This window comes from Anomalospiza imberbis, chromosome 9 (genome assembly GCF_031753505.1).
Source record: "Anomalospiza imberbis isolate Cuckoo-Finch-1a 21T00152 chromosome 9, ASM3175350v1, whole genome shotgun sequence".
Classification (NCBI taxonomy): domain Eukaryota; kingdom Metazoa; phylum Chordata; class Aves; order Passeriformes; family Viduidae; genus Anomalospiza; species Anomalospiza imberbis.
Genome location: NC_089689.1, coordinates 631927 through 754115, shown reverse-complemented (window position 1 = coordinate 754115; position 122189 = coordinate 631927). Strand labels below are relative to the sequence as shown.

General features: G+C 48.9%; 6 protein-coding genes across 12 annotated transcripts in view; 3 read left to right on the top strand and 3 right to left on the bottom strand.

Annotated features, from left to right (window-relative positions):
* The first annotated feature begins 5736 nt into the window (after positions 1 to 5736).
* Positions 5737 to 19702, top strand: OLFML2B (olfactomedin like 2B). Of its 2 annotated transcripts, none has more exons than XM_068199197.1 (8): positions 5737 to 5979; positions 7078 to 7341; positions 10980 to 11087; positions 13757 to 13927; positions 15606 to 15834; positions 16758 to 17243; positions 17703 to 17879; positions 18167 to 19702. In XM_068199197.1, the coding sequence occupies exons 1-8, from the start codon at positions 5836 to 5838 to the stop codon at positions 18766 to 18768; spliced, it is 2181 nt and encodes a 726-aa protein (XP_068055298.1). In that variant the 5' UTR covers positions 5737 to 5835; the 3' UTR covers positions 18769 to 19702. The 2 variants fall into 2 exon arrangements, with proteins under 2 accessions (XP_068055298.1, XP_068055297.1); XM_068199196.1 differs by having other exon boundaries at positions 15606 to 15843.
* A 366-nt stretch (positions 19703 to 20068) lies between these two features.
* ATF6 (activating transcription factor 6) lies at positions 20069 to 96331 on the bottom strand. 5 transcript variants are annotated; one of them, XM_068199199.1, is made up of 16 exons: positions 96180 to 96329; positions 96026 to 96090; positions 94266 to 94353; positions 93854 to 93948; positions 93228 to 93357; positions 92777 to 92983; positions 90085 to 90305; positions 84549 to 84734; positions 84068 to 84159; positions 72728 to 72871; positions 70860 to 70979; positions 69350 to 69452; positions 67980 to 68044; positions 63481 to 63592; positions 39372 to 39456; positions 20069 to 22211 (listed from the first exon to the last, which is right to left on the bottom strand). In XM_068199199.1, exons 1-16 carry the CDS (start codon positions 96247 to 96249, stop codon positions 22003 to 22005), a joined length of 1992 nt encoding a protein of 663 aa, XP_068055300.1. In that variant the 5' UTR covers positions 96250 to 96329; the 3' UTR covers positions 20069 to 22002. The 5 variants fall into 5 exon arrangements, with proteins under 5 accessions (XP_068055300.1, XP_068055299.1, XP_068055303.1 ...); XM_068199198.1 differs by having other exon boundaries at positions 63481 to 63595; positions 96180 to 96328; XM_068199202.1 differs by lacking the exon at positions 20069 to 22211 and adding an exon at positions 32558 to 32580 and having other exon boundaries at positions 63481 to 63595.
* Positions 96332 to 96978: 647 nt separating this feature from the next.
* Positions 96979 to 107008, bottom strand: LOC137479018 (P-selectin-like). Its single transcript, XM_068199194.1, is given in 17 exon segments — positions 96979 to 97524; positions 97724 to 97754; positions 98147 to 98266; positions 98420 to 98605; positions 98773 to 98958; positions 99088 to 99273; positions 99415 to 99600; positions 99736 to 99921; positions 100057 to 100242; positions 100376 to 100561; positions 100694 to 100879; positions 102849 to 103031; positions 103139 to 103246; positions 103344 to 103733; positions 105989 to 106076; positions 106560 to 106602; positions 106604 to 107008. Coding segments are annotated over 17 exon segments (2781 nt in total). The 5' UTR covers positions 106879 to 107008; the 3' UTR covers positions 96979 to 97469.
* A 3463-nt stretch (positions 107009 to 110471) lies between these two features.
* LOC137479019 (1-phosphatidylinositol phosphodiesterase-like) lies at positions 110472 to 112703 on the bottom strand. Its single transcript, XM_068199195.1, has one exon. It carries the CDS (start codon positions 112425 to 112427, stop codon positions 111372 to 111374), a length of 1056 nt encoding a protein of 351 aa, XP_068055296.1. The 5' UTR covers positions 112428 to 112703; the 3' UTR covers positions 110472 to 111371.
* Positions 112704 to 113839: 1136 nt separating this feature from the next.
* Positions 113840 to 116375, top strand: HTATIP2 (HIV-1 Tat interactive protein 2). 2 transcript variants are annotated; one of them, XM_068199193.1, is made up of 5 exons: positions 113840 to 114051; positions 114128 to 114235; positions 114332 to 114469; positions 115237 to 115298; positions 115878 to 116375. In XM_068199193.1, the coding sequence occupies exons 1-5, from the start codon at positions 113884 to 113886 to the stop codon at positions 116101 to 116103; spliced, it is 702 nt and encodes a 233-aa protein (XP_068055294.1). In that variant the 5' UTR covers positions 113840 to 113883; the 3' UTR covers positions 116104 to 116375. The 2 variants fall into 2 exon arrangements, with proteins under 2 accessions (XP_068055294.1, XP_068055293.1); XM_068199192.1 differs by having other exon boundaries at positions 113840 to 114081.
* A 4430-nt stretch (positions 116376 to 120805) lies between these two features.
* LOC137479013 (regulator of G-protein signaling 5) overlaps positions 120806 to 122189 on the top strand; it is a 9616-nt gene continuing 8232 nt past the window's right edge. Inside the window, exon 1 of the mRNA XM_068199187.1 lies at positions 120806 to 120963. Coding sequence (XP_068055288.1) covers positions 120920 to 120963 — 44 coding nt within the window. The 5' untranslated portion in view covers positions 120806 to 120919. The remainder of the gene's footprint in view (positions 120964 to 122189) is intronic.

Genomic DNA, 122189 nt, shown 5'->3' with positions numbered 1-122189 from the left:
ATCGCAAGGTGGGTACCAACACAGCTGGGATTCATGTGGGTCTGCCAGGCTGGTTTCCTTGGAGCCAAAAGAACTGAATCCAACCAGTCCTTGGAGCCTCACTTTTCTCCCAGTTGGAGGTTTCCCCAGAAACTTCTAATGGGGTTTTCTGTCTGAGAGACTGAAACAGAAGGTTTTGCTTCCTTGCTTTGTCCCTGAGTAGTTCTGTGGCTACCACAAGGTCCTGCTTCCCCTTGAGGGCCCTTCTTGTCCCCTGCCCTGTCTTGGCAGGGCTGCTCTGAGGCCAGCATGGAGACAGGGGAATGTGGAGGGGTTTCAGGGGAGGGGGAAGGTGTGTGGGCAGGGCAGGCTGCTGCAGTCAGGGCTGTGTGGAGAGATTGCTGTCCTTCTGCAGCAGCATGGTAAATCAGGGCTTTTGTCTAAAACTACTCATTTTGTGCCAAAGGTTGGTCACTAGAGGTGCTGCTTGTTGTGACAGGTGTCCCAGTGCCAGCTGGTGCAATGTGCAGAGGGTGCTGGTGCAGCCACCGTGCCAAGGGCAGCAAGGGCACACACGTGCAGTGCCTGGGCATGGCACTTGTCAGCGGTGAATGCTCTGCACACCCTTCCTGTCACAGCCTCCTGCTGAAGGGTGGGATGTGCAAACAGAGAGGGGCAGGAGGACATGCTGATCCTTCCCAAGTGGCCCAGAAGCCAAGAATCCCTGCGTGTCCAAGTGCTGATGGAGCAGCCTGGCAGTGTGTGGGTGTGCTGGAAGTGTGTTGTGAGGCAGGGCACTGATGTTGGCCAAGTGGCCTCAAAACCCAGGGACTGCCTTGCACAGCCCCACACGGCAGAGAGGGCACGTGCCTGATGGAATGGGATGTGTGTGCTCGAGGAGATTTGTATTTTGAAACACAGCAAGGCAGAACCTCGCCTTGATCACAGGGGCCAGGATTAATTACAGTGTGAAATGGGGATGGGTACAATCAGCTGGCATCTCAAGGAGGCTGGATGGAACAGCTGCATCCCTGAAGGTGCTGGGTATGAGTTAGGGGTCAGAGGTATGGACACGCCCTTGTATTTACCCACTGGATTTCTTTGTCACCTCCTGTGCTGTTCAAACCAGGACTAATAGCCTGTTTTCCTGTTTTCCTGGCTGTGCCATGCATGGGGTAGCCATGGAGCAGGTGTTTCCATGACAGTGCTGGCACAGGACAGAATCCCTTGATGTGTAGGAAAGCCCAGGTGAATCCCAAAAGTCTTTGACACTGGTGGGAAAATGTCGGGCCCCAGCATCTGCCACTGTTTGGTGAATGGGAACAGAAAGCCAGGAATTTCAGTATAATATCATCATAAGGCAAAACTTGTATGAAGTCCCACTTTCCTCACACTACAGTAATCTGTCTGAGCTTTGTAATCAGTGCCTGTGCAGCTCAGCTTAGTGCAAGTTCTCCTAAAGCCAGCCTTAAGCTGCTCTCATAAGCTCTTACAGATGGGACAGACCTGCCTAGGAAGCCTGGGGCTCATCCCAGCCAGCTAACCCACCTGACACAGTGCAACTCACTTGGCCTGCTCCTGGTTTCAAAAACTGTTCTTGGAAAGTTCTATTATAACTGGTTTTAGGACATATTTTAAAATACATTTTTTGTTCTGGCTTGGACAGCCCTCCTCCCCCTCCCCCTGCACAGGTGTTCTGACAGAGGAATGCTGAAGGGTCAGGCTTGGGGCAGTTGTGCCTCCTGCTCCCATGGACAGCCCTAGAATGGTTTCCGGAGCATGCGCCTGCTCACCCAGGTATCATTTGACTCACAGAATAAACAAAAATCTTGCTGCTGAGGTCAGTAGGGAAACCTCTCAAATTGTTGTGCAGCTCAGGGTCACGTCACAAGTTTTCCTGCCTGGTTAATTCACTCCATGGGATGCATTTCCTCCTTCAGCGGATGGATGTAGGAGGGAGCTTCCCTCAGCCTGGGCACCTGTGGCAAACCTGTGTGGTGGAGCTGTTGCACGAGGCGCTGCCACTGATTGCTGTGGCGCCTGCCAGGCCGTGTGACCTCCTGCCATCCCAACCACAAGTTGTGTCAGGTGAGTGGCAGCTGCTGAGTCCACCTCTCACTTCACATGCTCGCCAATCTCCTTGGCAGCTGCAGAAGTGCTGCCTTCAGGAGCCCTGGCTGCTGCTGGCAGCAGGCACGGCACTGTGGAGCCCAGGAACGTGGGGACATATTCCACCAGCCTCTCTCTATGTGTGACCTCTGGTAGGCACAGCACCTCGCAGAATCCAGCGTGGGAATACAAACACCACCTGCCTCCGGAGGCTTCGGTCTCTCTCAGCAGGATGTGGTGCTGACACCCAAGGCCCTGGGACCAAAAGCCATATGAGCTGAGGCCACAGATTCTGGGAAGAGCTCCAGCACATACCAGGAGCACGCAAGGATCAAGCACAGCCTGTAGCTCCCCTTGCTCACCTCTGGGCCAGATAAGAAGGAAGATGATGTGTCCCATCCATGTGATGCTAGGGATCTTTCAGGTTTTGACCCTAAGTTATCTGCTGTGTGTCCTTTGGACTGGCAGGAGTACCTGGCAAGCCGGAGGCTTGGTCTGCCCTGCAGTGACAGGCTGGGGAAAGTGGGGTGACAGGGACCTCATGCAGCTCAACACAGAGAAGGGCAGAGTCCTGCTAGGGGCAGTAAGAGCCCCCACACCAGTATGTGCTGGGCCACCCAGCTTGGAAAGCATCTTGGCAGAGAAAGCTCTGAGGGTGCTCTGAGGCAGGGAACAGGCTGGGCAGGAGCCAGGAACACACCTTGGCAGGGGAGAAGGAGGATGGTGTCCTGGGTGCATTAGCTGAGGGCTGATAGCAGGCACAGGAATGATCCTTCCCCTCTACTCAGCGCTGCATGGGCCATACCTGGAGTGCTGCATGCAGTGTGGGGCCGGCCGGCCACAGGACAGACCCTGGAGAGCTTCCAGTAGGGGTCACTGCGATGGAGAAGACACCGGAGCATCTCTCCTGCGAAAAAAGGCTGGGCGCGCCGGGACTTGTGCCGCCTGGAGGAGGCTCGGGGGGTGGCGGGCAGGCCAGCACGGCTCTCTGGCCCCGCCAGGAAGCGTTTTAATCGCGAGGAGCTGCGAGGAGCCGCAGCCCCGGGCGGCCGGGTGTGCGGGCCGGGCGGTGCCGCGCGGGGGAGCTGCGCCCCCGCCGGCGGAACGGGCCGCACGGAGCGGCCGAGCTCCGGGCACCCCGCGGCTCCCACCCCGGGCACCCGCCCCAGCCCCCGCGGCCCCCGGGGCGTCCGGCGGCCTCAGGTGTCCCCAAAGGGTGGGATGTGCCGCCTGCGCCGTCCGTCTGTCCTGCCGATCCCAGCAGGCCCTGGCACGGCAAGGAATGGTCCTTGCATCCCGGAGCCACCGCCAGAGCCCTGGCCTGGCCTGAGCCACAGTGTCCCCCTGCTGCCGGGCCCCCTCGCAGCGTGCTGCCCTCGCGGGGGCCCAGACAAGCACAGCGAGGCGAGGCACCAAGGACACGCTATCGGTGTCTTTGCACTCACAGCTCCAGGCACAGACATGCTCGTTGCCTGTCCTGAGACTGTTAAATTCCCTTTTACCCAGACCTGGTGGTGTTTGTTCTTGTTGCACTTTGAAGAGCTCTGTCTACCTGCATCCTTGGGCAGCCCTGGCTTTGCTCGAGCACAATAATAGAGAATGGGGTCAGATATGGGGATAGTGGGGCCTCCTGCTGTCATCAGAGTTTGGGCCAGTCTCTACCAGCAAGACAGAAAAACCAGAACCACACCTTCTTGCTCTGCTGTCCTCCTCAATCTGTGGATTTCTCTTGTTTTTTTCCTTGAAGGAGGAATATTCAGACTCTAGAGATGAGTGCTCTGAATACAATGTGCCTGTCAGTTTCTCTCCTTGCCCCCAAAGGACAGGATTAAACCCATCTTTAACCCAAACTAAATACCACCAGAAATGCTTTCTTCTCCTTAGAAAGAAAAGAAATCACTGAGGAATGTCAGTAACATATGAAAGCCTTCCTTTTAGTTTTGAAATACTGTGGTTGATTTGTTTTCCTTATGTTTTTCCATCCTTTGAAAGGGATCATTAGGAAAAGGCCTCCACAGTTGTAGGTGCTGTTTGCTGTGGCAGCTCTCTGGGCTGGTCTCGCTGCCAGCCCTGGCAGTGCCATGACTGGGGGGGTCTGGTGCTCTGGGCCAGCTGGAGGCTGGGCCAGCTGGGCACAGGCTGGGCACTCCCGAAGCGCTGGCCTGGCAGCCCCAGGACAGCCTGTGCTGACATATGGGGTAGCTATCCTCAGGGAAGTTGAGCCATGGAAACTGAAGTGAAGGAGCCTGTGCTCAAGGGACCTATTATCCTTGAGAGAGGCTGGTCAGGGGCGGCTTTTAGAGATGCCTTTGCCTCCCACTGCTCTCCAGTTGCCAAAGGTTGACTGTCCTTCTCCTCCCAGCCTCCCTGGCTGTTTCCCCTCCTGCTCTGTTCTGCTCAGCCCTGCTGCAGGGACCCACATGGCCCTGCCCCCTTCTCCGCAGGCTTCCCTTCCCAGGGAGGCCAGAGGACAGGGGGGCACAGCGCCATCCCACACGAATCCTGAGGTCAGCATCGTCCGCCATCCCCTGTGCCACAGCCGCTTCCTCTCTCACACGAGATGTTTTCTTTGTGTCTGGCAACTCCATCCCTGCGGAGTGACCGTGGGAGAGAGGGGTGGGATGGAGGGGCCGGAGTCCCCCTAAGGGGGGTGCCTGGTCTCAGGGCTGCAGGCACCACATTTGGGGTGGTTTTGGGACATGTGTGCATTAGGGACTGGGGGGCTTGGCTTGTGCACAGCCTTGCTTCAGCAAGAGCTTATGTGGCCTCTCTTGCTGTGCGTGTGACTTCTGCCTGTGACCTGTGGGCATGTTTGGAGGAAATGTGAGTCTGTGCCATACCTGGGACATGGTGCTGGCCTGTGCTGGTGTGTTTATAAGAGCACCTCAGGTTTCCTTCTGTGTCAGTGAGGCCCAGCCCTTGTCACGGCAGTGCAGACACCTCTGCAGCGCAAGATGCTGTGCCTGTGTGTTCTCTGGGAACAGTGTGTCCAGAACATTTCCGTTTGGCAGGAGGTGCGCAAGGATACAGGACTGCCAGAGCACAGCCGCTTCCCAACGGTGTCAGCCTGAATCTCCGTGAGCACACAGAGGTCTGCACTCATGGCTGAGAGCCTTTCTTGGAACACACTGCTTGTGTGACCCCAGTGTGGACAGTGCGACCGAGAGCTGCGGTGTGCCATGCCATGCCATCGGGACCACTTCCCTGCCACCCAAAGGATGCAGGGTGAGAGCCAGGCTGTTCCTGGAGCTGGAAAAGGAGCCAGACAGGCCGTAAGGATGGCTCTCCGTCCGCCCCAGCTGCCTGGCACGCAGCAGGGATGGGATGCTCGGGTTCGCAGGGTGCCGACCGGCAGCGCAGGCCCTCTGGGGACGTGGGTGGTGGCGGCTCCCCAGAGCAGCCCCGCGTGTCGGGGCTCCCCGCAGCCTGCTCCGGGCGGGTGATGCCCGAGTGGCCCGCGGAGCCCGAGCAGCGGGCCGGGGCTGTGGGGAGCCCCCGCCGCAGGTGGGAAGCGCCGCCAGGGGCTCGGGCCCGCCCGGGGCTCGTCCCGCCGCCGAAGGGGAAAGGACCGGGAGAGGAGCGGAGGGAGGAGCGGAGGGTGGGAGGCAGGACCGGGAGCGAGGGAAGGAGGAGGAGCGGGGCGGGAGCCCGGGCCAGCCCCGCCCGCCCCGCCGCTCCGCACCTGAGCGAGCAGCGGCGGCTCCGCGCCGGCCCCGGCCCCGGCCCCGGCCCCTCCGACGCCCGCCCATGGCTCGGCCGCTGCCGCTGCTGCTCTGCCTGGCCGCGCTGGGCGCCGGCTGCCGGGCAGGGACCCACCCCGCCGGCACGGCCGGGCCCTCCGCCGAGCCGCTGCAGGACGAGGCGGACAACCAGGAGAACATCCTCTCGCAGGTACCGCGGGGACTGCGGGCACCTCGGCGTGCTGCACCCGCGGCGTGGGGCTTGGCACTGCCGGGCGCTGCTGGGCGCACCCTGCGCGCTGCTGGGTGGTGCTGCGTGCTCTAGGCGCTCGATAGAGCTGGGTGCTCCTGAGCGTAGACTTCTCGGCAGTGCTGGGTGATGCTGTGCACACGCTGAGTGATGCTGGGTGTACGCTGTCGGTGGTGCCGGGTGATGCTGCGCACACCCTGGGTGATGCTGGGTGTACGTTCTCGGTGGAGCTCAGTGATGCTGTGCACTGGAGGAAGTTCATCGCGGGAGGCACAGTGAAATCACTCCCCATCAGGGAGCACTTCACAGACTCCATCCTATCATTTCTCCGGGGGGACTCAGAAAAAGGGAAGCTCCTTGAGAGGAGAATTGTTGGGGCCTCTTTGTGTGTGGAGGGGAGGGATCCGGGCTCTTTCCCTGCCAGTGGGATGCGGTGGAGGTTTCTGTTAGATTTGGCTGATCAGGCAGTGTGTTATTATCTGCCCTCGGAAATGGCTAACGCAGAGACTATTGCAAATGTACCGCCAAAGTTATTTTTGTGCTCGGGCTTCCAGAAGCGCTGTCTGCAAATCTTCGTAAAGGAAATTCCTGGCATTGTATAGGGCTAATCAAAAGTACTGCTTCACCACCAGGTTACGCTGCTTATAGGGTGGCTTTCAGTCTCTCTTCCAATGTACCCTTGCCCTGTTGGCCTGTGTAAAACAGTCTTGCTCTGGGTAGCAGGTGGCTTATTGGGTCCTTTGTACACAGAGCATTTAAAGAAAGCAGAAAAATCTAAAACTCTTGTATTTGAAATTCAAAGCAGCGTTCTGTGCACAGTGCAATAAAAAATACGCTGTTGGAAGAAGCCAGTTTTTATTCCCCTTGTATGTAGTGATCAGCTCTGCGCTCTCTGGAAAGCTCCTTGGCTTGGCAGATTCTGGAAGAGCTGGCCAGTTTCCTCGAGACTCAGGGTATCCAGAGCGTCCTTGTTTGGACCTTGAGCTCTAGGCTGTGCTTGTCCCTGGCCGTGCAGGCAGAGGATGGGAGGTTTGCTCACTGCTGGTGACCTGTGCTCAGCTGCTAGGTGACTACGACAAGGTGAAGGCGGTGTCCGAAGGCTCCGACTGCCGCTGCAAATGCCTGGTCAGACCCCTGGGCCGTGGCGCCTGCCAGAGGATTAACGAGGGCGCCTTCAGAGCAGAGGACTTTTACACGGTGGAAACTATCACGTCAGGACCCAGCTGCAAGTGTGCGTGCGTGGCCCCCCCCTCAGCTCTCAACCCTTGCGAGGGCGACTTCAGGCTGAAGAAGCTGCGGGAGGCAGAAAGCAGTGACCTGAAGGTAGGAGAGCAGCTTCAGCTCCTGACTCTTTGACTCTTTGGGGACAAGATCATCTTGTGAAGCCTTTTGTTTTTCCTGAGCTTTTTCTGAAAAAAACTTTATTTCCTAACCTTTTTTCTTAAACCATCTCCTAGTTATATTTATATCTGCATGCTTGATATAAAAATCAAGCTCAGCTTAAGTTGAGCAGCTGCAATGGATGATTCACTTGATTCATCCTGTGCTGCCTGGGGTTCACCATGGCTTTCTGTGCTGAGAGCCCAGTAGGGACTGGGCTGCTCCCTGCCCTCTGTCCAATTCCAAATGTCCCTGGAGGACAGCTCTGCTCCGCTCAGCAGCTGCCAGGACTTTTTTCTGTTGTGGAGAGGGACTCCCAAAGACCCATGCAAAAAAGCTGATTTGGCTTCCATGGGCCAAAAGCTGCTGATGCGTCAGTGTGAGGGTGTGATGCACAGCTGGCTAATGGCAGGATGGATTTGTTGTTTTAAATGCTGACACTTCTCTACTATTTTATCTCTCTAGTAATATATACCTCTTTTCCAAAAGCGACAGTGTTTGTTTTAAGTACTCCTGACTTTTACTGGATGCTTCCTTTTGCTGGTGTAGCATCTGGCAGCACACCCTGCTGGGTTTTCCAGTTTGCTACCAGTGTAGGGCAGCAGAATGTGCCACTGGCTTGGTCCAGTCCCGGCAAGTTCCTGCAGTGGCGGGTTGAGTGCTGGTGGCACTGGTGCCCCTAAATCCCTCTCAGGTGGGAAGTGGGGTGGTGTGCAAGGTGCTGTGGGGCAGCTGCCATGGAGGCCGCCACGATGGGCTTGTTCTAATTAATTTGGAGCTTGAGGATGTGTTTCATCTTGTCCTACTGCAGACAGTTAGCAGCTTCTTGTCCAAGCTCCCCTGCAGCTAGGGAAGATAAACAGGCACAGACAGACAATCCATCATTCCAGGGGAGGAGGAGTCCCAGTCTAGAGTTGTCTGGTGGTCCCTCGTCTGGGGAAAAGCCAGGAGGTCCCACGTGGCCTTAGATGAGAGTTGTAAGCTCTCTGCGGTTAGGGGAGGGGACACCCCCGAGGCGACAGAGCCAACCCTGTGGTCCCTTGCCGGGAAGCAGGCAGAGCTCCTGCACCAGCAGCTCCCAGCTCCCTCCTCATCCTCCTCCAGGAGGAGCCTGGCTGTCCCTTGGCTCCGGCTGCGCTTCCCACTGGGGAGCTGCTCACAGCCAGCTGTGGTGTGAAAGGCTGTCCTCTAGGAACTGGCCCCGGCTCCCCCGCTCGTTTCACAAGGGCTGGCGGCCAGGCGATTGCACAAGGTTTATCCAAACACACACACACTAGGGTTTTCTGTGCTGCCAGGGTCCATCCCAGGAGCTGGGCAGCAGGATTGCCTTCCCTCCAAGCACAGAGCCCCTCCTGGGGTCGGGATCACTGGGAACAGCCCCTTCTTGTAGGAGAAGCTGGGAAGAAGGGGAGGACACAGCTCCAGTTCTTAAGCCACTCATGAGGAGCAGCTCCCACAGCTCATCAGCGAGGGGCCAGGTGAAGGCACCCCACAGCTCTGAGCACCCCCGAAGGGTTTTACTCTTTGCTGGTCCAACGAGATCGCTCTTGCCCGGTCCAGCAGCAGGAAGGGCACAGGGTCATTTGTATGTTGTGTTTTACCAGACTTTCTTATGATCTGACACAAAAGCCCTGGGTACTCCATGTGTGGGAGAGCCGTGGGAAGGTCCCTTCCTTGGGTGGGCTGGAGGATGAGTCCCTGAGGGAATGGTGAGAAAGAGAGAGAAATCCAGGCAGCAGGAACACAGCCCAGGGCAACCAAACTCAGTCAAATGCCTGCACTGGGCTTCCCATGCCTTTAGTAAAGTCTAATGGACCATTCATGGACCATCAATCCAGTGGGAGCCAAAGTCCACAGTGGGTGAAGGGAGAGAAGCAGTGAGTTGATATGAACATCAGTGTGAGGGAGGGAAGCAGTGAGTTGATAGGAACATCAGTGTGAGGGAGGGAAGCAGTGAGTTGATATGAACATCAGTGTGAGGGAGGGAAGCAGTGAGTTGATAGGAACATCACTGTGAGGGAGGGAAGCAGTGAGTTGATAGGAACATCAGTGTGAGGGAGGGAAGCAGTGAGTTGATAGGAACATCAGTGTGAGGGAGGGAAGCAGTGAGTTGATAGGAACATCAGTGTGAGGGAGGGAAGCAGTGAGTTGATAGGAACATCAGTGTGAGGGAGGGAAGCAGTGAATTGATAGGAACATCAGTGTGGTCTTTGGGGGAAGGTCAGCGTGGTGTTGGCAGGGAGTAGCTTTATCTCAGATCTGTTTTTGTGAAATGGCAGCATGCTGCCTGCAGCCACAGCGAGAGTTTTGGGGGTCTTGGTGCAGAGTCAGTGCAAGGAGGTTGTGCTCAGGATCATTTGGAAGGAGGTTAATGCAGTCTGCAACCTTTGTGCATTGATGGAAATTCTCCAGCCTGGAGGGAAAGTGCTTGTCTCCAGTGGCTGTCTGGCAGGCAGTGTGCATTGTATTGGTTGTCTCCATCCAGCTCTCAGTGGAAAGTGGATGCACAGCCATAAAACAGCTCTTGTCTCTTAATGCTGTCATTTTATCTGGCCCAAAAAATCTTTCCTTTGCTGTCAGCTCCACAGGGAGGCTGCAGAGGCTGGGGTGGAAACTCCAAGTGCTGCCAGCAGTGCTGCCTGTGATTCTCCCATGTTTGTGAAGCTCTGCTGACCAGTTTGTAGCTGCTGGGAGAAAATGTCATTGCCCTGTAGTAATTCCTGTGCACTGAAAATCCTGCTCAGCCATTGGGGTTGTAGAGTCTACAACACATGCTGGACATGTGGGGACACATGGGAACACATGGGACAGGGGGACGTGGCCCAGGAGCCACCAGGAGCCTCCATTCCTACCAGCCATGCCATGCTCTGCACTGTCCTCTGTGGAGCAGCACCAGAAACTGGACAAAATGCAGAACAAGGGCTCTGCTGTCCAGATCCCCAGGGGTGACCAAGGGCTGATGCTGGGCAGGACACAGGCACAGGGGTGACTTAAATACATGGTGTCTGTAAAGTGGGTGGCTGCAGGAGAGAGCAGAATCCCTCTGATGAAATTGTTCTTCAGAAAGGCAACTGTTGCCAGGCTGGCACAGAATTTCTCTTTCTTCACTCTTGCATTTTGAGAGTATTTTAAAAATTTTTAACAAGTTTCTTCTTGTTCCAGGAAAAAGAGCACAGGATGGCAGGAACTCAGAGTCTGATCTCAAACTGAGCTGCCTTTTTCTTGTTGCCTCTTTTACTGGCAATCACATCACTGGTGGAGTAGTTAAGCCTTTGGGCTTGTGGGAGAGCCTGCCTAGAGGTGGCAAAGAGACCAGCATTTTACCTTGCTCTGCTAACTAATCCCCAGCACCCAAAATGTGCTCTTGAAGCCCTGAGGCTCTGTGCAGGTGGCGAGTGTCACTCTGCATGCCGTGCTCTGACCAGGGCAGCAGTGCAGCAGGGCTGTGTAAGGGAAAACTTGCCTTTTAATCCAAATTCTTGCACTCAGATGGAGTGCACTTGACTTTTCAGCTGAAGAAGCTACATGGGGGTATGTTACATCAAGTGCTGCTGCCTGACTGTTCTCCCCTTGCCGTGCAGCTCTCCTCCATCGTCGAGATGCTGGAAAGTGCCTTTTATGGCTTAGACCTTCTGAAGCTGCACTCAGTCACGACCAAGCTGGTGGGTCGGGTGGAGAAGCTCGAGGAGGTGAGTCCTGCTCTCCTTCAATGTCCTTGCCCTCGGTGGGACTGGCCCCCAACCAAGTTCCTGCTACCTTTGGTGCATTCAGAGCCACGTTGCCTGGGAAGAAATGTTAATCAACTATTTGGCTGAAACTAAACCAGACCAGACTTGGATCTGAACCGGACCGGATCACAGGCAGTGCTCAGTACATTCCCACCCTATCAGCCTTGCCTGACCCTTCTGGCTCTCACAGTCCCTCAGGGCTTAGACTGCGAGTGGGATCCCAGCTGTGGCCTCAGCAGGAGCAGAATCTCCTTTGGGTCAGAAGGCCCTGCTGTTAAGTTTTTCCTCTTCTCAGTTTTACTTGCGTGCTGGTGTGATGGTTGCTCTCAACCAGGAGCTTTTGTGCTGTTTCATGTGGGGGTGAGAGGTTCAAGGCTGGTGCAGGGGTACAGTCAGCAGGACTGTGGGGAGCCAAAGAGCTCACATTCCTGAAGGACCAAGTATGTCTTGGCCTGTGTTAAAACGGAGCAGAACCCTCAACCTTCCATTTAATTTTAGAGCAGACTTCAAGTGAAATAATTTTCACTTCCATACAGTTTAATATTTCTTTGGCTAGCACAGCGTAGGGTTTGCAGTTTAAGCTGTGCTCGGCTATGTAGCAACAGGTTGCCAGATTAAATACTGGAGTTTTCTCCCGTGGTCTGTATCTGGGATGGTAATTCTACATTCCTGTCGGAGTGGAGCAGTCCTGTTCGTCTCCAGCCAGGAGCTGAGAGGCAATGATTTATAAAGCCAAAATTCCACTTGCAAAGTGTTTCAGGAAGGCACGGTGTGCTCCATCGCGGGGTCAGGAAGGAGACTGCTGAGGGGAGCATGCTTGCCTGGGGGGCTTTGAGTTTCCAAGCATGGAAATTGACCCAAAAGGGGTTTTTGAGGTCTGAAAATGACAAAGCACCAATGTTCCCCTTTGCAATCCCACCCTCTTCCTGTGGTTTAGTGTATTCTTCAGTCATTACTTGGGTTTGCCAAGGGACTGTTTCAGGTGAGGTTATCGCTGCACTCTGCTCCAGTACCAAAGGGGCCCTGCCTACTAGCTGGATTCTGCAGGGGGGTTCAGAGCCAGCAGTGCTGGTGGCACGCTGGACACATGGGGTGACCTTTGCAGCCTGGTCACTCCACTCACAGCCCGTCACAGGGAGGCAGATGGGCAGAAAGCTCCGTAGGGCTGAAGGAGTTTGGCCTGGGATGGAGCTGTAGAGGTGTAGGAGCAGGGAATTTACAGGGGTCTCTAATTTCCCAGAAGTGAGGCTGCAGGATAATGTAAAAGCAGCTGAAGCTGCCTACAGGCACTTGGACAGGATGGAAAAAGGCTGGAGAGGCCTCGGTTAGGAGGAGATGGGCCAGTGCTTGGGGCAGAGCTGAGCTGACGCAGACAGCAGGTGTGAAATGCCTCCTGCTGCTGGCTTCGCATGGGAATTCCTGTTGAGAGGATGTGGAGGAGGATCACACCCTGCACCGGCCGTGGGCTCTGACAACATGGACAGCTGAGATGCTGAACTGGAGCCTGGCATGGCTTCAGAGCATCGCCCTCCCGGGCGGGTGTGCTTTTGGCAGCTGCTGCCCTGCGCAGCAGCTGAGCAGCCTCAGCAGCATCACAGGCCAGGCTTTGGTGCTGCCTCTCTGCTCAAGGGGAGGCAGATTTTATCCCTAAGCAGGTCATAAGCCAGACAGGAGAAGCGGTGAGGGCACAAGGCTGTTGCAATCAGTCATCCTCTCTAAAGGAGGATGGTGTTGAGAGCTGCCTCTGCGCTGCTCCTGGGAGAGCATCATGAGATCTCCTGCTCCTCTGCTTACTGCAGCTCCTCTGCTTTGTTTTCAGCTCACAGCTGTCACATCAGCTGGCAATTTTGAGGTCACAGATGGAGGTCACGGTGGGTTTTAGGAGAAATTAATGACTGAAGAGATTGAAAATGAAGGGTCAGGCTAACCACCCCCAGTGCCTGTGCTTTGACTGATGTGCCACCTATACAAAGCAGTTGCTGTTTGAGGTGTAGAAGCCCAAGGAGTGATGAGCAGAGACTGCAACAATCCCTTGGGTATAGGGTGCGCCTGTGGCTGGGGGACTGAGAAGGGTGAAGGGTTTTGCCTGCTGGCTGAGTTGCAACCAGCCCCAGCTCTGTCCCTGTCACAGGACAGCTCTGACAGCTCTCTGAAGGTCACTGGCTCTTGTCCTGTCCCCAGATTCTCAGATTCTGTGGGAGCAGAGGTTGCTGGGGAGCAGCAGTCCCTGAGTGGAGGCACTACATGGCCGGGCCAGGAAAGTGGGATTAATAAATGCAAGATGAACTTGCTGCCACAGGCCAAGGACACTAGGCGACTTAAGGTGTTTCAGCTTGTCTTTTTCTCCTGTGAGCTGGCGAATGTGGCTGAGGGTGGGGGTTGAAGAGCCTCAAGGCCACTCTTCCACTCCATGGGAACCTGCAGCAAAGAGTGGATCTGGGATATGTACACCAGGGATGGGGCTCCTGGATCCCACTGGGGTCACGGGCATCTTCTTAGCAGCTGAAGTGCCCAGCCTCATGGAGAATCCCCAGCTGTGATTCCAGGACGGCAGCACAGAGCTCTAGGGCTGTGGTTTGGGGGCCACAGAACACCCCTTGTTGTTAAAGTGTCCTCTCTTGCTTTCCTAGGGCATGTCCAGGAACTTCACGCAGGAAGGCCAGCGGGCAGGAGCCAGCGGGGAGGAGGGTCTGCAGGATCCCCCCGGCAGGGAAAACTGCTCCAGGCTCCTCACCAACAGCCTGGCTGACATTGAGAGCTCTCTGCAGCGGGACGCTGAGGCTGCCTACGCTCACTCTGAGGTACAGCTCAGTGTCACTGCTGCTGCTCATGCAGCCCTGGGGAGACTTCTGGATGTGGCCACTGCCCCGGGGTGATTTTCTCCTCACTGGAGTGACCCCGTTTATGCGCCTCCAACTCCAAACCGTGTGTCTCAGCACAGCCCAGCTGCTGCTTGGACGGGATGGAGGTGGAAGCAGAGGGAGGTTGCTCCCTCGGCCTCCCCCCTTCCCACGGGGTTGTTGGTTTTCGAGGTCAGCGGTGGCTGAGCTGCTTGGAAAGCGTGATGTCATTGCGGGGCCGGCTGGGAAGCGCTGGGTAACAGAGCCTTTGATTAGCAGGGCTTGGGGCTCGGTGGAGGGACAGCCTGTCGCCTGCCTCCCCTCCCTCCCTCCCTCCCTGCCAGGCAATTACCCCTCCACCACCAGCCCCTGCGCCTGGCGGGCTCCAGGCTGGGGCTTGGGCATCCCTCTGGTTCTGGCACCCGGCACCGGACTGGGGGGGTCCCCATGGGTCTGCCCAGCATGCGGACATCCTTTGCCTGGGACAGCAGTTTCTGTGCAGCCCCAGAGAGATGTGAGTGGGGTATTTTGGGGAAAGGTCTGTCCAGGGTGTCCTGAAGTTCTTGCTGCTTCAGTGGTGCTATCTAGGATGGCCCGTGTTCCTCTGATCCCTGCTGGGCAGCTCCTGGATCGTCCTGCCCTCACCCCAGTGTCCCTCTGCAGGGCAGTAGGAGGTATCTGGCAGGGAGGGGGGAACAGTTAGTGCATAATTTCCAGCTCAAGCAGGGGTGCTCAGCTCCTGAGGATGGCAAGAGCCTGTGCTTGCCCTCCACCCCAGGTCTGCAGATCCTGTGTGGGGATGGGCTCGCCAAGCCCCTGGGGACAAGGGGTGGGCTCCCACACGTGTGTCTCAGCAGGCAGGGAAGTAGCACCAACTGTGCTGTGCCAGCGCTCCCTGCCCCAGGGAGAGCCGTGCCCAGGCAGGGGTGTCCGGCCGTGCTCCCAGCCCCACTCCCCTGCTCCCCATGCCGTGAGCTGAGCAGCTGCTGCCTGCTGGAGAGGAGCCAGCCCCAGCCAGGCAGGGGAGCAGAGCGCAGGGCTTTTATTACCCCGAGTGACCTCATTTCCCAATATTCCCCTTTTCTCGCTGCTAATTGCAGCAGGGCCCATCTTGTCAGCCAAATGGGCACTGCTTCAACCCTCAGGCTGGCTTTCTGATTTTCTTTAATGAGATGAAATCCTTCAGACCTGAGCTGTGGCAGCTGGTCCCTGCCCTGGGGGAGTTCCTGGTGCCTGCCTCGGGAGGTTCCCGCTCATGCTAGGAAGGTGCCTTCAGCCTCTCTGCCCTGTGAAAGCTCATTGCACATTGCACACTCTGCAGATCAGCTGCTGGAACCAGCCCCTGGCATTCCAGGGAGTGACCCTACTCCTCCTGCCTGCCCTGCATCCCACAGCACGTGCCTTATGGAGCCCTGAGCCCCACAACTGCAGGGTGGCACCAAGGATATGCAGGAGCACCGCTGGTCTGCCACCCTGCTGTGTCTTGAAGGGTTTCCCATGTCAGAATGGACTGAGGGAGACCCTAGGGAAGGAGAGGCTGCCCAGCAGCCCAGCATGGGGCTGTGCAGCCTGACCTGCCCTTTCACCAAAACCGGGTATTTCTAGCCCATCTGGTAACAACCTACTGTGTCTCTTCCAGGGAAAATATGAAGAAAGATTCCTGAAGGATGAAACCATCTCCCAGCAGATCAACTCTGTGGAATCCCTCCCAGAGCTGCACCTCTCTCTGGAGGAAAAGAAGCCTGAGCAGCTTTTGCAGAGGAAGCTGCGGGTGAGGAGCCGGCCTCCTTCCAAGCCCACCATTGTCCGAGGGGTCACCTACTACAAAGCCCAGTCCACCGAGTCAGAGAATGACATCGAGGAGCAACGTGAGTCGGGTATGCAGCCACAGTTGGTGGGACGGTGGCTGCATCCTGCAGCAAAGCCAGTGCCTCATCCCCTGGGAGTGTGGGGGCAAAGTGTGTGGGAGCAGCGGGGAGAGGTGGGACAGCTGGTACCTCACCGCTGGGCAGCCTTTGAGCTGTGTATGTGGGGCAGTGCAGCATTGTTATTCCATGGAAAATCCCTGGTAGCTAAGGAAATAGCTCACTGGTTTGCTTCCAAACACCCAGCATCAACACCTTTCCAGAAGTAAATGGAGGTTTGTTAAATACGTTTGTGTTTCAAATCCGCCTGCCTGATGGCATCCCCAGAGGTTTGTGCAGTGTTTGCTGTGGTGGAAGGCAGTTCAGGGCTCACGGCCCTGGCCGTGCTGGGAGCAGGGGCTGAGCCCTCACGGAGCAGCGGAGTGGGCAGCACGGGCAGGGCAGAAGGACAAGTGCCCTCGCTGTGCAGACTGGCTCAGCAGTGAGGACATCCAGCCCTGCCCTGCGGGGCCTTGTGAGCTCCTGGAGATGAGGAGGAGCAAACGGTGCCCGTGCTGGCTGGGGAATCCCAGTGATCCCTGTGCCCTGGCTGAGGCTCCCGCTTTGGCATCCTGGGTTAGGTTGAGTGGGATCGGGTTTGGAATGCAGCTGGGTCTCCATCCTGCCCAGTCTCTGGGAGGTGGCAGGGCAGAATTGATCTCCGTCACCTTCCGCTCTGCCTGGCCTGAGGTGGTGGATGTCACTGTGATGGGGCCTCACTCACCTCCTGACATGGGCACTGTCAGCCTCTGCAGTTCCTTGAGGGGACATGGAGAGGGAACGTAGGTGGATTTAGTACCAGACAGCCTGCAGCAGTGGCCAGGGAGCTGGCTGGAGGGGCCTGGCTGCCCGGCTGCAGGGCTGACACCTGTGCCTGTGTTTGGCAGCGGACGAGCTGTTCAGCGGGGACAACACGGTGGACCTGCTGATAGAGGACCAGCTCCTGAGGCCCAGCACCAGGGCAGGCGAGCCCATGAGAAAGCCCTCCCCAGTGGGGTGGCCGCCCACCCCTGGCATAGCTCCCACCACCCTGCCAGCTGCTGGCACTGCTGTGACATCCATGGTGCCGTTGTCCCCTGCCACGCCAGACTCCACCGCCATGAGCTGGCTGATCCCTGCCCCGGAGTCCGCGACTGCCCCGGCAGGGCTGGCAGAGGAGGGGACCCCACAGCTACCGGCAGCCATGGCCAGCACAGTGGTGGCCACAGCCACAGAGAACTTGCTGGTGGCCACCCCCACTGGAGGCCGGAGTGACATGGAGCGCAGCCCAGGAGCTTGGGTCCAGGCAAACACCCCCGCAACACCGGTCAGCCCAGCCATCCCCGCCACCCCAAAAGAGGGCTTGGAGGAGGAAGACATCAGGAACATCATTGGTGAGTGCCTGCAGGTGCTGCACCCTTCCAGCTTTGTGAGGGGGTCTGGCTCATGCCCACTGTGTGTCCTGCTAAGCATGGCACACCTGGATTTGGTCACAGGTGGGAGGTGTCATGGAGATGGCTGCTGGACAGCACTTTGCTGAGGTGCCAGGTTTAATTATTAACTCTGGAACCTACCGTAGTTTCCTCCCACCTTTAGGGGCTGGGCTGGGCAGAGCAAAAAGAGACGGGAACTGAGACAGGCAGCAGCCTCAGCTGGAGCAGGGACATGGCTGAGGCTGTGGGGAGATGTTTGCGGGGTCTGGCCAGTCCTGCTGGGCCTCACAAAGCTGCACCAGAGCCAAGGTGGCAGGGGTTACCTGCTGGGGGAGCAAGGGGCTTGGAGTGGGGTGATGCCTTCAGGGACAGCATGGCCACCCTGCCTCTGGCCTCACAAGCCTTTCCCTGCCCACGCAGGGCGCTGCAAGGACACGCTGTCCACCATCTCGGGGCCCACCACCCAGAACACCTACGGGCGCAATGAGGGAGCCTGGATGAAGGACCCCCTGGCCCAGGAGGAGCGGATCTATGTCACCAATTACTACTATGGGAACACATTGGTGGAGTTCAGGAACCTTGACAATTTCAAGCAAGGTGGGTTTGCACCATCTCTGATACCATGTTAGCCACCCCTCAGCTGACCCAAGCAGCATCCTCATTCCTGGGGATGCTGCATCGTAGGGGGATGTTCTGCCTTGGGACCTTCCATTCTTGGATGCTGGCACCCGGTGTGTGGCATACAGAGCATGGGACAGCTCAGGCTGTGGCTGGTGGCCAGGGAGGGAGTGCAGGCAGAGCTGTGGGCAGAGGGTGCTGCTGGCATGGCTACTCACCCTACAGCAAAGGGAGGTCTCAGCAGCTAGGTGTGTCTGCCCACACAGGTCGCTGGAGCAACTCCTACAAGCTCCCGTACAGCTGGATTGGGACAGGGCACGTTGTCTACAACGGTTCCTTCTACTATAACCGGGCCTTCACGCGCAACATCATCAAGTATGACCTGAAGCAGCGCTATGTGGCTGCCTGGGCCATGCTGCACGACGTGGCCTACGAGGAGTCCACCCCGTGGCGGTGGCGAGGCCACTCTGATGTGGACTTTGCCGTGGACGAGAACGGCCTGTGGGTCATCTACCCAGCCATCAGCTACGAGGGCTTCAACCAGGAGGTGATCGTGCTGAGCAAGCTGAACGCAGCCGATCTCAGCACCCAGAAGGAGACCACATGGCGGACGGGGCTGCGCAAGAACTTCTACGGGAACTGCTTTGTCATCTGTGGGGTCCTGTATGCGGTCGACAGCTACAACAAGAGGAACGCCAACATCTCCTATGCCTTTGATACGCACACCAACACGCAGATCATCCCTAGGCTGCTCTTTGAGAATGAGTATGCCTACACCACGCAGATAGACTATAACCCCAAGGACCGCCTGCTCTACGCCTGGGACAATGGCCACCAAGTCACTTACCATGTCATCTTTGCCTACTGAGACCCCCCCACCACAGTGGGGCACTGCAAGCCAGGGGCCACCAGCACCTTTTATTATTATTTTTATTGTTATTATTGTTATTTTGTACAAATTGAAGAGTAAATGATGGGTTTTGTTTCAAGCTGGCTTTTTATGGCGGATTGTAGATCGATCCCCAGGCCAGAAGCACCCCCTTCATCTTTGCTGTATCCTTGCTTCTGATTCTCCTTCCCAGGGGAAGGAGGTCCTCCTTTGGAAGGGCAGGCCTGGCTCTCCTACCCAGGGAAGAGGAGGTGGCCCAGACACCACCATCCTGATGATGTTTTTAGCCACAGATGATCAGCAAGACATCCTGAACCAGTGCAAAGCTGCATGCACCAGGTCCCAGCGGGATGCTGCTGCCTGCCTGTCCTGGTGGAGGACCTGCACGTCCCACGAGAATGTCCCGTCTCTCAGGACCATCTTCCCGGCTGACGGCCAGCAGGCCCCTTGGAGATCCTGCTGTACAAGGGGCTGCGAGCACAGCTCCGGCAGCCCCTGGTGCTGGTACTTACGTCGAGGACTGTCCCCTCCAGCTGGGGCTCTGCTCTCCGCAGGCCATTCTGGGGGGCTGGGTGCACCCCGAGCCCTGACTCATGCCTGGAGGGAGCTGGCGGCAGGAGGGGGATGCTGTAAATATGTGTAGATGGCTTTTGTTTGTTCATTTTGTAACCCAAATAGTCCCCCTTGGCATTTGCTGGGCGGAGGCTCCGCTCAGCTGGGTGCTGGGCTGCCTGGGCAGGGGCTGGCAGAGCCCTTGCTGTGCCACTCCACCTCCTCCTTTCCCTCTCATGCCCATGCCCGCCCTGGTCCTGGACCATCAGGATCCCCTCACAGAGGCACAGCCCTTGCCCTCCTGCCCATCAGCATTTTGTATTTACCTGCTGTCAGTAATAAAGGATCCAGTACCTTCGCAGCCGTTCGGGGCTTTCTTTGGCTCTGGTTCACCCTCTGGGTGCATGAAAATGCACAGGGGTGTTGTGGGTGGGTTTTGGTTGGTTTGGGGAGGGCCAGTTTACACTCCAGATAGAGACAAACCCCAGAGGGCTTTAGGCTGCTTGGGAGTGATACCGGGGCAGGGTGACATGCCATGTCCAGCCCTCATGGGCTCCTCTGGCAGGCTCCGGGTGAGCAGCTCATGTAGGGTACCTGCTCTCCAGCACAAGCAAGGAGACAGGGTACACTGTGCCAAGCAGAGCCACACTGCAGCCCAAGAGATGGCAGACCAGGGCAGGTGTTCCAGTGGTTTGCCTAAGGAAAACAATATTAACACGCACAATAATGAAGTTATTAGTAATAAATAAAAGAAGGATTTTACTGCCTTCAGTACTGGGGACACAGAGAACAGAATTACACAGGATGAGAGATGCTCTCCACCACCAGAGCCCAGGGGTGCTGGCTGAGGATGTGGTGCCGCAGCAGTCCCAAGCCCCCAGCCCCCACCAGCAGCTCTTCCCAATGTGCCAGGCTGTGCCAAGCCCAGCCACCACCCCAATCCCCTCCCCAGAGCAGCCAGCAGCCCCTACCCATAGCTGTGGGGGAGCCGCGTGCCTCTGGCTGGGGCACCGCTGGGGTTTTTATTTCTGACTCTTGTGAGCTGGCCCACAGTCAGGTGGGGCCAGGCCAGGAAAATGAACTGGTGCGAGCAGCACAGCCAAACCCCAGCCAAGCCCAGCTCCCTCCCAGCAGCGCGAGTGCCGTGAGGACGGGGCCTGCGCTGCCTGTGCCGAGGACGTGGCAAAGGGCACAGCTTCTCCAAGGTGTTGCAAGGCACATACTTCAGAGGGGTGTATTTCTCCTCATCCTCCTCCTCACTGCCCCTGGAGCTGTTTGTCTTGCTGTGATATCAACCTGTATTTCCTAACCGCCACACACATACACGAAAAATAATAATAATAATTAATAATTAAACACCCCACGTGAGCTACTTAGCGCTCAAACCGTGAAGGAAAGACAGCTGGCTGGCAAACTGAAGCTCATCATCCTCTTCGCGAACCGCACAGGGGAGAAAAAATAATGTAACAACATGCTGAAGTCATTATGCAAGGCTGATGTTCTGCTGGTGGCTCATCCCAGCTGAGCACCAGTGTTCTGGAGCTCCTGGGCCAGCTCCGGCCTGGGGCCCGGCTGCCAGACACAGGATCGGTGAACAGAGCTGCACTCTGGAATGGCAGCACTGGCTGCGGCCAGTGTCTGGGGCAAATGGAACGCTCCCCCGCTGCCTGGCGAGTGGCTGTCTGTGCTGGCGAGGCAGAGAGGGGTGTGTGCTGCTGAGTGTGTGTGACGGGTGTGTGGCTTCAGGAGAAGGTGCTGTGGCTCTGTCCCACGGAACTGAAGCAGCCCCTCTGCCCCAGCAAGGCTGGTGCTGCTCCATGGGCAGTTAGCAGTGAAAAGTATTAAACAGCACACACAAAAAACCCACGCAAACATAAACCAGGAAGAAAAAAAAACAAACCTCAAAAAACCCAAACTTTACAAATGCATCTGCTGCATGAAATCACTTCCTTTGGGCCAAGCCTTAAGCTGTGCAGCCACGTGGGCTGGGGAAGGCAGCAGCAGGATCCTGGAGAGCCAGGCAGGTGCGGGGTGGGCAGTGCCTCCTCGGGCAGCCCTGCCCCAGGGCAGTGGGGTTGTTCTGCTTGTAGTGCTTTAGTGGTGAGTGCGGAGCCCCAGAGCCCTCTTGGGGGGCTGGGCTGGGCTTCTCCTGCACACTGCTGCATCCCAGGGTTTCCTGCTGAGGGAGGCTGCACAGACAGGATTTGGGAGGGAATGATGAGGGGCGGGGCTGCCTGGTCAGGCCCAGCACCTGAAGCTGGACTTCTCCTGCTGCCCAGGCACACTGCAGGGAGAGCGGCCCCATCGCAAGCGTGGCTGTCTGCTGTACTGTCTCTGGCTCATCAGCCCACCTCTGGCAGCCTAACAGGGACAAAAATGAAAAACAACCCATAATTCTGGACAGCGCATAAGTAGCAGGGATGGCCCGTGTCCCCCACGTTGTGCGGGACCCCCAGAGCTGTCCCTGGCGAGGAGCCAGCTGAGCTGCATTATCCCCAGGCAGGATGCGGCCCTTGGGTAAGGACAGGCACAGGAATGGGCTAAAGGGGCTGTCCCTGCTGTGCCCATGTGCCAGGAGGCCCAGGACCTGCCAGGGAGGGGGCTCAGGCTGGCAGCAGGACCTGCTGCATGCCGGTGCTCCCCTGTGCGCTGTCACAGGAGCTACTGCAGGGATTTGACAATGGCCCTCAGGGCATGGGGCGTCTCCCGGACGGAGGGGGACGAGCTGTAGAAGGTGTCGGTGTGATTTCTGCGCTGCTCTCGGAGGTATGGAGGGACAGATGAACTTTTGATGTGGAGGATCCTGGTGTCCATCACTTCGCAGTCAATCTGCATCATCACCTCGTAGTCCTGCCCATTGATCACATTCTCTGCAAAATTAAGGATAAAAGAAAAACAGGTCAGAGTTAGCCCTGCAAGCTAGGGATCCAACAGCACTTAAAAGCAGAGTTTTTCTGGACCATTTTTTGTCTGGAGCAGGAGCTGCAGTGGCGGAACTTCCTTTCTGTAGCTGCACACATGGAGCTCCATCTCACACAGCAGAGCCCCAGACTGCTCGTGACACCTCAAAGAGCCCAGACCACACTTAACATGTGCAGTCACACCTAGAAATTAATGTCTTTTATTTCCTCTTCTTCATCTGCACATCATTACTGATGGAGTTTGCACTGTGTAACATTCATTACAGAACTGTTGTTCTTGAGCCACTAAAGCATGGGAGTGATTGAAAACAAGCTTTAAGAAAGCTGAATGTTTCACTTTCTGTAGCCCTCTTGACACTGGGGATCTTGAGGAATTTCTTCACCAGTTTATTAACCAAAAAAAACCCTAAAATGTGATCTCTCAAAAGAATTAACTGTGCCTCCTTCCCCTCCTGACCTAGCTGTTGTACTTGAGGGATGTGGTGACACTGGGCAAGGCCACTCCCCTGACAGAGGCCTGGACGCAGGAGGACCTTGACCAGCACACGGGACCCCAGTGTGGCCCCCAGCCTGGGACATCTGCTGTCACAGGAGCTGCTGGGCTTACAGGCTGTGCACATGGCTAGCATCTGCTGCCTGGATTTAAAGGTGGGAGACTATTCCCTGCATAGACAGCGTGCCCAGGAATGCAAGAGCTGAGATCGGATTTCCAGGCAAGACCAATCCTTTCAGAGCCAGAAGACTGCCGTTGGCAGAGTTTCCTTTCTGTGCTCAGGAGGATGGAAGATCACCTAATGGAAAGCGTATGGACTGGAGGAATGCAATATACATTAGTAATTTTTACTGTTTTCCTGGATTAACTCTGACTCTGGATGACAGCTGAAGACTGTGGCCGGACCCTCTTGTACCCCACGCCACCTGTAGAAGCCATTAGATCAGCTATGTCTGGTATAGTAATGAGAAGCAGGAGCAAACTCTTGCTAAGGGGGCTGAGAGCCTGCAAGGGAAATCAAAGCTTGCACCTGCAAGGAATGAAATGGAAAAAGCTCTGTATGTGCCACCAAGAGACTGAGGCCAGGAGCAGCTGTGCAAGTCTCTGTGCCACTGACCCAAACCCCTGACAAGCACCTCACCCCTCCTGGAGGCTGCCCTGCTGCTAAACCCCTGCTATGACATAAGGTGCCATGTCCCCAGCTGGGACCCTTTCAGAGGCCATCCCTCCAGGTCACCCCTTCTCTCTGCCTTTGGAGGTGCTCTTGGCTCCCACCCACAGGCTCAGGACGAGTCAGCAGAGGGAGCTGGGCTGCTGCTGCCACTCAGGAGAGGGGGCTGGAAGGGGGAGCAGAGGGGCACAAGGAGCTGAAGGGCACAGAGCCTGGAGCCAGCAAATGGGCACAGATGGGCTCCCTGTGACACAACAAGTTGGAAACATCTCCTCAGCTCTCATGCTGCAGTTGATGGAACCCCAGCTATGAGGGAAACAGTGCTCCAAAGCCACAAGTGGGTGAGGTGGGATGGGATGGTGGCCAGGGCCAGGAAAACATCTTGGAAGTGCAGTGAGCTTCCCTGACTATTCACAGCAGCCAGCACAGAGGGCTATCATTAAGTTCTGGACATTGCACAAGACAGAGGAGAACAGCAATCCCAAGGGATGCCCAGGCAAGGCAGGGAGCTGTGCTGTGTGGGTGGCACTGGGGAACCAGCCCAGCCCATTCTGGCCAGCTGGGATCCTGCTTCCCCCGTGCTGACACAGCTCCCTCCCAACAAAGTGTGCCAGGATTAAGTAAGCTACAGCTCTGCTACCCCACAGCAAGAGGGTCTGTGTCTTCTGAGTCCACCACAGCAGCGAGAGCTGGGAGGAATCGTGCTCACGATGAGCTTCTCTGGCCAGCAGGCACACAGGGGATGCAAATCCCCCCACACAGACATTCACAAAAAGTACCCAAATCCTGCCCTTGGCCTGTGAGTTAGCTCAGAAGTTAAAGGCAGGTTTGAAGTTGGCATCTGATTATTTCCCTTTTTGGGGTGAAGGCACTGAACTGCAGCAGAAAACCTCTGCAAAGGCTTTGATCTCACAGGGGTGAGGGCAGCAGTGGGAACGGCTCAATGCCCACTACAGGATTTCCAGCAGCCTTTCTCATTACCATTAGCTCCAAACCGACACAGAAGAGGAGGTGGGACGTTCCTCAAAGACAGCAGTTACTGCTTGGTGCTGCTGCCAGGCACCTGGACCAGCTTCATTCTAAGGAGGGGTCTGAAAGCGGTGGCAGCCCTGGGACACCCGGCCTACCCCAGCCCAGGGAGGGGCTGATGCTCTCTGAACACCCATGTGATGGTCTCAGCAAAACAACAGGCAAACGTGACCCGAGTACAGCTGGCACAATCCCCTGTCTGGAAAGACTAGCTCACTGTCATTGCAAAAAATGATTCCACACGGCTCCATCCTGACCTTGATGCTGTGAAACTGCTTCATGATCTGGAGGAGGAATAGACAGCATACTTAGAAGATTTCTGGAAGATGCAAAACTGGAGAGATTCCAACAACCTTGGAGTGGCTAGATTGGATGAGACTGCAGTTTTGATAAAAGAGCGAAGCTGTCCAAAATCTTCAGAATGCATTTCAACCACAGCCAGAGCTGGAAAACATGAGTAAAAATGGGGCTGGGCAGAAGTACTACAGAAAAACCTTGAGGACTGCAGAGGACCGCTGTGGATAAGCCAGCAGAATGACAGGATTAGAAACAACAGCTCGACTGCAAGAGAAACATATTTAACTTTGACCAAGTTTCTAATGATAATGAAATACAAGCCCTGGATCAAAGTACCTTGGGGAGATGAGAGGATCTCCATGATGCAGAGTTTTTAAGGAAAGGATGGAGGAGCAGCTGCCCATCAAGCCCCTGGGTACCAAAGCTCCACAGACACTTGCATTCACTCCCGGTCCCTCTGGCCCTGTCCCTCTGTGAGCTGCGAGTCCCTGCTCCTGACCAAACGCAGCACCTCGAGCTGTGGGTTCTCCACTGGACTCCATGGTGTGATCTGATCCCCAGAACAAGCAAACGATTTTGCCTGGTGATTCCTGTGTCAGAGGAATTCAAAGGATTCAAGGATTCAAAGACAGCCTTGCCAGGCTTTCTTCCTCTCCTTCCCCTCCTGTGCAGTACCAACCCCTGGAGGCGCCAGTAGGGGCCAGGGTGGGTTTCCAGAGGGGCCGTGCCCAGCACTGAGCTCAGCAGCTGCGTGTGGCTGATCCCTGGAGGGCTCAGCATGTAGCCAGTGCTCAGGCCAGCCCGCACTCCCCTGCCTGAGCACACAGCCACCACCCCTCCCAGCGAGGCACAGGTAGCAGGGTGTCTGTGAAGCAGAACTGACAGCCCCAGGCTGCTGCCTGCTGCTCAGGTGCGTTACACAGGGCTGCCCAAGGGCCCAGAGCAACGCTGACACAGAGTGATCTTTACTGTCCTGAATTACTTATGACTGATGTTTAGTGGGATTACGTAAATGAAAACACGAACGGATCTCCTGTAGAGGTGTCTGGATTTATAAATAGATTTATTGCTCCTCTTTGAAGTTCAGAACATACAGTTTTTCACACAGTGCAGACTCAGGCTTAAGAAGCCATCCTTGCTGGGCCAAGAGCCTGTGCTGCAGTTAATTATTTGTTAACAGGTTTAAAAGCCATGCTTCAGATGACTGACTATTTCAAATTAATAGCAAAGGTAATTGTGCCAAGCGTTGCAGCTCCGACTGCACTTTCCCAAAGAGCCTTGCTGGCTCTTGCAGGCTGTATGAAACTCCCAGCACGAGCTTGGTCTAGAAAAGAGAAACCTAATTCCCAGTGCTGCTCTCCCCCTAAAAACAATCATGTTGCAAGATCCAACAGATGAAAGCTGAAGTCTGTGGTCCAAACCAAAACCAAATAGGGCTGAGGGCATTAACTACTGCTACAAATTACTGAAGATGATAGAAGATTGTCTTCATATTTGAAGCACTAGATTTTTAAAATTGTATTACTGAAAAGGCCATAAAACCAAAATCCTCCTTCTTCCCTCAGTAGCACTGACATCCATCGATCAGTTGGCTGTTCAAATGTCTGTAAGACCTACTTCTATGGGAGATACTCTCTCAGAGAAAGGGAGAAGACGGGCAGAGGGCTTGAAAGGCAGGCAATGAAACTTTTGTTCTGCAGTTAGTAAGAACAACTGGTGATGTCATGTCAGCTGTCTCCACAGACTTCAACTTTACACATATCAGGCTGTTTGGCCCTATGGACACATCTGTCTTAAAGAAGATCTAATTCTGATAACTTATCCTTTCCTACCTATCCTTTCCTATCTTTCCCAAAAAGCTCTGCTGCAGCAAATGATCATTGTGAAAACTGGTGTCTGCAGAGAAACTGAAACAGAGCTCCCCTGAAAGGCCACCTGAGCTTGCTGGACTGTTTCAAACACCATGGAAAGGCTTTACAGGTTTCTGAAGGTGCTTTCATGCCATATGTATATTTATAGAGCCTTATTCTACCATTAGCATGCATTTTACTTTACTCTGGGCAATATCACAGTGGATTACCAAAAAAATACTCAGTGGGACCAATAGTCTATCATTCAATGAGGTCCTCAGTCCTCAGGCCCTTTTCTAAGGCCTCAGCTGCCTTTGAAGCAGATAACCCAATTACCTAGCGGCTGCTTTCTGAGTAGGTGACTTTAAAATGGTCAGAGCCTGCCTCCCTCTGTATCTGCTGTGCTCACTGATCACACATTTAAGGTGTTATCAGCCACACAGATCTGGACTACATGTCCTTACTCCTGCTACGGTACAGGGAGGGCAATCACTTGCCCCATCCTTACTTTAACTACCTGTCTTTGTCAATAAGGTGAGAGAATCATCCCCTCCTTGTGTGTGAGGGGTGGGGAGCAGAAGGTGACTTTGCTATCCATGGAACCAGTTTAACTGATGTCAAAATAGGAGCCAGTGAATCACCCCTGTGTAAGGTGATCCAAACCCACCAACTCTATTAAAGCCATCTTTGCTGAACAGCTACTCACATTCTGTACTTTCCACAATTCCTTCTAAAGAGAAAGTTTTCAGTCTGTGTCAGCACTAATCTACACTTGCAGCCCCTTCTGCAGGCCCATCTCTCACAGCAGCAGAAACCAGGGCAGCTTTCAAAGAGCCACTAACAAGTTCCAGCACCTGGGTGCTTTGTGTGAGCTTCGCCAAGCTGACAACGATGAAGTTTAGCTTTAGGAATGATTTAGCACCTAATTATCCAAATAGTTTTTTATTGTAACCTGCCCTGGCCCAATCCAGAGCTCATGTTTAGGGTAGCAGGGCTCAAAAAGCATGAGCTTCAGGAGTTGAAGGCACCAGCTGCACTCTGCTGCATTGGCCTGCTGAAGGACTGCAGCTGTCCCCACACATAACTCACGGGGCTCTCTCCACATTGTCACTGCAGCAATCTTCCATCTCATCTCTGTTAAGAAGCCCCGACTGTCCTACTCTGCACATCTGGACAATGTTTCCATCTGAAGGGTTGGTATACACTACCAAATAAGTATATAAATGAAGCAGTGTTACAGACTAAAAATACGCTCGCTGCAACAATGCAGCAGGATTGCTAAAACATTTACAGATTGGATTGTTGGACAGGATTGTTTGAGGCAAGGGAGAAAGTTATAGTGTGACCCAAATAACTTCCCTTTTTAAAAGCAAATTCCTACTTGGAACTACTTCCAAACAGAGCAGTTGCAGTGGTCTCACCTCTGTGAACTCAGCTGTCCTCAGTCCCAGGCACAGACTGAGATCCTGGCATTTCAGTCTCCAGATCTCCTACCACCTCTCCGACTGTGAACCAGGCATCTCTAGGAGTACAGAAACACTGGATCCACACCATCAAACTCACCCTGACAAGCCATGAGCTGACAGCGGGAGATAGGGTCTCTCTCTTCATGCCCAATCCATTAGAGGAGTGGTATCAGGGATTATCCAAGGGAGATATGCACAGGCATGAGAGGTAAGCAAGAAAACCAGAGGATACAAGCTCTCAGTGGCCTCTGAAGTAAATAATGGAGCCACCAGAGAGACTGGCACTGGCTGTGGGTGAGGAGCATCACCTGCCCTTAGCTTACACCACTGTGTGGTTTCTGGAAGAGGCCAGCAGCACGGGTGAGCAATGCGGTCAGTGGCCGATCTGTGCCAGTTCATGCTTTGCAGTACCTGCTCTAGACTGGGAGGTCTCAGGGAGAGGGAAGGAAAGTTGGCTCTTCCCAGGGACCATGTCTCACTGGATTGCCCACCTCCTTTTTCAATCTTCTTTCATGCTGCATCACTCTCCTCTAAGAGAAAGAACATGAGCTACTGAGGAGATGGCCCAGTGTGGACTTGGTGTGATTGCTCTTGTTTTGAGAGGGAGCCAATGGTCACCTCAGGAAGAGAAGACCAGACTCACCAGTGCTGACCGTCACAGGCACTTGATTTAAAATTCCCTCAGATGGAGTATTTCTCAGAAAAACAAGACATTTTTGACAGCTCTGGCTGTGTATATGTGTGTTGTTGGCAGGGTAGCATTGCTGCAGGATGACCCTATTTAAAACCTAACCATCTGTGACAATGCTAATGACAAGAGGCAAAAACCCAAAGAGAAAACAAAGACAAGGGTGAGGAGTTCTGCTGCACAGGAAACTCTTGGGAGTGAAGGAAAGAGGCTAGAGAAGAGCAATGCTCTTAGTCAGAACCATCCCATGCCCACATGGGAGGCACTAAAAGGATAAACAAACTGCCTGCAAATCCAGACCTACCCACTTTACAAGACATAAAACTGCACACAGGCGAGTAGCCCAGAAAAGCATTCCAGCAAAGGCTTCTGTCAAGAACTAGGGCTGCAGGGCTTGTCCCAGGACCAGGGCACTGCACCCGCTGAGTGCAGCAGGGACTGGGAGCCATGGTGTCGTGGTTTGACATGGAAGTGATTTTTTTTTTCAGGAAGTTGGGTCAAACCAATCAGTGGTCAAGTTTGGATATTGGCACCTGAAGTGACCACTGAAGGTATGGATACGCCTCTGAGAACACAGGGGGTTAAAAGCAGGAACTCCCAAGAGCTCGCTCTCTTTGGTTACGGTCAGGGTGCAGTGCAGACCTCCCCTGCCCAGCCATGGGGCTGGGTGGGGGAGGGGAAGCCATGCGGCCTGGTCGAGGTGAGCCGAGGGGTAGAAGGACTGGAACTGAGCCAGCTCCTGTGGACGGAAGGGTGGAGAGAAGCGGAGATGCCTTTGTCATTCCCCATGCCCAGAGGGAAGAGACAGAGAGTCCGGATGGCACCTGTAACTTTGCCGGCGTGGAGGAGAAGGAGCGGGGGGAAGGTGCCCAGCCTTGGCCTTGGGAATCGGCTGCTGGGCAGAGATTTCAGCCGTCCAGGGAGTCTGAACTTTTAACCCTTTCCTGGGAAATGAAGGCTTTGTAAAATATTACTCCTCCTTGATTTGAAGTAGAAAAGAGACAGTCTGGGATCCGAGATGATGGAAGAAGAAATTCTCAAGTTGGAAGGAGATGATGGAGTGGCTTGTGGCTGGACTTTTCTTGTTAGCCATAGACTGAACCAAATTCTCCTAACAGAAGATGCACTTAGGGCGGTGCGTTGGTGTGCCAGGAGACCTGTTTCAGTGATTACCAACAGAGGAGTGGAGAGAACAGAGGAGAGCTGGAATAGGTGTGGAGAAGCCCTCTATCTTCAAAGAAGAAGAAGAGGAGAAGAAGACCTCTGTTCTTGGACCCTCAGCTCCAGGGGAAAATGGGGGGGACTGTAGTCCCAAAATGAGAAACTGAACTGTTGTCTCTTTTGGTCCATGGCAAAGCATCCTTAAAGGAGCCCTATGAGCAGTCTGTCCATGCACGGTGGTGAGAGCACTGTGACATGGAAAGGAGAGTGTCACCATGGCAGATTTTCTCCGGACGGTTGCCATGTGTGACATGGAAACACAAGGGTGGCAATTGTGTTTCCTGGGGAGTCTGTGGCACAGGAGAGACTCCTGTCTCCCTTGAAAGATTGAGTATTTGAATATCTGAAGGGTAGCAACTTGATCAAGATCCTGGGTGGTGTCTCACTGTTAAGTTTGTTTAGAAATTAGGTGGGAGGAGGAGGGGTGTTTTGGAAAGTCTTCATCCAGGATTTAGTGTTTGTAGTTTTCCTAGTAGTAGTAGTTTAATAAAGTTCTTTCCTTTGTTACTAAGATGGGCCTGCTCTGCTCTGTTCCTGATCACATCTCACAGCAATTATTTAGAAAAGTATATTTTCATGGGGGCGCTGGCATCGCGCCAGTGTCAAACCATGACACATGGCATCTCCCCAGCGCAGACCTGTGTATGAACCTACTGGTAACAATCCCTTCACTGCAAAATGAGACCGTCTGTTTCCACCTTTTAGAGAGACACTAACCTGTGAGTGAGCCTTCCCCCTTGTCTCACAAAAGCTTGCTTCCTTTCAGCACTCTCAAAGAACCATCTTTTTCCAAGGCTTTTGAACACAGTATGTTGCTGTGCTGACGGGATCATCCTTATCCTCACTCACTCTCCCTCTGGGGCCTCCAATGGAGCACTAGGGTAGGGCTTTCCTCTGCAGGAGCTGTGCTCTCTTCCAAGCTGTTGCATTTGCCAGGGCACACTCAACTCTCACAGATTCTGCCAACTGGTGCAAAACTGAGACTTTGGTTGAAGCCATTTTTAAAAGTTTGCCTTATTTGTCACCTGCCTGATACTTATACAGCCTCAGTGGTTAATACCAGCACAAGAACACTTTACTCCTTCCTTCAGCAGTGCTGACTTCCACTTTAAGTACTCCTTTACACCTTGGTCCTCCACAGGCACTAGAGATTCCCTGGCAGGCTTCCTCTGAAAAATATTTTTACTATTTCTTTTATGCCTCCGGCATGCTGTTGCTCAGTATCTTTTTCTGGCTTAACTTCTTATGGTTTGACATTTAGTCAGCCAGAAATTACCCTCTTTCTTTTTTCCTATTCCCTCATTTGGCTACAATGTCCATTGTTTAAAAGTTATCTTCTTACTTCTATGGATTGACTTTAACATGTTGTTTAAGCCCATCGTATTTTTTAGTCTTCTTTTAAAGATTTTTGCAGTGAGCTTTTAATCTTTAATCAATCTTCATTTGCCAGCATTTTAACCTCATAGTTCTTCCTTTAATGTTCTCCTATTTTTTTAGCCCTTACCTTTGAACTGTGGCATTGCAAGTTGCAGGCACTTACTGACAAAATTAATTTAACTACTGGACTTAATTTTTATTTTCAAGAGGCAACAATCACATGCATCATTTGCATTGACATGGACCTTGCCTATCACCAAGTATCACTTGTATCCTGGTGTTACAGTGTGTCACTGATTTAAGACTGAAGGCCAGTGAGAGCCTGTACTCCCTTACAGTTGAAATGTCTTTATCGTTTGGATGCGATCCAAAGAGTGAGCAGAATTTTCCACCTGTCTAACTTGGGTACATAAAGTTACCTCATTTATTTAGATACTGCAATCAGCTCTTGCTTGTAGAAGTGTATTTTTAACACCATCTTCTGTCCGTGTGGGGAGAGCACTCTCCTGCACATGAGCTTCTGTGAGTCAATGTGTCAGGTAACAATGAAAGCACCGCAGAGCCTGTCTGAACGCAGCGTGCTAATAAAGAGAGACGGCCCTTGCAAACATTTCTGTCTCCCAGCTACAGCAGCAGGACATTTTACAGCTTTCATGTCCTACTCTGATACAGGAGTGCCTTCTTTCCCATGGAGAGGGGCACCTGGGGCCAGCAGTCATTTCTTCATCCACAGTCACCCAGAAGGTGTTTGTGCTAGATGGGGATATGGCACAGCCTGTTCCTCTGGAGCTGCTACAGACTCGGGCAGGATGGAGGGACGTGATTTACTTAATGAAGTGGGGAATGAGCAAAAACGTCCTTCAGGAACTCAGGATGTGTATTTCAAATACTTTCCAAGCCCAGAAGATGCCCAGGAAGCACAGCAGGAAGCACCAGGGGTGAGATGGGCTATATGAAGAGGTGAGGGAAGTGCAGCTTGGAGGACAGACCCAGGATCTGAGGAGCAGGGCAAAACCTCCCAGCCCTGCTGGCAGGAGTATCCTTAGAGGCTAACCCAAACACTCCAACAGGCCCTCTCAGACTGCTGTGTTTTCACCAGTCTCTAGGTTTACTCCAGTGATGTCCTCAAGACAGAACTCATAAATGTGAACCACCTCTACCAGCTCTGTTGCAGCTTTTCGTGTTTTTACAGGGTGAGCTCATTATGGATAATTATGCTTCAGATCACTGCAGAAATAAGGAGTTACCAGAGTTGGCCCGTGTATCACACACATAAAACTGTTTGCCACCTATAATTTCACACCAAGAGTAATTATATAATCTTGAATTCACAACATTTAAAGATATATTAAGGCAGATTGGCTGGGCTGGAGGCTAGAATTACAACATGCTGCACATAACACAACACAGCCAGGATGGCAACAGTAACCTCACAGACTGGGGTGAAAGTTCCCTCTTTGCTTTGCAGCACAGCTCTCAGCACAGTGCTCCCTGTGAACCTTGGGAGGGCACACGTCCACAGCAGCACCAGCATGCAGGGCTAACAAACATTCAGGAGACACACACCTGCTCAGTTCAAACCAACTCTGCAACTCCACACGGGCATCCGTGCTGCCAGCCTATGGCACGGGCTTCTTTTTAATTATACTTGGCAAATTTTACACAAGCGTGTCATTCTTATGGAAAAACCAATCTGCTGTAATAACTCGACACTGGCATTGGAAATACTAAGTACGAAGTCCAATTAATTTATGACTAATTCTCTGCCCCCTTGGTGAACGGCACATTCCCAGCAAAATGCCATCTGCAGCAGCCACCCTGTCTGCAGAGGGAGCACCAGGCTTGCTGGGGCTTGGCCTGCTCTAGCAAAACCCATGAGATACTCTTTTCTGTATTAATTAAGGGGCAAAAGGCACCGAAGATCCTCTGAAATAACCTTCCTGTTCTTCTGAATGCATAAAAATAGATAACTCATTTAGTAATTTAGGTAAACAGCTCGTTACGAAAATTCATTAGGGAATAAGCCTTCATGATTTCATTTCTTGTTCGTTTCCTGTCTAAATAAATAAACATGAACTCAAGTGACACAAATTCCATTACTTTTGCGCACAGATTCTTGAATGATTTCTTTCTTGCTTTTTTGAATAATTTAATCTCCTCCTTTCTATCAAAGACAACATATTAACAAACATGGCTGGGGAGAGCAAAGTCTTTCAAAAGTAACAAAAGCAGTTGAAAACTTCTATTTAGGATTTAATCTAGGCAATGATCAATTCTGATTCAAAGAGATGTAGGAAAGTTTGAGGGAATATTTTGTTTTGACAAACTGCACTTCTACATGACTTTGAGAATAGCAGCATCTTACAAGATTACTAAAATCTGTTGCTAAAGTTCCTTGTTAAACAATGTTCTGCCATCATTGCAATCCTGACCTCTGCAGCACAGCTTTACACAAGCACAGGAGCAGAAGTACATCTCTGACATTGGCAAATCCTCCTAATTACAGGAGAACCAGAGAAATGGTGCTTGCCCATGGCTGCACACAGGACACTGCAGGCTCTCCCTCTGTCCCAGCCCAGGCTCAGGAATCACCTGCTGCAGTGAGGTCTAATCACAGCTCTGATTCTTCCTTCCTCAGACTTCACCAAATGACTTTTATTCCTCAACTGGCAGCTCAAGAAGCAAAAGAATGGCAGTTTCAAAATGACTGGAATGACAGCATTGGAGACATTGTTAGATGTATTTCCCTACATCCCGTTTAGAGAACTTGACAGACTCTCAGTGACTTTCCCAAAAAACCTTAGCAGTCACCCTTCTTTCATCTCACATCTAGGTTCTAATCCCACATACACAACTTCCAGAGCCTTCTGGTCACACACTACAGCTTGTAAGGCCATGCTAAGTTCTCAGGACTTTCTGTTAAATGCAGATAAAAAGCAGAAATACTGAGGGAAGTATCTCTATAGCTCATGCTTGTGCAGCCAAGAGATGTGTCCTCTCTACCTGGTAGAGTGGCATGAGCTTCCCAGCTTGGTGCCAAGAGCAGCAGCTGTGAGAGGGAGCCATGGGCACCATAACTTGGCTTTTAGGCACAGGGAGAACAATGAGGGACAAGAGCTATGGATAGCAGGGACCATCACCCTCCTGGAAACTGCTCTGGAGCTATCCAAAGCGAGAAAGAGGCTTCCCAAAATGTCAAGCAGTAACCTTCAGGGAAGGCAGCTGCTGTTCAAACATGTTGTTTTAGACTTTCCTTCATGACTGACTGTGAATTCTGTTTCTTGCTCTGATAAAAAGAAACAGCATCTTTTGTTTGCTTGACCCTGAAAGGCAGAGGAAGTTGAAGCCTTTATTTATTCAACCCTAAGACATGGGAACTTACAGACCATTGTCACTTCCCAAAGAGCTTTTGTTTTTATTTTTCTCCTCAGCCTATCTGGGTTCTGTTTGCCTTACAAATTTTTCACAGACAGTTTGTTACCAGCCTGGGACATCTGTGACTTGCTTGCACATGGCTGTCAGTTGAAGGGAAGTTCTTTGTAGCTGCATGCAAATAATTATGTTGCTTGATGGCAGAAATCGCTCCAGTTTTGATCAAAAAGCCTAACCACTAGATTTGTTTTCCACCTTTTTATACTATTTCAGAGCACTTTTGAAGTCTGTTACATCAGTACGATGATGGATGGCAAGAAGGAAAGCTGATGGAACTGGTCACGAATCAGAAATTGGCCAAGACAACAGAGCACATGGACTCTGCTGAAGTCAGCACTCCATTCCATTTCTGCCTTTGGGAGGTTATTTTGGTGTTGGATTTCATGACAAAAAAACAACCCTTAGGAGAAGAGGGCTCCTTAAGAAGCTTAAGGATGGCCAGGTTATCGAGGGACACACAAACAGCTATCTCAAAGGCAGACTGAAGACAAGCCCCACTGGGCTCCATCAGACTAAGGACCTATCCAGAATATTTATAAAAAGTTCAAAACTCTGTCACGGCTGCTAATTCCAAGAAAATGAGCCTTAGATTTCACCAGGGGCTTTCTCATCAGGTCTTCTACTTTTGGCCTAGAGTGCAGACACCAACCCCCAGTTTAAAGAAAGTGAATGATGGAAAGACTTTCACCCATAGGGAATTGTTTTGCATGGGATCCTAAGAAGAAAAAAGGCCTTTTTGGTCTCTGTGTTGCTGCTAAGGCCACTGGTGAGTACACACCTGTACAGACACTTAGAGCTGCTCCTACCAAGAGCAAGTGCAAGCTGTGAGAGTCCCTCACCTAACCCCAGGGAGAACTGCATTCCTGAAAGGGGCTTCTTGGGCCAAACACTCAAGTGGCTCTCTGGCAGTGCCTGTCCTCACTCCTGTGTGCTGCACAGAGCAGCAGTCCCACTGGGCTGTGCTGGGCTGCAGAGCTGCAGGCATGCTGCAGACACAGAAGTCTTGTGCTCAGGGTGGGGAGAGTGGCTCAGCCACGCTGTTCTCTATAGGTTACTTGGATCCAAAGATCCATGTTGAAACCCGCTGCAGTTAAATAAATAGAGGGCTAATGGCAGATGGTTTCACTTAAACTTCAAGAAAGGCACCGCCTATATGTCAATTTGGAATTGGTGTAATGAGCCAACAACGTTCTGAATTAAAATAAAAGCAAATTTAGGAATGAAACCTACTAGAGACTTAACTGGTCTCAAGTGCATAGTTAAATTTCTAAAATAATAGCTGCAATCCAGCATAACAAACATGCCTTGCTTGAAAACAAAAGCCTGAGTTTAACTGTAGATTGCAGTTTGTTTTCATTCCCATGAGAAACTGCAAGATATTTCTTCTTGGAGTAACTTCCCAGGAAGGCACACCAATGGTGCCTCCAAAACCACATAGAGTAGGACCAGGACTCCCCAGTTCTTTGTTTTTCCTTCCAGGTTTACCAGTGCTGAGGCCCTTAGGTACCATCAGGCAGATTTTCTGTGAGTATTGCATGTGGTCACAAATGCTGGCGCTTTGACACTGGGCAGAGGCAGGTCAGAATTGGGCATGGCTGGCTGCAGGGGCCAAGGGCAGAGCTGTACCATGGGACAGCAGCCAGCAGGGACATGGCACAAGGGCAAAGGACTGACAGAGCATCTGGGGAGGCAGAAAAGGAAGAGCTGCCAGCAAGCATTGACTGTGAACTGGGGGATGGCCCAGCAAGCTTGGAAAGGGCTATGATCAGGGAGGAAGAAGGAAAAGGGAGTAGGAGGTGGAGGATTAACATGTAACAATGTATAACAAGTTCCTACACTTAAAAATAAACTTACACATATTTAACGTATTTTAACATATTAAACATATTTAAATAGGCAAATATGTTTCTGTGCACCTGCACAGTGAGGATCTGGTTCTATCCTAATGCTCTCTGAGGGGCATGGGTGATTCAGGCTGACCATGAGAAGGAGCACATGGCACATTACAAGGTAATGGCTGTTTTTATTCTTTTCCAGCATAGAGCAACAGAACACTTGAAAGCAAATTTTGATCTGGAAAATTAATAACAAACTGCTATTGCCTTGTACAAGATCTCCTTTTAAACTTCAATCTTATTGACTGCACACACATGCATGTGCACATCAATTACTAGACTGTCTGTTGACATTTGTCACTACCTCACAGCACAAGGACTGCCACCTTCTTCCCAGAAAAAACTCTTCAGGCAGTAACCTTGACTCTGCTCTGTACACTCATGAAAACTGCCAGATCAGTCTTGCAGAGCCATGTAGGACAGCAGTGGACAACTCCGTACTCATTGTCCATATCTGTTCTCTGTCCCTGCAGCCAGTGGTGGGAATGGCTCAAGCCAGCTAAAGGCAGTCTCCAGTGGGCCTCAGAAGGCACCAGAAGAATCTGAGGGTGACCAGCAAAGGGTGACTGTCTGCTGGGAAAAGACTGTCCAAGTAGTTCAAAGGGTTGGCTCTCAACTGCTCTGTCAAGTATTTCATCTTTGCAAACAGTGGCATGGGTAAACTTTAGTACACAGTAAAAGACCCCACAGAAGCAAGCGATGAAGTTCTGAAAAAGCTTCAAAACAAAGACCCCTTCACTTGTATTCCTGTCATCTCCTCTGCCAGGGCTGTGGCAGTAAAAAGAAAGGGCAAGGAAGTGGCAGTAGAAAAGGTTTCCTTTCTTGCACAGAGATCTGGCTGAGGTACAAGGAAAGAGGGGACAAGTTCTTACACTGAAAGTTTTGCCAATTTCTTCAAAGGAGACTCGTCCTTTTCCAGCAGCCAATTCTCTGCAGGTGCACAAAGAATTAAGGTGGGCTTAAAAGAACAGCAGACAGCTGGGAGGAATGCTTTGTTGTCAGCTAACTCCCAGATGCTTGTGCGGATCATCTCCAGTCCCCTCAGAGGCAGAATAGGGTGGAGAGGCAATTTTCTCAAAGGACCGAAATGGGTTCTTCTCCAGACAGAACTTTTTAGGGAATCATTTCCTATGGTTATCAATAGTCAAATTGAAAATCAAGCCAAGTTACCTACTGGCTTTTTTGTGTCTTGTAACTTTTTTCCCAACACCTGGCTGGGTGTCACAGAGGAATCTGTGTTTGATGCTGTTGTTTACTTAATGCTATTCTTGTGTCTCATCTGTTTCGACATCTCAGCCCAAATCCCTGGACATTTTTTTTTATTTCCTGGATTGTGCTGATGTTCCAAAGAAAAAAATCCCGAAGAACTGAAGAAAATGTAATTTCACAATGTTTCATTATTTATGGATAAGATTTGTCACTGGATTCTGATGCATATCTTCCAAATTATATTTACTCCAACAAATGAAAAGTTATTTCAAGTAAAAACAGGACTTGGTAAAATGTTAAGAAGAAATAATTTGTAACTTAGAAATAGTGTTTTTACTTCAGTGATAAAGTGCCCACTTGCATGTGATAATTCAGGTCAGCCAGAAAAGGATTTTTGTAATAGACATAAAAAGGGAGTTTCAGGCAGATAAATGCCAAAAATAATTCTGATACATCTAATAAAAATTCCCCTAGGACAGCTGTACAGATTATCACACTCAGCTGCACTGCATGGGAAAGTGCAATTATCAAAATGCTGAAAGCCTGAACTGATTCTTTTTTTCTTAGTTTATGGAAATTCGCATCAGCAGATAATATTTTCAGCATGCTGGGATTTAACAATAACATTTTGGTTTATGATTCACATGTACTGTAAAACACAGATGTTTTAAAAAAGCATTTTGTGCACAGTTGTTCAGAAAGTAAAGTTTACACTGCTCCAGGGTTCTCAATGCATTTGATGAGTGTGGCAGTGACACTCTGCCCTAAGCACGTTCCATCTTCCTCACCATCTGAATTCATGATATACTTGTGCAGGTCATGTCCTGTCTCTCATGTGGGACTGAAATGCTGCCCCAGAGCATTTCTGTGCACTAATAAGTCCATGCCCCAGTGCAAAGCTGTTTTCCCTGCTGTCCTGCAGCACAGTAATGTGATGATTATTAATCCTGACCAGGCAGTGCTGAGAGGTCCCACTCACACTGAGTGTTGTATAACAGCATGGTAAACAGCTGAGGAGGACCAGGGAAGGCAGTCAGCATCCTAACAAACCAGCAAGGCCAAGGAATTTGCCCTGCTAAGCAAGCGTAGGAGGAACCCAAATGAGGAGAGGAGGACAGTCTCCATAGGCTCTGTGAGCCACCAAGTTAGAGAGGTTAAGTCCTGTTCACGTAACCCTTAATCAGCTGGGTACAAATCACCAGGACTGGGTGGCACCCTCTGTGTCCTGGAAGAAGCCAGAATTCACAACTGCTGGCCAGGTCCCCACCTCTCCTCACAGTCTGGGTGACCAAGCATGGGAGATTTGCCAGTACTCCAGCTCCAACGGGGACCCTGGCAACTAAACCCCAGTAATGATCAGTTTGACTTCTTTTGCAAAGCTGTAATGACAGATATTTGGCCTAAGTTTGCTTTTCATGTACGAGTCAGTCACATCTCTTTGAAACTGTTCTCTTATCGTTCCCTTTCTTCTTTTGCACTTACCATTGATGTTTACAGCTGGCAGCACTATAGACATCTTTGGTCTCCTGGTCTTGTTATGTGTGGTGGCTGGCAGTAGCAGGTGGTCCTGGAAAACAGCAGAAAAGATGTGTTAAATCTACTCTCAAAGCAGAGAGCTGGGAAAATGCCTTTCCACTCTCCTTTACTGGCATTCCACACTGAACTGTTTACAACAGCTCAGAAAATCCATATTGTTGAGGGAGTCTTCCAAAAGTCACAGCAATTGCTCCTGCTGTGTAACCAAGAAGAAATCCCTATTGCATGCAGCAGAATATGAAAAAGCCTTGATCATGTGGAAGGAGATGGAAACTACCATTAAGCCCTCATTCAACAGAGTGCTTATGTATATGATTAAAGTAATTTAACTTGACTTCAATGCTATTTAAACATATGTTTAAGGACCTTGCTGAATTGAAGCTTTTACTTGCACAGCTGTTTACTTTCTGTGTAAGTTGTCCTGCTGTCCCTGTGAAGCTCTATACCTCATGCCTCGTGCAGCAGGACTGCACTGCTCAGAGCTGGGCTGGGGTGTGAAACACAAGCTCTGCTGACAACACCTTCCAGGGAGGTTGGATGGTGAAGCTGTGCTTTAGTGTCTGATCTCTCCTGTAAGGCAGCAGTAACTGCCCTGGCTCTGACAGTGGAAGCTGCATCTGCAGGAAATGCTCTGGATACAGACCTGGCCTGCAAGGAGGAACACAGCCTTTCTTCAGGGTTCTTTTGCTGCTGCTGAACTCCAGCTGCTCAACTTGCAGCCTGGAAAAATATGGTTCCTCCCTTATCAATGGAACTTAAAAGCTCTGGTCCAGGCATCTCCCATATTATTAAGCCAGTTTGATGCTCTCCTTTCATGCTTTCCCATGCTTTTCACATACAAACATCTCATACTTTTGGGCAAGGTTATCTTTTTGGCAAACTGAATTAGACTTCCTTCGGGATACATTAATTTATTAAGATCAGGGTAACAGTAATTTTTCCATTTAAAAATATAAACACTACCGTGTTATATGTAAGATTTGGGGAACTGAGTTACACACAAAGTTAGGTGTTAAATATGGCAAGATATTCTGTAGACACATTGCAGAAATATCATTTTCTCTCTGTTTCCCATCAAAAATTTCCCTCCCCCAAAACACCAAATGACTGACCATGAGAAGAAAACATTACTTAAATAAATGTCTGCAAAAAACATCTTGGTAACCAAAATTACAAAACCACTCTGGTATAATTCTCAGATCACATATGTAATTCCCATTTCACTTTTGAACTGCTTAAGATTAAGACAACATTCACTAAGACAATGATCCTTACATAAAAACTCTCATTGAAATCCAATGTTCCCAAAGGAACAGGCCTAAGATAAGATGTCCATTAAATTACATTTTGTAACAATGCCCTTGCCACAATTTGGTAACTATTTTTAGCAGACCTTAGAAAATGCTTATACTGTTTGGTTTTTTTTTTTTTCCTTTTTCAATGCTTCTGAGAGTCCATCGCTACCTACCAAACCACAAGTACTGCACAGATGATCACCTGAGAGTCATTACAAGTAGCAACTGCTTTTTGCTAACCTATCTGAAGACTGGTGCATTAATTTATGCTGCCTTATAATGGCACCTTTATTTACTGTATGTATAAATTGTATTAAGAGCTACCACAAGGATTTTACAGTTGCATTCAAATGTTCTTTGGAGTTGCTGCACCACCTCCCAGTGATTCAACACCAACTCTGGAGAAAACAGACAAACAAAAAGCTCTAAACCCAGATTGCCACCAGGAGCTGATGTGCAAGAGGCACACATTGTCTGGAAGCTGCCCATCTATGAAGAGACATTTTATAAATCTGGAATTGGTGAAATTTATCCATCTCGCTAATCATCTTTATCTTTCATATGCATTGTGGCAATCAGTGCAAACTTGTAGTTACCTAACTACCCTCATTCTTCAGTGAATTCGAAGGGTATGCTGTAGAATATCAGATATTCTGACCACAGTTAGCCACCCAAAACATTCTCAAGTCCAAAAGTCTTCAAGTAGTCCAAACCTTTTATTTGAAAGCAAAAAATAATTAATTCTATTTCACAGAAATGAGGGTACAGATTAGTGATTTTGAAGATATCAGACATTTAGAAGCACTGTTTGAATGCATTTCTAAAATGTTCTGTGCCATTCTGAAGGATGCTGAATTGCATCCCAGAGGGGGCTGTGACACTATATCACTCACCCCAAATTTTAAACAATAGACAAAACAAACAAACAAAACAAACCCTAAATTAAAATACTGTTTGTGATATTAACACATGGTATAAAACTGAAAATGAATAAAAGCAAATTTTGCAAGTCAGCATCTGGCTCAGGAGCATGAGTGTCAACCAGAGTCAGAATAAATCAGAACTATTATCCAACAACAGATGGCTCTGGCTTGGAGCAGGAGCTGCACTTAGACGACAGTTTAAACAGACGAAGCAGACCTGAGACTGCTGGCAGAATGACTGGAAAAATATCAGCCTGGAAAGAATATTTCAAATGAGATCCTTGCTTCAGCATTCTCAATTTGCTTTTGATATCTCTGCAGTTCAGTGATACTGAAGCCAGATGAGATGGACAGATAGATATAGACACAGATACTAAAAATCCAGGCATGAACATGTTACCTTAATTTAGTAAGTCTCAACAACACATGGGACTGCAATAAGGATTCTGAGGTTTCTTGAGTATCAGATCAGTGTTATCAGGGCTCCAGCAGGGATAAAGCTTTAGAGCCTCATGTATCTCTAACCCTACAGCCAAATGGCAGTGGAAATCCTCTCCCACTGTGCCAGAATATTCCAGAAGTCCTGCTGCTCCTGCAGCTTCAGCCTCAGTCTCATGATATGTGGTTTGGTACCCAAAGTCCCTCCTACCTAGATGCATGAAAATATGGAGACATTTTGCTTTCATTTTCCTTTTTTTTGTTAAAAAATTGGTTTTAACTCTCATACTTTTAAGGATGTAAACAAAACATCATCACTGCATACCATGAGGTTTCATTAAACAGAGGAAAAAAATGCTAGGCATGGGTCTTTTTGATTTAATTTTCTTTCTTAAACTATCATCACTTCTAAGCTGGACTCTTGGCTTTTAAATTAACAGAACTGGCAATAGTGCTTGTTTTGGCTTTTGCAATGCATATCCCATCAGCCATAGCACCTCCCAAGGAGCAGTCCTGCACCTCCTCCATTCCTGCTTCACTGTGTGACAGAAACACGTAGGAATGAATCCTCGCAGTATGCCCACGATGGAGGAAAATATTCCAGGGAATGTTTGGAGGAGAGGCGCACGCATTTCAGGGAAGCCCGTGTGACACAGGACACAAAGGAGCAGATTTCCAGCCCCGCAAGGTGCTGCACTCTCAGCATGAGCTGCCTTTCCTCCCGTCCCAGGGCTTTCTCTCTGTCAAGTCAATTCCCCCAGATTTTTCTTACCTTCTTAGTTGTTGTGCTTAGGTATGGATTAGTATTTTTCAAAAGGCTTTTCTGAGGTCTTAACTAAGGACCCTTGATTGAGATGTACTTTGTTAGAGCATATTTAGCACATCTGCCTGTGTGAACACTGCTGGTCATGCTGCTGTCGAGCCTCAGACCCCTCCAGGCGGCTCGGAGCATGTACCCTGCAAAGTACAGATGTGATCCATGCGGGAGCCAAGGCTCCAGGAACACAGCCCCCACCCAACTCCACACAAAGACTTTGTCAAGATGTCCCAGTGAGCCCTGCTCTTCATTAAGAGCTCCATCTCTGACAAACCAAGGATAACCTTTTGCAAAACAAGAGACATTTGTTGGTTTACAGCAATAAAAGCTCCGAGGAGACTGGATTAAAATACCAAAGGAAAGCTTTAATGTGCTATTCTGGTAATTTGCCTTGATGAGGCGATTTGATCTTTACCGTGGCCTTGGAGACCTGCTCTGTGCTAGAATGTTGCAACAAAGGCAGTTGCCAGAGCAGAGGGGGCAACAGGAGCCAGGCATGCTAAAGGGTGCTCTGTCACTCCGTCCAGCAGCTTCCCAAGGCTTCTTCCAGCAAACAAACACTGGAGCTGGGCATTTTTTCGTCTCTGTTTATGACTAAGAAGTCTCTCAGGGAACTGTGTGCCTCAACCTCTTCCAGCCTGAATCTTCCCGCTGTGGTTCCAGGACCACATTACAGCCGCTGTTGACCCAGGCTGAGGTGATGCCTCAGGTTTTGGCTTTTCTATTTTTCACATTCTGTGCTGCTTTAGTGTGTAGTTCTGAGCTTCCTATTAAGGGATGGTGAGCTCTCTTCACAGAGCAGGGAGACAAAACAATTCCTTCCCTAGCTGGGGACCAAGGACAATCACCCAAATCTCAGGCCCAAGAGCACAAACAACGTGGAATGAAGAGAGAAAAACAAGCAGGATGGGACTTCATGGGCTGGAGCTGTATTTGGACAATTAGCTCCAATGTGCAAATGGAGCAGAACTGATCAAAGTGAGAAACCCCGTGAGCGGTTGGGCATTTTGGGACCATTTAGGTTCCTCTTGGGTGCAGCCCTGGCCCCTGGCCGGGCTCTTGTGCTGCCCAAGGTGGATCCATTGAGGCCCTTTATTAAATCCCTACTTTATTCTTTAACTCTGTCCAGTCTCTGTTCTAGGGCAGCCTCTCAAGGCATCAGAGCAGCCGCCCACATCCCACAGAGGGGTTGTTTTTCTTTAATGGCACAACTTCTGGCAGTTTTCAACACCTCCAGACAGCTTAAAACCTTATCTGTTCACTATCTGACCACACCTAGTGAGTGATCTCAAGATGAAACAGATAGAAAACAAGTGCTTTTTTTGATCATACAAAAATTGTGCATCAAATCCATGCACTGCCTTTTTACCCTATTTTTTCTGAACATCTTCAGGGATTTTGAGACTGACACAACACTGGACCTCTTTACAGGTATGCTTTTGACAACACAAAGAATGTGCAACAAAAATATGCTCTCCCTGACCCAAAATACTGCATGCCACTTCAGAGACTGATTCATAGCACAAATACTCCAAGGAGCTAGACCTCTTAAACCCCTGGGTTGACAGACCCCCTGAGCCAGCTTTTTTTCCCACAAACGACAGATTTCACACTTTTTAAAAATTTCAGGATCATTGTTTCCAGCTTTTTGCTGTTACCAGAGATGTGATGTGTCTGTCTGTTCTCCTACACAGGCCAGGGACCTGGCCCTGAGCAGCATCCCAGCCTCTGGCACACAACTCCTGGCCAAGAAATGGTACCTGAGAACTTCATTCTCAGGAATGCAGGGCTGGATGTCAGCCCTCTCTGAACAGCAGCACTCTCTGATGCCAGCAGCTCTCTGAACACAAAAGGAGGCTGTTCCCCAGGGAAGAGAACTCACCAATGTGCACTCAGAGTCAAGAGGCTGATCCTCATCTAGCCCAGCAGTTCCCAAAGTAGAAAGCACAGAGCAGGATGTAAATGGGAGTCAGGCCTTGGCATTTCTGGTTTTCTCTGGCATTTCAAAAAGGACACGTATCAAAGTTTACAAATTTGTACAGGAAATGGCTGCATAATTTCATTATTGATTCATTTGGGGAATGGCAACCATAAGGTGCCCTGAGGTTACACCACACTGGATGCAGCACTGGTCCATCTGAAAATGCCAGAAGTTCCTGAAACACTGCCTTCACCATCAGTGGATGTTACACTGGGCAGAAATGCAGAGGGGACGGTGCCTCTGGAAACATTTCTGACCCTTATATCTGAAAAGCATAGGGATGTTTTTGAGAGTAGGAAAAAAAAAAAAAAAAGAGAGAGGAAACAAATTAAAACCTCTGCACAAACTGTGACTCATAGCCACCACTCTTGTTCATCACACCAGAAACTTAGTAAAGCTGGCTTGTTTTTAAAGCTGATCTTTAAAGTTGAGTTTTTTCGACTGGTTGGTTTCTGAGGTTTTTTTTTTTTAAGGTAGACCTTAGAAATACAAGGAGATTTACTTAGCTCATCATGGATCCTTACAGGGAATCCATGACATGAAGAGCATGGGAGCAGGTGAAAAATGGGATAATGACTGCAAGGAACGCACAGAAAATCCACAATAAAATTTCACAAGGTATCAGTCTCTCTGCAGTAGCTCTTGGCAGCCCATCCTGAGAGCAGCTTTACCACTTTAACAATGCCATTTAACTTAATTTGAAGTTAACCAGTTCTACCTATCTTAACCTTGATGTTAGCCAGCACACATTAACACAGTTTGAGTTTGCAGCACATTTAAAGAAGAATTCAACCCCTAATCATAGCATCTAACTACTTTTCTAGGTTTTAAGGGGTGGGAAGAAGACTGTCCCAGAACAAGAAAGCTCCAAAAAGTAGTGGGAATAGAGATTGTTTTTCTGCTTTCATTTTTGCCAGAATTGCTCCTTTTCACCCCAGTGCTGTTTCGATCCCTGTATTTCTGTGCACAGGTGGTTTTTACAGCCTATTCTTTGCACACAGTGCTGGAATGAACTGATGAGATATGACTTTTATTTAAGTGTTTTACCAGAAATAGCTCAATCCCACAGTCAATAAAATGTCCTCTAGTGTAAGATTACACCTTTCTGCCATTCCCAGACAAATTTTCATAAATAAAACCTAACTGCACTTTGGAACAACTTCTAGTCACTGTCCTTGCAGAAGAAGGAGTTGCTATCCAGTTTAGTTTCCACATTAGAGGTCTTTTAATGAAGAAGTCTTTAGTGCCTTTTATTGTAAATTGTGCTACTGCCAGATGTGATATGGGCTGGACTCCAAAACCAAACTACCTGGAAAGCACCTCACTGTGAGTCAGAGAGCCTTGTGAAAATCCCAGAGACCTCAGAGGAATGGAAAATTCACTCTGTCACAAGCTTCCTTCAGAAGAGTTTCCCCCCCTCTGTTCAAAGACAGCACTGCTGCCTGTCCACGAGCAGGGCTCAGCTTTGGAGACTTTTCTCCATGTAAAGGAGAACCAGTAGCAAAGGATCTCTGCTGGATTAAGAACCAGAAAGGTTATGGAGACTACTAAGGATAAGAGACCTGCTGGGTTCACAAACATGCAAAGCATTGAGGAGGTGCACAAAAGGCAGCTGTAGAGCAGGTATATAGAAAAGTGAAAAATATTGACAGACGGTTCAGTTTTCTATTTTCATGGTTTAGAATCCCTTTGTTCAACATACAAGGCCAAAGAGGAGGACTTATGCCTTAAGATAACACTGAAATATGCTGCTAATCAGGTATCTACAGACTCTACCCAGTGGGCCTCTGGGAAGGCACCTTGTCTCCCTCCAGGAAGCTGATCATGAGCGTGCTTCCAGAGACAGGTTCGTCATCCTGTCCTACTGAAACATCTATCTTCACCCTGTTAAAGTGACACCGAAGCAGCAAAATTACCAGCTTCTCTCAAGCTTCCTGTTCCTCTGCAAATCCCTCATTCTGGAACTACCCGAGATGAACCTGCCTCGTTTCTATCCAACCTATTTCAGTATCATTTTTGACTTGCAAGACATCCAAAATAAGAGGCACTACGTACCATCATCCTTTCCCTGTGGATAGAGAATACCCCAGGAAATCATAGTTTGCAGAAGCTTGAATAGGGCACACCAATGCCAGTCCAATTGTAAGGGAGAACGAGGTGAAGGAGCCCCATCTGGACTTTATTTCACTGATAAATGTATTTTTCCTTGTAGTTTTGTCCTGTTTGATTTGCATACGAAGGATAAAGGCCATGTGAACATGGAGGGCACAGGACAGAGACTGGACAGAAATCCTGGCAGTTAAACTTGCCTGCAGAACTGCTCTGCAGGGCCAAAAGTAGAGAACAATGCATGCATTTGCTATGATGTAATTTTGGTTTGGCAGCAGATTAAAAAAAAATTCCTAAACGCAAAGTAAGAGGATGTGAGGGACAGAATTCTATGTCGAAGCGAACAGTTTTGGTTAAAATTGTATAGGAAGGTTCTAAAGCATTCTTGAAAATGCTTTGGTAATTTGTGTCTGGGTTATTTGTGGAAATTATCTGCATTTCAAAACAAACTGGAAAAGGTATGTCTAGCTGACTTAGTTCTGTGCCTCAGTGAAGGAAAAAGAATCCCAGCTTGTACTGGTGGAAAAGTTTCTCCATTATGTTTGATAAGGATCAGGTTTTCTTCTAAAAGGTCTCTCAATCTAACCAGCATCATAAAATTACAAATGTTTGCTTCAAATTATTTGAAAATTATGTTTCTCTGCCATTTTCTGTCCTTCCCAGGGGCTGTAGAAGCACAGAAATGCTGTTCATCTGTAACTCCCAGCCAAGTCTGTCAACTGTCTTTGCAGATTTTACAAAGTTGTAAGACTGAAAAGGAATTAATTGTTTTATTACTATTACCCATAAAAAGAAATACCCCTCCTTCTATAATTCACTGCAGCGGAGTTCTGCTTTTGCATAGCATCTGCAGGCTATTAGTTTTGCAACTGCAATCTGTAATTGCAAAAACATGTAATTTAGATAGGGCATGTGAATCCAGTCCAGTAAAACCAAAAAGGATAATCCAGATTCTTTGCTTCTTTCACAAAACATTAACTGAAAGTTTCTATACTTGTCAGCATGACCTCAGGTCTTCTACAGAAGACAAATCCTGGATTCCCAGAATTGCTGCTCTGCTGGAGACTGCCCCAAAAAGCACACACAACCCCAACTGTAGAGGAGAATGCTCCTATCAGCAAACACGTTTTTTTCTGCTGTTCTGCCTTTTGCAGCCGTAAACAAGCACAGAACTAGTCAGTGCACAAAAATGGTGCAGTTCCATGGGCACACTCCTTAGAGGGGAGCGCGATCTCTTCCGATCACATTCCCATGAAACAGAAGCTGCATGGCTAAAAAGAAACTGATGCCAGGCTTTCTCCAAATGCTGGCTCTACGTAACACTACAATTCCAGATCCATTTGCTAATACAGCTGCCCTCTGCTTTCTCTTCCAGCTGACTTCAAAGGACAGTGAAGTCCTAGAACACTTTGATCTCACTTTGTGGTGAGATCATCCTGAGAGCTCTTCAGAGCCCACTTGACAATGCCACAGCCAACTCACTGTCAGCAACAGCCTTCTTCCACACAGGAGGCTGGACCAGAGGGCTCTTCTAAGCAGCATTTCCAGGATCCAGAAGGACCTGGGCTCAAATTTTAAAGTCTGTCAAGATCGTACTTCTACCTTGCCTTCTCCCTGATTTGCTGACCTCTCATGAAAAGACTGTATGAGAAAGATGTTGATAGCAATCAGGGTTGCAAAGATATCAAAGACAGCAATCAGGGTTAGATACATATGAGAAACGTTCAGGAATAGCTACACAAGCCCAGGAAAGGTCACACAGCCTGTGAATGAACACTATTCTGGCAGAACAATTTCATTTCAAAGCAGGAGAAAGGATGCTTTCATACAGTGCAAAAATGCCCACACATGCAGACAGCTGGGGATTCAAGAGAACTTTAAAATCCTAATCAGAAACAACTGCTAAGTAGAGGCAAGACTTCAACGTTTTTAAAATCAAGGCACTTAATTTGATCGCAGTGTGTTCAGTCCTACAACACATATGGCACAAGAGCCAGCCCTAATCTGAAATTACCATCTTCTTGCTTTCTGCAGCACCAGAAAGAATTTAAACCTCCTATTCAAGCTGCACACTATGTAAGACAGCTGCAAGCCAAGAAGTAGAGCACCTGTAGTTGTCAATGCAGCAGACTCAGCATCTCGGACAGCTCAGCTAAGGAAGCTGAGACAATCAGAATTTGGACACAAGATGCAGGATTCAGTCTGAAGGGCAACTTTTATTAAGTGGATCCAAACATGTTCCCATGCAAATAAAACTTATATATATACAAGTTATATATATATTACTGGTGTACAGGTGAATATACATTTAAAGCTTCAGGTAAAAATACTACTAGACTCCAAAACTTAATTTTACAGAAGCCGTTAGTTATTCTAAAAAGTGTGCACAATAGGCACATTTGGCACAACAGGACCCAATTGTTCATTAGTCCAAAATCTGAGCACACACAGATGCATTCTTGAGTTGAACAGCTGGGACTTATCTTAAAAAATGTTTTAATGTCTGCAGAGAGAGCATATATGTCTTTTGCGGCCAGGATATCAGGTACTGGATTCAGATCTGGTTTGAGTGAACAAAATGACAACTGAACCTTACATCTCAGAGTCATTGTGACTTTCTCCCTTTCCTGATCCATCCACCTATCTGTGACTGTTGTCAACTTGCTGGAAATATATTCACTGGGAAGGGTAAACGAACAAATTGAAAGCAAGGCTAATCACAAGAGAGACTAAAGTAAGTCTAAATTCAACTCAGATCAAACCCACTGGGAGCCAAACTCAGGGTGCTCCTCTCTCCTCTCCCTGCTGGGACAGCCCCACCTTGCTGCTGCTTGCCCTTGAGTGCCTGTCCTGGTTTCAACTAGGAGAGAGTTATTTTTCTTCTTAGCAGCTGGCACAGTGCCTGTTTTGAATTCATGTTGGTAACACACCAATTTTTTCCTGTTTTGCTGTTGCTGAGATTTTACCTCAAATCAAGGATTTCTGGCTCTCCCATGCTCTGCCAGTGAGCAGGTGCACTGCTGGGAGCCTGGACAGCTGACCCAAACTGGACAAAGGGATATCCCATTGCACACAATACTGTGCGCCGTACACAAACTGGGGAGAACTGGCCAGGATTGCTTCTTGGGAAAGGCTGGGCATCAGTCAGCAGGTGGTGAGCAGCTATACTGTGCATCATTTTCTCCTCTCCTCTCTCTCCTTTTCATTATAATTATTACCACTTTTATAATAATATTTATTTTAATTTTTAAACTGTTTTTATTTTATAAGATGTACTTTTTTTTTCTCCAATTCTCCTCCCCACTGGTGGGGAGACAGGGCATGAACAAGTGGCTGCATGGTTCTTATTAACTGGATGGGGTTAGCCCATGGTACTGCCCAAGAGCAGACAGTGGCAGCTTGATTCACATCGGCAGCCAGAGTGATGCTGCTTCTGAGAGCACAGCAGATGTACAGGAAATTAGCAACAAATCTTCCTAGTTGTGGAAGTTGCATCAATTACACAGAAATACATCAGAGGACTGGAAAATCTGGGTTAGAAGTGTTTGTAATCCCTCAAATTCTTGGAAAAAGCAACTGACTGTGAGTTAAGTTTCTGGGGATCTCCTCCTCCCCCCATCCTTTAGCCTCATATGCTCAGGGTACCTGAATCTCTCTCTAAACCTCTATGAACTTAAGTCCAATGAGATGGAGGTAATCACCTCCCAAGCAGCAACAATAAATTATATTTTAGGTCACTATGGTGATGGTTCCAGGCAGAAAGCTGTTTTATAAGCAGAGGCAGTACTTTTACTAAACTGCCTTTGACCTGGTTTTAAAAATACAGGTCTCATTTGCACTGTCAGTACCTACTGGGTAAAGCAGCTTTGAAAGCACCTTTCTATGGAACCTAAAGAATTGGGTCCTCTGATTTCACTGCTGAAAGTGGTTTCTCCTTCTTTGTAAATCATGCCAAAGCTGAACAAAAGAATACCTTTATAAAAATATAATCACCCGCAATGCAAATGCCACTGCCAAACCCCCAGGAACAGAGCGACACGGGACGTAAGGAAAGAAACACACAGAGATAACACAGAAAGAAACACTCTTCTCAGTCACCAGTTGGTTGCATTTTTGCCTGAACCCCCCAGCTTTACACAGAGCTCTGCAATGACTCCAGCTCAGAGCTGGGTGGGTCTCTGCTCATCCTGGCAGCAGCACAGGCAGAGTTCTGGGCTGCCATGGCTGGACAGTGGTCTGACACACTCAGGCCCTGGCTGGGGCTCCAAAGCCAAGCTGCCTTCTGTTTCCCTCAGAATGCTGCTGCACAGACAACAAGGTTTTAATATCAGGATGCAGTGGGCTGAATCCAAATTCGATGGCAGCATTTTAAGCTGTGCAATGTGTATTACATTACAGCTGCTTGCTGGAAAGATGTTTTTCATTTTGCAGATCCCAGGCCATCTGTATGGCTAAGGATTCATCAACTATTAATAGCTTCTTCTAATTAAAGAGATAGTCAATATAATAATGTTAAAGAACTTATTGCCTCTGTTAGTAATAATCTCAGATAAGAGAGTATGAAGATGAAGCTCCCTTTCTTTTTTTTGCCTGTTGGTTTGTATTTAGCCCAGCCCAATGAGCATCCTTCTATTCACATTTGTAGCTAAATTTACTTCTAGGTTTCACTTCTAAATCTCAGTTCTGAGTCCAGATTTTTTGCCAAGTGTCTACTCTGAATTTCTAGTCTTGCTGAGGAAGGCATAAATCAGTTTTTAGAAACAGAGATCATTTTATAAGTGAAAAAGGACTATTAAAAAAATCCGCATTTTCCCCTAAAAAGAACCTCTCAAACCAAAACAAGAAAACAATCTGATGGAAACTGGTCTTAAAAGCATATCTAAGGTACATGACTAACTCATGCGTGGAAGCAAAAAGGATGCCTGACATTGAGGATTCTTCATTAATCACCCCCAAGCTACCTGAAGTGCCCTTCAGAATGGCTGGGCACAGCCTGAGCAATCTGATCCCCATGACCACCTAAAACAGGAAGGTCCCTTCTCCTTCCCTGCCAGCCTCTGGCAATTGTCAGACTCTCCTGAAAGTGTCCTGAACTCCTCAGGCTGTTTTCCCACCAAGATAATAAAATGGCCCAAAGAGAGACCTCAGTACTCACAGCCAAGGAACTGGCATGGACAACAGGAGCCCTTTCTGGTGCTGATAAACCATGTGAATGACTCACTGGTATTTACCCTTAGAAAATCCTGGGATCTGCTCATGTAGCTAGGGAAGAAAGGAAATCATCCCGTTTTGAACAGTGTTGAAAGTACTACAGTGCTGTACAAGCCATCAGACAAGCCACCTGCACTTGTCCATTGTACAGCTGGTAGAAAATAGCACTTTTCCACAAAAAAAGCTTTCTTGTGTGACAATACTTGGATCCTACTCTGAATCCTGAGAATGGATAAACAGAGGTGTAAACTGGTGCATGAGCAAAACGCTCCTTGTTCATCTCCTGACTGCATCTGAGTAACTGCCTGTCTGCCACAGCAATTAAATTAGCAAGATCACAGGCACCAGATTAGACAGAAGAGAGGGAAAGTTCAGCTTTGGGAAGATAAAAACGTGGAGATGCTTGCTTGCATGCCCCTAAGAAGACAGCAGGCTATTGCTTGCAGGCTGGGCCTGTCTCTCTTCCTGCAGAGTAATATGTTTTATTCTATCACTACTTGCCAGCTCTCCACCACATTTAGAACATAACAGCTCAAGCAAATAAAAGCCTTTCATCTCCCCACTCAGGGTGAGATCAATTTTTTCCAGCTTCAGCTGTCCCACAGACTTGTCTGGGCTCCTTTTAAAACCTACAGAAGGAAAGGCACCTCTGGAAGGAAATCCAGTCCATGCAATGGTAGGTGTTTGCAATAGGTGGGGAAAATTGAGAAGAGCTTTTCTGCCTCCATTTAGCAGAGAAGGAGCCTTGAGTGGTGCTTGAGAATTTGTGGTGCCTGGTAGTCCATAAAGTAGCAACAGCAATCTGTGGAATTATTTAAGAAAGAAAGCCAGATGCAAAAAAAAAAAAAAGAAAAACAGAGAGGAACACTGAAAATTAAGCAAACCTAAGCCTTTATCAGTGCACCTCTCACTTGACATGTGCCAGCAGCATCTAGAACTACATTAAAGGCTTCTGCCTTCAACTGTTCTAATTAAGTACATTTTGCTAGTGGAAGAAGAAGTCTTGAGTTAATTTGAACATTTTCTACAAACATCCTGCAAAGCATGATGCAACCATATCAGAGAACCACAGAAGCTCTGTTTTCATAAATGTGGGTTTTAAAAATGAAATGCCCCATTGACAATATTTCACCAAGCCACTGGAGTTTCCAGCTTTTTTATTTCAAAACACAGGGGACTTTCAGGTCAAAGAAAGCTCTACCAGAAATCTAACCACGGAATAAAGATGTGAGGAATGATGCCTGAAAGGTTTTAGATGAGTACATGCATCAGTGTTCTCTTAGTCACTGGGGGTACAAATACTATGGCAAAATAATTAATTTCACTACATGGATAGCATCAATTGCATGGGCACTTTTATAATCCCCTAAATTATGCTTCCATATGAATCCTCCCCTCTTTTCTTACTACTGTACTGGTTTCAATTCTGCACAAAACAACTGAACATCTTGGACTCAGGATGACTTCTGCAAAATATCAGAGGTGCTGAGCACCCTGAAGGCACCAATCCAAATCTTCTCTTCTAGCTGGAGGGCAACTCAGCTTGCCATTAACCAGTTGAACATGTGTAGTCACTGCTCTCTTCATTACCTAAGCTCATCAACAAAAATACTTTATCAGGCTCTTAATGTGCAGGACTACAGCAGAGCAGGAGCCTGAGGCTACTTCCTCCTGCTGGATGTGCTCCCTTTCACTTCCATCCCCTCCTGCCCTCTGAACCTCTCATGGCTCTGCAGAGCTACACCTGACCCACACAAAGGCAGTGTGAACTCCAGGCAGTCCCCAGGCTGCAGATCATCTCCCCCTGTCCCTCTGATCCCACACAGATCTGTTTGTAAGCACACCAAGAGCACACACAGCCCCATAACAACTGCACATGCCATTACTGGGAGGGAAACCCGGACCAGGAGCACAGTAACACATCCTCTGATGGGCCAGATGCAACGCTGTAACTTCCTACAAGCCCAGGCAGCTGCACCAAGGCTTTATCAGGGCATTTTCAATCAGAAAAAGCACTGCAAGCAGCTAGAGGTGATTTGTAACAGAACTGGACAGAAGGTGCCACAGCTGAGGTACAGGGTTCTGGTTTTTGTGCACATTGGTCTCGTTCCAAGATGCCTGTTTCCTAGGAGAATTAAGGTACTGGAAGTGACTTTTATAAGCAAACAGGTAAATTGTCAAGTCAACAATCAAGATTTGGAGAGACTAAGTCATAAGGGTATCAATTTTGATTCACGTGAAGAGGTTCTACTCTGCTGGACAGTGCTGGTTAGAACTGCCAGGAGAGCAGAGGAGGGATGGAGTGCTGTAGGGAATTAAACAGTCATTATTTGAAAACTTACAGGACGCCAGGTTCTACTCTCTGGCCTATCCTGCACTCTTTACTGGCACATCTGTGCATGACAATGAGACTACGGGACAGAAATGCTGTTTGCATGCACTTCTTAACATCCTTTTGACAAGTGCCATGCTGTGGGCAATATCCTCCTCCTGGACTCCCATACCAAGCCAATACCAACCAACTCTACCCTGAAATGGAAATACCTTGTCAAAACATTGCCATTGCTGGCTTCACACCCTTTTTTCAGCATTTGTAGTACCACACCTGTGTTAAGCCTTAGCCTAAAGTTTCCTTCTGGTTGTGTAAATGTAGTTCTTTACACTTTCTTTTATTCTCCTAGAGCTGCAATTACCTGATTTTGCCAAAATTTCACACCAAGCAAACCGCTGCATCTGTTTCTTTTCTCCAAATGACAGCATGTTCGTGTCTAATTTCATTTTTGTACACATTCCTCTATGTTGGCACTTCGGAAACTGAGTGGGAAGAAGGAAGTAGGAAAGGAAACTTCATGCCTGGATTCTATGCAGCACCTCTGCTGCCTGCTGGAGAGTTAAGGCTTACAGCTGGTTAGCAAATGCCAAACATATGGACCAGCAAAAGTAAAGAGAAAGCCACAGTGTTACTTCCCTGATGTTAAGGAGATGCCCTTCTGGAGATGCTGGTCCCAGATCACCTGAGACAGCAGATTAGCTTCTTTTCAGCCACCTTTTCCTGGAGACACCTACCCACTGATTATCTACTGAGTTCCTGATGAAAAACTGCAGGTCTGAGTGCTCAGGACTGTTCTTAGAGAGGAGAAGAGCTCCACGCTGAGCTCTTCTAGAGCTTCCTAGAAAGGAGATTAAACAAGGGCTTCCCAGATGCTAACAAGTGACTCAACCTAAGCATCTCCACATTGAGGAACAGCTTGGGAATGTGTACTTCTAGAGTCTCTAGAGTCTAGAGTCTCATTGTTTAACACACAGGAGCCTGGCAGGACTCAGATCCTGAGAGGAAGGCCTGTGCACCTTCCCACACAGCACGACCTCTCTGAGCACAGCTCAGACCACTTTCCTCGTACTGGATATAATCCTCTTTGAGACAGCTGACACTTCCAACCTTGTTTTGGATAGTCACAAAACCAAGGAACAATAACAATCACTTGTGCAATACTTGGTGGCCCTCTGCCAAGCAGCTCCAAGGGCAGTGGCCCATGGCATTTAGCAGGCAGGCCACTCCTCCACAGCATCCTCATGCTGCAACACACTGCTCGAGCTGCGCACACGTGCCTCCTGCACAGCTTTGCCTTCTCTCCATGAAAAACACTTTCAAGTGCCAGAATTATTCACAGGCACATTTTAACGTTTGCAATCAAAACACAAAGAGGATTTCCTGAACAGTGGTTTCCAGTGTGAAGGATCTCTTAGCTTAGCCCACAGCATTCTGAATTCTTAACCACTAACTCAAAGCATGACAGTCTCTATCAAATGTGCTGGCAAAACTGGAGTTTATCCAACTGCAGGGTGAGGAACAAGCTGTGCCAGGCATGCGGCAAAATGATCTCGTCTCACACCTATCGCCATTGCAGTAGATAGACCACAAACAACTAGGAGACCTAGAAGTTGAAAACAAGCCTTATGCTCCACTTTCAAGCAGTTTCAAAGCCAGTTTAAAGATAAAAATGTACAGCAAATTCTATCACACTTCTTGTCCTAGGAGTGTCAGCTATTTAAAAATAAAATCTGGAAGCTGCAAGAGTTCTGTTCGGTCCAGTGGGAGGTGATGATAATCTGCACACACTCATTAACAGCACCTGGGCTCTTACTTCATAAAATAAGCTTTGTGTGCTGTCCAGCTAAAAATCTTGCAAAAGGATTAATTCCACCTGGAAGCAAATAACTTCATCTGACCAGAATTAACTTTAAATGTGTGCCTATGATTTTAAATCATGGTCTCAAATGTAATACTGTAATGATTAATATTCGCTCAAAGTTAGGACACTAATGAAACCAAACCCAACTCTATTGTGCGTGCTTTACTTTCGTACAGACTCTAGAGTGTCAGATATAAAAACAGGAAATGAACGGAAAAATGTCACTAGGCCAAAGCTGTGCGAGTGTGAAGTTCAACCAAAAAAGCAAGCATGGGTACTTTAAAGTGCTCTCTGCAAGTACTGTCATTCAAGGCAAACGAAGTATCATGAAGACCATTTTTTCAAGCACTTCATTCCTACCAGATTCAAGTCAGTGTCTTATTGGCTACTGCAGTTGCAGAGGTGAAGGTATCATTTATGTCTCTGTACAGTTAGGGCTCAGTCAGCATCGATCCCGTAATTAAATACCGCTACAGATCATAAGCAAGAGCCCATCATTCCCTTCTGGGAACTGTTCAGAATAATCTGAGTAAAATTTTCTTTAATGAATATCATGCTATCACTTAAGAAAGATGTACTATTATCTGGCATAAGTAAAGTATTATTAATGTATTATTGAACTTGGGTTATTTCCTGAAGGAAGGAAACCGTTTCAGAGCTCCATATTTCACCAGCTGCTCTGATTGAACATAAATTTATTGTCTGTGGATAAACTTGTGCTCCTGCTCACTTTGTTGGTAGCAATTGTCTGTGCTGTATTCTTATTAGTGCTGTTTTGTACTCTCATTAAGTGAGATACTGCTGTCATTCCTTTACTGAGACAATTCCCACTGTATAATCACATCTTCCTCCCACGCTTCTCAATTATACTTCTCTAGCTTATGTCCACACCAATTTCATAAGCACTGGGTCTTTTGCAGAGGTTTTCCAAACCCAACAATCTTCCTTTCCTTCTTGCCCACAGCTCTTTGTCTTTCAAGCATGCAGCACATTTTAAATACTTGTATGCTATTACTGGTCATGTCTTCCTGCAACCGCTTTGGGTTCTGGAGACATTTCTTGCAGCATGTTTTATTTTCACTATAATTATCTGCAGTGTATGTTGTCCTTCCAAACACTAGGTTAAAAATAACAAAGTATTAGTTAGATCTGGGACGTGTAAAGAAATTCAGTGACGGCATTAATATGATTCATGAAGTTCCAGCAACCATGGAGTAGACAAACGAATCAAGACTATACACACAAAATCCAAGAGGAGCTTTTGCTTCATGCCAGACATATTCGAGTTGACTTTCCTGCCTCTGCTTATACATCTGTCCTCAACACCACATCAATTCTCGACTTTATTTAGAGGACAGTGGGGTTCAAAGGGACTCAAGGAGATAAAAATCAGAGTGACTAAGACTTTGCTTCCAAAATGCCTTGGGACAGATTCCCAAGTAGGAGCAGCTCTCCAAGCAGGAGCTAAGAACAGAACAAAGAAACAAAACCCCACTTGCTGGGACAGGCATTACTTCCCTTCTCAGAAACACCATTCTGCAATGCTGTTCTGGTCCCTCCTACCCCCTGTTTGCACCTGGCTGAGCCAGGAGGCTGCAGGAGATGCTGCACTGCAGCTGCCACTCGTGGCTGCTCCTCTCTGGATTCCACCCCCACACATCTGGGATGTCTCACTGCTTGCTCCTTCTCTTCCCCCTCCTCTCGGGCTGCTTGTTCTCCACAGCACACACACAGCTCTTTGCTGCTTCGCCCCCCAAAGGATGTTCTCAGTGACAAATGATTACATAGTCAGGTTTTCTGGAAAATAGGAGAAGGTGCTGATAGAAACACTTTTTAAAGAACTGCTGGCTTTTAGCTGCAAATGTAAATTAACTTCTTTTGAGCATCTTTTTACCTAACTTGCAGCCGTGCTGTTTGCATACATAAGTATTTTGAGAATCCCAGGACAGAAGTGAGGCCATTTGTCTTCTATAGACCAACATAAAATTTTAGTCTTCATTTTAGATTATTAGATTTCTCTCTGGAGGTTTTTAGACTAAGTTCTAAGATGCTACAAAAGCAACATCTTCCCCAGCTGAGTAACAGAAAGAGCACAGAGAAACCTTCCCCCCACCACCTCTCCGTCCCTTTGAAAGTCACCTCTACCTCCTCCCCACCTACCTGAAATATTCCATATCAAGCAAGACAGTTCAAGAAACACCAGAAAGAAAGCTTGCTTCAGTGTTTTCATATGGACACCAGGGATTCGGAAGGAGAAAATTCCCTGACACAGAAAGAATCCAAAGTCTGGCCAGAAAAGAGGGAATTTGTGACAAAGAATCCAACAGGCCAGACTTTATTTTCACTATCGACAATTCGATGGAAACAGGAGGTTTTCATAATGGATTTTCAAATCTGACAGTCAAATACAGCTGTAGTTTGACAGAGGCTGACTCACTAAGCTTCAGGGCATGCTGAAGCACAATCACACATACTGTTTGCTTCCTCAAATTCTCCCAGAGAGGCAAGAATTGGCCTCACAGAGAAGAGAGGCTAAAGGTGACCTCTGCTTTGAAAAGGACAGACAATTTTATCATGGATACTACGCCCTAAGCCTCAGTTCGTTTACCACATATTATTCTCAGTATATTTATAAAATATAGGACAAGATCTAAAAATCCTACTATCCTGGGATAAAGTAACCTTTTTCCTCTGAACAGCTACTAAGGTCGGGCTCCACAGGAAAAAGGGCAGTTTGTAAAATCTTTCAAAAATGTGCATGTTAACTTGCAGCAGTTGCAAATCCATAGGACTGAAACATCCAGAATAGCTGCCCTATCTCTAGGGCCAGCAGGACTATGTGGGTCTAATCAATTCATCTGAATGAAACACCAAATTACACATCCCAATTTGCAGAAATCCCTCAAAAAAATCAACAGCGGAAAACCCGACGTTCAGTAAAAACCACCCAATGTCAAGTGCAACAAGTAGGAGGAAAATATATGTTAGGACTGAATTTCTGGCTGTGAAACATCATCTGAGGCCAACTTCTTCCAAAAGCAGTTTTCCCTACAGGATGTCGATGGCATCAGGAGTGCAGTGAGCTGGAACCTGCCTCATGCTCTCTGATACATTCAAATTATTGTTGCCAGCTGTGTGTGCAGCACAGCAAACTGCTGCTGCACAAGCATGTCAACACCAGGCTTTAAAATCTTTTACTTCCTGAAAGTAACGGATCATCCCAAATACAATTATATCATCTCAAATACAATTAGCACAGCACAGGCTTATTACCAACAGAAGCACATCACAACCTAGACATTTTTATTCCTAGCAAACAAAGAAAGAACAAAAGTTCTGATTGAAATTTGGCTTAATCATTTCAGCAAAAACTTGTTTGCAGAACTTGAAAAGCTGTTAAATACTTACTGCAGATGTTGGCTCATAGGACCAGAAATTTACTTTCATAATAAGAGGTTTCCCTGAAGCTCTATGGTTTATGGCACTGAAGCAGAAATTTATAAAGCAAATTCCTGGTCTTACAGAAGTTGGTAAAGGCTTTGGCATTGATTTCCACAGGGCCAGCATCACTTTTGCTCTAAGAAACAGAAACCATTCAATATCTACTTTTTACTACATTCTACTGTAGCATACTCCATATACACTGCAATAAATACAAATGGCAAACTTTGATATTAGGAGATATTTCTGCTTTGAAATAGAGAAAGTAGTGAAAGGAAATGCCAGAAGTCCTCCGAATTTCCCAAGTGAATGAAACTTTAAACTGTGTTTTCCTTAAGAACAGTAATTACATTCTTACCCTAAAAAATGTCACTGTCCTTAAATAAGCCTGCAGAGATGTCATCCAAAGGGTCACTGAGTGAACCTTCCAGGATGGAGAAATCTGCTGCTTAATCACTCCAAGTTGTGGGGACTCTGATCCTAACCGCACAAGGGTGGAATGATCTGAAGCAGCATTTACAGGCCAAAGTAAATTGGGTGGGATTTGTTTTCTCCAGTGATTTACTTAATTACTTTTCAAATTAAGCTAGCTATTCAGGTAATCCTAGGAACAATCACAAGGCCTGAGTACTCTGTGGCAAACCAGACGTGAGCTCTGACAGAGAGGTGTGCGGGTGCCAGGCTCACAGAGAGCCAGCCCTGTGCCTCCTCCCTGCTGACAGAGCACCTCAGATCCACCAGCTGGGGTTTCGTATCCACACTCCACTGGGCTTTTAGGACACATCAAGCAGATGTGCCACAGACATTACACAGCAGAAATCAAGGGGGTTGGCAGAGCAGCAGACTCTTCTTGTTTAAAATGACATTACAGATTCCCCTGATAATAGCAACAAATTAATTTCTTTAGACCCAGAGCAAAAGCCCTGCTTCTTCTATGGACTCAGCTGATCCAAATGCTACTTTATTTTCCTCCCTCCTCCTTAAAAAGGAAAAAAACCCCACATAAACCTCAACTGTAAATACGCAGACTGCAAGCCTTCCAAGACAAGGAAAGAAAATAAAATCAATGAGATCACGGGAATCTCAGTCTTACAGGCAGCAAGCATCACCAGAAGAACATGCAGTGTGCAAGAGCTTTGCTTCCCAACTCTGCACTTCCAGAAGTCTTGGCTGAGTCCTACCACGTAAGAGGCAGGGGTAGCCCTAGCAAATCCCATTTTCTGGAAAATTCAAGGAACTCAGGGCACAGCTCCTGCAGTGCAAGTCAGAACACACAAAAAATGTTCAATTTTAATCACATGCATCCAGGAGAAATGCTAGGGTTTGTGAGGCTGCAGAGCAGGAAATGGGGACAGAGGATCAAGGGACATCAGGCGGAAGGGAACTCCTGAGATCCACAGTTCCACCTTCCACTTGGAGCACTTCAACCAGAACCACCCACTCCCTGCAACTTTTAACTACATGATTCTTGTTCTGTTTTTTATGTTACAGGGCTATAACAGCTTATTAAGTATGTGGGAGTGATTGCATGGCAAACAGCAAGAGAGGAGAACAAAACATTTCGTCTCCAGGCCTTGGCTCCTCACTTGGACAAGAGCAAACAACACAAGTGAACTGTGGGAGAGCACTGGGGAGGAATCAGTCCCCTTGCAGCTCCTAATCAGTAGGGAAAAGGAGCTGTGGTCCAGAGAAAATGAAGTCAGCAATCCCCAGGAGGAAGTGAAAGGGCACCTCCCAGGCTGGGGCCCTGCTGATGGCACCCCTCTGCTGTGCAGGAGTCCTTTCTTCTGAATTCACAAAAGAATCTAAGCAAGTAATTGAAAAATGCCTCAGGGCAGAGCTTGCTGCTAGATCAGGTTTGCCCTGTTAAAACAATAAATGAGGTAATGCATGAAACTGCCTTCTCTTTGAGGACACTTCATTCATAAAACAGAAATACCAAAAGCTTTGCAACCAAATAAACTTCATAGATGGGTTTAAAAGGCCCAGGCACCTCTCCCTGCAAGAGAGCAGAGCAAGCTGCAGGGATTCTGTGGCACAAGGCACACTTGTTTCCAAAGACAGCTCTGTGACTTGAAATGAGAGCTGACAACTTCCAGGTGATTAACCCAGCAGTGTAAACAGGACCTATGGACATGTTCATGCATTCAGGTGGGCTGGAGTAATGGCACCAAGTGCAGAACTCTACAAACACTGCTCTGCTTTGTATTCAGAGTTTCCAGGAAAACTTTTATTCTCTGCTCCCTTCTCCTCATCCTCAGGATATGTGGAGCCTGGTGCTGGCTATATTTGTGTTGCTAGCTGAAAGAACAGCAGAACATGCCAAGCATTTAATAACAAAATTCCAGCCTTGTGACACAACCCGTAATCCCAAGACTGGAAACTAATCTCATATTTCTACTCAGCATAAAACCTTAATATTAAGAAGAGCACTGCTGTTTTTATTTTGCCTGAACCTTTTCTACAGACGTGCATCTCACAAATTAAGGAACTTGCTGTGTACCAGGTGGAACAGGGCTGTATTACCTATGTACCTATGGCATCTATAGACTGGTAGTTATGACAACACAGGAACTGCTTAAACTCACTGTGCTGATGTGTGTGCTCTTACACAGAACTGGTTTTAGCTGGGTGAGATGCTGTTGTGGCCACTACTGGTGCCCCACTACGTCGGGACCCCTCTCGGGACACTCCTATGAAGAGGAAACAAACGGCGCTTTGCAGGGTCCTGGGAGGATCACAGCTGGGTGTGAACATGCACAGAACAATTCTCATCTAACACCCCGACTGCAAAAAGGCAGGGCAGGAGGCTCAGCAAGGCCCAGGGTCAACCAAATGTGCATTATAGACACGAATCTAATGGTTCATCAAGACCTCTGCAAAAGGGAGGGAAGAAATTCCTCCAACTCCAGGTTAGTGTTTCAACCACTGTCTGCCTTGATCATTTCTCCCACCAGATCCCAACCAACTTCTCACTGCTGCAGCTGTCCTGGCTTCAACACTAGTCATGCTTGCAGTGCAGAAAGTGCCATCAGACACCTAAAATTCCATTTTATAACAGCTTTTGCCATCACTAACTGTGCTGCAGATGTGAGGCTGTGCCTGACAAAGCTGCAGCACAAGTCTCTGCTGTATCTCAGCACAGATAGCAGACCTGCTCATCTGTGTCAACTTACAAGTCACAAAACAGCAGAAAAATTGTGGCCCTGCACACAGTCCTGTACAGTTGCAATATGTGACACACAAAACTGCAAATGCAAGAGTTTTAGGAGAAGATAGAAACTGTATTGTGCTAACAGTAATAATTTATGCAGAGGGTATATTTGTTCCTGTACCCAGCAGCACAGAAGGTTTGTACCCCTATTAAGGAGTTCTAACGTGTGTTTAACCACAGGGTTCATGCAATTTTGGGCTGTCTTGCCCTGGCCTACAATGTCTCCTGCAAAGCTCTTTCCATTCCCAGTGTGATGGGCATGTTTCACAAAGACCATGATCTGGCCATGTTACTTGTAAAGGACACAAGAGAAGCATCACTTCAGAAGAAATAAATTTACCTTCAATCTTGACTAAGCCATCTTTGGTATCTCTGCTAGAAGCAGTCTTAGGGACATGTGTAAAAGGCCAGTATCAGCCCCTGCTACACTTACTCTGCGGAATGACACCACATAGAATGTATCTTCCCTTCGGTGAATTGCTTCAAAGAAGTCTTGATAGCTCCTTGGAGAGGCATAGTACACTTGCAGCTCATTCCCTGAGTTCCTGCTGAAATAAAGAAGGGCAAAGTAATTATTTTAGACAAGACAGTTCATTTCAGTGAGACAATGACTTTGAACACCTGCTTTTTAAAGGAACTGCAGCTCTTCATCCACTGAGAGAAGCTTGAGGAACACAGAACACAGGTGTAGACAATGAAACTACTCAGTACTTTTTGGAAGTTCAAGGTGCTTCAAAGGTCTTATTGTGACAAAGTTTTCCATATTTGTTTTTGTTCATGCTTCTGAGGCCAGCAAAAACCTGTTTGCTAGCTCAACAGGAAAAAAAAGTTTCAACCTAAAGTGTCTGAAAAATTGTGATGACTTCTGAAAATAAATTTAAGGATAAAATGTCATTCTGAAATAAAATATCAAACTATTTAGTAATGAAATAATTTTCTTTTACTGCTAAGAATTCAAACCACTGAAACTGAAAGAAGTACGAAGTTAAGCATAAATAGAGCTTTTAATTTGTCATTTGTCAAATGACAAATTCACCTTCTTTCTCACCCACCTTTCTTTTCTTTTTTTTTCTGTTGTATCCTCTGGTCAACTCAAACATTTTCCCCCTGGTCAACTCCAAGGTTTGCTCTTGATTTCAATTTAGACAGATGAGCAAAAATAAAATATTCACATAATTCTGGCTCATCTTTTCCACGGTTCTCATCTTACACATATGAAACACAAGGAAAAGATGCTCTAAACCACTCTAAGCCAAAACACTGGCAAGTCCTACAATCATGGTACTTATCCACTGTTTATCTTGGAAAGGTGAGAAATTCCTAGCATATACTGCTATCATTTATACTTCCCCAATTCCATTCCAAAAGAACTTACTTCATCACACTGGAAAGCTGTACTCAGGGAAACCATTAGCTGGACCTTCAACCTGTCATTTTAATTTCCTCCACTCCAATAGCACAGTCTAATAGCACTGTGTGTTTGTGGCAAGGACACTGACCGGTCATCCCTCCCCTCCCAGTTTGTCTTCTGCTGACCCAGGTTTTGAACTAAGGGGGCTAATTTAGATGATTTTAGTATGTTTCTAAAATATAATAAGGCACAAATCTATCATCAAGAGATTTTCTCAAGCAGCAGTAATAGTAGGCTGTCACCATCTTCTCTTCCACTACTGAGTCCTGTTGCAAGCAGAAGACTGCAGCTGCCAGGCCAGTTGCCCTTTCATAGGACTGGGGGTGTAAGTCCTGGGGGATCAGGAGCAGGCAGCTCTACTCTACACATCCCTTTCTGCAGCACTATGCATGAGAGGAATCAGCTCCTGTCCTTCACACACAGGAATCAAAGACTAGAGCTAATTTGAGCTTGATTACTCATCCACGAAAATACCCAGGCCCAGCAAGCCCCTCCTGAGATGGAGCACTGGAGCTGGGCTGTGATGAAAGGCACCACATCCGAGATGGAGCACTGGAGCTGGGCTGTGATGAAAGGCACATCTGAGATGGAGCACTGGAGCTGGGCTGTGATGAAAGGCACCACATCTGAGATGGAGCACTGGAGCTGGGCTGTGATGAAAGGCACCACATCTGAGATGGAGCACTGGAGCTGGGCTGTGATGAAAGGCACCACATCTGAGATGGAGCACTGGAGCTGGGCTGTGATGAAAGACACATCTGAGATGGAGCACTGGAGCTGGGCTGTGATGAAAGGCACATCTGAGATGGAGCACTGGAGCTGGGCTGTGATGAAAGGCACCACATCTGAGATGGAGCACTGGAGCTGGGCTGTGATGAAAGGCACCACATCTGAGATGGAGCACTGGAGCTGGGCTGTGATGAAAGGCACATCTGAGATGGAGCACTGGAGCTGGGCTGTGATGAAAGGCACATCTGAGATGGAGCACTGGAGCTGGGCTGTGATGAAAGGCACAGCACTGCTCGCACAACACATCCTGAGAGCTGACATGGGGCACACAGAGCTGTGTGCTCGTCCACACTCCATGGGACACAGCAAGACCTGAAAACCAGCCAGAGGACAAAACTGCCCCAAAGCACTTGGAAACCACAGGGCCTTTCCAAAGCTCTCCTGGTCGTGTAACACGCAGAACATGAGCAATACCAGGGGATTATTGTAGGTACCCAGTTTGTGGTAATTGGGAATGGGGCTGCGGCCAAGCCTCATCCCCAATGGGCTACAACTGTGAAAAGCAAGTGAACAGTATTGAAAGCGATGAGCTATGGAGTGCCCAGGGCACTGACAAATCACAGAAGGGAACAGAGGGCACACAGGTACAATGCATGAACAATGAGGGGTATGAAAGGCTGGCCTGGAGAACAGGAGGGGCAATGCTTGCAGCCTTCTGAAGTGATATGATGTCACTCTGTATGGGCAGACACCTGAAGCCTTCTGATGTGGTATGGTGTTACTCTGGATGTGTTGAAGCTTTCTGAAATTGCAGGATGCCACTCTGTGTATCACGGCTGTCTCAACTGCGACGGATGTTGCGACATGTTACAAGGTAGGACATTGCATCTGCTGATAACCATGATGGACCGCGTCATCAAAGGGAGGGAGTAACTCCAGAACCAAAACTATCAGTTGTTTTGGTAACACCTTTGCATATTACAAGAAAGCACCATATTAAACTGTGCATCCCAAACAATGGGGCTGAACCTGGCCATTTATTGGGAGATAAATAGGACTTTTGTTTCAAAACTCTGAAGGACACTGCTTGTTATGCATCACAGAGCACCGGGATGTTGCACACAGGCTTGTTTTGGGAAGAAATGCAGCACGACACAGTGCTTTGTGCATCAAGAACCACAATCTTAATAGTGCAAAACTTAGGAAAATAACTGGAGTGTCTCATTTTGATACCTGAAGCCTTAAGAAACACTCTTACAGAAGCCCTCAACAAAATAACCTCTGAAGAAAGCTACACAGACTATAAAGAGTTGAGGGGTGTTGATGATTTTCTTTGAAATCATCTTAAATTTATCTCCTCCACTGCTTTGACTTCCTGAAATTCTCTTCAATCCTCAGCTTCCTAACTGAGATTACAATGCAGATGGAGACCATCTCTTCTAACACAGGCATTCAGTAAACCTGAAGTTAAGCCTACTTTGAATAGGATGTTGGACTAGAGATCTCCAGAGGTCCTTTATAACCTAAACTACACTGTGAGTCTATGATTTCATAGAGCACCTAGTAGCTGGTGGCTCTGAGACGAACTGGAAATCTGTTTTATGCTCTAAGCAGTTCCAGGACAGTCTTAGCATGCAGCTGCCATGGCTCACTGGTCCTATTCTTATAAACATCCTTAATCTGAAAAAAACCCAAAAAATCTCACTTCCTTCAGAGCACAACGATGCGGAGCTGCACGATGTTTCACACTGTTTCAAATAATCCTGATCATTTTTTCAAGGGTAATGCAAGCATGTATATTAAACTGCCTTATGGCATGAAGCTTGTTCATCAGTGCTCAGTTGAAACAGCTATCCTTCATCTGCCTGGAGAACTCAAAAAGCTTTTTCTTTTTCTTTTTTTCGTGTAAGTCAAGATGTATCAAAATTTGACAGCCTGTTTTCAGTAACATTTGCCTGCAGCTTGCTCTTTTCCTCCATGCTGATACTGTTTCCAAAGCAGCAATGCAAAGAGAAAGGCCACAGCTGTCTTATTCCCACAGCACATTTCAGGTGGTGTTCTCACCAAAAAGTCCCCTCCATACTCCATTCTGCTCTTACACTCCTCTTTGGCACTTCAAAGCAGACAGCCTCCTAAACAGTTTCACACAGGGATCAGGAGAGAGAAATTTTGTTTCCTAAATCTTTTCTGTCCAGCACTTCTTGTCACCAGGGAAGAGGGACAGAATAGTTATGAGGAGGGGTGGACAGGGGACATCAGGAAACCATCCATTAACATGCTCCAATAATCACCAGAGAGAAGTCAGCAGATGGAGACAAAGAATGCAAATGAGATACAATGGTACTTTTAAGTTCATCATAAGAATTTGGTCCTAGCTATAATAGCTCTACTCTTGAAGATAATGAGAGAAACCTTTTCCTTACCAGACTCATGGCTCTTTGAAACCTTCTTACAAACTAACCATGTTCTCAGAGTCCAGTCAGTTCCCCCTGTTTTTCCCTAAATAGTCAAATCTGTTTGGAAAGGGATTCTGGAGAGCAGAGCAAGGATTTTCTTAAAATTCATAGCTAGAAAAGCCCTGGAAGAGTGCAGCTGTGATACAGAGGTCCTTTGAAGTGTAATAGAAATAATCAGAAGCAGTTATTTGCTAAGGGACAGAATTAGACCAAGAAAAGTAGCTGTATTTGGCTTAAGAACCCTGAGAAGATGAACATGGGCATTCTTTACAAACTGTTGGTGAACAACTAGGTTATTAAGCAGAAAGCAATAACAAAGGAGCTGTTCTGCCTTACCTGAGACTGGTGTCTGTGTAAGGCATGGCCATTAGCTGGGAATCTGCTTTGTCACTGAGGGAGCTCTGAAAAAGGGGAAAAAAGATAAGATGACACGAAGTGAAACCAATAAGCAATTCCGTGGTTTGCCACTACATTAAACACAACACACAGAATGGGGGGCACAGGTCAATCAGTGCCCTGCACCAGGAACGTACATTTGTCCACTGAAACATGAGAAACTGAAATGGTCATCAGTCAAGCTGGAACAACAAAATCAGCAAGATTTTAATACAGCCAAATTGGAAGTCAACATTCAGAGACAAGAAAGGGAGCTTGGCACCATAGACAACATTTCTAAATATTCTGCCATATTGGGACACCGGTGAGAAGGATCTGAAGTTTAATACACAACACTTCTTCTCTAGAAAACTGCAGTCTTTCACAACCCCTGAGCTACAATCCTTTGGTAAGGGAGAGCAAAAAAACTGCCCCCAGAGCCCTTTGCAACTGTATGTGGATTTCTTCTACCCCACTGGCCCTGTCCCCCTGCTCCACCCCTGTGCCCTCATCCCGTTGGCCCTGGTGTTCTGTCCTGCCCCTCGAGATCCCTATATAAACTCCTGCTTTCCCTGCCTGAGTGGCTCTTTGTCCCTGGACTCCTTTGAGGAAGAGAAGCTCAATAAAGGCTCTCCTTGGAACCCCACATGAAGACTCCATCTCTCCTTCTGTGTCGCTGGGATCACAGAAGAGCTGAAATCACCCGGTGTGAGCACAGATGTGCCTGTGCCCCCGAGGTGTCTTTTTCAAGACACTTCTTCTAGAAGGTCGCGGCACTCTGGACAACCGCCCGCTGCAACTTTATTACACCTAATCAATTTAAATACTTTGAAAATTCATTGTCTTAATTTCAGCCTTGATATAAGTATGCCACGTAGATAAAAAAGATCTTTAAAAATGGGAAATATGAGCACAAGTCTCATAAAACCAAAACAATCCCTCTAGCAAAAATTTAAACAATAGAAATATTTCAACAAAACAAATCAGCTGTCGCCGTTAACAGTGAGTCAGATGAATATGCTGTAGGTTGTATTTCTCTCCATTAAGGAGAGAATTGCTTATCTTTACAGAGAAGCCATAAAAAGGATAACGACTGATTTAATTTTAGAAAATGCTGATCATGTTTTGATGGCTGCTAAAAAAATTCAAAACCCTGAATCCAAGAGCAGGAATGGAAGAACAAATCTGACAACGTAGTAATCAACCAAACCCACCAATTTAAAATAGGATGTGTTGGCTGCCCTAATTACAGGCATGATGGCCACTTTTGTCTATGATGCCAGGCACAAGCGAGGGAGAGTGTTCCATGGAATGAATTTTTGATCACACACCTGCGGGACTCGTGCTCGCTGCTGTTGGCTGTTGCTCAGCCGCCGGGACCGCGTGCGCTCTACCTCGTGCCTGTGCACCCATCCTCGCAGCTCGTGGGTCAGCCTAGGAAAGCACAGCATCAGCACAGACTGCAAACAACACTGGCACAGTGGTTTAGTGTCATACAACAGTTTAGCTGCCATACAGATGATGCCTTAGCATTTTAGCTTGTCTATTTTTCATCTATTTGTAATCCTGCAGTTCTTTAGCATATAGCTCTAAACTCCATATAGAGTGTTAGCTATTGTCTTCCCATTTTGGTCAGACACAACAATTCCTCTCTAGGCATGGGAATCAAGGACACCTCACTGCCTCAGGCCCTGAGAAATGTAAACAAAAGTGAGTTGGGGAGGTGCAAACTTGGGGTAAATTACTTCATTACCTGAAGCTGTAGATTAACCCCCAATATGCAAATGGATCAAACTTACAAAAGTATGAAAACCTGTGACCTGCCATCCATTTTTGGGTGTAGGCCCTGGGTGGGCTTTGACTGCCCAAGCTGTACCTATTGAAGGTAATAAATAAATAAATACCTGCTTTTTATTTATCTACCTATTTAGTAAATAAATTTATTTATTACCCACTGCCTATTTATTAAATAAATTTAATAAATACCTGCTTTTATTCTCTTAATCTTGTCTAGCCTCTGTTCTAGGTAGCCACCACAAGGCATCATAGACACTGAAGATTACTATTATTTCACCTTAGGATAACTTATTTTTAATACCACAGAAAGAAAATACAATTTTAAGATTTATCTATAAAGTATTAGATTCATGGGTGTTCCCACATAAAATAGACACAGTCCTTTCTTTTACCCAATGAACAGTAATTTTGAAATTACTGGAAGGACTCCTGAAATTTAAAATCAAAAGTTGATCGATTCAAGACAAATTATTGATTTAGGATAAATTTTGGCAAAAAAATCTGAGAGAAAGAATAGACAAAGAGAATGGAGATAAGGTTAGTGACTCTAAAGTGGAGCTAGGTGTTTTCTAACAGTGAAAAAAGAACATCTGCAACGTCAGGTTCAGACTGCTACTATCCGAAGCTGAAGAATAGAAGATCATCTCTTATATAACTCAGTTGGGAAAGGCTTTTAGCTGGACTTGATTTCAATACCATTAACACTCCTACATATGAAGTGATTTCTCTTTTAAGTTGTGAAAACCACCCAGACAATCAGAAAACTGTTATTTGGTTATTGCAAATGACCAGTGTGAAAAGAGAGCGGTGAAAATCATTTCTAAAATCATGGAAAGATTAAAAAGATCCAAGTGGATCTGTCCTTACGACAGCAAGCACTGGACAGTGCAGACACTTAAGAGAGAGACACTGGTCAGGTACTGGATAAACACCACGAATGGACAATAGCATCATCCACAGCTGTCCAGCAGCACTCAGCCAACACAGAGCTGATACATAAACTCCTAATAAACTGTAAATGCTCACAACAGGTTGTTTTCTCACCTCAGCGACTCCGTCCTGTTGATCAGAGGCCGGCAGGGGGGTGGTGGTGGTGAAATATATAACAGTGGTTCTTCTGAGACTATCATTAGTGCTTTGTTATCAGATACAGAACGGTCATACCTGGGAAAAATCAACAAAAGCACAGTAAAAGATCCCTTAAAAAACTTTTTCATGACCCTTTGACCAAAACCAGAGAATGAGCACTATCACCAGCAGACCCATGAATGTTACAGCTGCTCCCGTGAGACCTCTGAAACAGGTGAGTAACAATTCCTATCAAACATCCAGTGTTCTTAGTCAATCCCTCAAAGGGGGCTGACAGCTCTCAATGCAGGGCAGACAGATGAGCATTAGCAGATGTTGGATCTCTTCCCAAGAAGGCCAGATATTGATAGAATATGTAGTCTGTAAAATATTCCTCAAAGTATGCAAACTATGTGATCTCTGCAGACACAACTTTTTCATTCCAAAGCTGTGCAAGACTTGCTACAGAAATGCGAAATTTATTATCCACTAAAACAATGCAGATAGAAAGACCATAACTTATATAACAACTGAGCAGCCACAAACTATATTATAACTGAGTGGAGAGGATTTACATCTCTGTCTCCAGAAACTAGCTTAGTTTTGATAAAAAGTGAAAAGGAGCATGTATTTCTCAGTACAAAAATCCATAACACTCTCAGCAATTCCTGACAGGTTAACTATTTATCACCAAATACCTAATGTAGGTTTCTCTCTTGACAGGTTATCAACATAACAGCTTTAGTCCTCTTGATTTTGACAGACTTCTAGCTCCTGAACCTCAACTTCTTTCTGAAAAATTAGGTGTAAGAGCTTGTGAAAGCCTTATTCATAGTCCCCTCCCTTTCCCAGCTTTCTCTCCAACTTCATGTCTTCTTCTCCTCTCTATTGCATCTAGGACTGATAAAGAAAATGCAGTAAAAGAGCTCACAGCTTGCCAAACCCAGGGTGAAACAGTGAAAGAAAAGGAGGTACAGGCACGAGCACATCCTCCTAAAAGAACCACTCCACTCTTCTGTCTCACAGGTCACGGTCTGAAACGCAGCACGTAGGATACAAAAGCCCTCAACATGGCTACAGCCCTAAAATGCTCATGATTTATTGCCTTCTTTCTGCATGGCAAAATACATTAGGGCTTTCTGTACATCTGTGCCTGGCTTTGTTCAACCAGCCAAAACACTGCGCTGGAAAGGGACAGTCTAATAGGATAGATCTTGTAACGGGAAAACATGAGCTGTATTAGCCAGACTTCAATCTGGAGGCAATTATATGTTCACTTATGCACTGCATGCTGGAGATCTAGGAAGCCTGCAAGGCAGTATTTAATTAAATAATGGATAAGCACAGGGATGGACTCAGATGGACTTTTTAAAATGAAAAAGACACTGCTAAGTGCAGAGTGTGCTCTTACTTGTGAACTTCCCCAGTCTTCTCTTGAGCAACTAAGAAATAAGTACCCCAGCTTGAAAAGTAAGAAGAGATAACATGACAGCTATCACAACTATGCAAGCTAAAATATAGATCAGAAGAAAAAAGCAAACAGCTGAATTGAAGAAGGTTCTGAAAGTCTTGGTGACAAGCACTTGTGGATAAGCTCTCTTCCCTAACACCGTGCAGCACAGCTGCGTGTACACTTCTGAAGCTCTACGTATTGGGTACTCTGGGAGATAAAACACCATATTCATTTGAAAAGCAAACTGAGAAGCTTTCAAAACACTCTATTTAGAACTCAGGTACTCTGTAAAAGCAGCAAGAGCACCGGCCAAAAAGGTGAGCAGGGCAGTGAGGGCTAAAAGCACCAGTGCCCTCTGCCACCCAAAATATGTAAAAGGTTTTCATCTGACCTGTTACTCTTCTCAGAAATGATGCCCTCAGGTATCTTCTGAGCTGTGCTGGACTCCTGGCGAGCTGAGAACTCCAGAAGATTTCTGGTCCGGTGGTTAGAACTCACAGTGGAATCTACTCCATTGGGATCCTTTTCAAATACACTGGAAAACATAATAAACATAGCAAAACGTATCACACACATAAGAAGCCTGCAAGGCACTTTTCTGTAAGGCATTAGATATTCAGGTGGAGAAGTTTCTGGCTGCTGTTACATTACATGGATAAGGTTCGTGTCATATCTACTGTAAAAAACTGATGTGTCATTATAATGTCATTGTTCAAAGCAGTAGTAGTCAGAAAAGCATTTCTGTTCTTTTTTCAGTTTTAATTGTTTGAAGGATTCTGATGCTATAGTTTTCACATTCTCTCACACAAGCCTCACCTGCTGAAACTAAGAACACTCTGCTTGTAACCCAGGTCTACAGGGATAAGATAATTATCTACAATCAAATCAAAGCACGCCTAAACTTCAACTTTCATCAGCCTCAAAGTACAATCTACATAGTTTATATGAATACAATATGTAAGGAAAACTTAGCTATCAAATTCCGTGCAGCTGCAAGCCTGGAATGCTATGCCAGACATCTACCAGGACTGTACACAAACCTAAATATGTTCAATTCTACTTGGATTTAGAACAACTGGCAGGGCCAACAGCCCCACGGGCAGCAGGACATGGTGCCAGACACCCTGATCTGGTGTGTGCTGGCATGGACTGAAGGACCCTGGCCTGGAGGCTCCTCAGCCAGCCAGGAGCATCTGTGCTGCTCTCCATGCAGAGAGGGAGCAGCACTGCACGTGTGAGCTGGCAACACAACCCAGCACTGCTGCACCCGACCTGCATCTTCAGAAGGGTGAGCTACAAGGGAGAACTCTCAAAAGCACAGAAGCAATACTTAAATTTCTCCTCTCCAGAGGCTGGCTTTCCTCTTTCATAACACAGTTGCTTCCTGAAATATGCATGTTTACAAACCCAAGTCTTAACCTTCTTGGCTGCCAACAGCAGAGCATCACCAGCAGCAACAGAGTGAAAACATAAAAATGCAATGCAGCACTCTGATGAGATCTCTGCCATTCATGCTGCTAACGGTTCACAGACTGTATTTTAACTCATGCCTCACCCCTCCTGTCCAGCAGAGCATAAACTCCACAGGTGAGTATTTCCTGGTTTTACATGGCATCACTTTACAACAGGCAACAAACAGAAACAGACACAGGCAAAACCTAGCAAGGAGGGCAGATTAAATACTCCACAACTAAGCAGAAGGCAGACAGAGTTGCCTAGAAATTCGCTCTCTTTTGCCAACACTTTTGCACTCCTATTTGCAGTAACCCTGTGAGCAACTGTGTCATGTTCTGAACCATAGCAATCAGGACAATCCTAGACTCAGGCTGACGTTGCTTTGATTGCCTCCTCTCCTCCAGGCAGGTTTCCAGGCAGCAGCACGGAACGAGGGCAGCAGAAATGCTACAGCCTCTGCTTTCACTTGTGCCAATGGGCAGAAAAGTACTTACAGTTTCCTTACTGCCTGTGTACATTGGTCTCCAAATGTCTGATTGCTTCTACTGCACAGAAAGCTGGATGGTTTATTCATAACCTCCTATCAGGCAACACCAGGCCTATCCAATTTTACAGAACCAATCCCCACTACCTACTAGGTTTTATGAGATCACATATCTTCTCTGCCAACAAAAGCATCAGCATAACTGGCAATGTCTCAAGCCCAAGAACCAGAGCTGAAAACTAAGGCTGATGCTTAAATGGATGCCTCACGTTCCTGCTGGAAGCCACTCACCTGTGAAATGCCCTTACTATACTTAATCTGGAGTCCTGACAGCCAGAAGTACATGGTACTTTATTCATTAGACCAAGAACATCCCTCAGAAGATCTGAAAGTTGTTAACTCTCCTGCAAATCCTTTCTCCACAGCCTGAAGTGTATCAGCCATCCAGTGTGGTGCTGGACCTCCTGGATCTGGTGTTTTAGCCTATCCTATTTCTCTCCTTTCCCATTCAAATTGACACACAGAACCAGAAAAACTGTCCATGTAATTCGTTAGTTAAAGCTGGGAAAAAATCTAAGCAAGAAGAACTGCAACAAACTGCTTTTTTTTAATGATGCTTCTTCCTTCCTATTTGTCTCATTCTGCAAAAGCAATTCTTGCTGTTTCAGGTTCCAGCTTGGCAAGGTGAAGTGTCACATACAGTTCATTCCTACTGCAGTTCACCCTGAACTCTGAACAACAGGGACAAATCCAAACCAAGGATAAAGACACACGCTGCTGCAAGCACAGCTAATCTTCCTTTCTGTGATTTAGTTGTTTTAGCTACACACCCATTCTAAACCACATACACCACATTTACTGCATCAGCTCTAGAAGAGAGGAAATGTTTATTTTCCCTCTTCTCAAGCATAAAATATCTCTATCTTTTCATCAGCTAAGCATGGGACATTTCAACCTGAAAGAAGATATCTTCAGCAGCAAAAGACAAAGAAGGAGGTGAACAGAGTATGTTTTGCTATCCTTACAGGCCTAAACCACGGTGCCCACTTCTGACAATGTGAACACAAACTTGAGAACAAAATATGATATCAGGGTATTTTTTCCAATGCCCTTTCCTTTATCAGGATTCTTAATTTTTCTTTTGAAGCAGAGCTAGCATCAATCTCTGCTATATGGGCCACTTTTGCCCTCCCCCTTTCCCATTCTTTTTCTAGGACACTGCATACGACTGTTCCTTCTCAATGCTTCAGACATGTCTGAAAAAAAATAAATGTAAAAATCCCCTTTGTTGCTCCTCTGGTTTGTGGCAATGACCCGAAACCAAAATAACTTTGGTTCTGGATAAGGAAAAGCCCCACTAATTGAAATCCTGCCCCACTTCCACCTTCTAATTACTTGGGCAGTTTTGTTCGTTTTGTTAGTTTTTTCCCCATCTGAGCAGATGTTGTTCTCTTGTATCATTTCTTCCTCTTCCCTTCTCCCCAGAGGGAACATTAGTGAAGTTTGTCTATAAATAGGGCTCCATCTTCAGGAAACAAATAAAAGAGGATGTGCAGGTAATGGTCCATGTCCTCCAGTTTCTCCAAGGCCTTCCCTTGCCACGTGGGTACCTGAGGGTCTGAGACAGGGTATCAGAAATGTTCCTCCTTCGACATTAATATGGGGGGAAAAGCATGACTTAGGAGCAAGGAATCCCTTCAAGCAGCTGGGATGATGATGGACCTGTCCTGCAGAGCTGCATCTGGAAACATCTGCTGACCTCAGGCATGCTGAGCTTCACAAATGCCAAGCAGAACAGCAACAATACAAGCAGCAACAGGAAGGGTCTACAAAACAGATCCCAGCACCATGACACTGAAGAGGAAGTAAATATCGAGCATTTAAAAGCACCAGGCAGAAGAGGCCAGAAAACGTGAAAAAGAATGGTAGAAGATCCCATTCAGAGGGAAGAAAGCTTCAGAAAAACGCAATTTTCAAGTCGGTTTAAGAACTGGTTTAATATGACAGATGGCAAAAGCATTGACAGATTTTTCATCCTGTTGAGCTACAAGATGAGAAGTTGGAAAAGGAAGAGCACTTTGGCATATCTGCCCCGTGCACATCCTGCTAATTGCGGGAACTGAGTTACTGCCCCACATTCAAAGTCAAAAAAGACTGAAGCTGAGAATTGGCTTTACTGGGCAAGACAGTCTTTTAGAAGTTGGAATCTTTCCTGTTTGGCTCACTCACACACCTGGGGTGCTTAGCAAGGCTTTAGAGCGTGCATTTGGACATCCCAGATACCGTGAGCATGAAAGGGTTTTCGCAAGCCACAGACACCCTGTCCAAGCTGGCTGAGCTCTCGGCTTGTTTCAGATGCAAAACCAGATCCAAGGGAAAAAAGAAAGAACCACTAAATACTTCATGCAGATGTTTGTTCCGACGTGTAGATAAATTTGATTATAAGAGGGAAAGAAAAGCAGCACTCCTGCCATGGTTTCTCCAGGCATTCAACAGCACCTGATATTTTAGCTGTATTTTTACTTCTTTGGTTTGAATGTCAGTTTGATAAATGTGAAAGCAAGTCTTGCCAGGAGCCCAAACTAAATTTCATTTGTGCTTCTGGCTGAACAAATCCTGTGCACTTCAAGTTTTGAATACTGACATTTAAGTTGTACAGTAATTTGTAGACGAAAGACAATAGTGGTGTCATAACAAAGAGTTTTCTGGGGACAGAACTCTGAGTATGAACTGGGAAATTTCCAACCAGCTAAAGTTGACATTGCAAGGAGACACCAACCAAAGACCTTGTCCTCTTCCTAACTGATTCCAGACAAGGCTGCCATAGTGCCAGACACTCTCTGGAAAGTATTTCTTGTTCCTACCCTGATGAGTGCACCATCTGCTGACAGCAAGGCTCTGCCTTCTCCTGAGAGCTGCCCTCTCTGAGTACTGGGCTGGAGAGAGCAGCCCAGCCTTCTTCCTCTGAAGCAGAAGAGGAGGAAAGCAACCCAAAGGGGAGTTTTTGTGTATTTTTTTTTGTGTGTTTTGCATGCTTTAAATAGCAATTTATTTTTAATAAAGCCTCTGGAAAAGAAAGGAAGAAAACCGATACTGACACCCAGAGCACTTTTTTTTTTTTTGCTTGGAAAACTCTGTACCATTATCTGGCCTTTATTGCCAAAGCTTGTGGCTGTGATCAGCAGAGGACACAGGAAGGAATCCTTTCCTGCTCCCAGAGCTGTAATTTGTAAGAAAACCAAAGGTATTCAATTTTATTCAAGCAGCAACCTATCAAGAGAGGTACTGAAAGGTCTGGAACCTAGACCTATGGCCAATTCACATAGCCTGTCCTTTTTCTCTCAACTTCTCCCTGTGCCTTCAAGGAGAAACTACAACACAAGACCAAAGGTGTGCTGCAGAAGCAGTTTTATATCTTTGGGCCATCTCCAACACAAATGTACACTCAGCTCAGCACTGAAACATGTTCTTTCAGTGTCACAAACATTACAATAAGTTTCCTGTACTACAAGTGTTAAGAGCCTCAAATGTTTTCCGATGCATCTGCTGTTTCTGCTAAAACACCCAGAGGGCTTCATCTTTCCTGGGCAGCCAGAAGCCTAGGACCTGGCTAACATGGCACTGTTTCATGCCTCTTGCACCCAACTCAGTTTTTTCTTCACATTTCACCAGTTCCTCTCTACCAGTCAGTAAGAAATTAATAGGCACTTGACTGTCATCATTCATATGTAGCTTTACTATACATCACATTTAAGCCTATCAGCCTCCTGAAGACATATGGGAAGCTATTGAGGCTTGCAAAAAGCAGAAAACCAATCATTTTCTATCCTTCACCAAGTGCAAAAAAAAGCCCAGGAGTGGATGAACTGAGGAAAAGAAACTGACCCTGAAGTACAGCCCACGATCTGCAGTTCTCTGCTCTCAGGACACCTCTAAGAGATGCTTCAAGCAGTCACTGAGAGTTTGAGAGCTCCTCTGCCACTCCTCCTGCAAGCCACCAGTGGTTCCAACCAACCTGCCCCACTCTGCCCTGGAATGGAGGCAGGAAGGAGCACACACAGAGTCCGGGAAGAACTGTTAAGGCAACAAGCTAATGTAAGGCCAAAATACTGCTGTGTGAGCTGCTGGGCACTGCCCTTCATGTTGGACAGGTACCGGACACATGGCTTCAGCCTACTCAGCACATGCTACTCAAGGGGACATTTGGGATGTTTTTGAACATACCATGTCACTGCTTGGGGTCACCTGCCAGGGCAGCACAGAGGTGACTTCAGACCACACCAGGACCTTGGCCTGGCAGCTGTGGATGGGATCTGCACTGACAGACCCCAGCACAAGCACACAGCTCCCACACCTCTGCAGCAACACAACAGTTGCTGCGTGTGATGGTGTGGGAACAAGACCAGCTCCTTTGCCCACACAGAAAATGCTCCCTGCTGGCACTATTCCTCTAACTTTCCAACATCCCATCACTGAGGTATCCCTACGCTCCTGCTGACCATACAATGGGTCTGTTTCTTTAATCAAGGAGTCCAGCATAAAGTCTCAAACAACAGCAAACTTGCACAAAAACACTGCTGAATGCACCAGGCCTCGGAATAATCCTGCTCTCCCACACCCCAGCTCAAGATTGCTCAGCTTGGTTAAGGGCACTAGACCACAGTGACACCAATACAGTTGTGCTCAGTGGATGGTGCTGTCAGCAGCCCAAATCCTTCATGCTCCAAAAGCTCAGCAGACCCCAGTAGTGCTGACTAGCATCCTGCACACTAGGTGGGATACTAATCTGGGTACTGCTATTGAAGACTTGTGTTTTCATGACTTTATCTTCACAAAGGGAAGGTCATGGTAGCTGGCAAGCTGAACAATCCTTGGGTAATTTCCTCATTTTTAGTAAAGGATAATTAATCTTAGTACTGCTGGGTTTTTTTTTTCCTGTTTGTGCTACCAATTTAAGAAATTAGACACACCACTAAATCTTTCAGGAATCAAAAGTCACTGCTTCTTCTTCATTTGCTGTAGTCTATGACAACAGCAGACAAATCACATCTCAGCCAGCCAGAACAGTGTCTTTATTTGCCACTGGTCAGTGGATCTAAATTTTTAATAGATTATTCAGTTTCCAAGATAGTCCTGGAAAGCAGAAGAAAATCCATGAGGATACCCTGGAGAGAAGCTGCAATGAAATCTCTACTGAAGGCCAGCCATTCTACTGCAGCTGCTTGGGGTCAGCGGGACACAAGAGGTTTTGAAGCAGCAGCAGCTGTACTGAGCTACATCAATCACCACCTCAGTCATCCTCCACCACAAATACAGCTTTCTGCATATCCCTAAGTCTGCTTTCCAGTTTGAAAGGGATTCCAGCCATACAGAGGTGGCCAACTTGTAAGAAAAGACAAAATTAATAATAATACTAAAAAACCAGTATCACATCACCCTCTCAAACCTCGTGTTCCCTTCTCTTTGCAAATCTGCCTTTCCTCCCTCCAACTTCGTAGTTTTGTTTTCTATCCACTACATAGCTAAAGTGGTAGTTAGGACAGATTCTGGCTGGCTGATGTCTTAATAAATGCTCTAAGTTTGCTGCTGGGTGACAACCACCATGTAAACTTATGCAGACTGATTATGAGGAAAGTAATAACTAGCTGAACACTTTTTATAGCCAAAAAGATAATGCTAAAACCACTAGCTTACATGCTTTGCTTCTACTATCCCAAGAAGTGATGCAGAAAATTTATCTTTTGCATCTTCTGTGATTGTTCTCCTTTCCCTGCAAATATTTTACTATCACATGTAGGACTTGCATTAAAAAACCAAAACAAACATACAAGGCAATTTATATTGAAATTAGAACAGGGAAGAGAATCAAAATAAAAAGATTCCCAAAATAAATACATGGATTGTTTAGACTAGAACATGTGCTTGGTTACCATTTGTTTCAGCCTTGTTTCTGCTTGTTTTAACACATTTTCAGATCTGTTTACTCTAAGGCATAGTCCAACACAAATGTGGAAATCAAAGGAGGAGAACAAGGCATATATGAACTGCATTACTTTGAAAACCACCAGATTTGATCTTGTATGTGCTAAAAAACCAGCACAGCTAATCAAGATGTTTGTCAGTGTGAGCAGCCAGGCATGTCTCAATGATGCCATGCCAGCTGGGAGTGGGACCAACACTGGCTCCACAGAAAGCATGTATGGAGGCAGGAGAGCCTGCCTCCCAGGGACACCCAGCTCCAGATGTCCTGGTTCCAGCTCCCAGCCCTGCTGTGTGCCAAGGCCTGTGTGCTCACTGCCTTTGGGCAAAAGCTGCTGGTTGCCAGTTCCTGCCTTGCACCTCACGGAATGCAAGGCTGGGGCAAGGGGGTGATCTCAGCAATGAACTGAACCAAAATGTACCTTTTACCTTCCACACACCTCACCAATCACTCTTAAATAATAATAAAAGCAAGTTTTTATACGTGTTGAATCCAAATCCAAATAACTCACGAAGATTACAGACAGATAATTCACTGACACACAGATTGGAAATTCCTGGGCACCTCTCTTCTAGTATAAAAAAAACAGATAAAAGAGAAACACTAACAGAATTCCTGCTAAATTACTTCTGCTTTTAATAACTGAAAGTTTCAGTTTTCAATACAAGGCAGCAACAAACCCAAAGAGTTTAGTAACACCTAATGCAGAGTTACCACTAACTCCATACAAGCTCCTTTTACATCCTCAAATTACACTGGCATTCAATTTCTATAGAATTAGACTTGAATTCTTTTCTTAGAGGTACCATGGTGCTGTGTCAAAGACTGAAGTATGCTCTGAAAGGCTTGTTAGTAATTAAGCAGATTGGGCAACACTCTCCCTCCAGTATTTTCAAACAGATTTCTTGTGTCAACAGGCCAACTTCCCTACCAGACTTTCACCCTCACCCCCAAATTCCCAAGTTCAGCATTACAGATTACTCCCACGCTATCTGTCAGCATGAAAACCTGTGTCAGCAGAATAATTTTATCTGCTAAACTCATTTGCCAAGGGCTGCCACATCCTGGACTGCTTTCCATAATCTTAACACAGCTGAACAGCAGCCTCAGACTCCTCTATGAAACATTACAAACTCCTCTATGAAACATTACAAACATCTCCCCCCACACACAGGCAACAAGACTTAAGACCAATTTTAAAAATTATGTGTTAGTCTTTATTAGTGCAACACACATCCATTAATGCAGAGGAAAACAGAACTAACTACACAGCCACCCATCCAGATGGGATTGTTGGGTGGGATGCTGAGTGCCCAAACGCTCCACCTTCACTGATCCACTGCAGGACATGGAGCCTTTGCAGGACTGTTCTTCAGCCTCACATCCCCAGCCCTAAGCAATCCAACTATTTCTCTTCCACTGGTTTGATAGAAAGAGGTAACCTATACATCTGCCCTTTTGTTTTACCTCTAGTCTTCAAAAAATCCTACCACTTCCCACAAGAACCTAAGAAGCATCTTACAATAAAGCCAGCTAAGGGAATTTCAAAGCCTGCTACAAATTTTAGGGGGTGAATTTCCCATGATTTTGCTTTTTTGGATGTCATATTCTCTTTGCAATGGTTCACTGGTTTTAAGTAACAAAATACTCACTGCTAGTATGTTTGGATCAAAACACCCTGAGCCCAAATGATTTCTTACACAGAAAAAATGGCAACACAAGGTTCCAGAACATATATACCTCCAGCTAACCACTGCATGGAAATTAGGGATTCCACAGTTAGCTAAGTGGGGTAAAATAATGTTTTTGCTGAACTATAAGCTAGCATGGGTATTATCATAAAAACTACTTATTTCTGTAAGAAATTGTGGGGACTGGAAAAAAAACACATATATTGGAAGCTTCAGTTGTTAAGGACTAAGCAGAACAGCAATCCTGTCATGTTCATGGAGCTGCCATTCAGTGACAGCTTTATAAAAGGAAGAAAATGTGTATGGGAGGAGTAAAATCTAAAGAAATGGTCTGTATATCTCACATTCTGGGTCTTCTAAAGAGTATTGCACAATCAAACATTCACACCACCTTGATACAGCCTAGGATTTTAATTGCAGTGTGAGCATTTCTTCTGCTAGGGAGGACAAATAAAAGCCCAGGAAGAGTAATTCCTTGCAAATTTGCAATTACATTTCTCTTCGTTGCCTAAATCCAGTGCTGATGCAAACCAGCTGGTTCAGGCACAACAGTTACACTGGCACGCTCAGCTACTGTACTGGCCAGGAACAGTCAGACATCCAAGGATTTCTTCTTGCTTTATCTACTTTATTAAACATCAAACCTGTCAGGAAGTTAACCCTGTCACATTCCTAAAGTTGCTGAGGGCTGCAAAGACATGAACACAACGTGATCTTCCAGCCCATTCTGACAGCAGTGCCTTGCCAGTGAGCTCAACACCTTGCTCATTCCTGGGGCTAGGGAAGATACAAAACTTCAGAGCACTGTGGTAAAAGACTTCCCACCCATCTCTCTGTGTTCCCAAGTCTTTCATCACTAACAAGAGTTTCATGCATTTCATCATCTCACTGTAATGCAGACACAAGTACATTTCCCCCAGCTTCAGAAAGATGACTGGTTTTAGTAACTCTCAACCAGTGACTCTCTCGAGTGAGTAGTAATGCTTCAAATGCAGATGGGATGTACAAAACAATCCCTTAGTATCTGAGTATGATTTTTCTGCCTGATAGTCAAAAACCACAATACAAATCCTAAATACACTAAGACATGGTCTGACTTAACATCATCCATATCAAAGCAAAATGATCATTTGTATTTCACTTCCTGAGATAAACAGTATTTGCAGTAAGTACAAATACTTCAGAAGTAATTTCAGCTTTAGCAAATTTTCTAATACTAAAAACACAATCATCACTTTCTAAAAATTTATCACAGTCAGAAACAAAGTCTTCCTCCATATTTATCCCATTCCTTTAGTTTGACTGGGATTTTGAGGACAAATGCAGACACTGCTGACTAGGATCCTACTGAAATATTATGCCTTTTTGAAAAAGTGAACAGTTCAATCTAAAAGGTCTTTATGTTCTAAAGCCAAGTTAAATTGACAGGTATGTACAAGAAGTATTTACTTTTATTCTCCTTTCTTCCACAGCTTTCTTTATGAAGTGTCTGGCTGCTTTTCCCTGCTTCTCTCTGGCTTCTACGCCCTACTGATAATAGTTCAAACAAGAGAGGTTTCTGATTACCACTTCAACTAATCAAGGAGAAGGAACAACTTCTTCACCAGACCTGGGAGATAAGGGCTTACTCTGTAATGAGGGAGCTTGCAGCTGGACATGTCTAAGGGTCAGGACTGCAAGGCATGGAATGTACAGCAGGATTTCCTGAGTATTTTGAGTACTAAAGCAGCTTCAAGTCATAGTTACTGAAATTAGCACAGGTATGAGCAAGCAGATAAGCTCTCCAAGTCTGACTTTTTTTCCTAAAAGGATTCTAAACACAGTTCCTAATCTCTGCAGGTATAAATGGAGCAGACAAACTGCTATATGCTGCCACTGAATTAAAAAAAATGCCAAACCAGGAGAAATGAGATTTACAAGATCTAGCCCTTATTGCCAGAAGGATTCCAGAAGAGGAACCATTATACAGATGCATCTTCCCCTAAGCAGGAGGAGAATAAAGGACATTTCAGATTTCAAGCTCAAGGCTTTAAAACACAGCACTGGCTGTTATTAATGATCCAAACAAAAATCTCAGGATAGTAAACTGGCTAGGCAAAGAGGAATTTCTAAGCAGCTTACCTCAGTGGACCATAATTCAACATTATAAAGGCCAGTATCACCATCACACACAGCGTCCTTCTCTTCGGAGATGATACTTTGAGCTTCTGGTTCTAGACAGAGCAAACAGAAGACACTGGGTAGAAGAGGGGTAAACATATGCAGGGATATGTCAGAAGCCAAATTGTACTTGATTATTAGATTTATACTTGCCTAATTATGTGTGAATACATTCCTGAACTGCTTAAAAACAAAACTTTGGTTAACACAGTATGTTCGGCTTCTATCCAATGAAATATTCAGAAGCACCGTGAAGTAAAGAAGGAAAAGTCTACCAGCTAATGTGTCAGCTATCCTGAGCTAGAGTTGGTGAAAGCCACTGGGATGCTGGGCTAGCAACCCTCAAAGGTCTTACAGACAATATTTCCCCAACTCTGTTGTAGCATCTTCCACCTGAACAACTGTTTTCATATAAAATCAGACTTTCATCACAATCTCTTACCTCTAATACCACTTCATCCAGCTGCCTCTTCAGCGTGCTGTTTTCTTTCTTGAGTTTCTCATTCTCCAGGAGGGCTGCCTCCAGCCTGGCCTCCAGCCCCAACATGTACTCCTTCTTTTTCTTGCGTGACTGAAAGGCTGACTCGCGGTTTTTAATCATGCGTTGCTGCCGCCTCAAGACATTGACCTGAACACACAATACACAGGTTGTTAACAATCCACAAGTTAAACCTGCCTCCATTTCAAGCAGAATTTCTGCTTCTCTGCTTTGTCAAAGGTCTGCACAGATAGCTTCCCATACTCTGCTTCAAATGAGCTGGAATGGTCAGCACGGAGGCACCTCAAGATCATGGTACACATAAGGAAAAAACAGGTCCTGAACTGTCTCAGTTTTCTTCTGTATTCTCATCATTCTATATGCAGAAGTCATCAAACATATACTCGAGTTTGATTTGATCAATCAAATCACAAAGACAAAAACTATTTATCTTCAGGTCTGCAAGGCAGCAAGTCTTTCACCTTCACTTGCACATTTTACAGACTACAATCAGTCATCTGCTTTCCTAACAGGAAATTTCTAGGGTTTTCCAGTCAGTTTGGTATGGAAGTCATTTCCATTCTGATGACACCTGTTTCTGTACCTTTTCCACCTATGCTACACAGTTTTTGAGATTTTAAATAGTGTTGCTCATCTCAGATTGCACATTTTATGTGTATCAAGCACTTACACGGCAGTTTAAATGCAGTCCCTGGGTGCATCTGGACTAACATCTTAATTCAGATGAGGAGTGTGGCTTGGCTTCACATTTCCTGACTGTCCCACTAAAAGTGCTTCTCCTCACATCACAGAACAGTCTCTGAGAGCACACAAACTGGATTCCTTCGGGATAAAGCTCAAGCAACAAACATACTCCAGGAGAGCATATAATTCATTCTAACCACTAGCAGGTCTGCAAGACCAGACTGGGACAGCTCAATGCAACCCCTCCCCATCCTCCAACAGCCCTGATGACTGATTTTTTTTCCCAAGCAGGAACACTGCATCCTCTTTTACCACTTACTCATTTTGTGGTTTGCACTGAGTGGGACAACCCAGACTGAAAGCATCTTGCTGCTGACAAGGATAACAATGACGGATACAGCAGAATTATACAAAACTACTTGAAATACAAAGTTCAAACACCAGACTGTTGATTTCCTTTCCCTCAGAGATTAGCAACTCTGTTTTCATTAGGAACAGAAGACTTCCATCACACTTTTAAGCTGCAACTGGATGTGCCTCAATGACAATTACACTGACAGACAACTGAATGATCCATCTTACACAGACCTGAGTATCCTTCAGTAACTACCAGCACAGGCCCTGGTGTAACCTGTACCTCTCAGAGCAGGAACATCAAAGAAAAAAGATGAGAACTATTCCAGAAGTATGATTCTAGGGAAATAATGTAATCACAGAACAGTAACATTAACTAACTCAGATTTTGAATCCAGCTATGTAAAAAACCATAACCACAGCTTTTCAACTCTCTCCTTGTATCTACCTGCACACGGACAATATGTTGTTCTAAGGCACTGGCATCTTCAACAAATAGTGGCCACAAGCTGTTTGAAGACACCATTCTTCATGATGCTGCAGTTTGGTGGCAAAGAAAGAAAACATGTTACAGTGCATTAATGTTCTGGGCTGCCTCCATGTTGGTCTAATTGCTTTTTATAAAGGTCATTTAGTATATGTCTAGTCTGCTTTCACCAACCAAAGTCTGTGAAAGTGAAGCTGTTTGTACTTACTCCAGTTCCTCTCTTTAGCAGGGAGTGGAGAAGGAAAACATTTTAACATATTTTCATTAACACTAAGCTTTGTATTGAATTTTTGAAGTACAATATTTAACATAAAAATGCTTCTGCAAACATATAAAAACTGGACCAAAAAAAGATTCAGGCTAGCCAAGAACTGCAGCGTACAGAACACACCAGTCTGCAGCCAGGATCACTTAAACTGTTCAGAGATGAAAAAACAAGGAATGAGTTCATGCATGCAGTTTGGCTCAAGTTGTGTGTTATTCCAAACAAGGAGTTACATTCCTCTTTTTAAAAAGACCCTCTGCATCATGAACTCAGAAAAGACCAAATTGCTTACATCCATTCTTGTTTGCAGACCTGCTCACGATTATTCATTACTGGACTGCTTTTAATTACATGTCTGGAAGCTCTGGCAAATCTACATGCTTCTCTGAAGAAAATAGGGTGTTAGAGCACCAGTGCAGTGCCTCTACACTAAGAGTACATCCTAAGGAACATCTGTCACTGTTTCAGACACTGCCATCTATATTTTATGTGCTACTTATCCAGATTTCTCTACTTTACTCACAGTTGTCCAAATGCTGTGAGGAGCAGCAGCTCTCCCCAGCCTAATTCCAGGTACCCTGTGCAGCATCTGCATTTCAGTCTATGCCACACCAATTACATTTTGACTAATTTTTAAGGCTTGCTTAAATGAAATCAAGCATTTGTGTCCTTAAGTTATTTTGTTTTAATTTACAATCCTTAAACAGCATAAGGTCCTCCTTGGTCAGCCCTCCAGGTCTTGCCTGGCTTTTCTCAGGGAATATGCCACAATTGCACACCCAATCTCACCTAAATGTGATGTAGGAAATGGAAAGAGCTGTGTGAGTGAAGTGGTACAGGAATGCTGAACCTGGAAGCAGTATGGCAACCAGCATTACACAGCTGGCCTAGCACCAAGGTAAACATGCCCCCTGCTCGAGCACTTTGATACTCAGAAGGCAAAGGAGCTAATTTACAATGTCAGTCTGCTTCAGCAACATTGCTTTGCACAAATGCTGAACCAAGATTAAAGGTAGCAAATGCCTCTGGTAACTTGTTTTACAGCCCCCAACTTTTAAAATTGTATCATACTGATGTTCCACTCAACACAGCAACTTCTGGTTCTAAGGAACCACAGACCACTGAGGGAGAACATTGGCCTTAAAAACAATCAGTAATCAGTGATGCAACTTCTGCTTTCTAGCTTTGAGAACCACACCACCGCTAGCAGAGACACATACAAAAATGCTGTAAATATGGAGAACTGGCAGGTTCATTGCAAATCCTTGCTTCAAACAGCACTAACCAGATTCAGATTGTCCTCTTATCTTCAGAGGTTTTAGAGAGTCATGCACTTTACAAATAAACACTGCTACTTCAATTTACTTCCAAAGAAAACTCAATTGTGAGCAAAATTTAATGTCCCTTCCAACACAAGCTGTACTTCTAGAAGCAAGAATGTCTCTCATACTCCAGAGTTTTTGTACGTGTGCTGGGAAAGTTAACAAAGAGCTGCAAGTTCAAACCATTCAACACAGCATTAGCTGGCTTCTTACCCCAGCTTATGAAAGCTGCTGTCTTTGAAGACACATTGCAGGAATTGCAGGAATACAAGACATATGCAAGGTTTTTTTGTTCTTACAGAAGTTCTGGGTTTTCTTGTCTCTAACTCAACAGAACACAACTTGCTTAATGAGTTTATGTTACACAAATATTACACAGTGTACAGCACAGAAATGAGGATTCTTCAACAGAAATCCACACTTATGCTGAAGTTATTTTGCATAACTAATCTTTTCTAGATTTTCTGTATTCTGGCACTTCCCCATGGCTGGCAGGCTGCACATGTGTGCCACCAGGACACATAGAGCCTCACACCTACAGCTTGCCATCAGCCCATCCTAGTGTAATCCACTGGCAGTCTGAGTGTTAAGCTAACAGTTTATCCCCCTACACCCAAAAGAAAGTCCTACAGCGTTTCTTTTTATCCTGCAACATTTGCTTAGATTAGCAAACAATAACACACATTACAGAGTTCAAATGACAGCTCCATCTGTGCAGCCCTGAGCACCACATACAGTGTCCAAGGCAATTGGGAGATGTTTTAACCCTGTTGGCCCCAGCTGAATCCCAAAACATTTGTTTCTTCTCAAAGCACTTTTTCACAGTATGTGCCAAAGAGCAGCTGCAACTGTTTTTTCATGTTGTAAAAAACACAGGTAAGATGTGCAGTATTTCACAAGTCTTAAAACTGCTTCCCTAAAATGGCTTTGGGTGGAAATACCAACACAACCACCCTTGGAAACAAACACCTGTTTGGTACCCCAGCTACACATCTGACTCCTGATGTCATGGATATGTATATGGAATATGATGACAGTAAGGGGCTTTTGTCAATTAAACCTTACTTTCAGACACTGGCAAGGTGCCGTGCTAGCCCTGCTCACAGGGAGTCACAAATCTAGTGACTGCAGGTCATTGATTTGTGGCCTCTTGAGTTAACTTTGCATGACAGGGAATTCTCACTAAAAAATGCAGCACACTTAACTGCTCTGCCTACTACAGACCTTTGCTTCTTGCACATTGAGCATCAGGTTTCCACTGTACTCTGGCTGCTAAACTATTGGCAGCACAGTAATTTCATTATAAAATGCAGCCCACACACAAATATCATTAGTGAGGAAAAGCAACCATCAAGTCTGAGTAGCAATCTCAGACACTAGGAAATTATATAGCAACATCCCTCCAAAGAAGCTGAAGGAACAGGCTTCCCACTGCTTTTGGGAAACAGTGACCTGCACTGCTAATAAGCAGGGGCCTATACAGCAAAATTTCACATGTTTTCACCAGTACTTTCTCCCTTACACTGACATGTGATAGGACCCTCAGCTCACAACTGTGCTTGGAACACCACATTGGGGAATGACAGAGTTTTGAAGTCACCAACAAGCTTGTGGTCCTTTCCACAAGCATGTCTTCTTTGGACAACACAATGCTATCAAAGCAGCTCCAGATTACTAGGAGTTAAATCAAATTAACACCCAGCTTGCTAGCTGGGTTAAGATGTCAGAGCTGAAGGGGAAAAAAAAGCCCACACATATCTCAAAACCTACTGTTTACACCTACTGCTTACTGTGAGCTACTACAGAAAAACTTACTTATTTGCACTGTAATTGTTGAGAGCTTAACCCTCATCTACTCATTCAATAAATGACCAAAAGGGAGCCTCAAGAGATTAGGATCAAATGGAACTCAGTAACTAAAAATCATGAGTAAAATCTGGAGAGATAAATGGGTATGAAAAGAGAATGAGGCATTGAAATTTCCAACTCATCTGCTTCCAAAGAAGCGTTTTTATTATACGGATTAGGAAAGTGATTTAGCACTAATCAAAAATCAGATCAAATCTTCCTGTATGTAAGACAGGTCCAGCCATGGAGAGCTCGCACTTGAGAAGACAAGGTACAGAAAACATCAATCAGCACTTCTTCTGCCACTACACTCGCACGCCTGGTCTGCAACTCCACGCAGGCCAGCAGATATTTAGCTGTTCCTCCCTGTTCTGTGCCAAGCTGCTAAATTCCCTGCTTACAGTTGGAAATCCTATTAAGAGTTTCCCTGAGACTCTGAAGGGACCATTAGGTCCCACATGCAGTTAACAGAGAAGTGCACAAGACTTGGTTAGCAGCTATCACAGAGTCAGAACTTACATCCAGCCCCATGGCTGGGGAGCTGCTTTGGAGCAAGGGCTTTGTCACCGGGATTTTGCCGCTGCTGGAACCATTCCCAGCAGCAGGAGACAGCGCCTTCACTGTGTGATTCTGAAGTGCTGGGGCCCCTCCAGTGACTGCAATGACTGGCTGGGAGGCAGGAAGTACCCCAGAAGCCTGGAGCTGTACCACAGCAGGCTGGGGCAGCATCACGGATGGACCTGGAACACAAGAACAGCAGCGCTCAGCAGGGATGAAATGGATTTGTACCTCACCACTTTGTAGGGGCATTCTGCTGTCCTCTCCTGCCCTGCACAGCTGATCTCAAATCCACCAGTATATTGCCAGAGCAAAAATGGAAAGAATTTGTTCCAAAGTTTACAGGACTCTTAACCCATCTTGCAAACCAAAACTACAGACATAAATGAAAGCCAATAAATGAAGCTCTGTCCCAAAAGCTCTTCAAAGTTAATAAAATTCAACACTTGTTATATACATTACTCAGTATTGCTAAAACTTGAAGCACTCTGAATAACCTTTTCACAGGATTTAGCCAACTTACCTCAATCCTCCTTCTCCCTTTTGTCCATAAGTACTTTATTGCTGTATTCAATGGAAAACTTACTACAACGAAGTGACTCATGCCACATAGATCAATTCAAACTAGCAGAGAGATGGGAGATGAACAAAAATGATAATGCGAGTTACACTTGCAAAACTTACGCTGAAGCTTCTATTCACACTAAGACCATTTTTTTAGAAAAATGTCTTATGCAAGAAAGTTTATACACAAGCTGAATCGAGCTTAAAGAAAAGCTGTCAGAAAAAATGAGGTCATTTTGACAGAGTTTGAAATGGAATTAAAAACAGTCACTTCCAAGAAATTTCAGTCCAACAACTACATTTAACTTAAGCAGGTGCTTGAGTAATATTTTGTTGTCTGAAAACACACTAATGTCTGTCTAATCCTTTGTAACAGGATGACCTCGCCAGCTTTCAGAAAGAGCACATTCCAGCTGAGCATTCCAACCAAAAATGCTCAGCAATGGATTACAGCACTTATCCAGTCTTCTGGAAGGCAAAAAGTGAAGTAATTTACCTAGTGCCATTATCTTATGTATGGGGCAAAACTAGAGTTTGTTTTTTTTTTCCAGACACAATCTCAAAGACATCATAACTTAGTACGACCCTGTTTAAGAATCTTAAATGATGAATTTGAGACTATTTCAATTTGTTTTTAATGTATAAAAGAGATGATGCTCTAAGACTGTGCTTTCTCCTTCAAGCTTTTATAAAAGGGGCTGTGCAAATAAAATTTCTCATGCTTCTTTGAAGATAATGGCATATTTCAAACCAGTAGTTCCAACTTGTCATATGCAGCAGATTTAGACTAATGAAAAAAGATCCTTATGGTTTTTGTTATGGAAGCTGCACAAGAGAAATTTTAAACATACCATCAGTTAAAGGAAAGCATGGACATACTTTCTCAAAAGTATTTCCTCTATACTGTCTCACAGAAACTACTGTTCTGACTTTTCTTCAGGGAAAAGGAGAAGCTGATCTTCAGAGTACTAGACTTATATCCAAAGAAATCCATATCCCCAGCATTCCTCATTCCAGATGGTATTTTATCAGCGGGAACATCAGAAGGAATAAGAATTAGGTCATGTTGACTGTGCTGACCTGTGTTTTAAGCAGTCTAGCAATCTTAGGCATGTTACAACAAATGTTAGCATCTCCAGATTTGGCTGAACCCCTGATGGAAGAGGAATCAGTGATGGAGACTAATTTTTCCCAGTTGCAATAATTTCTAGATACGTGCTCTTAAGAATTTATCTCCTTTTCCTTCTGTGCCTCGGTGCCTATGCAATCAACTGCAAGGGACTGTGGCCATCAGGTGGTGAAACGAGCAACTGCAGCTGGCAATTGCTGCAAGGCGAGCAGAGTCCCTACTGCCCTAGCTAGAGAGTGAAAAAATGCTTTGGATCCAGAAACGAAAGCTCGAGCTACTTCAAAAATCAGTAACAGGGTAACTGTAGCAATGAAGAATTATCACGGGGCAGGAAGTCACTTTCCTCTCGTTAACATCAGCAACTTTTCTAACCTCTGACACAGCTCTCAATTTTTAGCAGATTTCACAACATTCTATTTAATGCTGTTTAGTGAGCTAAAAAGCCATAAGGCCATGCTCCCTCCATCCTGTGGAAGAGTTTCATGTGGGTAAAAAAAATGCTTATATCACTTCTCCCAAGCTTTCCAGCTTCCTTCAAGCCATCCTAACTGATTCTACTGGATCCTCCTTCAGTTATGACAGAGCAGCACTGTAATCGCCTTATGCGCCACCTGACATTGCAAGCAGAGCAAAGCACCCTTACAAATCCTTCCAAATCAGCAGTTTTATCTTCACAGCTGTCAGTGTTCAGCATAGCCTCTGTCTTCCATTCCAAATAATGGAATTATATAATCCAGTCTTCCATTTTACACGATGCCCATGTGAGTGCTGTTTCTCACAGGACAGGACAAGAGGAGTAAGGCCATCTTCTCAGCCTAAGGCTTTTCTAGCTATGCATGTAGAACCCTTTTTTCTCCTATTCCTCCTCTTTCATACACCAAACCTAACTTCATCCTATCAGCCATCCCAAACAGACAATGCTACCACCAAGACCTGGCCCAGTCAAGACAATTCACCTACCTTTAGGAGGTGCTGGCTGGATGTTAACAACTGGCTGATTCTTTGGCAGTGGCACAAGCGTGGGAAGAGTTTGAATAATGATGGTTTTAGCTGGGATGCCAATGTTAGCCTGAGCTTCAGGCACAGCAGGCAAAAGGGGTTTGGGCTGTATCAAAGGTCTGGACACTGTCTGACCACACTTCTTCAGGCCCCTTGCAGAATTATTTGCTACAAAAGGAAAAAGAGTCAGAATTGGACCAAGAGGCATAAAATACATAATTCAAGCAATAATGAAGTAGCTTTTATAATCTAGTAGCCTTTATCCTATAATATTTGTTAAAAATAAACACATATGATCAAATATCCAAGTCATAAATGATAGGACAACTAGTGTCTGTTAGTCAATAGCATTAATTTGGATGCAAGACAACACACATATTATCTATAGGATGAAAGTAACTTTCTCTCATACCAGATCGAGAAGAAATGCTCACAGCAGGCTTCTTCCCTCCATCTCCTTCAGGGGATGCAGGGCTTCTGCAGCTCTTGCTGTAGAGAGAGATGGGAGACATCTGGGAGCTACAGCTGAAGTCCACATCATCCTGCAGACAGAAAGCACAGGAAATTAACACTTCAGAAACTCAGAGCAGTATCTACCAGCAGTTCAGAGTATATCTGCTTTTTATCACATCTGTGTTGCTGCTGCAGCCAACAAGAGAAAGGTTTTACTCTGCAATTTGATTCTGGCCAATGCCAGGTACCACTGAAAAAAAAAAAACAAAAAACAAACCAAGTACTTCTCCCCATCAGCAGAGCAATGGGAGGCAGAGGCCAACCCTGCTAGACCCAGAAGCCTTTAGAAGGCATTTTGTTTGGCAACAAGGCTAATGAACATAGCTAAGGAAAGAGAGCTGAACACGCTCTTATTCAAACGGGTCACAGAGAAGAGATAAGAAAACACCACTGACAGGTTTTTGCAAGGGTTGGGAAAATAAGCTGTTTCCTCTTATGCCATGAGTTTGGTCAGAGGAGTAAATCACAGGGCTTTTGGTTTGCAGAGCTGTTGCTGTCTGTGTTACATGGGGGGGGTTTGCATACAGGCACATTCTGCACTGGAGAGTCCACAGACGGCGGTGAAGGAACCGAACAGCTGGAAGTGGCTGGTGATAAAGGTTCTGTCTTCACGTTTGCATCTGCAAGAGGCAGGTAAAGACATTTCACTGCACAAGTTTTTAGCAATGGGAAAAGTAAAGAACACACAGTCCTACAGCAGATAATTCATTCCCAAAGCAAGGCACAGCAGAAAACGTAGGGAGATTAAAGGTATAAAACAGCTTGGCTCATAGGGCAGCCCTTGCCAGCTGTACCCATCCTACAGAAACACAGCCTAATTCTCATCACAGAGCAAAAGGCTGTGGGGCATCAAACAGTTCCACAGGAGTTTTAAGAGCTCACCCTTGTGGGGTAGGAGGGGAAGAGCAACACCTGCAAAACATAGGTGCCTAATTACCTGCATAAGCATGGCCTGTAATATTCCAAAGGTCTGAGTCCCAAGACATCAAATCCAAATCAAACTGAAAGTTATAGAGATCATTTTCCTGAAATGACAGTTCAGAAAAAGAGACGAGACAAAAAGAAAGATGCGTTGACACCATCAGCCATTATGTTCACGTTCTTACAGCTCCAGAAAACAAAACAAACAGCATAACTATCAATCACAGGTGCCTTAAGGTATGCAGAGATGAAAGTCCTTAAAGGAGAAATTCTCAACTGAAACACACAAAACAAGGCTTCTTTGAAACTTACACCAGTAGGAAGGGTCAGGTTAGTTTAAGATCATCACTAATTATCGTACTCTGCTTTGTAATCTGTAAAGCAAAAGTTCTAAGTTCATTGAACCATCTCACAAAAAACACAAGTCTTAGGAACCTGGTGCCATCCTTTCCTTCCTCTGCCTTTAAAAAATTATTTAATGCTCTTGCACCATTACATCTCAAAGCACTTTACAAACAAAAGCAGCACCAGGGACAGTTTACCAGCAGGAAAACGGACACAAGATTGATTTGCCCAAGACCTGATTAACGGTACGTGTTAGGTCTCCCTATACTTGAATACACTGATGTCAACATCTAAAGCCAAGGACACCAAAAGTTTCCTTTTCCAACAAAAATCAAAACAAACAGGCTAAAATCACTTCATATGTATTATTTATCATATGACCTTTAAAACAACAATTGGGGTTTTCTCCATTTATTCTGCTTGTGCATCTTAAGTCTCAGTTTCCTATGCAAATGTGGCCCTTTATGAGAACTTGCATGAAAAATATAAACATGACCTACCCAGCTTATACAAATATACATTTTCCTCAATGCCAATCTGCACTTATACCTTCCTTTATACTCTTCAACTTGTGAAGGGAGGCTCAAAAAGCCTGCAAACTGCATAGATAATGGTACTTACAAGTTCGAATGAAAAGAAAGCTCATCAGAGCACATTTCAAGGAAGAATGACCAAAAAACCACAACGTGAGCTGTGCATTAAGAGCCCTCACCCAGGCAGGTAATGCAGACCTGCTGATGGGGAATACCTTTCCCTTGTACAATCAGTCTGTTCCCACATTTTCTCCAGTGACTGGTTCTACACGTGTAGGAATGCTCTTAGAACCTGGGGTTTACATGAGATGATAACCCGGGCTTGTACTGGAGGTCGATTGGGATGCAGTGAGCGGCAGGGGAAGAACATGAAGAGGAGAATCCACGAGGTAAATGCCCCGGGAGAGAAAAAGCAGTATGGACAAGTGTGCAGTGAAAACGACAGGCATTAATGCAGAAGGTTGCTAGCAAAGGCTTTTAGAGAAAAGCCTACATTAAAGAAGTAAACAAGAAGTAATCTAACAGGCAAAGAGATAAAGAAGAGCCCGGGTGGATGCAGGTGGAAAATACCCACCGTTCTCTCAGGTAGCCCTGAGCCAGCGCTCCCGCAGCACTGCCCTGCGGGGTTCACCTTCACCGGGGCACTGACAACGCCACTCCTCCTCCCGGCACCTCGCAGCCTCACCCTAAGCCTACCCTCCCTGCTTTGCACCCTCCGCTGCGCTCCGCAGCCGTGCCCCGCAGCGCGCTTCAGCCACCGGCACATCTAGCGCTGACGCGGGGTGCAAGCCGGGCGCCCACGCTCCCCTGCCAGGCTGCTCCGAGGCGCCCCGAGCCGGGCCGGGGCTCTGACCGCCGGCAGAGCGCGGACCCGGCCCCCGCCATCGCCGGCACTCACGTCGGGCTCGTCCTTCGGGGCCGCGGCGCCCAGCAGCTCGCTCAGCTCCTCGCCCAGCACAGCCTCTGCGGAGAGAAAACGCGCTCAGCGCCGGCCCGGCCCCGCAGGGGAGCTCTGCGCCGGCCCGGCCCCGGCCCCCCGAAGCCTCGCTCACCCCAGTCCAAGCCGCCCCCCGGGGCGGGCAGCAACCCCGCCGGCTCCCACTCGGCCTCGGCCGCCGCCATCACTTCCCGTTCCTCCCGAAACACACGTCTGCTTCCGGCAGGGGCGGGCCGGGCCCGCCCGCCACGGCGGCCGCCGGCGGACACTCGGCGGACGGCGGCGGCGCGGACTCGCCCGGCCGCTGTCCGCGCTCCGCAGAGTCTCGGGGTCAGTTGGGTTGGTGAGGACCTCTGAGATCAGCGAGTCCAGCCCATGACCCAGCACCACCTTGTCACCCAGGCCGTGGCACTGAGGGCCGTGCCCAGTCCTTAAACGCCTCCAGGGGCGGTGACTCCACCACCTGCCAGGGCAGCCCGTTCCAGGGTCCAGTCACCCCTGCTGTGTAGAAATTCCTGTGAATGTCCAACCTGAACCTCCCCTGGCGCAGCTTAAGGCTGTGTCCTCTTGTCCTCTCAAAACTAACCTGGGAGAACAGGCCAAAGCCCACCTGGTTGCAATCTCCTTTCAGGTCACCCCTGAGCCTCCTTTTCTCCGGGCTGAGCAACCCCAGCTCCCTCAGCTGCTCCTCATCAGACGTGCTCCAGCTCCTTCACCAGCCTCGTAGCCTTCTCTGGACATGCTCCAGCACTTCACCGTCCTTCCTGAACTGAGGGGCCCCGAACCAGATACAGCACTCCAGAAGTGGCATCACCAGTGCCAAGTCCAGGGGAAGAATCCATTCCCTAGGTGTGTTGGCCACATTATTTAACGAAAACTTCCCCCCACCGCCCCAGACACACAGGAGGCATTAGTTAGACAAAGGAGTTTATTCAAACCTCGCTGACACAAACTCATTGGTGGAAGCATGAGTGAAGCAGCTACCGGGGAATATCCAAATTCCTGGTGGGAGAATGTGCAAGGGCTGGGTGGCAGGCTGCCCCCAGCACGTGGCTCTTGGCCCCTGGTGGGTCTCCAGCTGCCTGCACTGGAGGCAGCTCCCCTTCCCAGGGGAATGCTGCACATGCAGCATGGTGGCAGCGTCCAGGGGCAGCTCTGGTCCAGGCTACAACCACAGGCATGGAGTCTCTCTGTGCTCCACCAGCAGTTCCAGCAGCTGGGCCTGCAGCCCTGGGGGACACGCTGGGTTTCAGTCTCGGGCAGGCTGGAAGCACAGGAGAGATGGAGCTGGTGTTACCCACTTCAGTCCCAAGGGGTGTCCCCACCTAGGAGCACCCCAGCCAGGAGGATGGCCACCCAGGTGAGTTTTGAACAGGGTGCTGCGAGGGTCTCGCCTGCCCTCACCTCACAGGTTGGCATCATATGCTGCATTGGTGAAGGTGCCCGGCGCTCCCAGGTCACTGGAAGGCAAACACAAGGGTGTCACCTTGGGGAGTGCAGGAGTATGTGAAGGCCAGGGGTTAGCACAGCCCTGTCGGCCCCAGAGATGCTCCAATAAAAAAAAAGCCTCACACAGGCAGATTTGGGTGTCAGCAGGGTGAACACAGGGCTGTGGCAGTCACAAGGCAGAGCCACCCTCCTGCAGAGCATGGGTCTCACCTGGTGGGCTTCAGGAGCTTCCTCTTCTCATCTGATGACAGTGTTGAAATGTCCATGGGGATAAAGCACATAGAAAAGAAATAACCAGATCTGTTTAGTGAAGGTCACAAGAAGCTGCAGCAGCAGCAGCATCTGAAATTGAGCAAAGTTTAACAGGCATGAGGTGGGGCTGCCTTAGCAAGCATTTGCTGCCTTCTTTGGAGTGATGTTGTTTATCTGGCTCTGCCCTCCAAACCCAGCTGCTGACATTTTCAGCTGGGCCAATTGCCAAGGACCCAAGCGACTCGGCAAATAAAACATGTGAATGGAGGCAGTCACACTGTTAAACTCTTCTGATCACCCTAGCCTCCTTTGGGACTGTCACCACCTTGCCTGAGAGCCCCTGGCCAGAGCTAGGGTGGGCTGCAGGAAACATTTCTGTACCTCTGTCACTGAGCCTCTTGGCAAGGAGGGCAATGAGCCCTCCAGAGAGCACAAGACCAGCTACTGCCAGAGCTGAGCCGCTGCTGTAAGCCAGGACTTGCTTTAGGAAGGCACCATCCTCTGAAACAAAGCCACAGAGCCATGCATTAGAAAGTTGTCAGCACTTTGGCACTTCGCAGACCCTGGGGAATCCCCCTCCACCGCATTCAAGATGTGCTTGGAGGAAAGCTGGAATCTCCGCAGTGCTAGAAGAGCTGGGGGGTCCCATCATACCTGCACAGACAGGGGGATCCCTGGTCCAGTTCCCCGTGGCCTCACACCGGAGCATCTCTGCTCCCATCCGAACAAACCCCTCCTCGCAGGAAAAGGTGCACGTGGAGTTGTAGGTGAAGTTCCCGTGCACGTGAGAACAGCTGAGTTGGCCTCTGCTGGGGGGGGACAACACTGGGCAGCTGATGGCTGGAGATAAAGCACAGCAGGAGCATCAAGAGGACGGGACTGGTGGCAGTGAGAGGGGACATGTGGGCTGGCAAGGTAGGGGATAAACTGACATAGCCCAGGGTGCTGGGTAGAGAACTCTGCTACAGCAGAGCCCTCTCAGACAAGCGTGAGATCACAGGATTTACCTTTGCAATGTGTGGAGTTCCCAGTCCAGGTCCCCAGAGCTGTGCACTCACGGCTCTCTGGCCCCATCAGCACAAACCCCTTCTGGCAGGAGAAGGCACACGTGGAGCCAAAGGTGAAGTCCCCATGGAGATGGAAGCAGGCAGCCTGGCCCATCTTGGGGGTGGTCAGTGCTGAGCATTTGATGGCTGCAAAGGTAAAGAGGCAGAGCTCAGAAAGGAGCCTGGGAGACTACACTGTTGGGACCAAGGGGCTGAGGACACATCATAGTGTCACCCCACGACCAGTGACACCCTGAGCTGTGGCAGCAGCTCTACCTTCACAGCGTGGGGCCTCCCCTGTCCATGTTTCTGTGGCTGTACACTTGCGACTGTCTGACCCCATCAGCACAAACCCTGTCTGGCAGGAGAAGGCACACGTGGAGCCAAAGGTGAAGTCTCCATGGAGGTGGGAGCAGTTCAGCTCTCCCTGGTCTGGTGCTCTGAGCACCGGGCAGGTAATAGCTGCAGGGACAGAGAAACATTTTCAAGCTGAAATGTGGGTATGACAAGGCTAGACTGTTGAAAGAACAGGACCAAGAGGGTCCTCTAGCAAACATCCCATGCTCAACACAAGGCCTGTGACACCTCGAGCAGCAGCTCTACCTTCACATCTTGTTGCATCCCCTGTCCAGGTCCCCAAGGCTGTGCACTCACGGCTCTGTAGCCCCACCAAAGCAAACCCTGACTGGCAGGAGAAGGCACACATGGATCCATAGGTGAAGTTGCCATGGAGGTGGGAGCAGTGCATCTCTCCCTGGTCTGGAGCACTGAGCATCGGGCAGCTGATGGCTGCAGGACAAAAAGCACACTTCAGGCATCAGCCTGGGGACTATGAGGCTGAATTCTTGTGATGAGAGAACTAAAAAGAGAACAAACATCCCAGGGTCTGCCCAAGGCCAGTGACACCTTGAGCAGCAGCCCTACCTTCACATCTTGTTGCATCCCCTGTCCAGATCCCCATGGCTGTGCACTCACGGCTCTCCGGCCCCATCAGCACAAACCCCTTCTGGCAGGAGAAGGCACACGTGGAGCCAAAGGTGAAGTCCCCATGGAGGTGGGAGCAGTTCAGCTCTCCCTGGTCTGGTGCTCTGAGCACCGGGCAGGTAACGGCTGCAGGGGTGGAGAAGCACTTTGAGCAGGAGTCTGAGGACTACAAGGCTAAACTGTTGGAATGAAAGGACCAGGACACTGGAGAACATTCCAGGGTGAACCAGAGCCCTGTGACACCTCGAGCAGCAGCAATACCTTCACAGTGTGGTGTGTCCCCAGTCCAGGTCCCCATGGCTGTGCACTCACGGCTCTGTAGCCCAACCAAGGCAAACCCTGTCTGGCAGGAGAAGGCACACATGGATCCATAGGTGAAGTTGCCATGGAGGTGGGAGCAGTGCATCTCTCCCTGGTCTGGAGCACGGAGCACTGGACAGGCAATGGCTGCAGAGTGAAGAGGTACACATCAACCAGCAGCTTGAGAACTAGGAGACTAAAATTCTGGGAACAAGGGCTGGGGAATACCACAGTGTCACCCCAAGGCTAGTAACAGCTGGCACTCCAGCGGCAGCTCTACCTTCACATCTTGTTGCATCCCCTGTCCAGATCCCCATGGCTGTGCACTCACGGCTCTCCGGCCCCATCAGCACAAACCCCTTCTGGCAGGAGAAGGCACACGTGGAGCCAAAGGTGAAGTCCCCATGGAGGTGGGAGCAGTTCAGCTCTCCTTTTTCTGGAGCACTGAGCACCGGACAGGCAGTGGCTGCAGGAACATAGAAACAGTTCAAGGAGGAGCCTGGGAACTACAAGGCTAAACTGTTTGGTCTGAGAGACTGGTGAAACCCTAGAATCACCCTACAGGCAGTGACACCCTGAGTTCTAGCAGCAGCTCTACCTTCACATCTTGTTGCATCCCCTGTCCAGGTCCCCGTGGCTGTGCACTCACGGCTCTCCGGCCCCATCAGCACAAACCCCTTCTGGCAGGAGAAGGCACACGTGGAGCCAAAGGTGAAGTCCCCATGGAGGTGGGAGCAGTTCAGCTCTCCCTGGTCTGGTGCTCTGAGCACCGGGCAGGTAACGGCTGCAGTGGGAGAGCAGAGCTCAGAGATGGGATAGATGAGGTTAACTCTAATAATTAAGGCTGAATCCAAATCAAATCTTACCCACACTCACCTCTGCAAAACTGTAGTTGGTGCAATGATTTTTCTGCCCTACAAGTGATTTCCTCAGGGGGACACAGCTGCTGCTCTGCCAGAGCCCAGTTTATCCCTTTCACTACCCTAGGCCAAAGCCCCTGGGAGGCAGGACGACAGCTGCTGCAGTCCCATTCATCTCCCTCCCTTTACTGGAGCAGAGACCAGCCTCTGTCCTTGTCACAGTGGCAGGAGGATGGCTTTGGGACTGTAAAGCACTGCAATGGCTAAAGAGGTGGTGTGCCAGCTTCCCTGCCTGTTCCCAGGGTGTGTTTTGCTGCATGCCAGGGCAATACCCAAGGTTTCCTGAGATGAGTGGCTCAGCACCAAAGGTCAGTGCCAGCAGTGCAATAACACCACCCAACCCAGCTGAGACAGACTGCATTCACTGCATCTTCTGCTTTCAAACTGACACCAAACACTTTCCTGGGTAGACTTTTCCTTTCATAGCTATTTTACAGGCAATTCTGGTTCCCCAATCCCCGGAGGTGCCTGTTGGTGAACATGCTGTGCGGGTGGGAGCAGCTGACCCAGCACCTTTGGGGGTCAGCCAGCAATGGGCACACAATGGCTGCAGGCAGGCATGGGGCAGAGTTTGAGGCAGAACAGGCAGCCTTGCCCCGCACAGTCCTTGTTGCACCACCAGCCGTGCTTGCAGCCTTGCTCTGCTTGTTTCTGGAGTAAGCCCAGCTGGCGATGCTTGCTAACACCATTTCGTTATCAGCACAGGCAACCAACTTACTCATCTGGTTGTTTGCAATAAAACAAAAATCAATCATATTACAGCCAGCAGGAAAAAAACAACAAGCTGGGAAAGCAAGCCCCTGGGAGCCTATAAAGCCTGGAGTACACAGGCTCATCCCAGCTTGTCTGTGGGGATTTTTGCAAAATTGGGAGCCAGCTCCTGCCCTTGCCCCTGCTGGGGATACTGGTTACAGAACAGTCACATCACATCTCCATGCCTGTTCCCCTTAACTGCAGAAAGTTTTGCTGGTCTCAGCTACCTAAGGTCCTGGATTGGACCACAGGCCCACCCTGCACAGACAGCAGCAGCAGCACTAACTTCGAGGCAGGCTTCTTTTAAAAAGAATATATATACAAAGATGCTGCCCACTCCCATTCCTTCCTAGTCACAGTTGTGTCCCATGTCTGCTCGACTCACCCCATCCTTGTGCAAGGCTGCATGTGTACCACACAGCAGCACAGGACAGGTGGTGCAAGGCTCTTGCACCCCCAAAAAAGTCTGGCAGTTCTTTGGGATGCCTGGTGCCTGCCTGTAAACCCTCAAGCCGCTGATAGGAAGACTTTTTCTGCCCCTGCAGCATAACATACCACAGATTTCTCTCCTTTGTGGTTTCCTACCACACTCTGTACCACCCACCTCATTTCATGAGCCCTTATCCCTGTTCAAGGTGGCCCACCCCTGCAAGGGTGGGGCCACACCCTTCCCCTGGCTGTGGGACAGCAGCCCCTCTTTTTTCCTTCCCAAGATGCCAAATGCCTTCCCAAGGCAGATCAGGGAAGGCTAGGGGAGAGAGACACTGCCACAGAGTTGACAGAGGAGCCCTGACACCATTCTGACCCCACACTTGGTGCACACAGGGTGCTCATATCTGAGTGGGATTCAGGGCAGCAAGCATGGGCACTGGGATGGCCAGGCAGAACATGGCCTCACAGCTGCTCTGCTCATTGCAGCCTCCTCAGGGAATCCCACCCCACGTGCAGCACCAGGAGATGCTTCCACAATAGGTAAGGGCACAGCAACACTTGCCTGAACAGCACTGGGCACGCAGGGCTGGTCCCCCCCAAAGCATCAGTGCTATGTCCCTGAGACCCCCAGCCCCTGCCAGGCCCTACCTGTGCAGGTGGGGATATTTGCTGACCACTCCTGGGAAGGCAGGCACCGCAGCACGCCTGCCCCTCGCCGCTCAAACCCCTCGTGGCACCCGAACTCACAGGTGGAGTTGTAGCTGAAGTCTCCGTAGGGATGGCTGCAGTTCATGGACACTCCCTTGGGCTCCAGCTTGGCACACTGCACAACTGGGAGAGACAGGGTGCCACAGCCCGTCAGGAGCACTGGAACCCCGCTCTGTCACCAGGGTTTAGACTCTCCATCAGAGAGGGAGGGGTAGGGATGGATGTCTCACCATCCGTGCACTCAGGGCCATGGAAGCCGGGGTAGCACTCGCAGTGGTAGCTCCCAATGGTCTCAACGCACTCGCCACGCTGGCTGCATGGGAAGGGCTGGCAAGAGGCTGCGCACACAGGGAACAGTCATCAGGAGCTGCCGACCACCCTGCCGAGGTCCCCAGCCCACCCAATCCAGCTCTGGTCTGCAGTCCCCCTGCTCACCCCTGTAGCACAGCGCCTTTTTCTTCCGGTTGCAGGGCTCATCATTCCACTTGCCGGACTGCTGCGGCCGCTGGATGTAGATCTCCACACAGTCCTGGTTGGAGCGGCGGTTGTTGGGCTCCCCCACTGCCCAGTTCTCTGCCTCCTTGGACAGCGCCTTCCGGGTGCCCACCCAGGTCCAGATACCGCCCAGCTTGCGGATGCCAATCCAGTAGTAGCGCCCATGGTAGGGCAGGGTCTTGTTGAGGTACTCGATCTCCTGCTGGTTCTGGATTGCCACCAGGTCAGTAAAGAAGGTCTGGCAAAAATTCCTGGCCTGCTCCCACGTGTAGTCCCCTTGGTCACTGTAGTGGTAGGTCCAGGCACCCACCTCCACCCACAGCACCATGCCTGTGAAAGAGGATGAGATCTGGGATTGATGCAGAAAGGATGGGAGCTGGGTCAGGACTGGGATCCCTTGGGACATGAGGGTGGGCTAAGCCTGACATCATGGCCAAGAGATGCCAGTGACTGCCTGGGTGAAGGGACTGGATGAAGGGATGAGTGTGGATGAGAATGGAACTCCATGGGTACACAAAGACGTGGCTGGATCAGGCATGGCAGAAGGAGCTGAGGACAGAGGGAGATGGCACAGGGATGAGGAAGGTGGAGGTGACAGGGTGAAGGCTGAGATGGGGCAGCACAGGATGGGGCAGGCAGAGCACAGGAGGCAGAAGAGCCCCAAGCAGTGATGCCAACCCTCCTCCAGCATAAGGATTGAAAGCTCAGCCCCATGACCCTGTTCCCCTGCACACAAAAGTTTCCCAAAGAGGAAAGTCCCATTTCAAGATGGTTCCATAAACACAGTTCCTTCCTTGAATGCAGATGTGTATACTTCAGTTTTCTTGCTTTATCCTGCTACATGAGAGCCAGATTGGAGCAAGGCAGAGCAGCCAATATGCTCTCACCCCCAAAAGCATTTGGACCCCAACCTGCTCATCTGAGACAGAGATGGTCTAGAGTCTTGTAAAACTCAGTGTTGCAAAACAATGTCTTTCAAAAACAAGCTCACATTATAGTCATACCCAGCAGGCAGGGCAAAGCCAGAAAGTAACTGGAACCCACAACCAGAAGCAAAGGGCACTTTGCTGAAACCCTGCTTTTATTTACAGCATTTCACACCACAACTTTATGCAATCAAATAGTTTTAGCCACAGAAAGAAGCTTCCTCCATTCTCCCCAGGACAGCTATCTCCACAACTGCAGAAAGTGATGTGGGGATATCATATCTCCATCTGTGCAGAAAGCGAGATGGGGATCAAAGTCTGCTCCAAACAACCAGCCTAGCTTACGCTGTATTTCAGGAGAGCATTTTATCATGCTGCAGTTGTGCAAAGATCCGGACATTGCATATTAGATGCAAAAACACATCTTCTGAAGTCTAATTAGGGCTGTACTTTGGTCCATTGTTATACATTTTTGTAAGTAATTTCCCATAATTTGTCTGGTTTTTCTTGTGAAAGAGCAAACTATTCTCTTTGTTCAACAGAACTGAAGCTGGGGAAAATGTGGTTCCCTCTTTACCTTTTGGGAATTTGGGGCTGCAGGACAGGAACTCAGGGCACCTTCTGGGAGTCTGCCTCATCCTCAGCTCCCACCACCCTCCTCCTGGTCCCTGCTGCTCCCCAGCACAGCTTAAGGCAGCTGCCTGCTACCCTCACACAACCCATCCCCAAACTGAGAAGGGCCAAAGTTTGACATCTGCTCCATGTCCGTCCTCCACATGCTCTCCTACCTCTTTCCTCCAGCTCCACCAGTTACATCCTCTCTATGGCACAGCTCATCTCCCTGGTCTTATGCTACCTCTCCTGCCCCATCTGGTGCTGAGTCCCCAAATGAGTGCTGTTTTCCTGTGTTTTGACCCCTTGGCTCCCGTGGCAGCCCTGATACCTCTTCCTAGGGTGGTGCTGAGCACCCTCTGCAGTTGAGGTGCCTTTGCCTTTTTGTTTTCTCTCAGAGCCAAATCTCAGCCTCCTCCTGACACTGCACTTACCTCATTTCTGTTCCTTAGCTGAGTCACTAAGGTTCTTAGGAAAATAATTCAGCTCACAGAGAATTTCCAGGGACAGAGCAGGCACCAGTAGGTTTTGCTCTGTGCAATGCCAGCATGTGAAGAAAATACCCTACAGGCAGCAAAACCAAGTTAGTTTCTATACTCCTGATGTCAATTAGCAGCTCTAATTCTGTGTGATGCTGCCCCAGCTGTGCTATGAACCCTTACACCCATGGGTCCTGTGACTCCATCCATGCCCAACTCCCCAGCATGAACGTGGGTGTAGGTGGTGGGTAGAGCTTCCCTGCCTTTCTCTGGTTCACAGCACAGTTCACAGCACAGTTCACAGTACCAGCTGCCACCAGCTGCATTTGAGGAACCAAACATCCTGCAGGGACCTCAGCCATGGCCTGGCCCTTCCTGGGGGAGCATGGTCTGCCTGGAGGGAGCTGGTACAAGCAGGGACAGACCCCTCCCAGCCCAGAGGGATTCAGCCCTGGGGATGGGCTGATGAGCCTCCAAAATAACAATGCTACATTTCTCCGGTTTCTCAGACCTGCAGACTCCTTGGCAGCAGGGTCACACTGGGCTGAGTGGGTGGTGGGTGGCTTACCCCATGTGATGGCAGCGATGCCCAGGTAGGTGCCAGGAGAGCCCAGAGTCCATGTCCTCCCAGCAGATCGCAGTCCCTCAGCAGTGCCCTGACAAAGAGGGAGACATGAGCGTGCATTTCCCAAGGGCACGTGCACCCACACTGCTGCCAGGCAGTCCTGGCTCACACAAAGGCAGTCGCTTGTGGCACTGGCACGCAGGCACACACGGTGCTCCCAGCCAGGTACAGCTCTTCTGCAGCAAGGGCCCTTTGCAGTGAGGCATTTGGTGGGAGCTGTGCCTACAGCACAGTTGGGCACTTCACTCCTGAGCAGCTCCTAAGTCCTGTGCCCCCCGAGCCCCTTCCTGCCCAGCCAGGGCTGGCATCTACCTCTGCAGTAGCTGTGCCCTGTGTGCCTGGCAGTGTCCCATGAGCCTGGGGTCGCTTGGCAGGGTGCCTCCGGGGCAGCCTGCGTGTGTCCCACAGCCCCCAGCTGTGGTTCCTGTCAGTGCCTGCCCACAGCCCTGCCCTCCCCAAATCCCCTTGTCTAGGCAGACCCTCAGTCATCCCCAAGGAAAGGAGCAGGACTTACCATGTTGGTGCCGCGGCTGCACCGTGCCCAGCCCGCGGCAGCTGTCCCTTGGTGGGCAGTGCTGCTCACGCTTCCTCCGAGCGTGCAGCACATCGCTCCCTGCCCCTGGCCTCTTCCCCTCCCATCCCAACCCTGCTGCCAGCCCACATCCTGCCCCACACCCCCGCTTCCCCTGCCACAGGACTCTCCAGCCCCAAGAAACAATTCTCTGAGCCCGAGGCTGGAGGCAAACAGTGGGGTCAGCACTGGCCACGGTCCTCATGCACCTTGCTTGGCAGCAGCCCCATGGCATGGGAGTTGGCTGCATCCTCACTGCCATGGGGACAGGATAGCCACTGGAGATGACCCACAATGAGACAGGCTTGCCCGAGCACCCCAGAAGGAGGAGAAGGGCCCCCTGAAAAGTGTTCAGCCCCAGTCCATGGTGCCCAGAGCGCCAAGACCTCTCTGACCCACTGTGTCCATGTGGCAGCACCTACACTGGTGGAGGACAGAGGAGGCTGAGGTGTGATGAGGTCCTTTGTGGGCTGAGTGGGACAGTGGCTCACAACCTCCCAGCTCCCATGCCAGATGCTCTCCTCGTATGGAGGTGTTTTGCCCTGGCTGTGAATCTTCATATACCACTTATAAACAGTTACTTACACTATGTATTTTTCTGTCTTTACCTTTAAGTCTTTATGAGAATGGTCCAGGAATATGCCAGAGGAACTTCCCCCTGACTTATTAACATCCTTTAGAAACTTCCACCAGTGTTTCAGGAACATGTCTAATTGTGTCCACCACCCCTTGGATCATTTATAATCAGTATAAATCTTTTCTTACCCTGTCCTGCTCGTAAGTAGAATTGCCTTGGCCAGGTTTTCCGCAGAAATTACTCTGCTCATTTCCAGCTAAAGCCAAACAAGAGCCATGCAGGTCACATGTGTTTTCCAGTTCCAAAGAAATTGATGCTGCTCCACCAGGACATTCTAGACAAAAGGAGGAACCCATTCCACAAGAGCCATAACCCACTACAATTACCTTATCATTGGCCAATATAAATTAACCTTGTTTCCTGTCTCTGGATATCTTCCTTGTAAAATGTTTTAATATAGTTGTCTCATTTTATGGAATTGCTGAGTCTGTATATCCAGTAATTCAGGAACAGTTGCTTTCTAGCAGCTCCTCTGCCAAGAGTGGTCAGTTATGGGAAGGGAAGGAGCAGCCAGGCACGCAGACAGGCTGAGGGGCAGCTGCTGGGGAGGAGACCAGTGCCAAATGCTGAGGGTCACCTGGGCAGGACAGGAGCTGCCTCTTCTACTGCTGAGACACTGCTGGGACTCAGAGGGATGTTCATGGGTACACAGCCCCAGGGCAGAGCAGGCTGTGCCCCTCCCAGTTTCACTTCTGCTGGAACCCAACATGGTAGGGCAGAACAGCAGAAAAAAAAATACTCCCACCTTTATTTTTGTAACTACAAATAGTTTTGCTACAAATAGGTAACTACAAATAGGTATTGCTTTAAAAATGGAATCAAGGTGTCTGAGATTCAGAGGCTGTTGCTGCTGCGAAGACAGTACATGACCTAGTTCGAGCTCTGTGTGGAGGCAGGTGCCCCATGCCTGGGTTCAGAGAGGGGGTCCTACATGGCAGGATGGATACTTGGCAGGATGGAGGCTCATTTTGCAGGTAGTGGAAAAAGGTACACATGGTAGGAAGGAGAGAAGACCCAAATCAGCTCTGCTGGGAGCTGGTTAATCACCAGAAGCCCTTTCACATCTCAGGTTATTTCCAAGGTTGGAGGTTGGCTTCCCTGGAAGGGATTCAGGATGCTGCAGGGCACATGCTCCTGCTGGATTCCCGCTGCTCTGCTCACCAAGGAAGGGTCTGAGCAGTGCGGGGATTTCCCAGGTGTCAGGATGGTGCATCCTGTCCCCCAGCCATCCCTCTGAGGGCACAAGGCAAGCTAGGGCTTTGCTCAGCATGGGCTCAAGGGCGCAGGTACAAAGACACTTTCTCGTGTCACCTCTGCACTGTCCCTCTGGACCCAGGCACTGGAAGGGAGACGTGCCTCCTTTGCTGCGCCCCAGCGCTGAGCAGCAGTCGGGGCGATGCTCTGGGTGCCGTAGAGCCACGCCGCAGGCGCTGCTCCTGGGTAAGGGGCGCGGCCGCGTGTTGTTTAGGACAGAGGCCCCCGCCCCAGGCTGGCACAGCCTGTTCCCCTCCTTATGCAATGTCTCCGCAAACCGCAGAGGAATCCACACTGCCCGGCCGGCTCGGCTGCTGCCGGCGATACAGCGGGCACCTTCCTGCGAGCCCCGCGAGCCCCGGGGAGGGCTCAACAGCCCACGGGAGGTACCCGATCCCGCCCCGTCAGGGCTGCGGCGTGCTACCGGCGAGGACGCGCAAGCCGAGGTGCAGTCCCGCTGCTGCCATCCCTCCGTTCCTCCCTAGGGACACGGGCGGCTCTCCCTGAGACTTCAGAGGCATCTCCTGAGCGCGGGCAGGAGATTCCCTTCCACCACAGGTCCCTAGGAAGTGCTTGACCCTAAAGGTGTCCCTGAGCTGCAGGGTGCCGTTGAGCAAGTCTGCTAGCGAACAGCTCCAGCAGCCGGAGCCTCCTGCTTCTCCACCCTTTATCAGCTGCTGCCCCGCCTCAGGCGGCACCTGATAAAATCTTTCTCACCATCTGAAAGCGTTCGGACACCGGGAGACACATTAAGGGTGCTGCTACCCTGGCTTGGAGGGACTGAGATAATTGTGAGGATTAGCCAGGACCAGAAGTCCAGGGGTAGGTACCCCGTACCCCGCTCCCATAGGGATCTCTCTGGCTGTGGAGTATAGGGGTAGTTTTGGGCAAATCGCTCCTGCCCACCCTATCCAGACCCTCTAAGAGATGTTTCTTTGACCTCAGCTGTAGGACAGTTCTCTGCCTCCTGCCTTTCACTGTGAAGCTGGTGCTGGAGAGCCTTTTCACTGGGCATCACTGCCATACGGGTACCCCTGCCCGTGCTGCCTGCCGGCTCCCTGGCACCTAGCAGCAGCCACATGTACACGGCACAGGTAAGGGTTTGCCAAACAGGATGCCTGAGGCATAGATAACACCGACGTTATCTCACCGCTTGAGTGATACGGCATAAACAAGTGACTCTGCCCAGCCGGGAATCCCCGGCGGCACCTCTGCCCTGCCAGCGAGTTGGGGCACAGGGTGGGTACGGGCTGCTGGGGTGCAGCTGCAGGGATGTGCCACATCCAGGGGCAGCCCTGAGTGACAGCCAAACCACCCAGCCTACAGCTCCTAGGAACTGTGATTGCTCTGCTTCTGCCCTGCCTGGCTCTCCATGGCAATGTGCATCCCTGGAATGCTAAGACAAGCCACCGACTCACCTGGCCCTGCCCCAGTAGAACCCATCCTCCTGGCAGGACAGTGGTACCAGCCACACTGGCTTGGTGTGGGGGCAGCCCAGGCACAGGAGGCACTGATAGCCAATGAACCAGGCCCCCCTCACCTTAGACACCACCAGTGTTTTTGTCACATGTCTGGTTTAATGCAGAGATTTCAACCTTCTCCCATCTCACACAGCAAACCCAGAGCAAGATTCCTCTGCCTGTCACCTCTGTCACCCGCTGTGTACTATTGCCTGCTCCCCTTCCCTGGGCAGCAGATGAACAGGCTCAGCACCAAGAGCTGTGTCTCTATCCAGGGCTAGCCCCTGCACAGCAAAAGACATCCTCTCCTCTGGCCAGGAAATCCTGTGGCATCTCCTCCAGCTGTGCCCAGCTGTGTTTCATCTGAGACAGAAGCAACTTTGAGGACATTCTTCACCTTCTGACAGGCCAGGGCTGAGCTTTCCTCTTCTAAAAGTTCCTCTCCCTTTCTGACCTCCCCGCTTCAGCACACAGCCTGTCTGGCTTGGCTGCTGCCAGTGATGCAGCAGGCACCCTCCTGGGTGATGATTTCTCCCCTCAGATCTTGGGTACCTTTCTGCTCCAAGGAGTTATTGTGTTGTCTATTTAGATTAGTGATTTATTATCTGCAGATAGAGCAGGCACTGGCACAACATATTTTAAAGTCTTTTTTATGCCTCAACCACCTTCCTTTTGTAGATCTACAAAGTGCCCTGTCTGCACTGCCCCAGCTGTTGCTAACTGCTGGGCTCTGCCCAGTGTAGCATCCCTTGGTATGTGACCCCAGGGACAGGGTAGCCTCGTCTGAATCGCTGTCTCTGTGGCCATCCAGCTCTCCAAGGACAGGGTGGAGCCCTTGCTGAAGCTGGCTCTGCCTAAGAGTCCGGACTTCTGGGGCAAGCCCCTGCAAGAAAGAAACAAAAGCTAAAATAATGAGGGGAGGGATGTTCCTATCCACTTGTTGTCACCTTTGTAATTAATTCTTACTCCTGTGACCTCTTGCAGCTCTTCTTTAAGAGCAAGATGGTCACAGACAAAAATTTAACTGTGCTTCATCCATGGGCAGAGGGCTACAGGCTCCTTCACATCTAAGCAACAAAAGCAAAAGGTCTTTTCTCCACTTTTCTGACAGGAAAATGGCAAGGCAACATCGGCAGTGCTTTCCTAGCTTCGTTTTATTTTTATTTACCCTTAAGGAAATGGACCGTTTTGCAGAGAGGCATCTTGGGAGGACTCACTGGCCCGACGGGAGGTGAGGCAGGACGTTCTACCCCCACCCAACCCTGCTGCCCTGTGGGAGTCATGTGGCCCAGCCCCGTACCGGCACCGTACCTGGCTTCTCGGGGCAGGGCGCAGCTCCCCGGGCTGCCCGGCTCCGGCCGCAGCCGGCCCTCCTCTGCTGCCTCTGCGGCTGTCACACCATTGTCACACGGAGGCTTCCCGGTGCTCTGCAAGACCTGGAAACCCGCTTTTGCCCTCCAGGCGCCGAGGCGCTTGGGCAGGGCGCGGGGCCGGGAGCAGTGTCCTCCCCGAGGGACAGCGGCGCGGGCAGCGCGCGGAGCTGCGCTGGCTGCGGCGTCTGTCCGGTCTGCCGCGGCGCTGCCGGGACCGGACCGTGGCGGTGCCGGGGGCCGCTGTGCCGTGTCCATTGGCCCGCGGGCCGTTGCTCTCCACGATGAGCCGGAGAAGGCCTGCGCCAGGGAAGTCCATGATGACCACCCCCCAGCGCACGGGCTGCCCGCCCCGGCGCCGCAGGTGCTGGCAGCAGCGGGGATTCACAAAGCGGGCCACCTCCTCTGGGCAGGTAAAGAGCCCATTGCCGGAACAGAAGGTGAGGTACATGGTGGTGGGGTCTCCGCCGGCCGCCTTCTCCAGGTGCCGCCGCACCCGGGCCCACTTGCGCTCCAGTGAGAGCACGTTCCAGGCGTCGCTGATGCTCAGCTGCTCGTAGGGGATGCCCAACACCTCCCGCGCCAGCGCCTCCAGCACCACGATCTTCCCGCGCGCCTGGCCCAGCGTTGGCACCTCCTCCCGGCACCACACGCAGCCCTGTCCCTCTTCCAGCAGGCAGCGGTGCAGCTGGGCAGCGAAGCCAGGCCGGGAGAAGATGGGCAGCTCCTCCTTGATGCGCATAAGCACGGCTTCGCTGGGGTGGGCGCGGAGGAAGTGCAGGGTGCGGCGCAGGACGCCGCGCAGGCTGGCCCGCTGGAAGGTGCAGAGGTGGTAGATGCGGAGCTCACCCCGCCACAGCTTGCAACGCACGTCCAGGAAGCGGATGCCGGCTGCCAGCTGGGCCTCCAGGCCCCAGCTCTGGCACCGCAGGCGCCGGCCACCGAACAGGCTGAGGGAATCGTGGGTGCCAGGGATGGAGAGGTGGGAGAGGGGCAGGGTGTCGGGGAGCTCTGCCATCCAGTCAGGGCAGCAGGCTGCCGGCTGGGGCACGCAGTCGAAGGCAGCGCTGCGCCGGGACCATGTCTCCATGCCACCGGGAGAGCGGGCACGCCGGCACCTGGCTGCCCCCCCGGAGCCCTGCCGTGGAGGAGAAGCAGACCATGAGTGGTGGGAGCATGGCCCCCATGCATCTCGATCCAACCCTCCCCAGTGGCATCCCCACGGTACCGTGAAACCCTAGAACACACCATACCCTATAACATACCACATACGCCCCATATATTTTGCTGCCCGTGCTTCTGTCGTGCTGTACTGTTCCCTTGCCACTCTCATGCACCAGTCCCAGTACCCCCGAGCCCTGGTACGCCCCAGCCTCCCCCTCATTCACCCACCTGGGTTTGCCTGTGGCTGCGGAGCAGAGCCCAATGGGCAGGCCACGGCCGTGGGTGCCGGCGGCACACTGGCAGGTGGAGCGGGATGCCAGCCATTAATCCGGTGACTGTCATGACGCGCGTCCTGCCTCGCAAATGGCACGTGCACTTGGGATTCATCCTCAGCCCTCGGCCAAGGAGCACACTTGACAGACGCACTAGGCTGGAAAACCACCTGGCTGATCCCGACAGCAGCCATTCAGGCCTCTGCACCTCCCTCCCCAGGAATCAGGACAAACGGGATCGTGGTGCTGCGGGGCCCCTTGACGCTGCCCACGGGAGTGGCCGTGCAGAGCCGCGGGGTGCCTGCGTGCCTGCTCCAGAGCTGTGTCCGGGTGGGACCTGGACCGCCCCGGTGAGGACTGGCGTCGTCCTTATCAGAGGGACAACGCACAGACAGTGTCCGCAGCGGGGGTCTCTGCTTGCCGGTACATCCCAAGACCTGCTTAGCGAGAGCTCCTAAGGAAGTGGGCTTCATCTCCTTGCTCTTCAGGCACCAGGGACTGCTTCACAGTGGAGTCACTGCAAGGCTGCCCGGCGGGGAGTGACACACCTCCTGCCCAGGGGACACAGCTGCCGAGCACCCCGGTCGGCAGCACGTGCTGAACCCAGCGGGGTTTGGAGAGGAGCCGCCGGGCAGGTGACAGACCCCTCCGAGCATCCCTCCAGCTCACATGCCCTCCGCCTGAGCGGGGCGAGCACAGGGATCCCTCCAGCTCACATCCCCTCCGCCTGAGCGGGGCGAGCACACGGATCCCTCCAGCTCACATGCCCTCCGCCTGAGCGGGGCGAGCACAGGGATCCCTCCAGCTCACATGCCCTCCGCCTGAGCGGGGCGAGCACACGGATCCATCCTCCGGGGGCGTTCGGCTCTGCCGCTGCAGGAACAGCCGGCGGGGACAGGCCGAGGGGCAGCTTCCCTGCGCCCTGGGCGCAGCGGCCGGGCTGAGCGGGGCTCCCTGGGGTTGGCCCCGCCTCGCCAGCCCCGCCCTGGCCCCGGCGAAGGCCCCGTGTCGCGTCCGCCCGCGCCTCCCCGGCGGAGCGCCCCTCCCGCCGAGCCGCGGCCGCTCCCGCCCCGGCCCCGGCCCGGCCCGGCCCCGCCCGCTGCTCTCGGCATGGCGGCGGCGGGCGGCGGCGGCGGCAGCAGGAGCTGCTTCGTGCTGGGCGCCTCCGGGGAGACGGGCCGGGCGCTGCTGCGGGAGCTGCTGGCTCAGCGGGCCTTCGCCCGGGTCACGCTGATCGGGCGGCGCCGACTGAGCCTGGGCGGGGCGGAGGAGGCCGTGGTGCGCGGGCCGGGGCCGGGGCTGGCCGCGGTGGCGGGGACCGGTGCGGCGGCGCTGACCCTCGGCCTCCCCGCAGGAGCAGGCAGTGGTGGACTTCGAGCGGCTGGGCGAGCACGCCGCCGCCTTCCAGGGACACGACGTGGGCTTCTGCTGCCTGGGCACTACCAGGGCCAAGGCTGGCGCAGTGAGTGGGGACCCCCTGACCCCGGGCGAGCAGGGGTCTCGCTTGTCCCCTCCCCTGCCCGCTCCCTACCCCGCTGGCCCTCCTCTCCCCCCGCAGGATGGCTTTGTCCGTGTGGATCGGGACTACGTGGCGCAGGCAGCAGAGCTGGCGCGGGCAGGGGGCTGCAAACACTTTATCCTGCAGTCCTCCCGAGGGGCAAACGCACAGAGCGGCTTCCTCTACCTCCGCGTGAAGGTGAGGGGGCTGCTGGGGTGGGCTCCTGATGCTCGTGCAGGAGTCACGGGATGCCGGGATGCTCGGAAAGCAAGCAGGAGCTGAGGTTTAGAGATCCAAATGGCTCTGAGGGTCCTCCTGCTGCTGCGGGACAAGAGAAGGGGCTGGCTGGACAGCTATGCAGTTGGCTTCTTAAAAAGCAGCACAGCACCTGCATGCAGCGTCTGCCTCCCTCCTCAAACTCCAGAAATATCTCCTGGGGTCTCTAGCCCAATAACAGTTCCCCAGCCTTAAGCTGGGATGGCTTCACAGCTACGTGGGGAGGCTCAGGGCTGTGTCCAGGTGAGGCATTAATTATCCCGTGATGGAAAGCCCACAGGCTCCCCAGGGAGGACCTCACCCGTCGCAAAAGCTTTTTTCTCCATATGTTGTGTGCTGCAGCTCCCAACACCTGCTGGGCTCAGAGCTGCCTGCCAGTGTCTTGTGCCGCCTCGAACCATCCCCAGGCTGGATGCTGAGTCCAGATGCTCTCCGGAGCAGCCTGTTGCAGTTTAGCGTGATGGTTGCAAGGGCACACTGCTGACCTGTGGTCCATGTCAACCACAGGCCCTCGCCCCAGCTGCCTGGCCTGGAGAGCTAATCCCTGCCTGGCCTGTTCCAGCTTCATGTTGGCATTAGTGCCATCCTGCCCTCGGCTCAGCAGGTCTTTCCTGCCTGCTCTTGGGGTGGCAGGGATGGTGCTTGCAGTCATCCTTGTCTCCTTTCATCTTGCCTGGCTGCTCTGACAGGGAGAAGTGGAAAACTTGGTCCAGGCTGTTGGTTTTGATCACTGTACCATTCTCCGGCCAGCGTGAGTAGTGGTGGAGGAGGGAGGGCACAGAGCGGAGGGTTGCCAGGGCAGCAGGGAAATGCTTCACTGGGAGACAGAGGAAGAGAAAGGATACATGAGGGCAGGGCTGGGGATGGAAGTGGAGAATGCCAGCAGCTGCAAATGCAGTTCATGGGTGAGTAGATTGCTTCCCAGTGCTGCAGGCAGTAAGCTCTGCAGTTTCGTATGGCCCATCCCAGCGCTAGTGCCATGCAGGGACAGGAGCCTTGGGCTGAAAGCACAGGTTGAGGCACATAGGTCAGAGCTTAGCTCCAGATGGACCTTGACCTTATGCAGAGAGAACACTCACCTGTGTCCTTTCAGGTGTACTGTGCTCTTGCTGCCTAGGAGAACTGGAATTCTGCTTTTGTCAGCACAGTGGGGAAAGGAGTTTAGTGTCCAAGGGCTCACCTCTGTCATGTTCCATGACCCTGCCAAAGCCCCAAAGCCCATGTCAGTTCAGGGAGCTTGTCTGGGCCCTGGTGCAGCTGGAGAACTCAGTCTCTAGCTTTCACCCAAGATTGTTTCATGCTGACTCACCTCACCTCCTTGCTCCTTCAGGGTGCTGCTGTGCAAGCGCCAGGAGTCCCGGCCCATGGAGTGGATAGTCCAGCAGTTCTTGGGTGCTGTGGCTCGGCTGTTCCCCACCGCTTACTCAGTGCCTGTGGAAACGGTGGCCAAGGCTATGGTGGCCTGTGCGCTGCAGCCAGGAGAGGGGAAGGTAAAGGTGCTGGAGAACAGGGCTGTCCATGAGCTGGGAAAGGCAGTGCCGCAGCAGGGTGCATAGAGCAGAAGGGATGACAGGCAGGAGCTTGGTTCACTCTTCAGGTGTTCTCTGGGCTGAGGATGAACACATGCATGGGAGAGGTGTGGGGTGCTTGCATGGCGAGTGCGGAGCCAGAGGTACACCCACTTCTTTGCACTTTGGCTGGTTCTGTCAAGGGATCAAAAATGCAGGTGCTGGGTGAGGATAAACAATGTGCTCTGCTGCCTGGATCCATAATATGAATATGGGTAAAGATGATGTAATCCAGGCCTTGAATAAAACCCTGTGACTGATCTGGTTGTGCCGGCTTTGTGTGGAAATAATGTCTGTCTCCTACACACCAATAACCCAGCCTCAGCCTCATGTGCTCAGATCATGTCACTTCAGGGAATGCTCACAGGCAGGTGACAGGCACAGGAAAGCAAAGGCACTGCTGCCTGTGTGGAGGCTGCACTTGACAGAACACATGGTGGCACCAGTGCTGCTTGGATAGCAGAGCCCCTGGATGCTCAGCAGCAGCTGCTGAGGCACCGGGAGCGGTGGCTCTGCCTGCGGGAGGTCTGTGCAGACACTCCTGGCCTCATCTGCTCAGGGTGCAGAACTCTAGGGATGCTGCTATTCACACCTGGCCTGCCGCTCAGTACCTGTAGTCACAAAAACACCATGCAAATACTTGCAAACGCCCGTCCCTCTGGGCTTTCCTTGCAAGCACAAATGAGCCTGAGCCCAGCCCCGTTTTCTCAGGAGTGCTCTGCGTGTGCAAAAGTTGAGGTCAGCCCTGTGCGCACCTTGTGGGGGGCTTGTTCCTGCCCAGGTGCCAGAATGGGAGCAGTGTCACCCTTGCTCCAAGAATGACACAAGAACAGATGAAAGACCAAATAACAAGAGGAGAAAAAGAAGCTTTAATACAAAGGATTCTCCAGCTTATATAGACCGATATGATACATTCTACTTGATTGGCTAGTTAATAAAAACATCTTTCTCACACACCGTCCTTGAGAAGAGCAGAAAAACAAAGTGGAAAAACACCACCTGCAGATTGTTTGTACTAACAAGTTATCACATTCCTACAACTCCCTAAAAATTCTCACAAGCCATTGTGAGAAACGATTGCCGTTTCTCTCTCCCCGACCAGGCTGGCATCCACAGAGCAGGTTCCTTCTGTAGGTGTGGAGCAGGCACGAGGAGCAGGGCAGTGTCCCAGGCGCGGCCCCGGCTGTTCTCAGGCCTCAGGCTCAGGGTCGAGGAACTCGGTGGCTCCCCACATGGGATGTAGAACATACGTGACTCCCAAGTTCCCGGCTGGCCAGAGTCCCAGTGCTCCGGGTAACACTGCTTTCCAGGATTTTCTCTGACCTCACACATGGCTCCTGTGTCAGTGACTTGGATGTGGCAAATGGAGGGAGCCTAGATCTCATGTCCTCCTTCTAGACAAGCATTTCCATCCTTGGCTTGGGCCTCAGAAGGTTGGTGGAGGCAGTGAGATGGTGTAAGGCCTGCACCTAGACAGCTCCTCAGCCACATGAGGGGCTCAGTTCAAAGGGACCTCAGAGCCACAGCTACTGATAAGACTGTCTTAGTAAGAGCAAAATAACACCTTTAGAATACTATTTAATGCACAAAGGGAAATGAGAGGTAGGCTGGTCAGCATCACACCAGTATGAGGAGCACAAAGGCTGGTCACCCGCAACACTGGGTTACACAGGCATGGTGCACTCAATGCTCAAACACATTTTTTTAAAAGGGCATGTACTTATACAAGGGAGTGGAAATTAACACCTGAAGTGGCAAGACCTTAAAAGAAGTGAAAATTGAGATGATAGAATAAAAAAAAAAAAAGAATTCAAGCTCTGGAAAGTTACAGGTGAAAGGCAAGCCACAGAAGATGTGAGAAAGCATGCTAAAGGCATAAACATGAATTACGACTATGTGAGAAGCAGAAAGTTCTCCAGAGAGGCTCAAGGACAGGATGTGATCAGGCTCTATAGGAAGGAATGAGCCATCACAGAAAGTCTCGCTGAGTTACTTGCATTGCCCTTTGCTGTTAGGGAGCTCACACTACCATCATTCCTTAGGGGACACACATCTGCATGACTGTCCCAAAGCATGCAGGGAAAAAAAAAAAATATTTTTAACACCAATTTTAGAATGCATGGTTAAAAGTCTGCCAGAAGGAGCACTCAGATGAATGGCCAAATACTCTCCAGGGTGAGAATTGCAGCAATCCCTTTACCAAAAGGTCAACATTGTTAAATATGATGCTAGTTCTTAAAAAGTTCCAGTGGGAACCAGGAAACGGCAAAGCAGCTAGGCTGCCTTCTATAAAAGGCACGTTGCTAGAAAGGATAATAAAGTCTGAAAATAACAGGGGCAAGGATACATTTGGTGCAATGGGAGATTCCACATGGCTTTTGAGGGGGCAGTTGCAAGGCACAAGCCTGGAGCCCTCTTGGAGGAAACCAGCCATTGTGTACACAAGACGATCTGCTCCTCAGAGTGCACTCAGATCTCCAAAAAGCTCTCCCAGAAGGGCTCTTAAAGAAATAAAGCTGTCGTGGGAAGATGAGGAAGGTCTGTGTTGTTTCTTACTGGAAATATTTTCTTAGCACTCCAAAGTCTTGAAACACACAAAACAAACATTTCTTGCTGGACAAAAGTTTGTGGAAAATGCAAGCCATTTCTGTGCAATCCTTGTGGTAACAGTTTCTTTTTCAGTGTTTCAGATAAATCTGTGTTAAAATGCACAGCTGCAATCCCAGCACACAGTATAGATTCCTTATCACCCTCCCACATGGAGTTTCCTCACTCACTTTGGACCTCAGTTGCCCAATTTGCTTTGTGCACTCCTTAAACCCCCACCCCAGAGCTTTGGAAGAGATTTTAGACCATTGGTCACTGAATTACGACAGAGGGGATTTGCCCACCTAGGGCTAAAGGAGGTCAAGGAGACTAAAGTATGTAGGGAAGAGACCCAGTCCCTCCAGGGGGTCTCACTGGGGAAGTCTCCAGGTTCCTCTGAGCAGCAGGAGGTCTGCAGAGATGGAGCCGAGTCCTTGGCACGCCTGGCGGGGCTCTCTGCGTTCCAAGGGCGCGCAGCCCTGGCTGCAGCTGGGGGGAGAGCAGAACAGGGAAGGGTGCTCAGAGGCTGCTGGACAGCATTAACGCAAACCACCAGCTCCTACAGACCCACCTTCTCCTGGGATTCCCACACTGGCTTTATTACAGAAGATTCATGATGAAAGGATAGCTGCATTCCCAAGGGCTCAGCAGTGGGGGTTTCCCAGGAGGTGCCACAGCCCCGCTGTCCCTCCCAGCCCTGAGCTGTGAGAACTGCCAGCCCCTCTTGCCCGGCCCATGCTGCCACTGCCTTCCCTCTGAGCCAGGGGCTGCCTGAACAGCCGGCAAAGCCTCCTGCAAACAGCACCATGCTTTAAAGGAGCTCTTCAATGCAGTCTCTGAGCTGGCACTCAGTGACATCCTGATGACATCCCTGCTAGCAAATGCGTGGCCCTGATGAACCGTCTGGCCCCAAGGGCACTGACACAGCCCAGTAAAGGTGCAGTTTGCAAGGCTATGTTCCTCCAGAGAGCAGGGGCTGCACCCCAGCTGCTGGGAGATGGGGCCACTGAGCCTTGTGCTACCCCTGGTTGGGGTGAGGCAGCTCCAAGCTTCTTCTGAGTCCTCTGGGAACACGGCAGAATGAGAACAGCCTGGAAGAGTAAAGGACCTCCGTCCTCCGTGGGTGCTGCTCTTCCCTTCCCTACTCTGTGAGACACAAGGGAGGCTGGTGGGCACCTCCTTGCCAGCAGAGGGAGGGGCAGCCCACCACACCCTGACTCTGACCCCTTGCCTGAGTGCATCTTGGGGGCTCTAATCAGCCCAAGCCATTATTATCTGGGCATCTTATCCTCTGAAATTGTCAGCTGTACTTTTTCCATTGAGTTTCCACTGCAAACCAGTACAAAGCCAGCCCAAGCTCTCCAGGGAGGAACAGTTTCCAGCAAACTTCCAGCTCTCACTTACTGTACTCAGATGCCTGAATGCAGGCAGAGTGTTGCTGCATAATCCCACAACAGGCCCAAAATCCAGCCAGAAGCCAGAGCCAGGCAGGCACATCTCTGACATGGCACAAGGGAAAGGGGACCAAGAGCTGAGCTTAAATGTAACCCTGGGTTTTACCCAGAGAAATGATGGCTGTTAGTGCAGCTGGGAGTGGACAGCCAGGTTGAGAGCAAAGTCCCTATTGCCAGCTCCCAGTGTTAAACAAAGCACAGAGAGGCACATTTTCATAGTCACCCAGGAGCCAAGGTCTGAAACAAAAGTCACTGGTAGCCACCACCACTGTTGAAGTGGTGGATATTTTGACATTAGCCATAGCCTTGAAATCAACAGCAAGACTTCTCCTAAGCACTTTTATTTTTCTGAAAGTTCCATTTTTTCACTGGAAAAATCTCACTTGAATGAAGCATTTCTACCTGGCTCTTCTAAATACTGACCTGGAGCCTGATGCATCATTAAAAGAAATGCCGTGGGATGCATGAAGCCCCATAAACATCAGCTTGGCCATTCCAATTCGATTGCCTGACCTCACCCTAGCAAATCCACATTTTTCTTCACCCTGTGTGAGCTTAGAGAGAAGAAAACAAAACCCAGAAGCTGCCGGGGCTGGGGCCAGCTGCAGCAGGCCGGCCGGCATTGGATCCGGGGCTGGCGGGGATCCAGCTCCGGCGCTATATAGGAACGAGGGAGGCAGCCGGGCTGCAGACGGAGCCTCTGCTGCCCGCTTTGGCCATCACTCACACTCTTCTCACGGCCGAGGGAACTACAGCTTGCCAAGATGTGCAAAGGATTAGCAGCGCTGCCGCACACGTGCCTGGAGAGGTGAGAGCGGCCGGGATGTGCGGGATGCCAGGGGCTGCCTCCCCGCAGGGCTCTGCCGGGGCGGCTGGGGGCACAGGGGCTCTTCTGCGGCACATGCCCGTGATGGGCATCTCTCATGGGCACTGGCATTATCCAGCTCTGAACGGGGAGGGAAGGGAAGCTTGCTGGGGGTGGCTCAGTGGGTGCTGCGAGTGGCTGAGATCCTTGGTGGGATGAGTGCTGATTCGGTCCCGAACTTCCCACTCTGCCCTGGGGGTCATTCTGCTGGGTGAGTTTGGGCTGCTCCAATCCCAGCCCTCCACCGTTCTGGGCAGGAGTGCTTCATCCTCAGATCTTAATTTCTGCAAAACAAGGCAAGGAGAGGACTTAAAAATTAGAACAGAGGTTTTGCCTTTCTGAGGTGGAAACAGCCCTGTCTCCAAAGTGCCTCACAATCCTCTTTTAAATGCCTGTGTGTCGCTCACACATGGAATAGCCAGACCTGGCCCCTCTCACAAGGCTCAGCACTGTACAGAGCATTAGCTCTGCCCTCCTTGTGGCACCCATCCTCATCTTCATCCCTATCCACCCTGGTTCTCGCCCAAAAACCTGTCCCTGATGGTGGCAGAGGCTCCTGTCAACCCCTCGGGAGCTCAGGCAGGCTGCAGCCCCTGGCCATTTCCATGCTGATTGAAATCTGTCCTCTCCTCCGCTCCCATGGGCTTTGGAGGGGGTCCAGTGACAAGCAGAGGTGCAAAGCACCTGAGGTCTCACTGCAGCAGCAAAGCACTCAATGCTTCACCTAAAGAGGAAACTTAGGAATAGACTCAAGTGAATCCCTCAGTGAAGGTTCCCTCACACCTGCAAATGCCTTAGCACTGGTTTTTGGATGAGACTGACAGTGGGAAATTCACTGCCCTGAGGGGAGCTCCAGAGAAGTTCCAGCTGAAATTGTGCCACAGGGGGCTGATGCTGCTTGCTCAAAAGGCAAATTCTCACCACAGGCACAAACAGGAGCACAGGCCTGTGATGGTTTCGTTGTTGGAAACTTGTCTTTCTGTGATGCTCATGAATCCATGCTGACCTTGCCCGCTCCCCTGCAGTCTCCTGTGCCATGGGCAGCCAAGAGTACTCTTCCAGTTTCATGTGGGTGATCCACATGTTTCTGCTCTGCTATCACCCTTGTGGCCACTCTTCTGACACTTTTTAACAGTAAATTTTCTTAATAAAGATTTTCTCCCACTCCT

What these genes read in the sequence shown, in the direction of transcription:
- LOC137479019 (XM_068199195.1), bottom strand. Translation starts at nt 112,427, where the DNA reads ATGGAGACATGGTCCCGGCGCAGCGCTGCCTTCGACTGCGTGCCCCAG.
- OLFML2B (XM_068199196.1), top strand. Translation starts at nt 5,836, where the DNA reads ATGGCTCGGCCGCTGCCGCTGCTGCTCTGCCTGGCCGCGCTGGGCGCC. An exon ending in GGGTGGAGAAGCTCGAGGAG is followed by an intron (nt 11,088 to 13,756) that starts GTGAGTCCTGCT and finishes TTGCTTTCCTAG; the next exon opens with GGCATGTCCAGGAACTTCAC. An exon ending in CGAGGAGCAACGTGAGTCGG is followed by an intron (nt 15,844 to 16,757) that starts GTATGCAGCCAC and finishes TGTGTTTGGCAG; the next exon opens with CGGACGAGCTGTTCAGCGGG.
- HTATIP2 (XM_068199192.1), top strand. Translation starts at nt 113,884, where the DNA reads ATGGCGGCGGCGGGCGGCGGCGGCGGCAGCAGGAGCTGCTTCGTGCTG. An exon ending in TCCTCTACCTCCGCGTGAAG is followed by an intron (nt 114,470 to 115,236) that starts GTGAGGGGGCTG and finishes CTGCTCTGACAG; the next exon opens with GGAGAAGTGGAAAACTTGGT. An exon ending in TGTACCATTCTCCGGCCAGC is followed by an intron (nt 115,299 to 115,877) that starts GTGAGTAGTGGT and finishes TTGCTCCTTCAG; the next exon opens with GGTGCTGCTGTGCAAGCGCC.
- ATF6 (XM_068199198.1), bottom strand. Translation starts at nt 96,249, where the DNA reads ATGGCGGCGGCCGAGGCCGAGTGGGAGCCGGCGGGGTTGCTGCCCGCC. An exon ending in TACAGGCCATGCTTATGCAG is followed by an intron (nt 93,949 to 94,265) that starts GTAATTAGGCAC and finishes TGCCTCTTGCAG; the next exon opens with ATGCAAACGTGAAGACAGAA. An exon ending in CCAGCCAGCACCTCCTAAAG is followed by an intron (nt 90,306 to 92,776) that starts GTAGGTGAATTG and finishes CTTGTGTTCCAG; the next exon opens with GTCCATCCGTGATGCTGCCC.